The sequence below is a fragment of the Parasteatoda tepidariorum genome, chromosome 1, assembly GCF_043381705.1.
Source record: "Parasteatoda tepidariorum isolate YZ-2023 chromosome 1, CAS_Ptep_4.0, whole genome shotgun sequence".
NCBI lineage: Eukaryota > Metazoa > Arthropoda > Arachnida > Araneae > Theridiidae > Parasteatoda > Parasteatoda tepidariorum.
This window is the reverse complement of record NC_092204.1, coordinates 61,572,767-61,716,945: the sequence shown is the minus strand read 5'-3', so window position 1 is coordinate 61,716,945 and position 144,179 is coordinate 61,572,767. Positions and strand designations below refer to the sequence as shown.

The 144,179-nt window shown below is 28.6% G+C and overlaps 4 protein-coding genes across 5 annotated transcripts in view; 2 read left to right on the top strand and 2 right to left on the bottom strand.

The window, feature by feature from the left end:
* Positions 1-352, bottom strand: part of LOC107452658 (U4/U6.U5 tri-snRNP-associated protein 1) — a 39,547-nt gene extending 39,195 nt beyond the window's left edge. Inside the window, exon 1 of the mRNA XM_016069204.4 lies at positions 1-352. This exon is cut by the window's left edge and continues 485 nt beyond it. Coding sequence (XP_015924690.1) covers positions 1-65 — 65 coding nt within the window. The 5' untranslated portion in view covers positions 66-352.
* Positions 353-8,448: 8,096 nt separating this feature from the next.
* On the bottom strand, positions 8,449-10,409 carry LOC107452648 (protein lin-9 homolog). Its single transcript, XM_016069191.3, has one exon. It carries the CDS (start codon positions 10,361-10,363, stop codon positions 8,801-8,803), a length of 1,563 nt encoding a protein of 520 aa, XP_015924677.2. The 5' UTR covers positions 10,364-10,409; the 3' UTR covers positions 8,449-8,800.
* Positions 10,410-10,643: 234 nt separating this feature from the next.
* On the top strand, positions 10,644-25,985 carry LOC107452649 (RAS oncogene family member Rab4). The gene is made up of 7 exons (XM_016069192.3): positions 10,644-10,816; positions 15,876-15,956; positions 17,359-17,473; positions 18,901-18,963; positions 21,976-22,130; positions 22,261-22,356; positions 25,242-25,985. The coding sequence occupies exons 1-7, from the start codon at positions 10,801-10,803 to the stop codon at positions 25,352-25,354; spliced, it is 639 nt and encodes a 212-aa protein (XP_015924678.1). The 5' UTR covers positions 10,644-10,800; the 3' UTR covers positions 25,355-25,985.
* Positions 25,986-38,851: 12,866 nt separating this feature from the next.
* On the top strand, positions 38,852-110,612 carry LOC107452659 (UTP--glucose-1-phosphate uridylyltransferase). 2 transcript variants are annotated; one of them, XM_016069205.3, is made up of 15 exons: positions 38,852-39,201; positions 57,630-57,761; positions 62,758-62,865; positions 65,832-66,014; positions 72,901-73,034; positions 80,438-80,506; positions 83,454-83,587; positions 83,681-83,772; positions 86,892-86,960; positions 90,137-90,168; positions 94,504-94,600; positions 96,381-96,459; positions 105,020-105,186; positions 107,254-107,358; positions 110,258-110,612. In XM_016069205.3, the coding sequence occupies exons 1-15, from the start codon at positions 39,136-39,138 to the stop codon at positions 110,363-110,365; spliced, it is 1,575 nt and encodes a 524-aa protein (XP_015924691.1). In that variant the 5' UTR covers positions 38,852-39,135; the 3' UTR covers positions 110,366-110,612. The 2 variants fall into 2 exon arrangements, with proteins under 2 accessions (XP_015924691.1, XP_015924692.1); XM_016069206.3 differs by lacking the exon at positions 38,852-39,201 and adding an exon at positions 47,383-47,650.
* The last annotated feature ends 33,567 nt before the right edge of the window (positions 110,613-144,179 follow it).

The window sequence follows — 144,179 nt, the reverse complement described above, 5'->3', positions numbered from 1 at the left end:
GAACAAGACCGTTTCTTATGTTTCTTTTTATCTCGCTTCTCTTTATGTTTTTTGGAAGAACCCATCCTAAAAATGATTTCAGTTACACAATTAAAATTACCAAGTGCTAAAAAAACGCAATTAAAAAAGTTATTAAATTTTACATATACAAAATAAACACAGCAATAAGTTAATCAACGATTGACTATCTCACAAAATATAGCGAAAACACTCTTAATCGAATAATTTCAACCCTCTAAAATTTATCAGTTGTATTCTACATCAAAGCACTGAGTTTTATTAAAATATTATGAACGAGACGCGTTTAAACTCATTGGTGCGTAATTTTTAAAATACTCTAGCTGTTGTTTGTGACAGGGGTTGTTGGCTCCTCTTGTAACCGCTAAGTTCAAATGCTAATTTTGTTGCCATTTAAAGAAAACAAATTGTTTCTTTCAATCTGCCTCTTACGTACTGACGTCAATTTGTCATTTCACCAATCAGGTTGTCATATTTCCCCGACTGCGACCGGAGGAGCGAAACGATCCTCTTTTTATACTTAAAATTCTTTTTAAGCATTATTTGTCCCTCAGTGATCGTAAAGACACGGTTCCCAGTAGAACACTGAAGTCCAAGCCTCACAGGCTGCTGTCAGTAAGCCGCTAGGCGACCTCTTTAATCTGCCTGAGTAAGAACGGAGAGGGTCAAAATTGCAATGGCACATCTTCGGATTAGAGTGCTAGAGACATCTTCGGATTAGTAGTCACTCTACTTCGGATCATCCTCAGGGATGTTTCGCACACCGTCACCAATAGCCCATTCTGCAGCTGTAGTGCGACGTAAATAATGTACCTCTCCCTTTAAACATTATTTTATACATTTATTAAGGACTACACGTCTGCCCGCTACCACTTAATAAACTGGAATTACTAATACTCTAACTAGAATTTACGGTTTATCTAGAACATATTTGCCCAACCTTTTGCTGGCTCATTTCACCCATCAGATTATATAGTGTGACGGATTGGAGAGAAAGCATCAAAATGTCAGGATATTGCAATTGCTTTATGTTTGTTCCTTTCGATTTAATTTAAAATTTAATAGCTGAAAAGTCTCAAAAATTTAGCTACTGATACTTCCTATGTGATTTAAGCTTAATATTTTAAACAGTTGAATTTCGCTCTTTCTATCAAGTAAAGAAATGGCTATTTTGCCAAACACAAAAGATCACTTTAAATACACATCTAAAAAGGAATTCAGAGGAAGAATTTTAATTTTATCTCAATTTATTTATGTAAATAGCATCAAGTGAAAAGAGACTGTTACTAAGTACTGTCATGTTGTATTTAAAAAAGAAAAGAAAAGAAATGGGAATAAAACAAGAATTTCGTTAAATTTTAAAGATTATACAAACAAATTTAATAAAATAATAGAAATTTAATGACTTCAAAAATGATTTGAAATTAAAAAAAAAGAGAATAAGCTAAGGTCTTTTTATGGTCAAATAAAATTCCAACTAATAGTTTTTCTTTCCATGAGAATATTTAATATAAAGAAAACAAAAATAAACAATTTAAACTCTTAAAGAAAATGAAACAGATCTTTAAACATAATACAGTGCAATTGCAAAAAAAAAAGGAAAAAAAAGGCAGTTTGCTGATAATAAATTTCGTTTAACTTTATGGAGAAATGAAAATTTTCTGAAACAATGGTGATAGCTAGTAAAAAAAAAAAAAAAAAAAAAAAAAAAAAAAAAAAAAAAAAAAAAAAAAAAAAAAAAAAAAAAGGAGTAACTTATTTAATGAAAACATGCACTCGATATGATTCTGACTAGTTGCTATTAGATCGAGATAAGAAAAAATATGCTCCAGCTAGAAACTTAGCACTTTCTTATTTTATTTTTTAATAAATAGGGTCTACTTTTAAAGCACAGTATTTTATTCTTCTTACGTTCGTATTTTTTTTATCACTAAAGAACACAATAATTTTCTACCGCATTAGAATGTTTTTTTTCCGCATTTATGAAAATAAATTTATAATTATAAGAAGTAAATAAGATTTTTAATTTAAACCCATAACACATTCCTAAAAAATATTTAGTACACAATTTTTGAGTGGTATCCATTTCTAATCGTTTCCGTTTATATTTGAATATAAATGTTGGTCCTATAATAAAAATATTGCACTTTTAGTCTACTAAAATCACAATTTTAGTCGACAATCGTATTTAGTAGTCTCTTCCGGAAGATGATTTCTCATTCCGTCATTTGCATTATTTGTGGGTGTGCTAGTTCTGATTTCCATCAGCTGCTTATGTTCCTGTTTATGAGTTTAATGGCTTTATTTACCATATCATATTGGCCTGTTGATGTTGCTTTATTTACAGCGTCTGTGTAGATAAGTTTCCTTTACTATGTCAACTCTCTAATGTTCTCTGTTTAAGCTATCCTTATTTATTGGTTTTAGAGTAAAAATTATTCCAAGTTCAGCTTATGTGTTGAAGAAAGATAAACAAACAATAAGGATTTACCCCAATAGGTAGCAATGTTCTGTTTCATTAAGATAACTTTTTCTAGAGAGGTAAAACTGAGTGTTCTGGTGCCCCCCTTTCCTTTTTGATATGTCTATGCTGGGCCCAAAAAGCTGCAGGAGAATACAACTACATCCAAGGCTGAACATAGAACATAGGTTTCACATGAGCAGGACAGAATTTATTGTACGAGTCACCCTCAAAGCATAAAAAGCCTCGTTTTCATATTTTGCAGAATTTAAGACCCTTTATACAAAATTGCAGTTTTTAAATAGATATAAATAAATTATCTACTATTTTTTTTTGTTGAAAAACATTAATGTACAAATTTTTTTCAAAAGAATTTTGGTAGGGCCTTTAGCCATCTCAGGTGCTCGGACAATGGATTCACTTTTCCCCCTGTCCCATTCAATGTAGCCTTGACTACATAATATAAAAATGACAAATATTCTTCTAGAATTTCAGATAAAATAGAATGTCTGCTACTTTTTTACTGAAATTCTGGTATTTCAAAATTTCTCACAGAGTTAACATTAAACCATGACCTTTTCTAGAAAAAATTCGAATGTAAAAAAATAGTACATCTATGACTTTTCGAGAATGATACATTGCATACAATGAATATCTTCATTAAATCAGTTTCTAGGTCAAAAAGTTTAGTTCCAACAGGCTTTCCAATTTTAGTAACTAGGTATTATCCCATTTTCTCCTATATGTATATTTTACTTCTAATGATGAGGCAAATAGCTATTAAAAAAACTAGTAAAAATACAATAAAAAAAGATGACAAAACAAGATTCACCGAAGTCATTGACTTAAAAATCTTCTGGCCTGATAATAAAGTACCGTTTATTTCAGAGTCTCCTTTAAGAACTGCACAGTGGCAGAGGTGGTATCTATTCATAGGGTAATAAATTTGTTATATAAAGGAGCCAGTAATTTTTAAGTATTAGCCTTCACTTTAGATTAAAAATTCAAATCCAAAGAATCTAGAAATAGTTACTTAAAGTTATTAAAATAATTTAAAGGTAGTTACAAACATATAAAAATACCATTTTCAGTCTTTAAATTAGTACCACTTTTTAAATTCTTCCAGATCTTTGTAAACCCTGATATTGGGTAGTCAGGAAAGTCTGTGCAGAATAGAATTTCGATTAGGTTAAAGATAGGCAGTTTAAAGTTCTCCTAATTTTTCAGCCATTTTAATTTTTCAATCGATATTTATGTAGTATGTATCAAACTTCTATACATGCAGTAAGATTCCAAATCTTGGTGGTGATCAATAAGATTTAGCGATATATTTTTAAAAACAAGAAATATACTTCATATCATATATTTGGAAACATCCTGAATATTTTTGACAAAGCATGGCTACCTATCGAAAATCAGCATGAACTTTTCAGATGACCCAATAAAATATTACAGAAGTAAAAAGAAATTGCAACCTGCGAGAAATTTATAATTAAAAAAGATACCAGTAGGGAGAAACACTTTAGCTTGCTCAGACTGCAGTATTTAAGGAAATGAACTAACTCAACTAAAATTGTTACTTATATTAAACAATTACAAACTTGTATCTTAAACAATATCATTAATTTCAAAGATAAAAGTTATTCAAAGGTATCTCCTACTCCCCTACACAGAAATTTTTTTTATTATTTATCTTCATAAAAATTGAAAAATTTGCATAAATTATAAAGAGAAACTGTCCACAAGTTCACTTTTAGTTCCAAAATATTTTACATACATTTTCTATTTTAATTTTAAAAGCAAATTAATATTGTTCTAATTAATCTAACGAGTAATTAAGGTATCATCTATTGATATAAAAGTAAAATTCATTGCAGCTCCAAAAATCTAATTTTTTCTCCTGTGACTATTTAAAAAAAAATAAAAAAATAAGGGTGTGCACCGCTACTAATTTTAATAAAATACCTTCAAAATTAATTGCAATACTCAATGGAAATTGAAAGAAATCAAATGAGACAAGAACCTTTATTTTGTACTTTGCTCTTTATTAGTATTTGTTACTCATACTGTCAAATTCTCTGTCACCAGAAAGCAAAAAAAAAAAAAAAAAACTCTTGGATAATTTATTTAATTATTTATCCAGTGAAAAAGGTTTTTATTTTTGAGTACTTTATAGTTTTCGTTAAAAATGTGTAGATGATAAATAAGTAGTTTTGTCAAATCTACACAGTTATCATACTTTGAAAGAAGTATAAATAGCATTTGAATTTTTCAAGATTTGTAAATGGTCCACGGGGATATAAAGGACAAGCTGATAACTTATTATCTTTCATTTAATATGATGAGCAATTGATTACCTATCGAAGCATATAGAAGAGTGTAAAATATTTTGTTTATTTTAAAAATGAACTCACACTAGTTTCAAAATATTTAAGTCTAAATTTTGCATAAATATTTCTCCCAGCTACAGTATTAACTATTTATACTTTCATAAAAATGTAAATTAATTAATCATGTCAAAAACAGAATTTAAGAGATTTTAATAAGTTTTAAAAAAAAATATAGATATCAATAATTTAAACTGATTTTAAAAAATGTGCAGTTTGAATATTTTTTATATAATAATATTGATTAATATATTTTTTAGGGCACAATTTTTCAAAAGACTTTTTATTAATAATAAAATAAAAAAAAAGCATGGAACTATTAAATTTAAACTAGTTATATGTACAATCATTTGCTGGTAATAAATATATTACAATTATAGACATTTAGTTTCCTGTCATATAATTAAATACAAGTGCTTTAAAATTTATTTAACATGTAATTAGTGTACATCAACCCAGTTACCTAAAATATATCTTTTACAATGTGTTACCCTAAGCATTTTTGGAAGGGCTGCTCACACTGCCTGCTCTTAGATCCCTATAAATGCACCCTCATTGCCTTTTTTGTGAAAATACAGAGCCATCCTTTGGAAAAACTGCCTTTTTATCTTATTTTTTTACAAAAAGGTTATTTTCTTCACCACCTGCTTTAATGAAAAATCCAATTCTGATTTATTTAGTTATTGATATTTACTTAACTTTAATTTCATTTCTTCATTTTAGTAAGATTTTTCTTATGTTTTCTACAAGAGTGAAAGTTTCGAAAATTGTCAAGACTGAAAATTTCGAAATCAGAAGTGGGCGTGTCCCGTCCAATAATTTTAAGTAAACAAAAAATTATATATGAATTCTTTTCATAAAAATTGCGAACAAACTTTCTAATAAAAATTAAAATACACAAAATGCAAATAAGGCTTATAAAAATTCCATATTTATTTTAGCAAACCTACTATTGTTCAGGAGTATAAACAAAAAATGCAAAGTAATTAGTTATTTCAAGCAAAAATTACCTCAGCTTTCAATTTTTTTCTGACATCTAATTTTCTAATAAAATAAAGTGCTGGTATTTTAAGGAAAAGGATATACTTAGCTAAGTTAATACTTTGTTAATAAATAACAAAAACAATTTCTTAGAATTCACTTATAGTAATATTTTGTTTCGCTCCGTCTTGTGGTTTTTTAAAAAATACGGAAACCTTTCACCCCTGGTTGTCTAGTTATTTAGTTAAAATGTGCATGAAATTTATTTTCTTTCTATAATTTGGATTAAATTTTTCAAAGATATTGTACTATTAGAAAAGATTATAAACCAATGTTGGGATTTATGTTGGAAAAAAGTATACTTTATTCAAGACTTTGAAAAGAGTGGAAAGTATTTGAAGTCTAAAAATGACTTGTATGATTGTTTAGTAATAAGTTTTAGCTTAAATTTAAACACATGGAATTTAATACAGTACAAAAAAGTTGAAAGTTTCTTCTCTTTTGTTGTTTTACTTTTATACAAAATGTTTTAGAGATTGGTCGTTCTCTGGTTCAGGTCAAAATTACGATCTGTGGCTGAATGAATAGATGTATGAATGGGTCTGCCCTATAAACAGGCTGTGATGTGTTTGTGGCTGTAGTTGTATTCTTGGCCACAGAAAAACAAGAAACGCTACCTCTAAGCTAAATTCGCTTGGTTTCACTGCTTAGATTAGATAATAGTTGCACACTGAAAAAATTAAACTTATTATTCAGAATAAATAAATAAATAGATTCTGATAATTTTTATAGCAGGCTCAATTTTTATTAGTTTCCTCTTTTGGAAGGTGGTATGTTAATGAATAATTTAGAGATTTTAAATTTTTCGATTAATCAAATCAAAAAAGCTTTCAATCAATTAATCATTTTCAAGCTTACATTCTTTTGAAGAAAATTTAAACACAATTATCTTCTACCCTGCTTTCAATTTTTGTTTCGTTATTTTGATAATGAATGAGAATTACTTAGTGAACTATACAAATAAAATGGGATAATTTAAAAATTGGGTCAAATTCATTTATATAATATTACACATTTTGATAAAATTTAACATTGGTATGTGAGTACCCTTTTCTTTAAGGAAGCATCCTGACATTTTATATTTCTAGATAAAACTCTTATCAGTATGTTTTAAAATCTAATCTAATTTACTTTTTATACAGTGTTTTCACTACAGCGCGAGAATCTCTCATATTTTTTTATTTTCTCGCATTAAAAAATTATTACCGCGAGAAATTCGCGCATTCTATAAATCAATTTCAAAATTCGCGAATTTCTCGCATTTTGAAAAAAAATTCTCATTTGCGCCATTTAGAATAAAATCCGTTTCACTCTTCTTCCTGGATCTTTTATTATTTTTAACATCTGCCCCATTATCTAGCTTCCCTATTTACCAGTATTGTTCAGAGCCTTTAAGAACAACAGAACACCATCCTTCCGAACCACGGAACCTCTTTCAGAACGCATTTCTCTGCAACCACGTGTTTACCGTAGGTAAGGTTTCTTCATGTAAGACGTTCAAATTTTTTGCTCGTTAATGTAAGATGGACAAATACCTTGTAAAGCCAATATCTTCTACTCCGAAACGGACAAATGAAAATGAAACAAATGTGGGTAGAAACGATCAAAACGAAACAAATACGCATTTGAGCAACCTAATGAGAATAGCTGATGAAAAAGTAGATGTAGAACATTTTCCATATGATGATGCAGCAAAAATATTCAATGCATTAAAAATTAGAAGATGTTAAAAATGCATTATAATGAAAGAAATTTTTTTTTCAAGTCTCTTAGTGTTTTTTTTTTTTTTTTTTTTTTTTAATTTTTGAAATCTCACTTAACTTTCTGAAATCTCACCCTGTTTTTGAGAAAGGGTGAGAAATTCTCACCCATTTTTTTTTCTGAAATGAAAACACTGTTATAGGATATCTATTTGACAAATGGTTTTCAATTTTAATCGAAAGTATTCAACTATTTTGGCTACAAAATTGTTTTAAATAATATTAATACACCATATTAGATATTTTGGTTAGCAAATGTAAAGAAATTGATTTACATCAAATAAATCTGACTTTTTGTAAATTCCCCCCCTTCAAACTTACATACAAAATTGTATTGTAATTCGTCGATAATAACAATCTAATAATGATTGTTTCAAAATATATTAAAATCAAAATTTTTAGAACAAAAATTGAAAGAGATTATGATTGTCTGACAGCACTGAGATGTTATTAAGCCTAAGTGCTGACCTTGTTGCTAAGAATTATTCTCAGGACATAGTACAAAAGCATTAAACATTCTATCGCTTATTATTTTGAAACAATTTATACCATAATTTTTTTTTCTTCTATCTCTTAAAAGATTTTACTTCTTAGGATTTCCATGAAAACTACTGCTTTCACAGTTTTCCCTCACTGGTTTCATCATCAGGTTTGCAGGCATCATACCAATACATTTAGGATAGATCAGGCTTTTAAGATGTTTTAAATAATATTCATTTACTTTAATAAAGCAGTAAATATTTTTTTCATTGTAAGAGAAAAAATTAATAATTAGAGATAGTGTTTTCCAAAAAAGATTTTAATCTTAATTTCAAACATATAAAATAAATACATTTTGAACAATGAAAAATATCAGCTAAAAACATTGCAATTGGCTTGACACACCTTAAATACCTAATAAGTTAATGGTAAAACAAGACGTTATAAGGTCAATTACAGAATAAGAACATAATAAATATTTATACATGCTTAAAGCTAAAATACATTCAATCCCATTTGAATGTTATCTATATGCAAACAATAAAAATTCATATATATTAAGTTAAATATATAAAATTTGAAGAGCTCAGTTCAGCCTTTCAAAAGATAAAATATATGTATTTATTTATAACTATTTTATATCATTAATAGATTTACGTATTCTGAGAAGCAAAAGCATGCAAACTGCCCATTTGACTAATACCATCTCGTATATGATTGATATGTATTTCAACCTCATTTTTAAAAACTGGAACATTTTGCTTCTTTAGTCTAGATTGTATTTCAGTTAATGTTTCTGAAAGAGATTTGAACTCAAATGAGTTATATTCACTGGTAGAGAGGTGTTTTAACTGGGACATAAGAGAAGATAGTTGAGCAATAAGCATCAATATATTTTGGTTCTTCACAACAGGAAAGTCTTCTAGAAGGCTCTTTTGCTCAATATAATCCAATGCTTCTTTAAAGCATTGATCTTTAATGGTACTTGGCTGTAATACAGGTTGCAACCCCTGTTCAGGAGCTATCTCTTGACAGAAAGTGTGTACATTATTTAGATACTCACAGAGATCTTTATTTAGACGCTCAAATTCCAAAACAAGAGACGCGTAAGATTTCTGAAAGTCAAAAGTCATGGGTTGACCTCGAGATAGACTTCGTTCAGCTTCAGTATGCATATCCTTCAATAAAGTCAAATTTTTTTTCTTCACAGCCAATATTTTTGTTAGCCGCACCAACAGAGCGAGAAACTTTTTAGGAAAGCCCCCTAATGTTCCATCCTCAACAAAAGAAACATCTTCTTTGTTTGAAGATTCTCCTAAAAGTGGATCTGTATCAGACTGCGACCAAGGAGAAATTGGGACGAAGCGAGGAGATGAATATAACAAGTTTCTTGGACGAGATTTTTGAGCAAATGCTTTGATAGGCATCATATCAGGTGGATCATTACTGAGAACCTCAAAATCTGGGATAGAAAAGGTGCCTAGTCCTGGCCTATCAAATGTTATGCGATAAGTAGAGTTGGAAGTATCTACAGCATCTATGGAACCATAGAAAAGTCCATCTTGTGGACTGCGAACTCTTGCAGTTGCTTTTGTTCCAATCACAAGAGGTAGAGGTATTTCAGATGGAAGATCTTTGAACAGTGCCAAATCAACATTTTTTCGCAGCTGGAGTTGTCGAATTTTACTTCTCTTTAATTCCAATGATTTTCTTTCTTCAGCAAAAAAGCTTGGGGAGCATCTCCGAGGCTTTCCAAGGAATCTTCGTATCTTGCACCACTCAACACGAGTCATGTTGCGAGTTTTTAAGTTGGGAAAATTCTCTTGCAAACAACTGTAATAATCGCTATCTTTAAAGAGAGGTTGATCTATGTTGGAATAAAACCATTCACAACATAAAAATCTATGAGCTTTCGGTAACTTTAAGAGATTTCGAAGTTTTAGACCCACTTTTTGAGCAACACGCTTGTCAGGTAATTGTTGTGGAGGTGTTGAAGGTACTGGAGATGAGACTCGGACTGTTTTCCTAGGCGACGATCTTGAGAGAGTGTAAGACGTATCTTCATGATCGTTATATATCAATCGATTACGTTTTCGGATTCTAGGTGAACAATCTCTTCTTGCAGGAACAGGTGAAGGAGCTGTGGGGATATGCCTAGCTTGGCTTTTCATGCTCAACAGAGCAGCTACGGATTCATTTTCAAGGGAATCCGCCATTTTTTATATGATGCCAAACTTCAAAGTTTTTAACTGTAATGTTATGATGTCAATGGTCTAATTGTAATTCCGTTTCAGAAAAATTTAGTGGTTTGTAGGTTTTTAAATTATAATCAAGCTAATTACATTTTTTAGTTCAAGTTATTTCGTTCAGACGTAAAACAATAATCACGATTCGAAAATTTTTTTGAGAAGGGAGAGTTTTACTGCAGTTTTATCACATAGTTGAAATGTTTTTACCAATCAGATTTCAAATATCAGATGGCAGTTTTACTTCTTCATAGTTTACAGATGGCAACATTTATGCTAAACATTAGAAAAGTGTAGTTTCATTTTTGTTGTTGATGGTCAGTGAATTCTGTTGATGAGTTAAATACTTTGTTATTTCGAGTAATATATTGAATCTATGGTGCTGCTTAATTTCAAGCAATAGAAAAATGTCTGAAAGCTATGGTAATTATTATAGTTTTATTAATTGTTTTAATATTCTCTAAAATTGTATTGCGCATATATTGATTAAAATCTCCTTTGAAATTGTGTTTTATGAAAACAACTACATTAATATCTGTTTTATGTTATTTTTGCGTGGTTACTATTTATACTTTACTTACTTAGTAGTGTTTGATTATTAATTTTATGGTCTGTTGACATCATGAATTTTAAACACAGATTTGATTATGCTTATAAGGTAATCAAGTTTTAGGTCAAACTAAATAATTTGTTTGAAATTGTTTAGTTCTTAGCTTTAAATTATAAGTTGCAACTATGCAATGATATTTGTAGTCAATGCTTATTTTTCTGCTCAGTTTTAGAATTCTGCTTACTGCTAATGATTTATAAAATTTATATATTTAAGTTATACTTGTTTTCATCTTTTTTTCATCATCTCAGTATTTTCACATGATTATGTTGTCTAACAATAACCGATGGATTTATTTTTGTGAGAATTGTAAGCTTTTATGCAGATACAATTAAGCTGTGAAATATATGTTCAGGATGGTTAAAATTTTTATTTGATCATTTATTTAATACTTTTTCCCCTGCTGAATAGTACATTTTATTATAGAAATGTTGACAACAATCTATTATTTTATTCTGATAATATTTTGTGATTGTATTATTTTTTTAAGTATATTTCTATTAGACCTAAATGATTTTTCTTTTTTAAAGCTCATAATTTTATCTCTCTATGCTCACGTTACTTTTTCATCTCTGAAATCCAGTTTAACTCTTATATGTAGGAATGCCAGATTCTGGTTTATATAAGTTGACAGCTATTGATTATACATAGGTGTATCAATTAAATATGACACTATCATAATTAAGAATAATATCAATACACTGTGAATGTCTTGATCATTATTGATAATTATAATTATAGAATATATTATTATAATTATTGATAACATATTAGAAAGATAATATCGGGAAAGGACAATGTCATTGTATTCAATGTTTATTGAATATAATGTTATTGTGAGCATTGATAGATTTTAATATGGCACCGAAAATATTGACTAATATAATGTAAATCACTTAAATTGTTTTAATATTTCAATATATTGTTGAATATGGATATATTTACTTACAATATTTAAATTCATCACTTTTCGTCTATAGAGACTAATGTTCATGTTGGCAGTTTCAACATGTTGTCCATATAATTGATAAGTAGCTAGCCATCAAACATTTTACTTTAAGCATAAATGAAAGTACCGAAATGGACATAACTTGATTTGGTTTTATGAACAGGAACCTTCCTTAGTATCTAAACACCAAGTGATCATGGGGAAGTAATTAGACTAGCGTGTGCAAAGTAGTTAAACCAATAGGGACCGGGAAATAAGATAATTAAAAAAACAAATTAGAAACAAGTGTGAAAGGATTTTGCCAGAATATCAGGTTGTCACAAATTAAATTAGAATAGATTTCCAAATATTGGGAAATGATGAGGTACTATAAGGCATGAAGCTCATTAATTAAATTATTAGAATTTTTCAAAATATAGAAAGGCTCCAAAAATTAAGTTTAGTAGATGAAGAGGTTTGCTGAATGATTTCAGCAGATGACTCTGATCTGTAATTACAATTCCAACTATGTAGAGCGATGGAAGATCAGTTACCGTTGATTGGTTAAATTTACATTTAGTTTGGCACATTGACATTTAATTTGTTATATGCTCTAGCTATTAGTATTAGCTATAAACTACCTAAATGTACCCCTAAACTTCAACTTAAAGAACGTGAAAGATATGTCCAAAATAAGGACATTAACTGATCTACTATCGCTCTAAACCAGGGGTGTCAAACTCAAAAGCTAACTTGGGCCAAATAAACAATGCTGAACTTCAGGTGGGCTGCAAAAAAAAAAAAAAAAAAAAAAAAAAAAAAAAANAAAAAAAATCAATGTTCATAGAAACAAATATTTTTATTTTGAATTGTAATGAACATATATAAAGTTAAATTATTGTTTACGTCCTGATACTAGACATCTCTTCTCTGCTATTATCTTTTCTATTTCGAGAGAAATTTTATTGGCCGAGACTACTTTCAAAATTGACCCAACATCAGCATTATTAATACAGTTTGGGACAGGAGATTTATTTCCATTCATAACAGAAAATAATTGCTCTCACTGATAAGTACCTCCAAACTTGGAAATAATTTCATATGCGAATTTTCGAGTATTTTCAAACCTTGCTGGTAAATATTCGTGAAATTTAGGCACACCCACTTCAGTGAATTTTGCCTCCAAATTTGAGTCACACTGAATCTCAATCACTTCCATTTGCATATAACTGGGTACTGAGTCTATATTTATTGAGAAAATCGAAGGAAACAAACGAAATTTGTCTTCCAAAGAATTAAAATCTTTAAACCTTGTTTCAAATTCTGTTCTGAGATAAGAAATTTTTTTCTGCGTATTTTTGATATGACGCAGTATTTTTGATACGATACAGGTACTGAGTCTATATTTATTGAGAAAATCAAAGAAAACAAACAAAATTTGTCTTCCAAAGAATTAAAAACTTTAAACCTAGTTTCAAATTCTGTTCTAAGATTTGAAATTTTTGATACGATGAAGTATCATCTAAACTAGATTTGTTCTTGTTGCACTTTGGGAAATGCGTTAAATCTTCATTTTTCAGTTGCCTTTCCCAAAGAAATAGTTTACATTTGAATGCTTTTTTAATTATGTCAAACATGTTCCTAATGATCTGATCCTTGCCTTGTAACAATAAATTTAAATCGGATAAGTGTTTGGTTATATCAACCATAAAAGATAAATCTTGCAACCATATTTGATCGGAGTACAAACTTGTATCTTGATTTATAGTTTGTAAAAACTTATATATTTTTTCTTTCAAATCCGAGAATTGATTGAGAACCTTGGAGCAAGATAACCAACTTACCTCGCTATAATAGGATAAACCTGATTATGTACTATCTAATTGATAGCTTAGTGTGAAACGGACCCCATTTCAGCCAATTTGAATTTTACATTTTTGAGTGGACAATTTGAAATGATCTGTATAGTTTATAAATAAAGTACTGTATTATAATTTTATATGCTGGTTTCATTTCTAATTCACATTTCTATTTTATTTTTACTTTGTTCGGATATATTGACTGGGCCACAAAAATGTTCATCTCGGGCCGTGAGTTTGACACCCCTGCTCTACACAATTGGAATTCTAGTCACAGTTTTAAGTGTTCTTCTGCTAAAACCAATCCACACGGCTCTACGTGTACCAAATTTGATTTTTAAGGTCATTCCATATTTTGAAAAATTCTGATTATTAAGAATTTTTCTAGTATCCCATCATTTCCTAATATTTGGAAATCTTTTAATTTAATCTGTTGCACCTTTGAGTTCTGTTGAGTTCTGAGATCTATCTGTTGCACCTGTTCTTATTGGTTGAACCACTTTGCTCACGTTTGACTCTTTATTTCTTTCCGTCATTTGGTGTTGTGTGTCCATTTCTTTATTTTCATTTGTGTTTTATTTCTGTTGATTTTTGCTTTAGTTCACATAACACAAAGTTTACTATATCTTTTTTGGATTTCACTTTGTTTTATATAAACTTAATAAGAAGAAAGTTTGTATATAAAATCTTGCACCTAAGTAGCTACCAAAGCTTGACAAGAACCATAGGAAGGAAAAAAAAAATCACAGTAGAGACAAATTTGAATTGCAATATACATTGCCACCTCCTCGGGTAAACCATTAATATTTTTTTAATCAATTTTAATTGTACATACAGATAGTAGCACTTTGGTAATTGCAGGATCAGGTAATGATGCGTGAATGTCCTCTTTACCCCTTTCATTAAAAATATTTAAACGAATTGTGTCAATGTATTTATATTAAAAATATTTACCTAACTTAGAAATACATCAAAAAATAGTTAGCATAATGACGACTCTCTAACATTTGAGATTTTTGCAAAATATATTTATCAGTGGTAGTGAACAAAAGTCAAAAATTTTGAAACTAATCAGGGCTGATTGTGCTTCGGAAAAAATCCGGATTTCCAGATTTTTCGCTAACAGTAATCCGGAAGATCCGGAGATCGAAGATCCAGGCGTTTCAAAAAATCATTGATCACAGAAGTTTCCGGAAATCAAATTTTCAAAAGTGGAACTTAAACACAGTTAAAAACACAGTTTATTTTGTTTGTAAGGGAGAGCCAGATACATTTTTTATCAGTAAATAGTTATAATCATAAACTCAAGAAAGTAAGACATATTTGTAAATTTTAATTACTTCTCCTAGAAAAACCTAGTTTAAATTTTTTTCTAATTTTTCAATTTCAATTTTTTTTTTTTTAAACTCGGGAAATTTTTCGGAATTTTGACTTGGACTCACAATCACCCCTGAACTAATAGAATTTTTAAATAACATGTATCAAGATTTTAAAGTATGACTACTTCCTAATCTGGTATTTAATATGCCTGTTTAAATTATTTATATGTAGCAGTGAACATAAACTTTTTAATTCTTATTTATTAAAACATTACTGCTTCTTCTTTGTCAAGAATCGAAAAACAATTTTCTGAAACTACCAAAATCAGCAATACGGAACTTACTATACAAAACATAAAATTTTCGGGAAGAACAGATACCGATGAATGTATATAGAAATATCCCCAATGATTTTACAATGAGTTAAGTTAAATGCATAGTTGAAGGCTATATTTATATCTTGCTCATGAGCTATCTAAGGTTAAATAGCTCTATTATAATATATGGTGTATGGAAATTATTTATCAACCATTATAATTACCCTCATAGATCTAATGTATCTAGGAGTGTACCTAAGTTTATTAAAAAAATGTTTTTCTGACAAATTTAATATTGAATTAAATTTAAAAGTTTCTGATTTGTAAAACATTATAACAAAGCAAAATAGCACTATATTAAAAGACTTAGTATAATTTATTATAAATGTATGTATGCTAGTATTGTTAGTTATTATTTTTTAAAATGTAAATTTGTTTAATATTTTCAGATTTCCTGTTTAAGTTTCTTGTTATTGGAAGTGCTGGAACTGGAAAATCTTGTCTTCTGCACCAGTTTATTGAGAGCAAATGTATTTAATAAAGCTTTTTAAATATTATCTTTATAAATGTTATTCTGTGTGTATGATTTTTTAAAAATTATTTTTGCTTGTAAATGTTGTTATTTATTTTGTTATTAGTGTGGTACAAAGCATAATATTTTATCAGTTGGGTCAAGATATCAATCTAGCACTTTTAGGATTCATTGTTATTTTATAGGTTTTTTTAATTATGTATAATTCTTATCTTAATATTTAAATATTGTATTACAATTTAAATTTTATTAAAACTTTGATCATGCAAATTTTAAACACAAAGTAAGTCTTAAAGTAGTAAGCAAAGTAGCTCTTAAAAGATTTATAACTTAGTATTATGAACCTACTTATTTATCCATATACAATCTAAAATTTACAGTAAAATTATGAATTACTCACGTTTTATTTTTTCAAATTTTTTTGTTTAAGTTGAGCACAGTTAAGAAATCTAAAAGTGATAGTTGATGTAGTTTATTTATCCTTGTAACCTATTGTTCTATTTTGAATAGACATAGTCCTAACTTTTTCAGTTGGATCCTAGTTTCTATTCCTACAGTTTTCTTGAGTAAAATCCCCCTTTTTTACATTTTAAAAAGCTGCTGTTATTGTAGACTCAGTCTTTTTTTTTTCCTTCCTTAATTGATAGGTTCAATAAATATAATATGTCTTGGAAATATTTTAATATATTGATTATGTTACGTTTTTATTTTTTTGTTCATTGAACATACTAATAAGTTCTATATTTTTTCTTTTGTCTGATATGAATGATAGAAAGTAAAAAGGGGACATATTTTTGTAATAATGGTATTATGGTTGTTTGTTTCTGCTACCAAGAATAGCAGTTGAAGTTAAAATATTTTATTTATGTTTCCTTTGATGTCATATAATTATTGAACTAATTTTATGTTAATTGATGATTTACATAATGCCAGACCAAATACTAACTGATATTTTGGTTGTTAAAATTCATTCATTTGGTAAAACTCAAAATTTTTATGATGGCAAGACAGGACAAAATACCGCGCAATGAATTTTTGCGATTGAACAATGTATTAGGAAAGGGTTGTACTGCCATCTATTGGGAGAAAATTACACTGAATTGTCAGTGATATCAAGGAATACCAGTGGATCATGCATTCACAATAATACAAAGCATATTTAGCCCATAGGGTTATTTGAAACTGCCTGCGGGACATATATGTCCCAGTGGTAGTGAAAGGGTTAAAAAGAGTTTTTTTTTTTTTTGAATCCTGAAAAATTTTTAGTCAAGATTTTATCTATTTAGTTTTTTAAAGGTTTTATTATTACTTTATATGTTTTTTATGTAAATTTTTGAAATTCGTATTGATACTTGAAATTAATTTTAGTTTTTTTGACTTACTTATTGTAATTTTAATAGTTAAAGCTGATTCAAACCACACTATTGGTGTAGAATTTGGTTCCAAAGTTGTCAATATTGGAGGTAAATCTGTCAAATTGCAGATCTGGGATACTGCTGGTCAAGAAAGATTCAGGTATTTCAATATACTATATGTATTCTATCAGGTATACTATTTGTAACCATCTGTTTTTGTAAAATAGAATTTTAGTAAGAAATTTATTTTCAACTGCCATTGATGCATATTTCACTATCATTAATTTTAGATATTGTGAAAGAATTCAGGTAGATTGTGTTGTGGGGAATTTTTTTTATTTAAAAAAAAGTTTTAACAAAAATTGATAAAATAGTCTTCTTTTTTAAAAAAAAAAAAAAAATTCTAGTTTTATGATGACATATTATTTTTTTTTATTTTTACTGACTGTAGTATAATGTCAGAAAAAGTATTATCACAAAGCAACAATATGGAACATTAAAAATTTGGTGGTTGTTTTTATATGTATTCATAACGATCTATTTTTGTGAAACAAAGGTTTAAGGTTCTTCCGTCACTGTTTTGTATTGTGTTATTTCCCATTCAAACTTCATTTTTGTAGTAGTTATTATAAAGCCTTGGAACTATGCATATAAATTAAGTCAGCAATTGAGATGTGTACACAAAACTAACTATTTCAGAAGATGGTAAAGCATTTTATGTGTTGTAATTTTGTTTATAAGTAATTGAAGTGAGCTTAGGTTTAATATTTTGATTTATTCTTCCTTTTATCTTTTATTTTTAAGGAAGTTATGTATTTAAAATTCAAATTTTCAAGAACTTTATCATCACATTCGATTGATTTTGTTCAACTTTTGTATTTTGCTATAGAAAATTATATTCTTCAAAATGATGTAAAAATATGTATGCTTTACAATTCAAATTTTTTCGGAAATTATTAAATAAAACAATAAAAATAATAAATAATTATTTATATTTCTTTTTTTTGCATGGAATTATCAACAAACAAACAATTTTTCATAATTGTGAGGTAATATTTTTTAAAGCTCTCAAGATATGGTGAAATATGCAGGAAGTAAAATTAACATTAAGCCCCCCCCCCAACCACTCTCCTGACCAAATTATTGAGTCTATATTTCTTAGAGTGCTGATACCCCTAATATTTTGAGGGGCAATAATCCAAAACTGTCAAAAAGAAAAGAAAAAGGTCTGTTTATTCCAAGAAAGTAATGTTTTTGTGTTTGATTTCATAACTTAAAATGTCGTTTGCTCTAATTAATTAAGGTATTTTAGGTCATTCGTTTAAATCATGAGATTGAGTCACGGTACATGAAAATCTTATCACTGTATAAAAAGTTAATCAGAGTGTTCCTTTTTTTGCTCAATTCATATAGTACGTTAAAGAAAAAGTTTTTCCTTTGAAAAAAGAATATTAAATAAACATTTTTCGTTCCATAAATGTTGTTTATATGTTTGTCTTAAAATTATTTTATATCTTTTCTCTTAGATTGCTTTATTTATTTTCTTTAAATTGCAATTCTTAGAAATTTAATTGTATATGTTTTTAGGTCAGTTACAAGAAGCTATTACAGAGGGGCTGCTGGTGCCTTACTTGTTTATGACATAACGAGGTATACTTTGATATTAAATTTATGTTATGTTTTTTTATTATTTTGCTGATAATATTCTATTATTTTATTGCTAGCTCATGGTCATTAACGCTGTTCTGTATAAATTGAACTTCTGACTAATGTGGGCAGTTCTATGATTCTTGCCAAGTTCTAATAATACATAGAATTTATAGGATAAAGCATGTTTTCATAGATTTTCTGAATCATTGCAGCAAAGAAGTTATAATATTTTTTCTGATTGTTTTTTGGAACATAGATATTACTGCTTTCAAAGGTGGCTATAATTATCTTATCAAAATTTCGTCCTCTATTATGGGTCACTTTTGTAGTTGTAAAATCAAAGAAAAAAAATGAGGAAAGTGAAGAAAATCTCTTACCGAAGAATTTACTGGACAACTAATAAGTGAGCATTGGATTGACCTTTTCAAGCCTCTACTCATTCAAAAAAGTTGGCTGGGTGAAAAGCCAATATGTTGGGAGATTCCTTAATGGCCACCTTTGATATGTATTTTTAGAATCTTTGCCAAGGCCGAAATAAAAAAAAAACATACATTTGTGGGGTCGTAAATAAATTTTTAAGCAAGATGATTCACTACAAAATTTACATCTATCTAATTGATCTATTATGTTTTCTTTTTTAAAAAGATCAAAATCTTGAACTAAAAACCTTTTATCTGAAATTTACATTTAACTAATTTAAAATTACTATCGCACAATCAAACTGTAAATTTCAGTGTGTTTAATAAATGTTATACTGGAGCAGGATCTCTTAAACTTCTTGGGGTAAGGATACAATAGTTACGAAGATTTTGTAGACCTCATAAGTATAGTGCAAATCCCATTTGTGTTTGAGTGAAACTGATGGTTTCTGTACTTGTGCTGTAATATACTACTGCAGTCTTAGGTCTTAAAATTTTTTTAAATAAATGGCAAACTTAAATATATAATACAATAATAATAAAAAATTTAATTACTGTATATCAGCTTTTTAAATCCCCAAAATTTTATGAAAATTATATTATATTATTTATACACTGGTAATGAAGTCGGACAGTCATCGATTGTGAAATATCGATGCTTAATAAACAATGAGATAGATATGAATAACTTTGTTTGGATTTACCTTTACTAATTACCCTTTTCAAAAACTATTTTTAATATGTTATATGCAATTAATTTTGTAATTTCTTTCATCATATTTTCTTCATATATTAAGATTTTTTTAGAAACTTTCCTTTCTTTTTTCAAAACATAATTTAAATTAAAGTTAAGATAATTTATTCAAGAGTATTTAAGAAAAATATCAAAATAAAAACTTTTAAAACATATCATAAGACAACAAATTTAAAGATTCCTGAACACCAGTTGTATTGAATATGGATCCCACTGTGAATTCTACTTCATCCTCATCTGCTGAGTCCTACAAAAAATCCTATTCACCCCTTCCCAAGAATTTGAAATTCCACATTTTAAAAATATTTTACAATAACCTTTAAATCCAGATTTTGAAACACATCTAGTACCATTTGACATATTAGGCATTTACTCATAATAATAATTGACTTATTCTCCTGACAAGCCAGAAATTTGCTATCCCGTAAACAGAAATAGAGGATTGACTTATACACCAAGATATACAGTACTTATATCAGTTTAAAGCTTTTCTGTATCTGTTCATTAAGCCATTTGGAAAATCACTACTCAGGAAATGCACTTAATGGAGCCATATATAACTTCTCACAGCTCATATGTGACGATTAAGCTTCAATGGGAAAGGTGTGACTGTTTGTTTTTATTCATATTATTGGATCTTGGCAAAATCGTTGACAGCACAAGAGGAATGTAATGCCATAACAGGCATTACATATCTCCTAGCTTTTAAATTTTTTTTAATTTCATAAATTTAATTTTTTTAATCATTAATTCAATTTTAATTAAATTAAAATAATTATTTAATTTTAATTGCATTTTATAATAAGCAAATATAAAATTTTATTCTATTCTTAGCAATCAATAACGTCTAACTTTTTAATTCAATAGAAATGTATAATTCATTAATTCACTATCGAGATTAAATCGAACATAAAAATGTATTTTTTAACTCTTTATTAAGTTACTTTATTTCTCTTACCACAAAAACGTTTCTGTTACTGGGTTACATTAATTCTCACAGTCTTTTTAGCGATAAGGCTATAGCCAAATTATTTAAATTTAATATTAATTACATGGAGTTGGCTTTGTTTTTAACTGTTTTATCTTTTCGATAAATCACCAACTATAGATCTCTTCCCTTGCTCCTAACTGTCCTTTGGAAACAATTAAATTATTTTTAATTTTGAATTCTTGGTGTTAGGACTAGAGATTACGCCCCTCAACTATTTAAGAATTTACTGAAAATATTTCATCATTTTCGGGGCTGAATATCTTAATCTCCAAACTATTTGCTTTTGTTTAAAGTTATAATGGTCATTGTTGTTTAAATAAAATAATTATTGTTTTGATACATCAGTGGACACAAGTTCTTCTCAAAAGTAGTGTGCAATATGTATGTATTATAATCTTCCATCATAATAATTTCTACACCATAAAAAAAGAAATGGAATGAACTCCATTACAAGGAAATATTTTTTAAATATTCTTTAGATTTTATTGACACTTTTATTTTATGGTATTTAAACACAAAAATTTTGTTTCACTCAAATATGTTATAGAAAAAGGTAAAAGGAAGTTTATGCAAGTTTCAGAAATCTTTGGAAATTCTTTTTTGACTCTTTTATCCAAAAAATCTTATAAGAACATCATATTAAAATCAATTTTCAATGACCTCTGTCTCCATTTCAACAATCTCCATTTTTATTTTTAAAAGTTTTCACCTATGATGAAATGATTGTATAAAATGTTTATATTCCTAATTTTCCTTTAGATCCATTTTTTAAAAATTATTTTTGTGATTCTTATTGTTATAAAATGTTACCTAGTAGTTAATAATTTTTTTCTCCATTTTTGTTGTAGTCGTGAGTCGTATAATTCTCTCTCAAATTGGTTGACTGATGCTCGTACTTTAGCCAGCCCAAATATTGCAGTTCTTTTAGTTGGGAACAAAAAAGACATGGAGGAAGAGCGAGAAGTTACTTTCTTGGAAGCTAGTCGATTTGCCCAAGAAAATGGTTAGTTCAATAAATTTTTGTGTATGTCATAATGCATTTCATTAGACTATTTATCTCTGAAACTTTTTTATTGACTACTATAAACTTACTAAATATTTATTTTAAATTTAATAATTTTTTGTTGTTGCAGAACTTATGTTTTTAGAAACTAGTGCTCTTACCGGTGAAAATGTGGAAGAAGCATTTCTGAAATGTTCAAAAACTATTTTAGCTAAAATTGAAGCTGGTAAGATTATTTTTTTGCAATTCTATTTCTTTTAACTTTATTTTCAATTTTGACAAAAGAGTTCTTATTACTTTGATACTTATAATGTAATTATTTTATTTTAAATTTTTCTTTAATTTTTAATTCATAGTTGTAACAGTTGTAATTGCTTTAATAATAGAAACAATGCTAATTTTGCTACATGTAATTGCAATGCATTATTATATGCTAGTTTTGATTTTTAATTTTTATGTAATTAAATATGTTGGTATATATTTTACTGTTTATCAAATAAATATTTATTTCTGCATATTAAACATTACTATGGGATTGAGTATTAAAAGTAAAAGTTTTGCTTAAAAAAAAGAAAAGAAACAATTCTAATTTTTGGTTTAATAAGATCAAAAGTATTTTGAATCATAAAAGTTTTACATCATCCTAAACTAATAGTTTTATATAATCCTGACTAATATTTCTTGATAAATAACCTATTAAAAAAGCTTATTATTTTTATTAAAAGTTTTTTTTTAAAAAATTATTTTAAGGAATTATTCATATTAAATAATTTTAAATTTAGATTTCATTTAAAACTACAAATTATGAAGTTTATGACTGCAAAGTTGTGCAGAATTAAAATTACTTTTTTTGATGACGTGGTTTGAAGTTGTAACAGAGGGGTATGTTGTCTCTAAATTTAAAACAAAGTAATCTTTTGATTTAATTCACTGCCCAATAATTTTCGTAATTAGAAAAAGTACACATAATTAAATATAAGTTTTTTTTTCTCGTTATTTGTAATCAATATTTTAATTACAGTTTTGTGTTTGCCCGTAAATGTTTAATTTGCACTTTTTAGAATTTTAAATTGATTAAAAAAAAATTTAGGAATTATTCCTTCATATACATACATAATAATTCAGTTTATTTTATTTCTCTCTTAACTGAAAAAAAATTGATACAAGGTTATCAACCAAAAATATTTCAAAATTTTTGGACAGTGCTTTCAATTAAGGTATACAAAAATAAATATTGCTGTACTGATCCTTCATTTTGGAGTTTTTCTTTTTCAGTTATTTGAAATATGCTAAATAATTCATACATCTGAGGTTTAAGCAGGCATGAGATTCTTCCTTGAATCCACTATTTTTGGCTATTTTTTTTGGAAATAATTTTCCCTCATATATTATTTTCCAAATTTTTGTTTTAATTTTTTAGATGTTAAAAAATAATCACACAGGTGAACTTTTTTTTTCTCACTCACTTAATATTTATGAAATTTAATCAAAATCTACTTTAAATTCTACTTTAAAATTAATAAAGATTGAGGTCAGTTGTTGGCAAATTGGATTTTTTACTCTGACTTATTAAGGCACCATTCTCTTCTAATGTTTGTAAAATTTAAAACTGGTTATTTTGTAGTTAGTTTGTTACAAAAATTTTCGTATTTATAATAATAATTTTATTTTTATGCAATAATTTAAATTTATTGAAATTAAACTAACATTCCGTTATTCATAGATCAACATTTTTCAAATGTTTTATTTCCTGACCTGTTTATGTATTCATAATAAATCAATCCTCTTATTAAAGTTTATAAGTTAGTTGTAAATTATTATTATAATAATAAGTGATTATTATTATCCATAATTATAAAAGGAAGAGCTTATTTGTGTTTCACTTAACTCCAGAACCATTTGTGCTAGCATTTTGAATTTTGGACAGTGAATTGATACTGGTTGCCGTCAATCCTTGCGTAGGTTGATTAAAGTGGTCATTCACCAGGGTATACGCGCACCTGGAAAGTATTGAAAAATCATGGTTTTCGGTATTGAACAAAATTTGTCATGAAATGTCATGATTTTAACTGTTTTTTAAAAATAAAATCATGGAAAGTCATGGATTTAGGTCGCTGAAAAATCTAATTTTTAAAATGGAATTTACCTTCCCTCCCAATTTCACAGTGTTCCGATGTTCTGAATATCTGAATTTGTAGCAAAATCCCCACTCATAGTCATATTTTATTAAAATATAAAATGTTTTTACCCTGTTCTTTAAAAATTATGGTGTTCTTTCAAAAAATGAAAGAAAGAACATCATTTCTAGAGCAAATTATCCTTTAAACTTCTGTGATTTCAGAATTTTTTTATTTATTTATTACTTATTTCTTTTATTTTATCAATTTAAAATTCTAGTTTAGGCTTTTTATAATACACTTACTTTAAAGAAGAAATAAAACAGCTTTTTAGTTTAAAATCAATAAATATGAAGATGCAGAATATAACAGTTTTGGTTATACCTATCATTTCAATTAATGTTATTATAATTTTTTTTGTGAAATTTTTTGTTGTGTTTTTGTGCATAAAATAGTATTTTCGGTAAGTCATGAAAAATTCTTGGAATTATTCATGGAAAGTCGTGGATTTGAAAATCTAAAATGTAGCAGATTCCCTGTGACTGCTGCCAGTGATGCTTAACTTAAGTGATCTATTGAGAATTATGTCTTATGATCACTGTGGGGCTTTTTCCGTCTCACACTTTATCAAGGGGCTGAATGAACTTCAAATAGTTATTTTAAATGTGTTCGTAATAGTATCGTTGGTAATAAAATAGTATAATAGTATCTTCGTAAGTCATAAAATTGTATCTTCGGTAAGTGATGAAAAATTCTTGGAATTATTCATGGAAAGTCATGGATTTGAAAATCTAAAATGTAACAGATACCCTGTGACTGCTGCCAGTGATGCTTAACTTAAGTGATCTATTGAGAATTGTGTCTTATGATCACTGTGGGACTTTTTTCCACCTCACACTTGTTCAAGGGGCTGAATGAACTTTAAATAGTTATTTTAAATGTGTTCGTATTAGAAATTCAAATGTTTAATAAGAAAATAATTGTATATTTTTAGGTGAACTGGATCCTGAGAGAATAGGGTCAGGTATTCAGTATGGAGATGCTTCTCTCCGTAAGCTCTCGCGACACCAGCAGCGACAGCAAAAATCTATTGATTGTGCTTGTTAAATATATAAATACCCCAGTAACTTGTGCTTTAATGCATTTGTGTAAGCATTTAAGTCTTTTGATTCCATGTTTATATAATAGCTTTAACTCCTGTTGTGAATAAAATGATGATTCCGATGTGTAAATAGTTGGGGCAAAAAAACTATTCTAGTGCTTTTTATTTTAGATTTGTATCTATAAAATAACTGTTATTTCATGTATATATTGAAATGAGTGCTTTTTTTGTTTTAGTAATTACATTAAAATCCCGATTATCTCAATGGAAAAGCTTGTAACAAAAAATCAATGTTAAACTTTTGAGAAATATTGTAGAAGAAATTCATTAAAATATGCAGAATATAAATGTTACATTCTTATAGTTCTTGTGAATTTGTTTATAGAATATTTATGATGTAAATGCATGGTATCCTTTTTGAGTTTTATTTTTCTAAAGGTGTTTTTTATTTCATTATTTGTCAACATCAGAAATTTGTCAGAAGGCATTTGTTTGTTACATTGTTAAATGCATTTTTTCCTTGTCGGATAGGAAAATAGTTTTAAGGACATTTCCTGAACTTGAGTTAAGAAAAAAAAACCTTAAGTGCTGAAATGTTATCAATGTATTGACACTATTGACCAAAAAAAAATAAAATGTGAGAGTTATGAAAGTTGAGAGAATTGCTCTATAATATTGAGAGTACTAATTTTTTGAAGTGAGTTTTTGGATTTAGACTTATTTAGTAAAAAAGAAATTGGTTTTATTGTTAAAGATCTAAGTCCCTATAATAAGATAGTTTTTAAATTATGTAACTTATGTGTTACATTTTCTTTTCATTTAGAAGGTTATAATTTAATCTAGACAATTTTTTGTTTCAGTCCTTCTTTACACTGAATTTATCACAAATAGTATTAATTCATCAGTTCTTATTGCTAGATTGTATGAAAGTGTTTAGTTAGCTGTAAAATGGGATTTTTAAAATGTATCATAAGGTAAGTTCAAAGAGACAGTAAAATTCAAACAATTACTTAAAAACCAGTACAATAACCTTTCACATAAGCTGCAAGTTTTTAATAAATTAATTTTTTCTTCAATTTGCTGATAGTTATTTGGTTGTTATGCAATAAAAGCAATAGTGTTTAATAACTTATAATTCATTCAAAAAAATATTAAATCTTGCTGTAAACATTACATAGCTGTTAGCTATGTTACATTTATTAAAATGCAAAAATTTTTGCAAAAAAAATGTAGATTTTTTAAAAAATATATACATTCATTCATTTTAAAAGCATGTTTCTTACTACTATCAATAGTTAATATTGTTAATAAAAGGCACTATCTTACTACTACTAATAGCAGCAAGATTCGTGTTGGCTGGAAAATGTTTCTAAAATGCAGTTAAAACATAATTAAATAATCTCAAATTTCTATTATACATGTTTCTGATAGTCGGAGTTTTATTGTATTATATTTTGATCTAACCAAAATACACAAATCAAATCTTATTTGTGTTTACAATATGTTATTTGTACATGTAGCTGTATAAGATTCATTGTTAAGGCATGGACATTCAGTAAAAGTTATTTAAAATGAACGATTTGATATTTAAACCTATGTAAAATTTTGTCTAGGCCAACTGGATAGTCTTTTTCTAATGCTACACATATACCTTATAGCAGGGATCCCCAACCCTATGCCCGCGGGCACCATGGCGCCCGTCGATCGGTCTCGGTGTGCCCGCTGCTTGTGCCCAACGATAAAATANCTGGTGACAAAAAGGTTGGGGACCCCTGCCTTATAGAATTAAATGCTGAATATGTATTATTTTAAAACAATTTTGATTATTGGTTTATTTTGTTTGTTATCTGTAAATGGTATTAAATTTATTTTGTATTATATTAAACTTTATTTCGATTCATCAATTTATGTTGAGGTATTAAAAGATAAAAAAAAATCAGTGCTTATGTCACTCAAAATTTGAGATAAATTTTAGTTAACATTATCTACTTAAAAAAGGAATTAAAGGTGATCTTTTTTAATTTCACATTATCAGAACATTATCATACAGAACATACATTATCTGAAATAATTTTCCAAATGAAAAATTTATGGTTTAGTATACTCTCTATAATATTCATTTCTTGGAGATATTATATATCCTATTAGTTAAGTCAACTAACTTTGAAACTCGTGAAACTTTAATTAGAATTTGTATTTAATGTTCAAAAATTATCTATTTCAATGGTTTTTATTTAAGGAGCAAAAGTTAACTTTTTACTTAATTTGCTTCAAAACTTAAGTGTTTGAAATAATTGGATAATAGTTTCAATCAAATGCATAGGTAGTGTTAAGGAAATGTCGCAAAATAAAAAGAAAATTGCAATATTTTTTTATAGTATTTTTTTGCCTTATTTAAGAAAAATTATTCTAACTTATTATTTGTCTGGGTGTTGCAAGTTTTGAATTGTAAAATTCCATTATTTGCTTCAGCGATTTGTAAATATACACAGTTGTAAATAATAGTGTTCTCAGAAAACTTTTGTTTACAGGAGAAGGTAAAACAATTTTCTACTATAGACACTTTTTTAACTAACATTCCGTAACCCTAGTTTATAGGCTGAATAAACTATTTGCCAATTTTAATCCTTTATTTACAAGCAGTTGATGAGGTACTTCAAAACACCTCTTGGAAATAAAAAGTAGTTACAATATATATTAGAATTTAGGAAAATGCCATAGAAGATTTTGTACAATAAATTGAAGTTCCCTGATTAAGGTACTAAATTTATCACATACACTTAAATTTGGCATTTAAAACCAGCGCAAGATAATGAATTGTTAGTTGAAAAAGTAGCTACGGTATTCAAAATGTTAGCTCTTTTCAGTAATTATAATTTATTTTTTTAACTGTTTAGCTTGTCTTATGTATTTTTTTTTCAACATGGAAATAAATCTGTTTGCAATGTAAGGGACATGCAGGCTCTACTTTGAACTAAGTTATGGGTCGAAAATCGAGTTTATTTTCATTGCAAGCAAAATTATTTAATGTAGTTTTTCGTTTGGAAAAATAGACGTGTAAATGGTTGTGTGAAAAATCTTTGTGTTAAGCCATGTTTATAGTTGGACAGTTAATAACAACTGTTTTCATTACTTTGTAAGATAAATGCAACTAATAAACATTTTTACTGAATTTTGTTTTGGTCATGATTTCAAAATTTTGCTTGTATATTATTTATTAGATATACACTGAAAAATATTATCACAGTCTATTTTTTGGTGTATGAATTTCTATTTTACATTTTATATTGATAATATTTATAGTTACAATTATTATATTATAACTAGTGTGTTCTATGATGGCATTTTATTAAATATTTGTACATTTCAAGCCACTTAAAGTTACAAAAAAGGAAGAGGAAAGAATTTACAGTTAGAAAATAAATTCAGTTTTAATTCTTTACTTATAAATCTTATTTTATGTTCGAAATTATTTTTTAATTAAATAGTATTTTCCCCCCAACATTCACTTTATTTAATTATTGATATAAAACTGAATTATTTTTTATTATGACATTTTGCACAATTTTACAGTATGTGCAACACAGTTTCTGGAATATCTAATTTTGAATTTATAAAGCTTTAAAGATATGTTTTTTAAATTTCTTTTTTCTAATACTAATTTGCATTTCTTCATTTACGGGTATAATTATATTTTATTGTATGCTAATGATTAATTGTAAAGGATGCTTATTAACTTATATGTGTGTATCAAATATTATATTAAGTCTTGAATATTAATTATGTATTTAAAAATCTTAAATTCAAAAAGCTCATATTCAAATTTATTTGTGCATTCAAGGTTCTATATTTGGGAGAAGAATGCACTTAAATACAATTTTTTGGCATGAAAATTAAGTAATGATTTATATGGTTTGTTTAATTAAGTAAACAATGTTTGCAAGCAAGTTTTTAAACTATTATGTATTTAAATTTATCTTAACTATTGTTAAACCCTTTTTTAGAAAGAATTATTTGGGGGCAGGGGAAAGACAGAACCTCCACTTCCGTTTTGGAATGCTATTGCAATATTTTTTAATCTTTTAATATTCTTGGATTACAGAACCTTTGTTTGTAAAAATCAACCATAATTTACATTATCAAATAGGATCTATGAAAAAGAAATTGGTTTATTTTTTAAGAATAGTTCAGTCCTTGTTCTTATAATTTTTCTGCAAATAATAATGTTAGAATGTTGTTACTTTTTTTATTATTTTTTTAAATTTGCTTATAATTAATGAATTATCTTAATGACATCTTTTTCTTTAAAATACAGATTGGTTTATTTTCAAGTAAAAAAAAAGTCAGTTGAGAGCTTTTAAATGTTTAACATTATTCAATATTTAATATTATGCTTAGTCAAAATATTAGGTGTTTACACTAGGAGGTATTCAGTCTTTGTTTTATATGCTAAATTATTCTAGTTATATTTCTGTAATATATAGAGATACATAAGTATTTATATTTATTTATTTGCTTTGTATAGTTTTATTAAATATTTGGTTTCGCTACAACATAATTAATTTATAATTTATTGTTAAATTAAATTTCTTACAAATTTGGAAAAAAATGGTAGATTCTTTTGTAATTTGCCCTCCTTCCTAATACAAAATAAATAAAAAAAAGTTTGCTATTACAAAAATGAAATTTATGTGACAGCAAAAATAAATTTGCTGTGTTAAGTTAGTTGTTTTTTATTAAAACTAAATTTTTATTTGTTTATTAATTTTTTATTAGAATTTAAACTCTTTAACTTAGAACAGTTGTTATTTTGTGAGAAAATATCTATGTAAATATGTGCTTTAATAGTGATCAAGCAATTGAATAGAAATAGTTTCTTTTATCAAAAAGGCAGATTGATATTTAAACTGCTATTTTACAAAAGATATTCTATTATTGATATTGTGTATATTGTATTGAATGTTTGTGTCCATAAAATTTTAGTTTAAATAAAATAGCTGTAATTTCAATTAGTGGAACATTTCATCTTTAATTGATAGTTATATTGTCTGGCAATTGTGTATTTAAAAAACAAAAAATAATTGACATATTTAAATGTTTGTTTATTGAAAAATATATGGTTGTGGTTATGTTTGCATTTCTTAATATACTTTAATGAATGATTATCGCTATTTACTTATATTGAAGATATGTATATATGTATTTTTAAATAAATTATTACATTTCTTAACTATTTTTGAGCAAATATAATTTTTTCACAAGAATAATTATTTTATATTAGGTTATATTTAGTATACATCAATGTTGTAATTTCAAGTCTAGTAAAGTGTTCAGTGGGCTAAATAAAAAAATTTTTCATCTTAGTTAACTTATATTCTAATGAATGGAATTTCATATTCAATCTTAATGGTTCCAGGGGCACACTCTATGCAAACAATAATTTAGGAAAAATGATATAAAAACATACTTTTACTGATCAAAATAAATATTTAAAAAAAAATGAATTTAAGTCTTTTACCCCAAAAAATATTGGAGTAGTTGTATATGTATATAATATGTTGTATACAATATGATGCAATAGTATATCCAGGAAGTATATAGAGCAAGCATATAGAGGTGCAACAGTATATAGCGGTAGAAATGGGGGAACTTGCTAGGGCAAAGATTGCACGCAAAAAAAAAAAAAAAAATTATATTTGAATTTTTTTCCCATTTGATTTAATAACTAAAAAATTTTTTTGGTTTCAAATTTTTTACATTCTTCTAATTGAAAAAACCAGTCAAATGGCGGGCCACAACTTTTTCAAAATTTTATATAGGACTCTTTTATGTTTGAAGGAACATTAAATGTTGCTGTCAGATTTTTATCAAAGTTTTTTTTAATATTAAAAAGCAAAATAACAAGCATTACAAATAATGCTTGTTACGTTTCATTTTGAATCTTCTCTTAATCAGAAACTCAGTGACAGTTTTTTTTCTTTTAAAATTAAATTTAATTCTGTGATATATTAACATTTTTTTAAAACTTATTAGGAATTATCGCAAAAAAAAAACCATTCTTGAGCATCTGAAATTAATTAATTATTTTTCTTTTCCGCTCTTGTGATTTTCAATTCAAGGAATTTAAATAAACATGTTATTCATTCTTTTAGGCGTTTTGAAATTTACAAATGTAAATAATTTCGTCCAAAATGAGTGGTTTCAAAAAGTTAAATGGGAGAATTTGTTCAAGAAAATTTTTGATACGCACATGCCAAATTATGTTCACAAAATACAAAAAATCAATGAAAAAGAGCAACATACACGATTATTTTTGTATTTGAATAAATATTTTCTTGGATGCAAAACCTGAGAAATAAATTTTTTTGCACCGTTGTTATGTTAAATTTCACAGAAACGAAGATATTAGGCTTTTTTCAAACGAAAGAAAAGTATTTTAAACCCATATGGATTTTTTACGAAATTGGTTCTAAAAAAAAAAAAAAAAAAAAAAAAAAAAAAAAAAAAAAAAAAAANGCCACAAAAAAAAGGGCTTTGGGGGCCGGATGCGGCCCGCTTGCCTCCCGTTGGTAACCACTGTTCTAAATGTATAATTTTAAAGGACAAAAATACAACTTTTTTAAGTTTTAATTTCTCAATAGCTTTTCGACCAGTTTTATTCAAAATTTCAATTTTATCATTTAAAGTTATTTATTATTTTAAGAGCATGTATAAAGTTTGTACCACATATTTAAATTGTTGATAATTTTTATTTACTTTTTTTAAAAATAAGATGATTTTGACTATTATTAAAATGAAAAATAAGTAATTATTAGCAATTATTTTTTTGCTTAAAGTTATGTTCATAAGCCAGTTTCATAAGCGAGATAAAATTTTTTTTTGATTCCATAGATAAGGCATACACTTCTTATCAGAGAAAATATGTTATTTGTGAGAATATTTTTAAATTTAAACTGTTTTTTGCATATATTTTGCCGATTGTACGTAACACACCTTCAGGCAACTGTTCAAGGAAAAAAAAAACATGTTTATTGAGTCCATTATATTAAAATCATTTTATTAAAAATACAATAGCTCAGTGTTTTAAAAATTAAACAGTCCTTGTAAAGAACTGGGGTTCAATCACCGGTGACGGCTGTAAATCCACGAACCTTCAAAATGGGCACCTGTCTGTTTTTTTGAAGTATAAGTGGGTGGTGTATAGCAGTGTTCCCCAACCTTTTTATCACCGCGGACCTGTCAACGTTTGATAATTTTACCGTGGCCTCTGGGGGGAGGGACGTTGATTGTTTATATTTTAGATTATTTTGATTTATTAATTTTAATTTAATTGTATTTAAACATGCCTTCAAAATAAAATACAATTACACCAAAAAATAAATATAAAGTGATTTAATATTTTAACTTAATAGAACATAAAATCAATGAGAACCCCGAGCTTGTTTCTTTGCAATGAGACGGTTCTATGTGGGTGTAATCGGAGACAATGATACATTACAAACATTAAAAAATTTATGTCACTACCTTCGGGGGCTCCTTTTTTTTTAAATAAATAAAATTTTAACGGAACGCAGATATTTTTAATTTTCGGGTATAAACCTAGGAACTTAAATTTAGTTTCAATGAAATGGGCGGCCCGATACTGTTTGATCCACGGCCCAGGGGTTGGGGAATATTGAATATATCATCATCATAATATTGTCACTATCGTGCTGTTGGTTAAGAGATGGTGGTGCCTTAATCTCCATGAGACTTGGCTCACTTTAGACTGTTGCATGAGTGCTTTATGTTATCTTATTATTCTAAGAAAGAATAAAATAGAATTATTATACTTGTAGTTGACCTCTCACGTGGTTTATTTTCAGGTTAATACAGGTTCCCAAACCTCAAAAGACTTATGTGATGTTTCCCATCGGAATTGGGCTTCATCGTTCTTTGATTTTGTTACCTTTAGTACATGATGCATAGCGTTTTTAAAAAGTGCTTAATTTAGATTTTCGTTATTTAAAAGACCTTAAAGGTGCTTTTTTTCATTTGGTGTTTTTAAAAAGGGCTTAGTTTTCCCTTTTCAAAAATGAGATTTTTTTTCTTCTCGTTACTATGTCGATTTTCGCTACGTATCATGCAAAAGCGTGCTTTTCACATTGTTCTATTCAACGTTTTCACAATTCATTTCGGCCTACCGTCGGTCCATAGCGTATGAAAGCGCCAATCATTTTACATGTTTGATGAAATACTTGCGAGTCCGTATGTAAGTCTACTGAGCTGGGTTCAATGAGATTATTACCTTCTCATGTGCAACTCGGCTACATTTTGCAAGATATTCTTTATTTTCCACCCTCTGATGTCGTACCGAAAAATCTCTCGATCATTTTATAACGGCTAATATAATCTAGAAAAGAGTTCTTTGTCAGAAACTAGGTATTTTATCAGGATCATCTAAAGTCTTTGAAAATTATTTTGCATTTTGTTAATGTATATAGTCCTTAAAAATATTTTTTGAGTGCTTAAAAAGTACTTAAATGGTGCTTATTTTTTGTTGAAAGATTTGGCTACGACCCTGTTGTACTTAATAAGTTTGGCGCAGTTTAGTTGATTCTGATTTTTGAGACATAAAAAAAAAAAAAAAAAAACTAAAACATTTTGTGCACTCTTATCTACCTCTCAACTGAGTCACATGCCTGATCTTTTTTCCTTTCTTTTTCTACATCGGGCTTAGCACTAATAGTGTTTTATTACTTTACGTTGAGAACACGTAAGTGTTTTTCGCTGCAAAGCTGTTTCTGATTTTTATTCTGTAATATGAATCTACATTTGGAACTGTATTATGATTATTTTTTATATTTTAGTTATTTTTTATTAAATTTTCTCCACTGAAATTATGGTATAGACAAGGCAGTTTTAAAACTACAAATTATGGGAGAAAATTTTCCAAATAATTCAAATTTTTAAAATGACTCAAAATATTTTCTATATTAACACCCATTTCAATAGCTGTAATTTACTACCAGAAAAATGGTAAAATATCGCATTTTCTACGTGCCAAAAGTGCCGGAACTTCTTTGTGATTTGTCTTGGAGTCTAAAGGAAATCAATACACCAATAAAGATTTTTTTTCACCCTTGCCTTTTTGGTTTCATCACACATTCCTTGTACTTTAGTAAATCACTACAAAAGCCGAACTTCTGACTAGTTCTGGATCTTTTAGTTCTTAAAATAGTAGTGATACCCAGATGCTTAAAGATAGGTGAAGTAATGTAGAGTGTAATAAGCTAATATTTATATAAACATAGTTAATGGATATTGTTAGATCAGGAAAAAAATTTTTTTTGCTTTTTTTTAAATTCAATTAAAGTTTTTCAATTGAAATTTTATTTATTTGTCTCAAAGAACATCCAATGTTAAGAATGAATTTGGTTTATTATTTAGCGTGGATATTTGTCTTAAATTGTGAAGCAACGTTAGATATACATAAATGATAGTCTATAGGTAGACAAAATTTAAATTGTAGAGCGTTATCAAATTACATTTTAACAAAAAATTGTTTAACCTCTGTAAGTACAGTCCCTTTCGTTGTATAACCAATTTTGATTTTTTTTCTGAGAAAATTGCTGGCTCAATTTTAAATTTTTTTTTGAATTTATTCTTCTTATTCTAAAATACTTTAAATTTTTTTTTTTAAAATTTAGAAATTTGGAGGAATTTTTCTAAATTTATGCGTAAATTTTTTTTTACGAACGTAAAATTGACTTTTAAATGCAAATAAAAATTAATTTCAAAAAGCTGGAGAGAAGGTAAAAAAATGTGTTAAAATATACATCATAACAAGATAAAACAGAAAAAATTATTAAACTTAAGACAAAATTTGTAAAAATTATTATTAATAATTTTGTATTCTCCAAAGCCTATCGACTTAAGTGAACGGTATTGTTCAATACTATAAGATCAATATATGCAGTGGTGACTTCACTTACGGCCAAGTGGCCTCTCAGTCTCGTGGAACGCTCACGGCTGTTCCACGAGTCAGACTTTGAGCTCACAGCAGTTCTTTACTGACAGCAGACATACGAAAGGAAGCGTAAAAACTTTTGATTGAAATCACCATTCCAGTGCATTTTGGGTCTCCATATTGGTGACAACTTATGCTCGAACACTCTATACAACTATCTCACTCCTCGACAGATGGCAGAACTGAGCTATATCATCTTGTTCCACGGTTCGCCTTGATTCGATAAATAAATCTACAACGTCAAGCCTCGAACTGCACAGGAGTGGTGACTTCACTCACGGCCACGAGGCCTCTCAGTCTCGTGGAACGCTCACGGCTGTCCACGAGTCAGACTTCGAGCTCACAGGAGGGGGAGTGTGCGGCTGCCACTATATACAGTGAATTCGCGATAACTCGAATCTGATAGGACTGACGAAAAACTTCGACATATCGGAAGTTCGACTTACCGTTAGTTTCGGTTTTGGAATTTCAAAATAGTGTTGGATTATTTAATTAATGCTTATTAATTACAAATCTTCTAAATGCTTTCAATATTTAAGATCATTTTTCTGACAAGCCATTTACGATAAGACTGTTTGAAGCACTTTATGATACCCTGGTCCATCGGCTGCAACTTTGCTGTTGTGTTTGGCGGGAGAAACTGCAAGTTTACTGCTTTCAAATCAGGTTGATCACTATGCACTATCCATTAAGAGTATCACTTTTCTTTTTTTGGCGAAGAATTTCCGATCCAATTTTCTTACATAGTCTTCAAATAAAACTGATGTCATCCAAAACTTTTTGTTAGACTTGTAATCCACAAGATACGTTTTTATATTCTTGAAACATCGGGAGATTTCGATATTTTCCGATTTACAAGTAATGGCAATTTCTCTGACCCAGACGCATTTCCTTCAACTAGGACAGTCAAACGTTCCTTGCTCATTTTACCCCCTGAGCAGTTTTCATCCTTAAACATCATAGTCTTATTTGGAAGACATTTAAAAAATAAACCCATTTCATCAATATTGAAAACATCATTTTAACTGTATCCTTGAAGTTAATTTGGTAACGTTTCATTTAACCACTGTTCACATACTTCAAGAGGGACAGCTTTAGCTTCTCCATGAAGAGTGCAAAAGACATTATGTGTGTGTTGCAAAAGAAGGGGCAAGATATCAGCTCCTAGCTTTTTTTTCTTGCTTTAAAAGATTAAAAAAAAATCGAGTTACAGGGAGTAAAATTCGAGTAATCGAGAATAATTAGCATGAAATCGAAGATAAAAGGGCCGGGACCTCATAAAAAATCGAGTTATAGTAATATTCGAGTTATCGTACTTCGAGTTATAGCGAATTGACTGTATAAAGCTTTCTAACTCACCATGGACTGGGGGGGGGGGCGGTACACCCTTTTCTGTCGTGATCCGATTCATGATAGAAAATGGTGTCAACAGCATCCGACTACGACTCCAAAGGGTCTTGGTCCGAATCCTGCCGGCAGCCAACAAACATCTCTCGCGGACACTCTCTTCCTCAAGTAAAATAAAATGATGCCGTCACGAAAACCCTTCATGGTTTCCCCTCCGTAAATGGAATTTTAGCCTTTGACAAGTCTTCCATTGGAGTTCTTTATGTCAGAACTATTGTAGAGTCGGCCATTAACTAACAGTATAATATTTATCTATTATAATGGCTAGTCCTTTGTTTCGGAATTTAGGAGCGTGGTTAAACAGATAAATTGTAGTGGCGTTAGTAATGTAGAAAGTTATGGGTATATAACTAACAGTACATGCCGGTGTTTCTAACTCGTGTGAGTTCATAATTTAACATAAAAATTGTAGTAAGTCTTTACATTTTCATTTGTTTTTTCGTTCATAACCCTTATCTTTACATTCACAATTGTTTTTACCTTTTTAACTATCTGCATGAAACTTTTTCTATTACAAGTTTCTAGAAAAAGACTAAGTTTTCTTTTAATTGAAGTGCTAAGCATTGGGAGAGCATAATCAAACTAGTTCATTCATTTATTTTGTTCATTTTATTGATGAAAATGTTAAATATATATATATATATAACATCTAAAATAATAGCTTAATAAAATTAAAAGGATCTTAAAACTAAACATGAAAAGAATTATATTTTATTTGCAGATAAGCTTTTCTGATTGATGAGAACTTCAAATAATCTCTTTCACATAATTAACTAAACTCTTCGCGTATACATTAACTTTTATTGAATAGCGATGCAATCTTTATTTTTAAAATGAGTCCATACTGAGCAGTAAAATATATTAATGAAGCCAAATTCCCATTAAAATTAATAAATATTTTGAGATATTAATTCCTCCTCATCCGGTCGTATGATCTTACGGCGTCAATACCCAACAAAGAAGTCTGGATATTATAGATCACATGACATGAAAGTAACTATACGATAACATAGGAAAAGCGCGTTAGTTTTTTGGAAATGGTCTAGTAAATTTGTGTCCAGGAGCTCAGCTCCATGTATATAATTTGTAAATAGCTTTTTTAACTATTTTCCTCAATGAAACCCTAGAAAAATTATTATGTTGTCATCCTTATAAAAAGGTATATCAAATTACGACTGCAAATATTATAGACTGCGATATTATGATAAAAGAAATCATTACAGGATCAGGCATTACATATATACAATAACAAAAAATAAAAATAAGTAACAAAAAATCTGGTTGAATCACCTAAATATCATAACCCCTATGGGAAAGCACCATCAAGGGCTTATTTAACGTTAATTAAATTAGAAATTTAACTTAAGAATTAATAAGTTTGAGATTTTTTAACATTTTTATTTCATAATTAATAAACATTAATTATCTTAGCAATTTATTATAATAATTAATAAACTTTGATAATGTTAGAATTTTAATCTAATAATTAACATTAATTACATTGAAATTTTAATCTAGTGATTAACATTAATTATTTTAAAATTTTAATCTAATAATTTAAAAACATTGATTACATTAGAATTTTAATCTAATAATTTAAAAAGCATTAATTATTGGATTGTAATTTTGACATAATTATATAAACATAATTTATAAACCTTAATTATGTAAAAATTTTAACTAATGATTAACATTAATTATTTTAGAATTTTATCTAATGATTAACATTAATAGTTTTAGAATTTTAATCTAATAATTAAAAAAATATTAATTATTTGATTGTAATTCTGACATAATTACATGAACAAAATTTATAAACGTTAATTATGCTAAAATTCAAATTTATTAACTAATGAGCATTGTTTGAATTTAATACTTTGTTTTCGTTATTTTCTTCGAGGGAAAAGCATGCTTTCCGATTGAGAGGGCCACATGCACACTTTACTTTTTGCAGATTTTCTTAAAAAAATTTAGTTTATTTCTATGAGCTTCTTTACTAATTGTTCTTGTTCAAATGAAGAACTTAATAACCCCATGATGTAGTTGCTAAAACGGCCTTGTTATACGACAGCTAAAGGAAGGCAATCACCTTGAAGGCGCCTCGAACATAACTTCCTGAAGAGGAAGGAGTAAAAAAAAGAAGTAAAAGCAATAAAACAAGTAAAAACAATCATCTGTAAAGCATTGGGAAGCGACGTCGAGGACAGTACGTACATCTTATAATTCTAAGATCATTCATTCATTCTGAAATTGCAACGCCTTCAGAGAATTTAGAAAACACGTGGTTCTTGTGGCGTTTATTCTCGATTCTTGCGCAGCTTGCCCAACGGTAAATAAACGCATGTATACTGTTTTGGGTTTGCATCACTCATGTTTTCAGGAAGAAACTGGGACGAGTCTGCTGCTAAGATGTCGACTCATGCCGAAAAGCTAGCGGTAATTATTTTTTTCTCCTTTTTTCAATTGTTTTGAGAACTTTAAATGTGTGTATTTGTTTTAGCTTTAGTGAGTGAATTATATAAAATATTAATAACTTAGAAAAAAATGTTGAGCTCATAAGAAACTACGGATTTTTACTGAATACATTGAGGTTTTCTGGTTGAATGTGAATTATTGAAACTTGTGACTGGATATGAGTTTTTTATTTAATACTTATTAAGTAAGAAAGTATTTTTGTAATGGAGAAAGTGCAAGGGGGTGAAAAATATTTTTACATATGAGCATCGGAAATTTTAGAAACAATTTCAATGATTAAAGTTACTCTACTATCAGTTTTGGACAAATTTTTTTTTCAATGACGTAGAAATTTTAAAGTGTAAAGAAAAATCAGGCTTTATTTAATTTTTAAAAAAAGATTAAAAGAGAACATTCTGTTTTTTAAAATTAAATATCGAATTGGTAATACTAGCAAAACATTAAGCATCATTTAATATAATTATTCTAATAAAATGTTTTTTGCTATATGGACCTTTCTACAAATTTAAGGATAGTTAAAACCTAACATTTTCTAAAAAAATTTAAAGATAAATTTCTAAATTACTTCGGATGTTAGTTAATAATAATATATTATGAGCAGAGCATAAAAATATGTACTGTATTTTATTTTTGTATTTTTTAACACGCATTTGAATGGCATTTGCAAACAAGTGGGTTTATTAGCTCTCTTAATATATCCATCTTCAGATTATGGTATATTTTAGATACCTAATGNAAAAAAAAATAAAAATAAATTTCTAAATTACTTCGGATATTAGTTAATTATAATATATTATGAGCAGAGCATAAAAATATGTATTGTATTTTATTTTTGTATTTTTTAACACGCATTTGAATGGCATTTGCAAACAAGTGAGTTTATTAGCTCTCTTAATATATCCATCTTCAGATTATGGTATATTTTAGATACCTAATGATGAAATTAATCCCATTCTAATCTATGTACAGGGAACGAGAAAAAAAAAGACTACCCTGAATAATTTTTGATCTAATGATGGGATTTTCACGTTCTGGAACAAAATCTTAATGGCTCTAGGGAGTTACTTCAAATATTCTAATTAATAAGTGCTGACGATATTTTAAGTTACGAAATCAGACACAATCTCTGTATAAACATGCCTTTTTTTTGCAACTTATTTGAATTCCTGACCCCCAAAAATATAGGGGGTAGCCGCAATCTGGAAGAGATGATCCTAATAGTTAGGTCAGGAGAGCGGTTAAAAGTTTGAACCCCTTTATGTTAATGCTAATTTATGCGTATGTCTTCCTATTTCAATAACATCTTACAGCGAATCATATGTATTTTTTTAAAAATTCAATTATAAAGTTAATTTATTCAAAGATAATTTCATGCAAAAAATAACTTTTAATAAATATTTATTATTTTTTGTTATTTTATTTAATAATAGTCGAAAAAGTTTTGAATTGCAATGCATTTAATTTTTTACATAATTTTAAAGAAAACAATTTTACATCGCAGAATGCATATGTACCAATAGTTCATCTAAAAATGCAAATATACAAATAGTTCCTCAGATATCGAATTTTAAAAAAGTTGTATTTTTAAAATTCGACTTCTCAGGAACTATTCGTCCAATTTCGCCCAAATTTTGTATTTTGTCATGTGAAATTGCTTTGTTTTTAAAATGATGTAAAAAATTGTATACCTTTCAATTGAAAATTGTTTCAATGATTATTAAATAAAATAATAAAAAATAATAAATATTTATTAAGCATTATTATTTTTTGTGGTAAATTATTTTTGGATAAATGCATTTTATAATTGTGTGCAAAAATGTTGCAATTCGCTAATAAAGTTCTCAAGATATGGATACAGAATTAACATTAAGTGTCCAAAACTTTGGTCCAATCTGTTGATCAAATTATTGGGATTATATTTCCCAGATTGCGTCTGCTCCCTATATTTTCATAATCAAAAATCCAAATCAGTAAAAAAATGTATGATTTTTAGAGGAAGTACGTTTTTGTGTCAGATTTCCTTAACTTAAAATATCGTTTACACTGATTAATTAGCATATTTGAGGTCACCCCTTCGAATCATTAAGAATAAGCCCTAGAACGTGAAAATCCGATCATTAGACCAAAAGTTATTCAGAGTGGTCTGTTCTTTTTTTGACGCACTGTACGTCATTCATTTGTGAATGAGCAATCAGAATTTTTTGTGTTCTCCACTAGAGCAAGATCAGAGTTGAAACAAACACTTCGAAAAAAATTTTCCTGACTGAATATATGGAATTTTTCTGATTTTTGTAAACAGAGCATAAATTTTATAGTCACTTTTTCAGTTACGCCTCATTTTTGTACATAAAATATATCACAAAAGGTTATACTTGCTGTAAAAATAGAATAAGCAATTTAAAAAATATATTATAAAAATATCATAAAAATAGTATTAAGAAGCAAACGTTTATTTGACAAAAGAAATATCCGATTTTTAGGTAACTCAAACCAAATTATTTATCCTAACTTTTTGAGTATTTTATTTTAAAATCCTGATTTTTCCAGATTGATAAAATTTCATGACTTTTTCTTCGTCTCCCTGATTTCCCTGTTCTATGTTTATTTTAAATATATTTTATAGCTATAACTCTTAAAAATATATTCATAAATATGTCTCATAAATATAATTTATAGTTATAACTCTATGTTTACTCTCAAAAACTTGGATTTGTAAGAGTCATATCGATACACTATTAAAATTAAATTTATATTTTACCTTCATTTTTAACTCATGTTAATGACAAGAGTCACCTTGAAAATGTAGCGAATTTCGCTAAGTAATAACGACTTTTTTCAAGAACAGCAAATTGCATCTTGATTCAGAATAATATGTAAATAAGCTTGTGCTCCGACTGTGTTGCCACTATTGAAAATTTTAATTTGTTTAAAAAACAAAACTCTACCTTTTAGTCATGTATACGACAGAAAAGCTATGAAACAGAATATTATTCCACATTTGGGTTAAAGTTATGATTCGATTTTACTCTTTCGTTATTACTGCTTTTTATATGTTCATATTAATTGTCAGAGCATAGTTGGAATTCCAGAAGAAGTAAAGTGATTATGCTTAACCACGTGATTTAATTGGATACCTGTAAGTGACGTGTATGTTGTGTAAGCGTCTGTGTCGAATCTGATTGGCTTCTGAATCGATAAACGCCAGAAATTTCCTACGATGACGTCACTTGCAGGTATCCAATGGGATACCTGCAAGTGACGCAGTGTGGGTATTTCGATTCTAATTGGTTGTTGAAGGGTGGCATTTGTTTACGTCAGCAACTGTTCTTTCAATTCTATTTCGAGTAAGTCTAGCCCGTCAAGTATCAATTATCTTAAGTGATACATTCTATATTCTTTCACAAAGATTTAAATTTTTTCACTATATATTTCTTACTTAACCCAAAGAAAGGCACAAAGCCATGTAGAAAATGAAAAAAAAATAATTACGTATCGAAGTTGCCAGGTACACAGAACAAAAGTATATCACGGTTACAATAAAATACATAAGCAAATAATAAATCTAAGTTTAGTAAAAGACGTAGACGAGAAATAATCATATTTCAGCAAATTTGACGCGCGATACGGTGCTGTATTTATATAATTTCACGTTAATTGACATTCTAACTAATATAGAGAAGCTTAGCTCAACTTCAACATGCCATTTTGCTTATGAGCGATCATCTGGCGCTGACGTCATAGGTCACATGTGTGGGTATTCGTGATCTTCTTATAAATTTTTAGTTTTCCGTATAAATTCTCCAGAACACACAAAAAATATGGCCATTGGATAAAGGCATGTGGATGTGATTTCATGAAATTTTTTTTTTTGGTTAAGAATAAATTTTTTTTTGGTGTAAATTTTAAATTTAGCCTTGAGTTAAAGAAGTGTAAAAATATGGATAAAACAATTTTTTAATTGTTCTAAAAGTAACAAATATAACTTCTCGAAATACAAGTTTTCCCATATTTTTAAAATCACTTTTATCTTTTAATTAACAATAGAAAAAACTGATCGTAGCAATCAGTTAAAAAATACAACTATTGTGTTTAGTTTCTGAATTGGAAAAAATTCTATACGACGGGAATCAAGCATTATTTGTAATATTTTAAAATAATAAAAACCACAAGCATTTAAAAGCAAAATATCAATTTAGATTAATTGGATTTTCAGAGGAGTGCAAAAGCACCCACTTGACTGGCGGCGCTGAGTGGAAACCAATGAAATAATTTGAAGATTTCTTTCAATTCAGTTCAATTTTTGGTTAGAGAATCATTTAAAATTAATTTTTAAATCAGTTTTAAATCATCACTTGTTATTAGTGCACAATTTTCTTTCATTAGTTATATAACACAGAAAAAAAATTCTAATGTTATCTAGTTTTATTAAAGTCTTTAAAATAAATTATATCACTCAGTAGCTATATAAGTTGCAACATTAAGTTAAAAATAAACGAAGTTACATTTACATGATGGAACTTCTTTAATAGAAAAAAATTACAGTAATATAGGGTTTTATACAATGGTTACTTTTAATACATATTTTTAGAAATCTTGTATATAGTGTGTCAGGTTTCCATGTTAACCCCCCTCTGAGCCGAATGAGTTCGCTTAAACGTGTGGTGCTCTCTTTGGGAGTAGAGACGATGTTATATGGTGGAGTAAAGTTATTCTATGGAATGTTTACAATATTTGCTTTAGTTTGTCACCCTATCTAATTGATTAAAACTCATTTTAGTGTGTCTATACGATGATGCCTACGATAATTAAAACTTCTCCACAGAATTATCGTGAAAGAGCCTGATGTAGTGAATTAAAAAACAGAACATTACAGAACGTAACAGTAATATTAATTTGATGCTAAAAGCAGCAAATTAATATTTCTGTTATAAAATAGTTTACAAACTCTAACCAATCATTGTTGAGGTCAATAAAAACAAAAGGATCAAAATTAATTTCCTTTCATTAGGAAATAAAGACGAAAAGAGAAAGCACTATACAAGACAAGTAAACCAGTTTTTAAGGATTTTATTCCATTTTAATTATGATTGGTCAGTGTTTAGAAAGGGTATTCTTTTTTTTTTCTCTCTTAAATATTAATCTGAGAACCTTCATGTACATGGTTTTTATCCCCTTCTTTATAAAGATTTTAGACATGCATAAGGTTTTGCGTATACACCACCTTTAATTATTTATTTTTTAGGGTTCTTGAGAAACAGAAAGTTAAAAAAAAACATACGGTTTGAGGATTACAAAATAATATTCAAGTAAGAAAAAACATAATCAATTTGATTAATGATGACGGAGCAACCTGTATATTAAGGGAAGTTATTATGGAACACTCTGTATTGACCAGTCACTATTTCGTGATCAGAAAAAGAAAACGAGCAACGTTTCACAGCATTAAATTTTACTGGGCAATTAACGGCGTTTGAAGCAAAATAGTTTAGACGCACTCTTTAAAATGAACAATATATAACCCTTACTATTCCGTTTTTATTTCAATTTGAGTTTCATCGATTTTTATTCCATTAATCTGTTTGTAACTGTGATTATGATGAAAATTCGCGTATTGTTGCTTATAATCAAAACAAATTAGCCGCTTTTGGCAACTAACTTAGTCACCTCTCAAAAGTTTCATCTACAACATGTAAACTTTAATGGTAACTAAGCCGAATGGGCAGCACAACTATATTAAAATATTCTAATTCTTCACCCTCTCCTCCAATCCTAGCAACTTAATTAATTTTAAACGACATAATAACCAAGTATTCTCCTCTTCCAACTGTTACCGGGGCTTTACTTGCGCTGCAGTACTTTTATTTCAATCTTAACTATTTTCGAGAATTGTCCGCAATATTGTCATAATTTTTTATGTATTGAATTTTGGTAATAATTTAAAATCTGCCCGTCCATTTCATTATGAATCCTAAAAATTATGAATTCGGGATATTTCAGCATCGTAGACAGCAGAAGTATTAAATTTATTTTCTCCTCGGCCGAGAGATAAGACAGAAAGCGCATCCCAATGCTCCATTACGAGCTGTACTACTTCCTTACGCACCTCTCGATCCATATTTTGAGTATCGTTAGATGTTATTGCTCGAAAAAGGTTAGCTCTTCCACCGGTAATTAGTGTGACAGTATGAGGCACCATAGCATGTTTTTGTTTGTCGTTTATGTTAAAAATTTCCTCGGCCATTTTAGAAAGGATCAAATATATATTGAAATAATTACTTCGTAGCTAAGTTTTCATTTCTATAAAAATACAAAATCATTCTAAATGAATACTTAGCGCATAACAAACTTGTCATCAAAACTTAAATTATTACAAATAACATAACATATTGAAACTAAATAAATACTTAAAGAATGACTAATTTTTTTAACACTTTTTAAATTATTACTTAAGCCAACCTAACAAAAGGAATAACAACTTTAGTGTTGCTAACAAATAAAGTATAACCCGAGGTAACACATTAGCGAAATACATATATAGATTATGAGAAGGTTTTTTTAAGAGACACTTTAAAACTTCACATTTGATGTTTAATTACAAGTTCTGATACAGCAAAAACACAGTTGATGTATCTATTTCTTGTCATTTTAAAAGTAAATGTAAGTTAAGAAAGGAAAATCTTTATTTGTAATAATAAAATATCATTGATAAAGTCTTTATTTTGTTTTTACTGACTTATTTCAAAATTTTCCGAGACATTGTAAAATTTATGAATCATTACGGTTCACGAACTTTTAACCTAAATAAACCACCAATTTTTTCTCTTCTTTTTGGGTGTTGTTCTTCGCAATAAGGGTGTTGTTAGCTTGAAAATTTTTTTCCTCACATTTTTAAATATCTCTGCCTCATTTTATTTTAATTCGGGCTAAGGAAAAAGATTTTATAAGTGCAGTTTTGAAGCATATCATACTTTGAAAAGTAGCGTTGAAATCAACTATTGCAATTAAAATTTATAAACGCTAATGACTTTTTATAATTCAGAATGAATTATGAGAGTTTTATTCTTTTAATTGAAAGAAAATATTGGAACAGATGTTTTATTGCATTTTTACAAATATTTGATCTTTGTTGTCTTTTTGGAAAACTCGAATTAGTTTTAACTACAGTTTTTTTAAAATGATATATTTGTTTATTTATTGTCATAATTTACAAGTCTAAAAACGTTATAAATAACAAGGGGTCGTGTAAACATTGCGACAGACTTCCAGGGAAGTTTGGGCACACCATCAGGATTAAATTTGCATAGAAACCCATACTCAGAAGTATTGTCTAAGCAGCTAGGAGCATTGCTCGATTATGACCTGTTCAGAAGTACTCGAAATAACATTTTTATAATAGGAAAGCGTCCCTAGCGGTGAACGGACGACATTATAGGTTCCTAAGCAATCCTGATGATGTGCCCTAACCCCCCTAGAAGTTTGTCGCAACATTTATGCGACCCCCTGTTATAAAATTTTTTTATAATCGACATTGCACAGCCGACCCGATTCTGAATTTACGACTACTAATAGTTCAATTCCGTAGCCTTGTAATTTTGAACCCAATCCAGAAGACGGGGGAACTCCTGGATCAAGTATTGGGAGACATTTGTATTCAAGTATTGGAGACATTTGTCATCAAGTATTGGATGACTTTTTGATGGAATTAACCCACATTAGCGTTACATGGAACGGAAAACCCCGGAAACCTCCCACGGTTAGCCTGATGGTAAGAGAACTCTAACCCTTGATCCGTCTACCCCTGAGGATAATTTACATCAGCGCTGTGGTCGGGCGAGCCGGCAGCAGAATTCGTATCGACCAGCCATCGCAGGAATTCAAACCCGGGTCACCTCTTTGGAAGGCGAATGCTTATCTGCTGAGCCACCGAGTCTCTATTTATTTTAAAGAAAAATATTTGGAGCAATTTAAAAAAAAAATCACAATTTTTTTTTAACAACACAGCTAGCACATAATTTTAAATAATACTCCACCCCTGTCATAATGCTCCCAAAAAACAATGTTCTAAATTTTTATACCCAATAGTATTTACAAAAATTATCTCTACTTTTATAATATATTTCTATGCTGGCCAATACAACATTTGTATCAGTAGAGCGATGAGATTCAGTAATTGTGTGGTGTCGGTATCTATTTTGAATGATACTGCACAAGGACGCGATATTTCTTGAGTTCAAGAGTGCAAACACTCTAATGCTGTTATCTCATGGTTTTTTATGAGAACACATGTTTCCTATCGGCATTCTCTCTTCTCCACCTCCGTTCTTAAACATCTCTGCTCTGACTTCTTTTCACTGATATTTATTTAAGTCGCTTCAAAATGGATATGAAAACTGGTCAGCATCTGACAGTTGTAAGTACATTTATTTAAGTGATCTGTGCTTTGATGAATCAGTTAGTTATTTTTAATAAGCATGTTGGAGGGATAGGATTTTTTTTTCTTGTTCGTAAAATGATTGTATATAACTCAATTTATAAATTGTTAATATCCGTGATATGTGTGATCGAAATGTTACGGGTCCACGTTTTTATTATTTAGTAATCTTAATTTCGAAATATGCTGTCTGTAAATGCAATTAACTTATTATTGTTTTGAAATTATAGCCTCGGACGAAATTCAGAAGTATATTAAACTATTAAGTGTTACTGTTAAGATATTTGGAAAAGGAAAAATCGTGAATCCCATTATGCTTTTCTTCTTTTTTTAAAAATATTAACGATATATATATGTTACCGCGAATGTTCGAAATTGGTGGATGTTGACTTTCACCGGTGAATGTTGACAGTCACATAGTCGTTTTGGTAAATGTTCGAAATATATACTAGGCCTAGTTAAATGCCACTGCCCGGTATGCATTTGCCGGGTATGTTCTACATCAATGTTTTAAGGTCAAATGCCATTACCCAGCATGCATTTTACCGGTATTCCGAACACTGATGTTTCTCCTAATTTATCCTCAGTACCACCCTCCTTTATATTGACATTAAAATATCGAATAACTATAGTAATATCAACGAATAAATTGATGTCAACAATATTAAAAAAATATTGCGAACATTAAAAGTTGTCATTTTTAGTCTACGTTTAGTTTACATTTTTCAGTCTGCGTTTGACAAGTTAAAATTAACGCTTTGAGTCTTACAATCTTTCTTTCAGTCCAGTTGTAATGAAATTATATTGTAATATTTTCAAGTATAATTCTTATTAAACAACTGTTTCTATACAAGTTACTGACGCCAGATGAAGCACACAATTTACATATGCACATAAACACTTCTACACGATAGTAAATGTTTCAAGGCATTTTAAAATTTTATGCAAACAACATAATATTTCGATATATATGAAAAAAAGAAATTTCAGGGGCTTGCATAAGTATGAGGTCTAAGGCCTTTTGTTTTGTATGAGGCCTCTTTGTTTTATTTACTAACAATGGCCAAACTAAAATTATTATAACATTAAAAAAAATATGTTCAGAGTTTGTAGAAGTTTTTTACGATGTTACGAGACAGTTACAGATTTTTTAAGTCAGGTTATATGTTACTGTTTTATGCTTTCTTCATCATTTCTTTGTATTATTTTTATTAATAAACTTCACGCCGTGATGTATACTACCTTCTTTTAATTTAATAAACATACAAATTTTAATTTTGAAATAAAAAATAAGCGTGTCAATGACTTATTCATGTAGCCGTTTGGAAAATTGTTTCCATATATTTTTGCATCAAAAATTAGTTGTAAAAATGAGTAAAAATATCTTTCTATGGCACGTTTGGCAAATTGAATTGAATTTTTTTTATATTGAATATTTCTTAGAAAACTTGGAAAAGAAAGTATGGGGTGTATCTTACTTTATTTTATAACCGGCTCAGAACAGCTGAACCAATTTTGAGTTTAAGACTGTCAATGTTCAATTCCTTAGCCTTGTAATTTTGAATCGAATCAAGAAGACAAGGGTACTCCTGGATCAAGCATGGGGGCAAACTATCCCTCGTAGATGAATATTTGATGGAATTAACCCATATTTGCTCTACATGGAGAAGAAAGCCACGAAAACCTTTTACGGTTAGCTCGATGAGTAGGGGATTCTAGCCCATGATCGGTCTACTAGTGAGGATATTTTACGTCAGCACTGTGGTAGAGGCCAGCCGCAAGCAGAATTCGTATCAACCAGCCACCACTGGGATTCGAACAAAGGTTAACTCATTGGGAGAAGAGAACGCTCTAACCCCTGAGCCACTGCGACTCAAATTAATGAGGAATAGCATGTAATGAATAACTCTTTCCTTTTAATTTCCCCAGGTTTAAAATATACTGGAAGAATTACTGCATGCCATAACAATAATGATTGATCTCTTTTGACTTAATTAAGAAGGTGTTAAACGATAAATTCAATTATTAGACTAAGGAATCTGGTATTTACGTTTTTCTGTATATAAGTTTAGTTTTCTGCTTTAATTTTATCTATTCATTTAAATTCTCAAATCCATGAATAATTTTTCAAATTCATGAATGATTTTTCAAATTTATTTGTGTCTGTGCAGTAATAATTTTTTTTAAAAAAATCAAAAATTTTTTTTGTTATAGTTTTAAAAAATATCAGTATGATTTGATTAGGGTTAAAATTAGAACTAAAGCTTTAGTTTTTAATCTATCGAATTTGAGAAGTTTTAAAAGATTGATGAAACATAAAATATTATAACAGAGGAAGAACTAAAAAACTAATTTCTTCTTTCTTTTCTTTTTTAAACTATGTTTGTAAAATAATGTTTCAAAGTTCTATCTAGTTAAAACAACGATATTAAAGGTTATTAAATACTTTTTTTGCTCCATTGATCTAGAATTAAAATTTATCTTTCAGTATCATCCATTCGATATTGGTTTTTATTTTTTTATTTTATGTTACCCGACCTTGAAAAATAAACCACTTAGGATGTTATCAAGCGTGTGATGAATGAATGATATTATCTTTGTAGATATTGAATTTGTGTTCTTGATAGGTATCGACTTACATTTTACCATTGGATGACAAACAGTATTTCATTTGTGTTGCTTTTATGAAAATACATTTAGACTGTTGGAAATTATTTTTCTGGACTACGTAATTTTGATTACAATGGAATTGTGATAAATTAGATCTTTGATATTTTTTAAAACAAACTCTAATAATTTTATGTATATATTATATTATATTATATTATATTAAAAAAATTGTACTGTTAAAATTTTCATTCTAAAATTACGGTAAAATAACCGTCTATCTAATGAATCATAAAGTTTATCGCTAGGATTATTTATTTGAAATCGTTTACAACTGGTATGATTAAGAAACCGTGAGTACAAAACTATAAAGTTTTGAAACCATTTACATTTAGCATAGTTTGACACTTAAATGAACATTTAAGTTACATTTAAGTTAGGTTATGGAAGGCTTTTCATTAGATTATGGACATAGAAATTAGGTTGGGGTTGAATTGTTTTTTATCAAGTGAACCGTATAACGTGACTATATTAAAAATATTATACTGTTAAAATTTTCTTTCTAAAATTACGGTAAAATAACCGTCAGCAGTCTATTCATCCAATTAATCATAAAGTTTATCGTTAGGATTATTTCTTTGAAATCGTTTACAACTGGTATGATTAGGAAACCGTGAGTACAAAGCTATAAAGTTTTGAAACCATTTATATTTAGCATAGTTTGAAACTTAAATGAACATTTAAGTTAGGTTATGTTCGGCTTTTCATTAGATTATGGACAAAGAAATTAGGTTGGGGTTGAATTGTTCTTTATCAAGCGAACCGTATAACGTGGCTTAATTAGCTGGTTTAGTAGTGCCATCTATCGTGAGAGATAGGAAATACTAGACTTTTGTGTGTTAAGCGGATATGAGGAACCTCCATCTATGTGTGAATGAGAGTTTCCTATTGAAATAGTCCAGGTTTACCAATTGAACTTGAGGAGTGTAGGGCACTGGATATTCTTCATGTGCTAAGTAATGGAGGGAATAGTGGGAAATGGAGGAAGTTGTGTTGTCAACGCTGGGATTCGAACCCCCCGATCAGCCGGTCATGAGATAGACAGATAATCTTTAGAATTAATTGGCTTCTTAAGGTGTTTACTGCTAATATAAATATAGTAGACATCCAATGATGAAAAATATAAATATGAATTCGTAATGCTCCTCACATGGCTTAGCTTCCGGCTTTCGAAGAACGTGCTCTCGATTCTCAGTTGCTGTGGGCCTAGTTGGCGCAGATAAAATTTTGATTGTTTAAACGTATTAGGTAAAAACTGTCAATAAATGATTTTTCTCTCATTTAATAGTCTGAATACCATCTTTTTTATGGATATTTGACTGTTTTGGTTGAGTACGGTAATATAATAATTAAATAAATCATTATTTAACCATTTATTTTCTGAAACATTTCTAGTAGTGTATGTTATATTTAAATTACTCGCTTATTTTAGAGTAGAAATAATTTGGATATCATTAGCAACAATGTAAAATATGGTCATTTTGAAAATTTAGATTTGCTTAAAAAGCTCACCGTATATGGTAAAATAGAGAAGGGAAATTAACTTCGTAGGTGAGGGCGCTGAGAACTTATATTTTTTGGGAGGGGGGGGGAATTACAATTTGTCTGAATCATAAATGAGCGCCTGTATCTATTCTAACATAAGAAGTACATGTTATGAATTACATAGCTGCAAAACTTTTGCTGTTTCTTCTCTCCGGGAGATTTTAATTTTATATTGAAAGTGGTAGCAAGATTTATACTTTTGTTATTTTATTTAATAAATCTGATTTGAAATGTTCTAGCTCATCATCATACTAAATTTATTTAAACGTATCTAAACTATCTAATAATCATTGATGTGGTTTTAGGTGCTGATTAAAATTTAAGAAATTTCTGCTTACTGTTGTTGTTGCAATTTTTATTTCACTACCACTAGTGAAACACTTCTTAAAAAAGTGAAAGTGTCGAACAGCTAAAAAATAAGTATGATTTGTCTAACATAATGTCAACAAACAATCATATTTCTAAAGGTCTAATTTAGAATAAAATCAAGTTTACTAACTGCTAGGGAAATAGATTTGCTATAACCATAATGAAAAAAGGANGGGGATGAATTGTTTTTTATTAAGTGAACCGTATAACGTGACTTAATTAGCTTGTCTAATAGTGCCATCTATCGTGAGAGATGGGAAATACTAGACTTTTGGGTGTTAAGTGGATATGAGGTACTACCATCTATGAGTAAATGAGAGTTTCCTATTGAAACAGTCCAGGTTTACAAATTGAACTTAAGGAGTGTAGGGCACTGGATATTCTTCATGTGCTAAATAATGGAGGGGATAGTGGGAAAAGGAGGAAGTTGTGTTGTCAACACTGGGATTCGAACCCCCGGTCATGAGATAGGCAGATAATCTCTCTCGGCTATAGTATGTACCCAGCTACAAGGAATTAATTGACTTCTTAAGGTGTTCACCGCTAATATAAGTATAGTAGACATCCAATGATGAAAAATATAAATATGAATTCGTAATGCTCCTCACATGGCGTAGCTTCCGGCTTTCGAAGAACGTGCTCTCGATTCTCTGCTGCTGTGGGCCCAGTTGGCGCGCATAAAATTTTGATTGTTTAAACGTATTAGGTAAAAACTGTCAATAAAGGATTTTTCTCTCATTTAATAGTCTGAATACCATCTTTTTATGGATACTTGACTGTTTTGGTGGAATACGGTAAAATAACAATTAAATAAATCGCTATTTAACCATTTATTTTCCGAAACATTTCTAGTAGTGTATCTTATTTGCAAATTACTCGCTTATTTTAGAGTGGAAATAATTTGGACATCATTAGCAACAATGAAAATATGCGTCATTTTGAAGATTTAGATTTGCTGAAAAAGCTCACCATGTATGGTAAAATAGAAAAGGGAAATAAACTTCGTAGGCGAGGGCTTTGCGAACTTATATTTTTGGGAGGGGGGAAATTACAATTTGTCTGAATCATGAATGAGCGCCTGTATATATTCTAACATACAATAAAAATGCATCAAGAGCAGCTCTAAAGAAGTACATGTCATAAATTACATAGCTGCAAACTTTTGCGATTTCCTCTACACGGGAGATTTTAATTTTATATTGAAAGTGGTAGCAAGATTTATACTTTTGTTATTTTATTTAATAAATCTGAATGAAATGTTCTAGCTCATCATCATATTAAATTAATATAAACGTGTCTAAACTATCTAATAATCATTGATGTGGTTTTAGGTGCTGATTAAAATTTAAGAAATTTCTGCTTACTGTTGTTGCAATTTTTATTTCACTACCACTAGTGAAACACTTCTTAAGAAAGTGAAAGTGTCGAACAGCTAAAAAATAAGTATGATTTGTCTAACATAATGTAAACAAACAATCATATTTCTAAAGGTCTAATTTAGAATAAAATCAAGTTTACTAACTGCTAGGGAAATAGATTTGCTATAACCATAATGAAAAAAGGAGTACTTTTTTCTAGAATAAAGTAAATATGACGATATAATTCATTTGATTAATAAAAAATTATACTATTTAGTTGCTTATGTTTTCAAAACACATTATTTCCCCCCCACCATTATATTGCTGATTTAACGATTATATACTTAATTATTCTAGTCAATAAATAAAATAATTAATGTACCGATTGAGAAATAAATATAAAAATATCAACTGATTCGCAGCTAAGATGAAGACATAATTTTTCATTATTTCATCATGAACCGAATAATAAATAATTTGATGATCGGCAAATCTCGTTGAATGCTCCTCTAAAATAGAATATTGTTGGAATCGAGCTTCTTAACTAAAATATACCCTTTTTTTAACATTGAAAGGAGAACATTTGACATTCGATGTGTCCAAACGATGTCATAAAATAATACTCATATTTTTCGTTAACTTTTCAAGATTCCATAAAAATAAACACCAAAATTTTTAAGATTTAATTGCTTCGTAACTGATTCGAAATTCTAAAACAGAGACAACTGTTTTTTTCTTATCTTTGTATGAATAAAAAACTAAAAAATATAATTTTACTGCGATTAAGTTTTGTAAAAATTCGAAAAACTATCAATATAAACTTAATTATTCTGGTCAATATAGTTACTTCAGTTATATAGTTACTTCAAAACTAATTCGTAATTGAAGAGTTATCCATTTAAAGACATAAAGAAATACATTTCTGCAAAAAATAAATAACTGTGGCGTAAATAGCCACATCAATAATATTTTGGAATCAGATTTATTTCCTTTGAGTTATGACAGTGGGAGGAATGTTTGGTGGAATATTTTCTGAAATAGTAGTGAAGGGGATAGTAATTTTCTTTTTAATATGAGAGATTATCAAAAAATACTTTTACAAGCTTAACATTCAACTTTGAGTCCTTTACGCTGTCTTTTAATTATAGAAATTTTTATGTATTTAAATAATTAAAATAAGTTTCCGCTGTGCGTAATTAAATTGATATATTTTTGTTTTAAACTTAATACATCATTCGAGTACATTACTAACAAAACTATATTAATGTATTCCCTGTTTCGAATTTTTCTTTTTCGTAAAAGAAGAACGGAGGAGCTTTTAAAAATGAACTACTTGACATCTTCAATTTCTAATGAAATTGGCTCTTTCGTATTCGAAATAGGAACTCCATGACGATTTTTATTTTATTTTATAACCACAGTTAAACAACCGACCCAATTTTGGGTTTTTTCACTACTAATGTTCAACTCCATAGCCTTGTAATTTTGAACCCAATCCAGAAGACAAGGCAACCCCTGGATCGAGTATTGGGAGAAATTTTCCTTCTTGGAGGACTTTTGCATGGTACTAACCCGCATTTGCGTTACATGGGGAGGAAAAGCACGAAAATCTTCCACGGTTAACCTGATAACAAGGTGACCCCAACCCATGATCCGTCTACAACTGAGGATATATTGACGTCAGCACTGTAGTCGGTGCGAGCCGGGAGTGGAATTCGTATCAACCAGCCATCGCTAGGATTCGAACCCGGTTCGCCTCATTGGATGGCAAACGCTCTATCCCTTGAACCACCACGGCTTCCCATGATGATTGCTTGAAATAGGGGCTTTCCAATGTCAAGAAGGGGATTAGATTTGTTAAGGATTTGTGAAATGGATGCCTAATATTATACTTGCGCATTATTGTTTTCATCGCTATTTAAAAAGTTTAAATGGCTATAGGTAAAGTAGTGATGAATTTTATATGCGCTTTTCTAAAAAAAAAGAGAGAGAGAAAATGAAATTTTGAAGTTATGCCGAATGATCAAATATAATTTGTCAAATAGATAAAATTTTTGGGAGGTCAAAGTGACCTGCCATCCCGGTAGGGTTCAAACTTTCTCCGCCGCTTATGGTTAAACTATTGGGACCACATTTCTCATTTTGCAGTTACCGGTACCACATTTGTTCAAATAAGGGAAAGAAATGTATGTACATTTAGATAAAATGCGTCTTTGTGTCTAATTTCAAAATTTCATCTTCACTAATTAAGTAATTAGCATATTTTTGGTCAATCCTTCGAACTATTACGATAGTATGAGGAAATAGAATATAATTTAATCCGGGTGATACCTTTTTTTTGACCCTAAGTTTATATTTATTAAAAAAAACCTTATTTTTTTGGCTCAGACGTTAATGTAAATCAAAGATTAACTATTTTTTCGGCCAAAAATATGTGTAAAATCGTTTCTTAATTTGAATCAATTCGTTCTTAAAAATCAAACAATTCTTGATAAACAACTAAAAAATACTTCCTCTTCTCCATAGTAAAAAATCCGACACACTTTTTTCAGTTAATACGTTTATACCGATGTATTCCTGATAGTTGTCCTATAATAATCGAGTGAGATATGCCTTATCATTTATTAACCGATGCACTTTTCCTTATTCCCCATAATAAATGAATAACATGAATGCGTAACTTTCCCTTTCTCATTATAATTTTCTGATATGTTTTGCTCTGTAAGTCTATAATAATTGTACAAAACTGCTTTCTTGCTGTGCTATAATAATTGTCCGATAAGCATTAAATCTAAATAAGTTTCAAACACTATTTGGTTAAAGGTTTATTTTTTTTAAATTTTATAATTTAATAATTTTATAACCGGCATTGAACAGCTGTTCCAATTCTGAGTTTACGACTATCAATGTTAAGCTCCATAGCCTTGTAATTTTGAACCCAACCCAGAAGACAAGGAAAGTCTTGGATCAAGCATTTTGACAAAATAGCTTGGTAAAGGAGTTTTTGATGGAACTAACCCGCATTTATGTTAGATAGAGATGAAAACCTCTCACGGTTAGCCCGATGGCAAGGGTATTCTAACCCATGATCCGCTGAGGATATTTCAAGTCAGCACTGTGGTCTGTGCGAGTCAGAAGCAGAATTCGTACCAACCAGCCAGGGCTGGGATTCAACCATGGGTCACTTTATTTTGTTCAAACGAACGCTCGATCACCTGAGCTACCATGGCTCAGTTGATGAGGTTTATGCTTAATTATTTTTTAAAGATTTTTTTTAAATCAAAATTGTGTAAATATTAGTTCATTATTTGACAAAATAGTATAAATATATTGATTTCTTACCTGCTTAAATTTTAATTTTGCTTGCTCGAAATAAAGCTCCCACGCTTAATTTTAATCTTACAAGCTCGAACTATTTATAATCAAGTTACAGAGTAAATGTTATTATTTAACTTTGCTGTTAAATTTTTAAATTCATTTACATTTAAAAATAAATGCTTAGCTTTCTGTAATAAGATTTATGCTTTGCTTTTATTGAATTATATTTGACTAAAAAAGGGTAAATATATTAATACTTTAATTTTATTTAATTTTAAATCATTAAGAGTTTATTAAGAAGTTTCGAAAATAATTGCGTAGTTCAGATTTTACTTTTTTTTATTTTAAAATTAAGATAAATATTTATATTTCCTTAGTTGACTTTCTTAGTTGGTTAATATTACTTCACCGCCATCTTTAAAAATTGAAATTTTCCTCCGTTGCCATTTGTATTACCAATTAATTCGAAAATCCCGGTCTCCACGACAATCTGAAAAGACAATCCGCTAGTTAAATAAAAAGTCGACGAAAATAATTGCCGGACCCAAAAGAATTTTCCATTTCCCCCTTTAAGATATTCAAATTTATTCATGATAAAATTCTCTGACTTATAATGGAACAGAATTTTAGTTGTTTTTTCATAATTATTTTGAAAAGGAAATATTAATTATTCATGCACTAATGGTCTTCAATCTTTCTAGGCTTTTGGAAAGCAGAGAAAAATAAGTGGTACTACTGAATTCAAGCAATTAACAAAGCAAGATGCTAAAAATGAGTTGGCAAAAGAATTGGAGAAGATTCTTAACACAGCGCCCTCTACAGTGGAGAAACAGGTATTAGCATGCAAAAGTTGAAGAGGTCTTTTTATAGTTAAAAATAAAATGAATTTTCAAACCATAAAGTGGAAAATGATAAACACATTAGAGGGAAATTTCTTTTCCTTATTTGTGATCAAACTGATTTAAATATCGTATTATTATTCAATAATTAAGTATCAGGTCTACTTTTTAATAACGGGAAAAAAAAAGATTTCCTACCCTCATACATACCATTTACATCAATTTTAGTTTATTTAGGGGATTCAACTTTAAGTAGATTAAATGCATGAACTGATTTTTAATAACGAAAAAAATAGTTTTTTTTTATTTACCACTCACGCACGGTAATGGTACGATACTGTATGGTTAAAAAAAAAGACCATAATTTTGGTTAATAAAAAAGACCATAATTTTGGTTAATAGAACCAAAATATACAGTTTTTAAAACATTCATTTGACAATTTCTGTTTTGATATTTTAACGGTTTACCTGAAATCCTGCTTTTCTAAATTATAGTTCTCATTTCTACATATCTACTAAAAGACACAAAACTGAAAAGTAAATTTAACTGAATAAATGTTGTTCATGCAATTCTCTAACATATTATGATATAATTACCAAATTTTCCACATTTACCAAATTTTGTCAAGTAGTTTAATACTTCTTTTTTGTTAACTTTAAGGTAAGGAGTAGGTAAGGAGTAAGGTAAGGTAAGGGTAAGGAGATAGACTTAAGTCCATTCTCTAAACAAAATCAAAGTACGTTTTTCTTAAAAAATGATAAAATAAATTAATTATAATTTTAGAAAAATGTGAACATTTATTTTGAAACTAAGTTTGTTTAGCTCACCCTAAATAGTTTTCGAAAACTCGATGTAGGTAAAAATCTGACTATTATGCCAAAAGTTATTTAAAGTATGATGTTTTTTATTTTGAACACTGAGCACTGTGCTAAAACTACACAGTATACATTATATTATTAGGTCAGAAAAATATAAAGCAGTATTTTATCTTTAGAGATTAAGTTTTTTTTGTGTTCTTTTATCTGCATAAAATTTAATTTTGCATAAAACAGTATTTTGATTTTAATATGGAGAAATATAAAAATTTATTATGGATTAAAAGTGATTAATTCATTGTATTATTTTATGTAATGATTAGTTACTGCTTCATAGTTTAATGTTTTTTTTTCTTAATCCAATTCCTAAACAAGATTCGATGCCGTTTGTTTCATTTGCAGATAATTTAAAATAGGGAAAAAGGAAATAATATGGAAAGATGTGCGTTGTGAAAGTGAATGTTTTTAAATTTTTTTAAAATTTAAAGAAAAAACAAACAAAACACTGGGTAAAATTTTTTTTGTTGTATTTATACAAATACTTGACCATGTCTTATTCAGTTGTGGGGATTTCAAATGCGAAATTAGTTTGATTATAAAGCTAAAAATTTTTTTAAATGACGTTTTAATTAAAAAACTTTTTTTTTGGAAATGTACAAGTTTAGAAATTTTATAAATAACAAGTGTCACGAAAAAGTCCTAGGGGAGTTATGGCAAGATTAAAATTTTACAGAAATTCATACCCGGAAAAGTATTTATACGAGGTTAGATACGCTTCTCCGTTATGATCTTTCCAGAAGCGCATGAAAAAATAGTTCATGATGGGGAACACCCCTAGCGGCGTATGATGACTATTCGAGACATGGTTTTCTATGCTATTTTAATCTTAATGATGTGCACTAACACTTCTAGTTCCTGCGCGATCCATAGTTTACGAGAAAAATACGAAAAACAAAGTATGACGTCACTGCCGGTGTAAGAAAAGAACACTTTATTGGACATATCAACAACAGTATTTGCATATCTTTCAAGACGATTATGTTTAAAATGTTCGCCGCGCATATTCTGCTTTAAATTGTGCATAGTATACTGCTGTTGATATGTTTAATAAAGTGTTTTCTCTTGCCCCGGCAGTTACGCCATACTTTGTTTTTCGTATTTTTCTCGTAAACTATGGATCGTACAGGAAAGCTTCTTTGGGCAGTTTTTATGTACTCCCAACGAGGAATCTAGCTGTGCAGAGTTTATGCGGTCGTTTCGGGACACCCTGTATATATATTCAATCCAGGGTAATTTTTTCCTGATATGAATTTCAAATATAATACTTCGTTAAAATAAAATATATTTAGCAAATTTCGTATAAAATTGCAAATTCACCTACAATTTAGAGTTAATTTCTAACGTGATTAGAATTTACAGAAATAAGAATCGGCTAAGGAAATAAATCCATTTTGTATGATTTATTACAGTCTACGGTCATTGACCTATCTAGATTAAAAAAAGAACTTCATTAAAAGAGTGTAACTGCAACGATTATGACGTATATTTTTAATGAAATTTTCACGGAAAATGATAAGGACGAATAAATATCTTTAATGCAGTTCTTTATTTTGTTGTTTTAAATTTAATCTTTTTTACCCCAAGCTTGATAACATTTCCGGTGTAGATAAATCCAGGAAGTATCATTACCTAATAAAATGTGTTCCTTGTTTCCTGATAAAATAAATCCCTTAAACCTGCATGTTTGTGGAGATTTATGTACAATTTCATTAAAAATCGGTTTAGCATCAAACCGTAATATTAATATGCAACCATAATATTATGCACAGTTGCTGTAATAAGTTATTAAACTGAGCCATGCTTTCGTCTAAGTTGAATCATAGTACCAGGCAAGATTGTTTAATTTGCATGATAATATGGTGCAACTTCGAACTTTATTAAGCTTGTTGTAATTCAGCACGATAATATAGTTAAAATAGAGCCGTATTATATAAACTGTAGAGAAAACTGGAACGATATTGTACATGATGTTCGAATAAGTTTCAAAATGTTGGAAACCGTGTAAGAAATTCCGGATCAAATTCCGGTAAACATTCCGGAACTCAGAATGTAGGTACTTTTTACCATAAAATCGATTTTTACTTTGCCATGTTATAGAACAAAAAATCTGATGTATCGTCATTTTTACTGCAATAATTACCTCAAAATCTCTAAATCACTCTAATTAAATAAATATTTTACTGTAAAAATCACGGTAAAATATTTTACGGTAAAAATGGATTTTACCTGAAAAAATGGATTTTACGGATGATGCATCCAAGTGCAGTATACCTTATTTTGATCCGGATTATTAATGTTATTTGATTTCCTTATACCGTAATTTGATCAGGAATTTTCACAGTGTAGGTTGATTTGTTATGCATTTGCAGATCGACAGCAAAGTGAAATCAGTCTACTTTATTAATAAAAGAAATCGATACTTATTTTAATAAAATGAGATTTTTTATGTAAGAGGTTTAACCTTATTAGTACGCACTCATAAAGTAGACAAAAAAGTAAAATATTACGGAAAATCGTATGCGACCGCTTATTTAGGGAAAAAAGAAGTATTAAATAGAATTTTTGAATAGTTGTTGTCCGGTGATATTATTCGTTAATCAATGTTTTAGATGATATGATTTTATTAGATTTGAAGTTTATTCGATTAGAAAGATTTATTTGATTAGAAAGTTTTAATTGATATGTGATTAAATAAAATATTTGGATAAAAGGTTTTTCTAAAGAAAAAATTATATATTCATCTTTTAGATTACAAGTTTATTTAAATTAGTTAAATTTTTTTTCTTCTTTAATCTAACTATCTGTATCACAATTTTAAAGGTCTAATTTTTGATTAATAACTTATAATTATAATACCAATAATTTGAAGAATAATTTGATTAATAGCCTATAATTAATAGTTTATAATTCATTTTCGTGATTCGGCCTCATTTGAAAATAAAAAATTTAAAAATTTTGGATGAAAAAATGCTAAGCTTAAGAAAAATTGAATTATAATTAATTTAAATGTTTATTATGCAATTATTATTTCAATTATTTTTTGTTGACACTTTTTTGACCAGGTATGATGAAAATTATCAGGTCTGTTATATGTAAACAAATTATTCGTACACATTATAGACAACGATACTTCTCATGTAACTTTGATACTATTAATAGTATGCAACTTTAAATCTTTAACAGGAAGTGTTAGTGTCGTGATTGTTTATCATATCTGTTATCAGACAAGGTGAATAGCATAAGGAAATAAAAATGCAGCAAGCAAAATAGTTCTACAGAAATATAAAAATTCAATATTTAAAAACTGCATAAGCTAAATTATTTAGTTATGCAAAAATTTAAGTTTTTATTTATTATTTTTATAACTTTTTTAGAATGTGATTTTGAGTATTCAGCACAATTATAAACGAAGAAGTAGATTTTATTTTGGCTGTGCAAATTAATTCGGATTAATATCTTTTAGGCTTAAGTTTCAGACAGCTATATTTTCAGTTTTTTCAACTAATTCCAAATACTACTTAAATCTTTATCTTAGATTAAATCTTTTAATTGTAATTTAATATATTTTATGCGTGAAGGAGTCTAGCAGTGCCTCTGATTAAAGGTACAATAATAAAAACCTTCTGACATCTTCAAATAAGAAAGATTTTTCATGTGGGCAATAAATGGTTTCGAATAATGAAAACCACCCTCATATAACTATAAAGTGTACAGTTATTTAAAAACATATTCATATATATGTTGTGGTTAAAGTAATAAATCCGGTTGTTATTAATACTAACCGGTCAAAATTAACAATAACTGCTTTTTTAGGTTAAAGTGAGAAATAAAAATGGGGGAGGGGGGAGATTTCCGTATCGTGATCTGTGGATATAATGATAAAAAGTATAATCATTTAAGAGCACATTTGTATATATATGATAAAAATAATATTTGTATAGATAATGATGAAAATCCTATTTGTATTATAATTTAAAAAACGTATAATTATTTAAATGCATATTTGTAAGCATGATTATAAAGATGAATGTTTAAGAATTTATATGCATATCTGGTCATGAAATTTGTAAGCTTAGGCTTTTGATTTAAATAAATTTCTTTGAATGTATTACAGAAAACAACCGAAGAGTTCAAAGCCTTTCAAAGGTTATTCTCTCAGTTTCTTCAAGGTACCAGTAGCACAGTGCAATGGGACAAGGTTGAGCCATTGCCACAAGGGGCTGTAAGTGGATTTTTATCTCTTTTTCCCAATGCCTTTGCTTTCAATTGAATATGTAAAAGATGATTTGTTTTAAATGAAAATTTCTTCGATACTCGATAGTTTTTAATTTTAATGTCACTGCTGTTTTTATTAGTTTTTAATTTTCTGCACTAAGTATGTAAAACTCACAATTTTTGAACTAATAAATTCCGATTATGAAAGTTGTTTTTCTTCATATAAGATATCAGCATTGTTATAAGTAGTTATTGTATTTTTTCGGCAAAAATTCAATAAAAAATTTCAAAGTATTATCAATATTTTTTGTTATTAGTCTATAAATTATTTAGTATTAATCAATTAGGTGTTGAAAACAAGGTGAATTATTTAAAGAAACAATTAAAGAAATGAGATAGATGTGCCCGCTTAGGTAACCAACCATATATTCGCATCTGGTTCCAAAATTAGTGATGATGTTCACCACACTAACTGGAAAAAAATTGTTTTTGAAATAATTATCATTTGCAGCAATAATGTAACTAAGGATAAAATATTGAACATCCGTGTAAATATTATACTTAAAATGGTTGGACATGCAGCAGTGAATATTATTTTTTTAGATTTCCTAGTCAGAGCCTCCATCTGTTGTTCGAGTTTTGTAACTAGTTTTGAAATTTGTAGGGAATAAAAAACTGATTTTCTAAGTTGAACAAAGCAAAGTAAATTTTTATCCTTCACCGTTGTTCAATTGATTTTAAATCGTCGGTACCTCGGTATAAACTATTTAGTATTAATTTCTAATTTCAAAGAAACTGCAGAAAATAAATCTTGCTTTAAAATTTAAATTTTACGAAATTCTATGACATGTTCATTTTACTTCCCCAAACCTAATACTAACCATGACTTGATCATTATTAGTAGTTAAGGGAAGTAATTTTGAACTTGATAATTGAAAAGATTTGAGGAAGTATATGTTAGGTGTTCATTGTTTTTGGAAGTAAACATGAAACATTTAATAAAGCGAGTTTCAATCTAAAGTGATGTTTTGCAAATAGCTTCTTGGCGTTTCTACGTTTCTATACGTTACAAGTCCGATTATCATTAATTATTATAATGTTATGAAATTAATTTGTTTTAAAATAATTTAAATCAAACGTCAAAATTTATATTAAAAATTTATCTAAAAGTAATTATTTAAACAGTTGAGGTACCAAATGCCTTCAAAGATAAAGTTTCAAAATTTTTAATTTAGAAATTTTTTTATATTGATTTATGTATATTAGGCATCAAAACATGTTATTAAAAAAAGTTTTTTTTAAAAAAATAGTGTGTAAACTGGTCAAAAATTTATGAAATAGACTAATAATTAGATATAATATTATTTAGATATTTTAGTGCAAATAAAGATACTTATTTGTCAAAATAGGTCAAAAATTGCAATTAATTATTTTTAATTTAGCTGTAAAATATAAATAATTTTTTAATCCACTAGTCCGCAGTCTTTTCTCTAAACACATGTATAGATAACATTCATGCAAAATTTCAAGTTGTTCCAACTAAAATATCTTCAGTTATTGCATCTAGAATGAAGGAAAATAGCCAAAAAATATTAGTTTTGAAGAAAAGGACGAAAAAGACATATTATCAATTCAATAACTAATATAGATGTTTTTATTAAAATCATTATAACTTCTTTTCTTTAAAACTCAAATGATGGTTTTTGGAACAAAAAAGTATATTGTTATATTTTATATAAAAAACAGGAAAATGATAATTTCGTCAAAATTGACTTAAAAAAGGTAGTCTTACGAACTCATTATAAGTTTAAAAAATATTTCATTGCATTTCACCAAGATTTATTTAAATCTATTCTGTGTTTCTTGTTAGATATATTCACGCATTGATTAAATTTGTTACATGGAAAATAGAAAAAAATTTAGTGCTAACGTTGCAATTCAGGCAGAAGGAAAAGTATTGAAATGTTTTTTATTATTCCTTTTATTTTTACCAGACAGATTTGGTTGTAAAAAATATCTAAGTAATGCATTAATTTAATATTATTATTTAATATTAAGAGACAAATTTCATTTCATAATACATTTTATACATACAATACCAATTACTAGTTTCAATCATAAATATTTTAAAAATATACTTTAAAAGGTAAAATACGTTATCTCAATAAATTATTAACGTAGCTGTTGCTTGCTAAAGTTTTTTTCCTTAATTTCTATATCATTCTGTTCGCAAAAAAGTAAGAGAAAAAATTTGCTTATCACTTTCGAATCTCAATACAAATCACAATCTTCTACCTCATCACAATACAAAAAATTCATGCAAAGATAAAGACTTTCCTTAATTTTAAAAGACAAAATGATGCAAAAGTTTTCCTAAAATAGAGTTATTTCAAACTGAAATCATCTGTAGGAAGTGACTGCAGTTGTAATTACATTAGATCTTAAATTTTGGACAAAATAACCAATTTGCAGGGTGATAATCACTTCTAAAGAGAGCTACATTGAATAAAAGAGAATATAAGATGAAATTCTGCTGAAATTCACTGTAAAGAATTCCGGATCAAATTACGGTAAAAAGTATTGACACTCAGGGTGCCGGAACTTTTTTGTACGTGAAATCCATTTTTAACTTAAATTTTACAGAACAAAAAATCTGTTACACCGTAATTTTTACGGGTAAAAATGGATTCGACGGTAAAAATGCATTTTACGGAAAAGTGAATTTTATGGATGATGCATCCTAGTTGCCACTACTTTTTACCGTTATTTAATCCGAAATTGTATTACAGTGCATGATAAATTATGTAACGAAATACGTTTTTCGTTTTAAAAAAATTATGCATAAGCGAAAATTCATTACGTTATGTATTTCTTGGAGGAACTAATGAAAAATGGGTGCATTGAAATTAATGAGTGGTTATGCATTTGATAATTTCATTTGCGTGACATCATCTAAGCATTGCTTTGTTATAGGTTATCAAATACCAAAGTTTACCCGCAGCAGAGCCTAACAAAATCAGAGAAATGTTGAGCAAACTTGTTGTGGTCAAGTTGAACGGAGGTTTAGGCACAACAATGGGATGTGTTGGACCAAAATCTGTCATTCCAGTCCGAAATGAACTTACATTCCTTGATCTCACAGTGCAGCAAATTGAAGTAAGTTTTTGAATTAATTAATCAAATAATGAACAAGAACATGCACTATAAATTTTGAAGAGAATGTACGGCAAAAAGTTTTTTATGGCAAAGATACTAAGTTTTTTTTTATTGAAATAGTTGTTTATCATCTTCTCGCTCAGCTCATCAACCTTCGTGACTGATTCGCATTTATCATTTTTTTCTTCTTAAATTCAATATTTTCCCCAAAAATGAAGAACACTCTGTTAACTATGTGATAAGTATAATTTTATGCAAGAACATTTTGTTAATATGTTTATCGTAATGAAATAAATAATTATCTGAATTTAAAAAATAATCCACTCAACTTAAAATAAAAAAGAATTAAACTTAAGAATACAAAATTTGTGACATAATAAGAACTAATAACCGAGAAGCAATTTTATTGGTCAACAAGATAGCACTTAGGAAACAGCTTTTACATTTCTTGAATAAAGTTTTTTATATTTTAAAAACTTCAATATAAATGTTAAGATTTAAAATTTTCAGAATCTAATTTTCTATTCTTCTTTTTTTCATTTTTGACATCAACTTTAATAAAATAAATATCTCATGACAGATGAACAAAATTTCCTTCAACAATGGATAAATGTTCTTCTTTTGAAACTATTAAAAAAAGGGAGAAAAAGCTCTTAAAGTTGCTATAACATAATAAGCAAATTAAAATTTCATCGTTAATTTCGCAAATGAAAATGGCACGTCTAATTTCAACTCTTTAGTTGCATTTCTGTGTTCTGCAGAGCGATCCGCTGAGTATTTTTTACTTCAAGTTTAATAGTTGCTAATTTTCGAACTAATGATCAGATGTTACTTTTTTTTTATTCCATTGTATTTCCTGCATATTTTTTTTTCACCCCTTACTAACTTCTAAATTCTAAGTCTTAAAGCTTTTACTAAATTCGAAGTCTTGAATTATTTTTAATAATGTTACTTATCCCTTAATCACTTTTTTTAATTTGTTAATTTGCCAAGTAGCGTTTTGGGCATAGAGTTTCTGATTTGATTGTGGGTATTTTCTTATATTAAAAAAATTGGTTTCTTCGCCAAGCTGTTTTCTTTGGGAAATATTTGATATTGAGTCTTATAATACGTTATCTTTATTACAGTAAATGACATCATTTATATACGCTGAAATAAATAATGAAATATATTAAAGTAATATAACTTATTATAATATAAATTATAATATAAATTATAATAATGTAATATACAAATTTTTTAATTTAATGTATGTTATATTAACATCATGTAAGCAGTTTTTAATGTAAAATGTGTTTCAGAACGAATACAGTTTAAATTGCGATGCTTATGAAATGATGAAAAATGTTAATTTAAACTGCAATTGAAATGTGGCAATGATTATAACTAATATAATTATAATTTACAATGCAATACAATTGAGTAAAAATTCAATAAATTTATGAAACGAATACCGAAAATTTAGAAATAATTTTGTTGCTCAAAAATATTACGGTTTTCTTCTTTGATTTCTAAAATTGAAGGCTACCTTATTTTTGTCGCATAAATGAACTGCTTACGTCTTAACCTTGACCATGTTTTCGTTAAGCGATCCTTCAAAGACTAGTTTGACCAAGGAAAAAAAATTGTTGGGACTTGGAAATGAAGCTTTCATTTTTATTGCAAACAAGCTATTCTTCTATGAAGTCGTGAAGCTATTTTGAAATTAGAAAACTCATATTTAAATTAGTGGAAATTACTTATACGCAGTTCAAAATATCGTTTTTTCCATTACGCAATTGATAAAAAATTACTAATAATTCTTTTTTTAATAACAATTACAATGAAATGTTTGGTTTTGATTCATTAAAAATTTAATATTTAAAATTAAAGTTTAAAATATCGTAACTCCACACAAATAGCTAAATTTTTCTTACTATTAAAATATATATATATATATATATATACAGAGCTTATCCACAGTTCCNTTTTTTAAATCAAAGTGATTTATTTTAAATTTAGCAATAATCAATTTCCTATTTATAGAGAAATATATATATATATATATATATATATATATATTGGACTTGGAATTGCATGATAAAACATTTCTGGTTATATAAAACGATAATTCTGGTAATTATACGAATATTTACGGTATTTAAACTAGTCATTTGATAATTTTTCCCTTCGTTAAAACAACGGTTTACCGGAAATTACGGTTTTCTAAACCAAAGTTCTTACTATCGTGCATTTAGTAAAAATATGAAATTAGAAAGTAGACTTAACTGAATAAATTCCCTTCATACTTTAACTATCATGATAAAATTACCAAATTTTCCTTCAAAATGATCATTCATCTTACCATTTTGTTTGGTAATTTTAACCATTTAATGTCTGAGTCTTTCTTGAATAGAATACTTATAGACCATATAATTTGTTTACTCTTTTTGATTTATTTAAAACGGTGATTTATTTAAATGACTGATAAGAGCAAGGTGACAGTTAATTATTTATTTTCCTAACATATTTATAAATTATAACAGATAAAAAATAGGCTTAAAGTAGGCTTTCAAGTGTTTTAAAGATACTAAATTAGATTAGAGAAAGCATGGTGAGCAAGCACAAGTTGGATAAAGGAAGACATAACTATACATACAGTGTTATAGTAAGATATGATCCAACTACAGTCATGCTTCAGAGCTGTTAGTGGAACAGCGATACTGCACGATGAGGAAGACCTTTAAGATTTATTGCAAGTAAGATTACCATGCATTAATGGGGTCTCTGTTTTGTGCTATCTGTTCCTCAGTTTGACGAGAGACAAACCAATTTTTGAATTAAGTACAAGTGTCTGCAATTATATCTGATTCAAATTTATTTACTTATTTATTGTTACACATCAAGTTTTACGGTTGGATTCGAATCCGCTAACTACATTTTGCATAGAATTTGACGGTAAGGCAAAACTGCTTGACCAGGGAGGCTCCTGTTTAACTAATGATTTAAAAATAAACTTTACTATTCTAAGTATTTATTTATTGCTACCCTTGCATATGAAAGCTTGTGTGCTCATTACAAATCACTGTTTATAATCTCTAGTCAAATTGTAAAAGCAGATAGATATTCAAGTTGAGGAACAGAAGGAAATTACAAAGATACAACTATTGTAGTGGGGAGCTGGTTCGAATTCTATCGTATTCTTCGATATAACTTTGTGCTCTCTGTATCTTGTGCTGTCAATATTTTGACTTGTGTACACAAGCCGAGAGCCGTGTAGATCAGTGGTTTGAGAATTGGACTTCAGACAGGAGCGGCCGGGGTTCGATCCTCCACTCCGCTAAAACCCATCGATTACAGGCGATATACGTGCTCGAAAAATTTGTGGATTTGAAAGTCCTGTGGTTGGTCGTTGAACAGTACCATAGGTACAGGGATCTGGAAAAAACTTTCTTCCTATTCAGGTCTATGTCTAAATTGAGGAAGTGACCTCACGAATGAGATTCCTTTTGCGGAAAATCAAAATTGCGATGGCATGTCTTCGGATCATCCTCAAGGATATTTCCCAGACCATTGCCAATAGTCTTTTGTGGAGCTCTAGTGCGAAGTACCTACCTGTCTATATAAGCCGAACTTTGTAATGAGTACTCAGGTCTGCATGTGTATAGATAAATATAAATAAATAAATATAAATAAATAAATATCAGTAAATAAATATAAATAAATAAGTAAATAAAAATAAATAAATGTAAATAAATAAATATAAATAAATAAATAAAAATAAATAAATATAAATAAATAAATATAAATAAATAAATATAAATAAATATAAATAAATAAATATAAATAAATAAATATAAATAAATATAAATAAACAGCGGGTTGTGGTGGGATTCAAACCCACTATCTCAACACTTCCATTTTGGGAAGTTGAGACAGCCTTAATGCGTAACAGGGAAGTTTCTGACATAGCTTACCATTCGTTATAGTTTCAATGGTTGGCTATTAGCCTATATAAAAATGTTAAAAAACAAAGCTAACAAGCGTTTACTAAATAAAAAGCAGGTTATGAAACTAAACATTTTTGCGAAATTTTATATTATACTGGTACTGTCAAAATTATCTACTTTTCTGGTCAATTTACCAAATTTTACTAAATTTACTACTAAAAAGCATGATGATAAAATCATATTTTTACTGCAAATTTTTCTAAGTATCATTATCAAAGCGCTATGATAAAAATTACCATATTTTTTGGTGTTTCTATAGAGCCAGAAAATATCGTAGTTTTTACCATATTCTGGTAGTTTTGACCATCCCTTTTTTTCTCAGTGTAATATCAGGATTATTAGGTTTAGTATATATTAAATATATGCAATACATATGTATTTAATTCTTAGTTAGATTTAATTTTTGAAGAATTAAATGCTGAGAAAAATATTTTTAAACTTTTTTTTCAATTACACACAGTCAAGGATGCTTGAAATCGAGCACAAATATGACGATTACTGTTGAACAACGTATTTATTTATTCATTTTAATATATTTATCTCTAAAACAAGATGTAATTATTACATATTGAAAATAAAGTAATTTCCATAATTTTCGAGGACACAGATTTAGAGCAGAAAATTCAAAATGGCGGAATATAAAAGGAAAATTAAAGAAAAAGAAAATCAAAATTCAAAAAAAATTCTTCATTTACCAATCACCCTGATTGTTTCTCATTCAATACTGTTTTCTTTAAAATCGACGTTCTTTCAAAAACAAAAAACATGTAATCAATATATGTAATTATTATAATTTCATGCTAGCAAATTTTGTCCGTATGTTAATTGTAACAAAATGAATGATAACCTGGATTTAAAGAAATAACACTGGATAACCTTTCTTTTGTCACATTTATACGAATACTTAATGCTAATTCAGATGAGGGGATTTAAAATTTAAAATTAGTTTTGCTTCCAAAGCTACAGACTTTTTTTTAAAACGATAAATTTAGTCTATATTTTTGTAGAAATGTTCAAATTTACAGGTTTACCTATAACAGGGAGTTGCGTAAATGTTGCGACAAACTTCTAATGGATTTAGCACTAAAATTGCATAGGAACCCATTCCCAGAAAGGTCGTCGTACGCGACTAGGATAACTTCCCTATTATGACCTGCTCCGAAGCACGCGAAGAAACAGTTTATAACAGGGAAGAGACCGGAGCGGCGTATGACTACAGTCCCGGTAATGACTTCCTATGTAATTTTAATCCTGATGATGTGCCCTAAGTTTGTCGCTACATTATGCAAATCCCTGTTATATATAATGTTTTTAAACTTCACTCATCGACTTCACTCACGAACTTATGTCAACGTTTTGACATAAAACAGACTGAAAATGTTACTAAAATAACTGTAGCTTGGTGGAAGAAACTGATCACAGATTTGAAATCAGTGATATGAAAGTATATAAGGTCTGTTAAAAAGTCTCATACAACAGGAAAAGAAATCAACTGTATTTAAAAAAAATATTAATCTTAAGTAAAATAGAAGGAGTGACAGAATAAGAAAAAAATAAAAGAAAAAGTTTTTTTGCTAACTAACGAAATATAAGTAGCGTCATTTTATCATATCAAATAGGAAACGGTTTTTTATCTCTTTTGAATACTTGAATTGAGTTTTCTTATATTTTAAAAAATTGCATGACAAATGCTAAGATTTTATAACTTGCGACTTTTAATCTTCCTCTTATTTTTTTTAAAAATAAAAATCTCAAGAGGGATATAAAGTTTTCTACAACAATGGATAAATAGTCATTATTTAAAGCAAAGGGAGCGAGAAAATTTGCGAAAACAGCACTCTTAAGTGTATAAAAGATTTTGTAGCAAATATTTTGAAAGTTTTAAATGCTTAATGGAGTTTCTATACATATTTTGCAATAGTGGAGGAAACTATTACTTTGAAATGTGTATTTATTTTGTTATTGATATTTTACAATCATTTAACTGCAATTTTTTGATTGAACAAAGAAAGTTTTTATTATGATATAAAAATAACTCAAAAACATTTAAGACGATTTTAATTACCTACATTATATAGAAGAAATTACTGTAAAATATTTTTATAGAAGTACATTATGAAATACTTATTTAGAGAAATATAAAAGATAAATGCTTGATAGAGAATAATATTCATTTGTACTTTGTAACATAAAAACATATATTTATTTAAATGACGTTTTCAAGTAAATTGTTAAAATCTTGATCGCTAAAATTTTAAAAAGTTTCAAGTCTCTTATGTTCACTAAAATATAATGCTTTTTTAAAATTTCCAAAGAGCATAATTTTTGCAAACTTTTTTTAATGTTAAATCTGATTTATATTTGTTTCTTTTTCTTTTAAGTTAGTTTTCAAACCGACTGCTTAATAGAATTAGGAAGTGGTTACGTTTTAAACACTTTAAAGCTCAAGTAATATTTTAAATTGGAATACCTTAATCACTCTCAGTTATAGCGAAGAGTTTAAATTTATCCAAAATGTTGCATTCAAAGCAGAGAAGATAATTTGATATACGCACATTTGAGCCGGGATATGTAATATGCTAGTAGTTTACAGCACATATATTGTCGTAATGCAAATTTAATTTTAAGGATGCGTTGTAAATTTAATTCCGACGATGCGACCATAAAATATGGTTTTATATATTTATAGTAAAGTCCTAAGCGGAAGTTATTCGACCAAAAGTTCTTTCCAAAATGGTTTAATTCAGTTTTGATGGAATTTTAGAGAATTTTATAAGGCCTTGTATATAGCTCTCTTTATAAATTTTCTTTTGTTTCGCATATGTACGTATATGAAGCACAAGAAAATTATACCAAGTAGTTTTGAAATGATTTGTTAATAAATTGTATAATTTCAGCATTTGAATAAAACGTATGACGCTGATGTTCCATTGGTGCTAATGAATTCTTTTAACACTGATGATGATACTCATAAAGTTCTTCCCAAATATCGGGGTCTTCGAATTAAAATTTATACTTTTAATCAAAGCAGGTAAGAAATTCTTTAGGATTAATATTATAAGATTTTATTACTGTAGTAAAGAAATTATAGTGGGATTAATAAATTTTTTCTTCAATTGTGTTAGAGTATGTATGTTTTTTATTTTATGTTACATTTACAAATATAAATTGAAAAGTGCTACACTTATATTACTCGAAGCCTCCTTATTTTTTTAATATAAGCAGTGATCATTAATTACTAAGATCATAAAGAGGAACAGTAATTTAAGGGGCGGGCCATTTATTTCTTAAACGATTGACGCAAGTTCGAATCCCGCCTTGTTCATGTCTTGATTCTAGTATGTGCTGGTCATTTCACTGAAATAAAACACAATTTTTGATGACTTCGAAATGGATATATTTGTTGATTTTTAGTTGACTATGGAATTTTTATTGAACGGAATGTTTACACGAGGCTTCTTCTTCATAAAACGCAAATTCATATTGCGTCAATTGATTATTAAAAACATTATTTTATCATGAATTTTACAGTTAAAACACTGCAAAGAATTCAGGAAATATTTAAGGTTAATATAACTACAAAAAGTAGTCATTACAATACTATTTTTTTACAGAAAATTGTATGTAGAAGGTATTCTAGATAAAAGTTTATAGGGGGCCCTGTAAGTTTCTTTCTCATCTTAATATTACATATTCGTATATGACGTCATAATAATTTCTCTAATATTCGTATAATAATTTCTTATATAACGTCACTGCTGGCTCTTCTAATTATTTTATCCGAACTATTCACACGATGTGATGGGATGGTACAGGGTTCAGAGCTGTAGTTATTTAAATAGGTTCTGGGTTTAAATCCACATGATAGCTACGTTGTTTAACAATAATATTTTCCTATTGTTTGCTATTGTGAAAATTTACGGTAAATATTTAATTTCCAGCAAAAAATATTGGTATCTTAAAAGCCGAATCTTTTTATCGGAAATTATTTGAAGTTTAAGTCAAAACTATAAAGGTCCTGAAATTACATGGGTCGTAGGTCTAAAAGTGATAAAAGGAAATATAAAAGTACCGGTAAATATTGCTTCACGTTATGTTATTAGTACCCAGTATTACTATCATTAAATATGTTTTTTTTACTAAAGACGCCATGTATTTAAAGCCATATTACTTAATATTTTTATAGCTATTATGTTATTCGTTGTTAATATCATTATTTCATACTATGATAAGTATTTATATTGTGTAATTGTAAAGCTGTTAGAAAAACAATTATAGGGTGCATATTTTCTATATAAATTTTCACTTTACTCAAAAAACAAGCAAACATATTATTACACATTAGAAATGCACTTTTAATAAACTGACACATTTGACTAGTTGAAATAACATTTACTTGTTACATTTACTTGAACATTTTATTGTTATGTAGCATTAAATATTAAAAAAAAATGCTTTCATATCTAGCGCAACATTTCCTGTAATTATAAAATATACAATTATTAAAATATTATTGACATTTCCTGAACATACTTTTCAGCTACAACGAAATATCCTTATTGTACAAATGACAGAAAATACTTGCCAAATGTCCTAATTTCTCAATGAAACCAACAAATGTCGACATTTAATATTCACTGGATGTTAATGTTTAATATATGCTTGCTTAATATCGTTATTTCTCACTAGCAAATGTCGATATTTAGAAGTGTGACGGTAAATGTTGGATAAAATATTTTTGTTACTTATCAAAGTTCCTTATTATCTAACCTTTATTAAACCTTTATTATTTTTATTAAATTTCTAATTATTTTATTTGTTATATCATACTCCTGAAACCTTGTATCTAATATATTGGATAACATTTGGTTAAATTTTTCTCTGAAAAAAAATAATGTATATTTTTCCATTCAGATAATATTTGGCTTTTCAGGCGGGTAACATTTGATTCTGATAACATTCAGTTCATATGGTAAACCATTTTCATATGCACGGGATAATTACCAATTAAATGGTCTAAATACTTTATATTTTGGTTTTATTAACAAGAATTTTTCCTCTTCTATATTAATGTATGGTAATTTTACCAAAATGTTTTTCCGCTTCCATTATATTATTTAATAGTAGTATTTTGCTAATTATTAATTATTTTTTTTATTTAATTGAATAAATTATTTCTTACCTACATTAGTAAAGTGATACTTAATATACCCTTAAGGGCAGATTTATAAGTGAAAAAAAATAATTACAATATTTTTTTTAAATCCCAGATTCGTCATCAACGCATACTTAATGTTGATATCTGCTAGGTAAACACGAAATAACGATAGTTCACAGACATTTGGGAACTAAGGCAACTACGTGAGCATAAATATTCAATAGATTTAAAATTTTTATGGCAACCTATAAATTTTTCTGTTTTCATGAAGTATAATACAATTGAAATAAAAGTGCTTGTGCGTTCTATATGCACTTTATGTTACTACTAAGTTATCAATAATTTTAAATAAAAATAATTACGTATTATGTACACAACGCGCAAAATAAGAAACTGAACCTCTTCATAACTTTTGATTATTACGCGCTAAGATGCAATCGTAATCGTTCGAAGAACTTAATATTAAATATAATAATTAATTTGTGCAGACGATCTTTCTTTCTCTTCGAAATCAGACACAAAAGCGTACTTTCTCTGAATAAATAACCTTCTTCTGTTGAATTTAGGTCCATGTCCCTCAAAATATAAAGCGTAGAGAGATTTGGAAAATATGGTTCCTATATGGTTCCTTAGAGAGTAGTCGAAAGTTTGGACTCATGGAATGTTAATTTCCCTTTTTGAGCATTCCACCATCTCAAAGACGTCGAATTTTTAAATTCTTATTTCTCAAGAATTTGAAGACAGATTCAATTCGAATTTTGAATTTTATCATTTAAAACTATACAGATTAAAATGGAGCTAAAACGCCTTACTGTACCAAAATTGTTCGACTTTAGTAACTCAACATTATGGGTACTTTAAATTGCTATTGAAGGTAGTTTAAGGGGTACTTTAAGGATGTATTTAGGGTACTTTAGGATTAAGGATACTTTAAGGGGTACTGGTTGTATTTGAGGGTAATTTAGATTGCTCTCTACCAAACTGTTGGGACTGTATCTTTCAGATTGCGGGTATTCTACCCTCTTTTCAGGATCCGTCGAAATAAAGAATAAAAAAAATTATGTTTATTCTGACGAAATACGTTTTTTTGTCTGATTTCTTAATTAAAATTATCATCAACACTAATTAATTAGCATATTTAAGGTTACGTTTTCAAACCCTTAAGATAACATCTTTTTACGTGCTAATTTGATATAAAGTTATCAAGACATTTTTCTTCTTAATTTTGCACACTAATACCCATTTTAGTTACTATGAACTATCACAGCTTTAAAATAATCTTTTACATTCTGTACACACTTATATAATGCAGTTTACATATCCAACAACTAATTATTTTATTTTTAACTCAAGAAGCACTTCAATGAACTGGTGAGCTGTTTTGAAATTTTCTGTTAACTATTGGATCACTAATTTGAGAATAGTTTCCTCGGTCAACGGGGGTGGAATAGCTAACTCGCATCTTACTTGCTAATGCCGATTTAATTTACAGCGAGGTTTGTGATAACATGTCATTCAAAAACTTTCTTGTTAATTAGCATGAAATATTCAAATTATAGTTCTTTCATATCTCGTACAATCTTTTCGGTGACTATCAAATATTAAATTATTAAAATGGCATTGTCACATTTATTTGAAAGTTACAGTTTACACTTCATTTGAGTTCACATCCGAAACAAAAAAAAAAAAAAAACGCACAACCCTGAATAACTTTTGATCTAATGATCGGATCTTTGCGTTCTAGGACTATCTTAAAGGTTTGAGGGGATGACATCAAATATGCTAATTAATTAATGCAGACGATTTTTTAAGTTACAAAAACGTACTTTCTCTGAATAAACATACCTTTTTTTCGACTGATTTGGATTTCTTACTCCTAAAGGATTGGGGGTAGCCACGATCTGGGAAGTATAGTCCCAATAGTTTGGTCACGAGATCGATCCAAAGTTTGAACCCACTAATGTTAATGTTATTTTTTGGGTATTTCGCGATATCTTGAAAATTTTTTGAGCGAATTGAAAGATTTTGGCACACATCTATAAAATTCGTTTATCCAAAAATAATTCGTTTATTCAGGCAAAAAATAAATTTTAGTAAATGTTTACTATTTTTTATTACTTTTTCTTAATAACAGTAGCAAATATTTTGAACAGTAAGGTATATAAAGTTTTACATAATTTTGAAGTATTTAATTTTATATGACAAGAAACAAAATTTGAGCGAAATCGGTTGAATAGTTACTGAGAAATCGAATTTTAAGCATACCACTTTTTTAAAATTTGATTTTTCAGGAACTTTTCAGCCGATTTCGCTCAATTTGTATTCTGCGATGTAAAATTATATACTTTAAAATGATGTAAAAAACTTATACCTAAAAATTCAAAATTTTTTCGACTATTAATAACCAATCTGAATAGCTTTTGGCCTAATGATCGATCCTCACGTTCGAGGTCTCAATCTCATTGCTTCAAGGGGGGTGACCTCAAGTATGCTAATTAATTAATGCATATGATATTTTAAGTTACGAAATCAGACACAGAAACGTACTTTCTTTGAATAAACATATTTTTTTTTGACAAATTCGGATTAGTCGTATTTTTAAAACTCGATTTCTCAGGAACCTTTTGACCGATTTCGCTCAAATTTTGTATTTTGCAATCTAAAATTACATTCTTTAAAATGATATCAAAACTGTGTACCATACAATTAAAATTTTTCTTACTATTATAAAATAAAATAATATAGATAATAAATATTTACTTAAAAGTTATTTTTTGCACGGAAATATCTTTAGATTAATAAATTTTATAATTATTCGCAAAAATGTTTCAATTCGCTTAAAAAGTTCTCGAGATATGGCGAAATGCGCAAAAAGTAAAATTAACTTTAAGGGGTCCAAATTTTGGATCATTTTTTAACTAAACTATGGGGACTAAATTTCCCAGATTTTGGCTTCCCCCTATATTTTAGTGGTCAGAAATCCGAATCCTTCGGAAAAATAGTTTGTTCAGAAAAAGTACATTGTTAGGTCTGATTTCGTCATAAATTCAAATATTGTCTGCATTATTGTCTGCATATTTTAGGTTATTCCTTCGAACCATTAAGTGTCTTAGAACTTATATGATAAGATCATTAGATCTGATCATTATGATTATTAGATCAAACTAAGATATGATCATTAGATCAAACGTTATCGAGAACGTTTTTTTGCTCACTGTTCATTCTTTGGTAAATTTTTCAGTTGCTATTAAATAACAAAATATTAAAATAACAATACATGAAGTTCTCGTATACAACCTGTACACAATTTTCTAATACAGTTCACATACATTTAACAACTTGTTATTGTATTTTGAATTCCAACAATGCTCCATTGAAATGACGAGTTGTTTTGAAAATTTTCTGCCTACTATCGGATGCCTAATTTGTGAATAGTATCCACGGACAACGGTTCAGGAATCACTAACTCGATATATTTCGTGCTAATGACGATTTAATTTCGATCGAGGTTTACATATCCTTCTGGGAAAATGAGATTTGCACGCCCATCGTCTTTTATTCAAGAGCATATCAGTGGGTGAATACTATAGATAAGTCAGAAAGTATCTGTCAATTATTCGAATAAACAATCTCGATGATTGTTGAATGTTGTTCAACACATTTGTTTCGCTCTTCTCTTCAAAATATATAGAATTGGCTAGTAATTAGTTCACGTAATATGACATAGAGGTTGATATTAATTATTAGAATTTGGTTTAAAGTTAGATTTAGTTGAGTTAAATTTATTTATAAATTGTATTAATTTAAATATGATGCCTAAATTATCATATTTATCATATTATTATATTATATAATTTATCATAACCTACATTAAGTAGGTATTGTTGCAACTATTCATGTTTCGTTTCATTTGTGTGGAATCAGCTAATTTCTGAGTAGATATAGGTTGTTTGTTATAGGATAAAATTTTTGTTGTTTTTTGAATTGGATTAAGTATTATCAATATAAAGGGCCTTTTAGAATATAGTGATAAGCCACACTTTCCCACTTAGTATTGCTACCAGTGTTCACAATTTCCGGAAACTTGTGAACACTGGAACTTTCGGAACTTCCTGCACAAGTTTTTGGATTTGGCACAAGGTAAGAGATAGCAGATAGAATAATAATAAAAAGAATTATTGACTGCATGAGTAGTATGGTATTTGTCGGAAAAAAAACTTACCTAAAAGAGTTGTTATTTTTTGTTATGACGCTTGGACAAGCCAAGCACGTCAGCTATTGGTCTTTGCGTATCAAGTCAAAAAGGCGCGCCTTCCGTTTGACAAGAGAGCACCGCAGGGGTGAAAGTATGTCATAGCTCAAATTCTTTTGGATAGATGTCAGAGCCACTCTTTCGGGAGACCATTTCCACAATTTTGACATAGATCTGAAGAAGAAGGAAATTTTCTATTGATTCCTGTACTCCTGGTATTGATCAGCGACCGACAGCGGATTTTACAAGCATGTATATCGCATGTACATGGTTCCTGAAAAAGAATGCAGCTTATCATAATATTTCCCACCTTAATGCCTTCATATAATGAATATAAAATATTCCATGAAGTCTTTTTTGTTATAACTATGAAATTCGTCAGTAATTTGTTTTGTTATAACTGTTATTTCGTTTGACTCGAATTTATTTATTTAAAACGAATTTATTCTTCTAAATGACCACAAAATTAAAAAAAAAAATGTACAGTTACCTTAGGAATAAGAGGTTAAAGAGGTGGTGTGTTCGTTTTTGAGTTCACTTTAACGGAGTACTGAATTCAGATTCTACTTACCCCGGTAGAATGATCTGACTCCTTGTCACATGAATCGTTGTCAAATATGGTGAAAAAAAGGTTACACATGAAGGGATTGCAAACGAATGTTTAAGGGAGGATAAAGTAAACATAACCTGTCAAATCACTAGTGACGAAAACGACATGAAAACTTTCACAAAGCGTTTGATCCCCTGGTGAAACTTAGAGGTATTTCAAATAGCATTACTCCTCTCCTCCTCTTCTTGCAATAAAACAGGATCGGTGAATTTCGTTTTACAGTTCCACTTTCTTAATAGTGATTGGTTAGGTTTCGAAACTGTTTTTTTTCCCGATTAAATATAAATTTCCCATTCCTAATTTTACGATTTCATTTTTGACAAGGACTCTAAAAATATATATATTAAGAACGGTTGTTACAGAACATCTTGCATCATTTCACTCAACATTAATTATATATAATTTTATTTCCAGGTATCCTCGATTAAACAAAGAAAGTTTGCTTCCCATCGGTCACACTTTGCGAGATCCAGATCCTGAATCGTAAATATTTGTTTTAAACACTTTTGTTAAGAGTAATTTTAATGTCTGTGTCACTGTAAAAATGTTGGTGCATTTTAAACCACGATATTATTGCTATCCTAACCTTGAAACAGGCACACCCTTCACAACAACGTGCAAGATCACGTGCATTTTCTATATTCATTATTGCAAAATGTAGTTTTTAAAATGTAGTAAGTAAGTAATGTCTAAGTATGAATATAATATTTAAAATTTTTAATGCTTCTTTCAAGGTGATTAGCTTAAATGCAGCCTATAAGGAAAATTTAAGCTCCATGAAGTTAGCGCTTGAGTTTATATGTTTTTAATTAAAAAAAAAAAATCTTAGGTTTATTGCATCCGTTCATGATGCAAATAGATGTTAAAAATTATCCAATCTTATATTATTTGATTTTGTTGTGGTAGTACATGATAAAGAAGAATGATATTATTTTCATTAAAAATAGATATAAATACACAGGGTTTGTCTTTATGATTTATCCGGTTTTAAAGGATTGTTTATTTACAATTATATAACGTACAAAAATGGGATGGAAAGATACATACACTTCTCCAAATTTTTAATGTGTTCATTCGTTTGCATCTTTGGGTACTCCTGCTGTTATTGTTGTTGTTCATTTACGTTGCACTAGAGCTGCACAATGGGCTATTGGCGACGGTCTGGGAATGTATATTTTTTGTTCTCCGAAGACATGCCATCACAATTTTGATCCTCTGCAGAGGGGATGGCACCCCTGCTTTTGTAGCCTGACGACCTGCACTCGAAGTCGAGCACTTTACGGTAGAACAGTTTAACGAGGACCAATACCGCACACCCTCGGTCCCCACGCAGGCTGATCCAAGTGGTCACCCACCCGCACACTGACCGTAGCCAGCGATGCTTGACTTCGGTGATCTGCTGGGAACCGTGTCTTAATGATCAGTCCACTGCGGGACTGGGCACTCCTGCAGAAATCCAATTCCGAATACAATGTTTCTAGCTACGTCCTTTAAAGAAGCAATAATGCTTTCCTGCATTGTTGAACATTGGAGGTACATAAACTTAGTCATTCAAATGATCCCTAAGGGGGGCATTAAATGGTATGGCCATAGTATTAGAGAAGCATTATCCAGATCAGCTTATCTTATTTAGCAATGTGTCATTTGCGTATTGAGAAAGGCGAGTCCATTTGTTCTTTAATGAGGTGAAGTGTAGTGCACCCTTTACTTCGTTGCAAGTAAAGAAAAGACCATCGCTGTATAGGATTTAAGTTATTATCTGCGACTGTATATCATTTAGTTATTATCTGTTAGTTATTAAGTTATTATCTGTTTAGTTATTAAGTTATTATCTGCGACTGTATATCTGTTTCATTTAGATATCAAATTATATAAATAGGCTTTCGAAACAATATAAAAACTTTTAAAAGTTAAATTTGTCGGATGGAAAGGAAATTTGTGCTATCTTTTAGTATATTATAGAATTATTAAAAAATGGTAATGGTTTCGTAGTCTTACAGAAATCTTAGACTTGGCGATATATTTTGACGGAGAAAATTTGCTCTTGAAATGAAAAAAAAAACAGCTATATGGCGTTGCAAGAGCATTGGATTTGATTGGTCTGCTAAAATTGGCGCATCTTATGCTAACAAGATCTTAACAAATCAAATGCGAGATAAGGATTTTTTTACTTTTACTTTGCTATCGAAGAAAATCGTCACCGAAATGCGAACAGCATTTTTTTAGATTCTTAAGGTTTTGTTGGAGGTTTTACCGAGCTACAAGCCCTTTGTTACTTGTTGAATGTTGTTTTCTGCTTAAGCTTACTTTCAAAATAGCAACATGCAGAAAAACGCCAACACAAAATGTAGCTGGAGGATTCGTTATTACAAAATGTTAAAATGAATCTTTTGATTTTACTAAGGGGTACCTGTAAGTGACGTAGTGTGGGTATTTCAATCCTGATTGGTTGTTGAAGCGAGGTTTTTGTTAACGTTAGCAAATGCTCTTTCTATTCTATTTTGAGTAAGCCAAGACCGTCAAGTATCAATTTTCTTAAGTGACACATTCTATATTCTTTCACAAAGATTTCAATTCTTTCACTATATATTTCTTATTAAACACAAAGACATACACGAAGCCATTTAGAACATAAACAAAATAATTAATCGAGGTTGCCAGGTACACTAGATAAAAATACATCACGATTGCAGTAAAATACATAAAAAATAAATAAATAAATCTCAGTTAAGTAAAAGATGTAGACGAGAAAAAATTATATTTCAATAAATTTTATATTCGATGCTGTGCTGTATTTAAGTAACTTCACTTTAGTTAACATTCTGACTTATGTGACGAAACTTAGCTCAATTTTAACACGCCATTTTGCTTGTAAGTGATCAGCCAGTGCTGACGTCATAGGTCACATATGTGGGTATCTGTGATCTTTTTCTTCTTAAAATGCAAGAACCCAATTGCTTGATTTGATAAAAAAATAAATTTTATTGATTTTAGTTTAAAAAAAAGTCTGGTTGCCTAATTCACTAGGTTCACTAAGAAAGTAGAAATTTTTTCATTAATTTAAAATTTTACTTATTTTTTTTTTCAACTATACAATTTATGTTGGGAGAAATTTCTTTCACTACATCCACTGAATGTTTGTTTTGATTTTGTGGCCGAAGACGATATTCCACAACGTTAGGCGTTTTTAAATTATGGGATTTTGCAAAAATTTTTATTCACATAAATTCAATTTTTTAATAAATTCAAATCTTATGCACGAGAGCCTACGGATCGCAACGTTAGAGTGCGAATTCTCCCTATTATATGATATATCTCCCTATTGTATCATACACTATGGTATCAATAATTCTATCAAAATATAAAATTCTATTTCATAACTATGGGCTTTGAATGAAAATTAATACAATGATTTTAAAATGTTTTACAGATGGTATCCTCCTGGTCATGGGGACTTTTATGAATCATTTTTTAATTCTGGTCTTTTGGAAATGTTCATCAACCACGGGAGAGAATTCTGCTTTGTTTCTAACATTGACAACTTGGGTGCCACAGTTGATCTTAGTATCCTTCCACAGTTCTTTTGTAAAATGACTCTAATTATTAGAATTATAAAGACATGTAAATTATTTTAGTTGTTTCCTTTACTTGCATTAGATATTCTAAATATGCTATTAAATCCTGGTAAATCACATTCTCAAAATGAATTTGTTATGGAAGTTACAGACAAAACAAAAGGAGACGTTAAGGTAAGTTATGGTTCAAGTCTTTAATTTTATGGTTTATTTGTGATCTAAAATTTTAAGATACTTCATTGAAGAGCTTAGTTGTAAAAATATGTTAACTGACATTTTAAAAAAACAAACAAACTCAAATATTTGCGTTTAAAAATGTTTATGTTTGATTCTAAGTATGTATCATTAATTTATCAAGAATCGTATTTGAACTGGGTTATTTTTAGAAGTAAAATATTTTTTTGTAAACATTTTCCCGTTGTTTCTGTGCGAAGAGCTGAGCTAGTTCATGTTCACAAATGTCAGTTAATATTTTGTAAATATTATGCTCTTTTGGTAAGTTATGTTCTTTGTTCTTTTGTAAATATTATGTTCTTTTGTTACGAGTCCTAATGTTAGGAAATGTTTCAAATGTTTTTAACAGCTACTTTCTCCTACATTCAAAAGATGCTTTTTTAAATCCATTAAAGTTCAAATAATATTTCGAAATTTTATGTCACGGATTCTACTGCATGAAACTCTATCTATTGTCAGGTAATATTTTCTGTAGTAAAAGAGTTTTGAAAGCATCTTTTCTTTGTTTATATACATTCAAATATTTCAAAACATATTCAAATTATATACATTCAAAGATTTCTTAAATCGAGAAATTATTTTTTTAGTAATTATGTTAGTTGGTTAACAATTTTTATGCAACCATTTTATTTTATTATAACGATATAAATTCTCAATATCGTATAAAATGTGTAAGTTTATAACGTTAAAAAATTATTTTGAATTTAATTAAATGTAAAACATTTCAACAAAATACAAATATTTAAAAAAAATTTGATATAAATAAAATAAAAAACTACTTGGGAATCACTAAGCATATATCGGTATTATTGCAATAAATGACTATTTAATTGCAGAAGTAAATGAGAAAAATATGTGTAAACCACGAAATGGAGGCAATATTTAATTAAATACGTGTAATTGATTTGCATTTTTTAAGGTTGAACATAATATTTTTGAATGTGAATATTTTATTTAGAGTTAGAAAGCGTGTAAAGAACTATGTAAGAATATCTTTATCAGATATAGACGAAGATAATTTGAGCTTTTTTTTTAAGAAAAGTTTAGACTACCTCCGTTTTGAATTTTAAAATAGAAAAGCATAAAACATGTTGGTGGTAAATGAAGAAAATATTTTCAATTTCTATATCATGAAACATCTCAAAATAAATTTGAAAAAACATACTAATATTATATTTTATATTTATATTATATTTTATTTTTTACCAATCAGTTACAATATTCACTGCTTTTAAAAGCTTAAAATATTTATTTTAATTCAACTGTACGGAAAGAGAGGAATGTATTTGAAAAATACCTAACACAATAGGGTTTTCAAATATTAATAATTTTTTTATGTTTTAATATGTTTTACTTTAAAAAACATTCTTCATGCATGTAAAATAAATAAACAGAGTAATTTTTTCGTTATAGTAAACTAATACATTATCTTTAGTTTCTTCAGATACCAATCCTAATGATCTTAGTCATTTCTAGCAATACAATGACTTAAAATAAAAACAAAAAAAGTTTTCGATATGTTTGAAAACCCGTTACTTTTTATAGTATCCTTTTATATATAATTGAAGCACTAATAACACTGTACCCCATTTAGAATGATTTATGACTATTATTTTTGTAACATTTAACTTAAATTACAGATTAAATGGAACTTTTAAGACTAATTTCTTTTTGTTGTTGTTAATATATCAAGTTTTTATTGCTTTCTTTCCAAATCTACTAACTGATCATAGTTTCAGTAAAAGCCATTGTAATAATCGCTGAAGAATGGTTACCAGACAATTTGCTGTATAAGAGTTTTTTCGAGAATGTTATCGCATTGGAAATTTTTTTCTTAAAATCTTAAATTTTGGCTGTAATTCGCAACAATGCTGATATTGTTTTTGACAAAAAACAATTTCAATATTTGTAAATTAAAGCAGTTTTGTAAAAAAAATTTATGTGTGAAATTTCTTTGAGAAATGTTTACAGGGAAAACGTTTTTTAAAATCTTTATTTTTTTGCAAGTATTTCAAACATTGTTCATGTCTTGGAATTGCTTTTATCAAAGCCATCTACAATATTTGTAAATTGAAGCAGTTTTGCCAATAGAGCATACGTATTAAAATTTTTCCAAGAATGTTATTGCATAAATTTTTTTTAAATTTTAAGTTTTTGCATTTTTTTGTAACTGTGTTCGTGTTTTAATACTGTTCTTCTCACTGAACTACTAATACCATATTTGTGAATTAAAGCAGTTTTGTAAGAAAAAAAGTTATGTATAATTTCTTTTAGAAATATTATTTTATATGGATAACGTTTTCAAAATTTTATTTTTCTACAAAAATTTCCAACAATATTCATGTTTTGGAATTGTTTTTCTTTAAAATGAACTACAATATTTGTAAATTATATTAGTTTTTTTTAATAAAACATGTGAGTGAAATTTTTTTCAGAAATGTTATTACACTGAAAAAATTTAAATTGTTTGCAGTATTTTTGTAGCAACGTTCGTGTTTTAGTATTATTTTTGTTTACTAAACTATTTTAATATTTGAAACAGCATGATTTTACAACGAGGCAGTTGGCTGCCAAAACATGTTATTTTTTTACCAGTCACTGTGTTGTCTTTACTTACCAGATAATATGAGATTAAGTACTAATGAGTTAATTATAAATATGTGGAAAATCTAGTCTTATTGCTTAATAAAATTTTGAGACTCTTCACCCCTTAGTTTCACACGGCAATCTAACCGGTTTTAATATTTTCTGTCTTTTCTTTCAGTAGTGATTCGCAAGATTTTGATAGTGCTTTTGTTTTTTCTTGACTTAAATATCAATTAATGATCCCTAATATATATGCTTTCTTAACCTCATTTTTGACAAAGATTCTAAAACTACGTACCAAAGGCGGCCTTTACAAAACATGCTATGTACTCTCTGTGGCGTGTAACAAAGGAATGAGTTTTGTTATTATAAAAATAGAAAGCCAATTTAAAATTTTTGTTATAAACTATGCTATTTAATTATCAAATTAATTGACTTAATGTCTAACAATATTTTTTACATATATATGAAAGGGTGGAACACTTATTCATTATGAGAACAAGCTTAGACTCCTCGAAATACCTCAAGTGCCAAAAGATAAAGTAAGTAACCGATTATCTTCCTATTTTAATATTTTTAAGTAGCTATTTCTAAAAGTTATTTTTCTCATCTTTGCTACCGTAACAAATATTCCAAAATGAAATAATTGTTAATTATTTATTTAGATCTAAATGCATTTCAGTTGACTACTTTTAGCCAACATATCATATTTCTAAAATTAAATGCCAGTTTTACTGTGATACTGTTATCTCACTTTCGTGTGTTGGAAAGTGAAATCACGCTGTTTCGACAGCTTTCCGACTAGCTATAGCAATCAAATTTTTCTGGAGGTGTTTGATAAAAGTACAAACTTTAATAATTTTCTTCCGTTACTATCAAAATTATTAGTCATTTTATCAACAAATCGAATTTGTCTCTGTTCTAATTTCTAACTAACTAGAGAGCTCTGATCAGATTTGCATCTCTTTGACTGATTAAAATGAGCGCCACTTGATGCATGAAACTAATCAAAAAACCTTTTAAAAAGGCATTTTGTAAATATGAAACTATTCTTGAAACATTTTTTCATTAAATATCTATAGAATAAAACAATTTTTATTATAAACTTAAAATATTTTGATTATTGACGTAGCTATTTTGCTCATACGAGGTAAAAAAAAAGAACTATTATCGTTTCTTTTACCATTATTAAATTTAATTCACCAAAAGAAAAAAAAATATTGCATAAATATTAAATGAAGATTATTATTAGTAAATTGTGAGTAATAAAATTTGTTATAATGATAAGAACAAATTCTTTACTGTGCAAATTCTGTAACATCGTATTATTGTCTAAAAAATATTTAATAAGTAAGATTATTGTGATTATTCTATGAATTAAAAATGGAACTAGTTTTAGAAAATGCTAAAGACAAATTAAAAAACAGAAGTTACGTTTGCCGTCAAAATGTGTTACAAGATAAGATTGTCATGAATGATAAAAAGGCTTACAAACAAACAAGTTTAATCTTTTGATAAAAATAAGCTGGAATATTAAATTCGTTTGATAAATGAGAATTTAAAGTTAAGATTACGAAACAACAAAATTTTCCAAAAAGCATTAAAGAACTAACATAACATTTATTTCTTAATCTTTCTCTGTTTTAATAAACAGTTTCTAGAATTCGTGAGTCGAGATTACGGAAGTTAAATCCTCAAAGATTTATGCTAGCAGCTAGAACTAACTCATTCATTAATTATTCGTTTGTGGAGCTCAACTTTACAGATTATGTCTTATATATCACTAATTTCTCTAATTCTTTTCGCAATTTTGTTTAAAGTTTTAATTTTAGCTTACTTTCAAATATAGATTATTCATTCTATTTGTCCGCATACTTATTAAATTCCAATTTGTGTTTGGTTTTCATATTTTGAAATTTTATATATCGGAATTTGAAATTAACGGTTAAGCCTGGGGTTGTTAGTCTAAAATATTAACTCCAAAACCTTTTATTATTAATAAAATACACAAAGATCTGAGATGGGTTATAGAGTTAAGTTAAAATAAACAGGTTAAAGTGCTTAGTTTCTATCTCTGAATTTTATTGACTCTTCTGTTGGAATAAAAATTTTAATGCGATATTTTAAGTATTTAGAATTTCATAATTTCAAAAATGAAACGTTTGCAATCTTAATATTTACTGGTAGATTTATTAATGTTTTTTTTTCTCTTTATTATTAAGAAAAAAATATAAAAAAATAAAAATGGAACATCTTTATAACTTTTGATTTATGAGTGAATTATTTGGAGCTAAGATGTGATCTGGATGGTTAGAGGGGCTAATATTAATTATGCTAATTATTTAGAGCAGATGAATCTTAAACTATGAAATAATAATAGAATAAAAATTTGAATACAACATTAAAGTATTTAGGAACTTGTTACAAATTTCCTAATATCAAAAATTAAACGTTTGCAAATTCAACATTTAATTTTAGATTAATTTTTGTTTTAAGTTTGATGAAAAAGTAAGGAGAAAAACGGAAAATATTTATAACTTTTTGATTTAATTAGCGGGTTATTTGGAGCTAAGATGTAATCTGGATTGCTAGAGGGAATAACCTTAATTATTCTAATTAGTTAGGGCATATGATATTTTTATCTATGAAATAATAATAGAATAAAAATTTGAATAAAACCTTAAAGTATTTAGAAACTTGTAACGAATTTTCTAAATTCAAGAATGAAACGTTTGCAAATTCAATGTTTAATTTTTGTTTCAAATTATTATTGATGAAAAAGTATGGTAAGAAAACGGAAAATATTCAAAACTTTTTATTCAACAAGTGTATTATTTGAAGCTAAGATGTAATTGGGGCTAATCTTAATTATGCTAAATTAATTAGTGCAGGTCATATTTTAAGTTACGGAATCACATACAGAAACCTTATTTCTCAGATTAATCAAACTTTCCTGACCTTTGAAATATCAAGAAAAAAAAGCCATACTCTTGAAAATGCTGTTGAAAGGCATAGTCATTTAATGTTAATAACAGTGTTTGGCGCATTTCGTCGTATTTCTGAAACTTTTATACATAAAGTGAATCAAAAAATGTTTGCAGACAGTTATAAAATTTGTTTATTCACTGATAATTCTAACTTAGAAATAATTTACATCATTTAGTATTAATCACTTTTAATAATTTAATTTAATAATGATCGAAAAAGTTTTGAAACAGAAATACGAATTTTAACCTTACTTTAATCTATGTCAAAATTCAAAATTTTAACGGTCAAAATTTTTTTACAAATGAAATAGTAAAAGCACGTCACTTTTTGTATGTTTTGACGTAAGAAGTACGAATAAGAAGTCGGAGAAAGTATGTTTTTGTTTCTCATTTCGTAACTTACAATAACATAACATCTACGCAAGTTAATTATCACATTTAAAGTTAAATTAAGGTTGCATCTCAATACTTGAAAGTCTGATAATCGGATTAAAACTTATTTAAAGTGGCTTTCTTTTTTTAATTTTCACTCTGTATACTCTAGTTTTTTCAATTAAGCTAATTAGTAATTTATTAATGTAAGATCAGCTAGCATGTTTTGCTTTAAAATAATCTTCCTTGGTCATATTAAGTTTCTTGCTTATAATAATAGAGCATAAGCATCTATTTTAATCGATTTCCTATTAACATGTTTATTAGTCATTTACATTAAATCTTGCTATTTTTTTTAGGTTGATGAATTTAAAAGTGTAAATAAATTCAAGTAAGTAAAAAATACATATTTTTCTTGACCATTTCATAAATATATATAATTTGAAATGATCAAGTTAAAAAGTAATCCGTAGTAGTTAAGAGTAATTAATTTCATTATTAATTTCATTATAAATTTCTTTTGTGTTTCGATGCATGGAAGCATGGATCTTGGAAAACTGTCGAAGAATTACTCTATGAATTAACTATTTTAAATATCGCTGTTTTAAAAGTATTATTGAAATTTTCTGCTAGTATGATGAAAGAGTAAATGAAATTGTAGGGTGTTCCGTAATCAACGTCCTTAACATATATTGTTGAACTCCCTGTCATAAAGGAAGTTAAAAATGCACACAAATTGGGGGTCACAAGTTAGCAGCAACAGGTATAAATAATAGGTTTAAGTAAATAGCAATAGGTTTAAGTAAATAGCAACAACAACAACAAAAACTTGATTGAAATTTTCCGAATTACTATTGAGGAAGGTGGGTGAAAATACTTCATTAGAATGTTATTATCTTCGTTTGAAACTTGAAGCCGTTTTCTAAGAATCGATCGTCGATCCCTCCCTGTTTCCTTCGGCAAACAAGCAGACTTTTAAATTTTCGAACTAGCTTTCTTCAGAAGTTTATTTGTTAGATTGTGGAAACATTTTTATATTTTCCTCATTTAAATACTAATTTGCGAACATGGATACATTTCTGATTTCATTTTTCTTGGCATGGATTAAAAATATGCATTTGGGGTGGTCATTACATGACACCCTGTTTATCATGAACAGTTTTCTACTATTTGTATCTTAAACGATAATCTAGTTTATAACTTGAATGGAAATTGTGCATGATGCATGATACTATATTTGCATGATGCTATATTAGCGGCATACACTGCAAGAAATTTAAATTACAGTAAAAAGTATGGGCACCCTGAGTGCTGCATCTTTTTAATCCATTTTATCGTAAAATCAATTTCTAACGTAAACTTTTATGCCGTAATCTTTACGGTATTTTAAAATTACAGTGATTCAGTGATTTTATACAAAATATTACTGTATAAAAATTAAAGTTAATCAGATATTTTGTTCCGTAACATTTTGCAATAAAAATGGATTTTTACGGTGAAGAGTATTAGCAGCGTTCTTACAGTAATTTGATTCGGAATTTTTTTACAGTTTATTTAATTCATATTATGATATGACACCTAGCAATATTTTCAATAACGTTGCATTATAATTCTTTTCCAATTATTTTGTGACTTTGAAGACATATATTCTCCTTCTTTCATCTTTCGAACATTCAAGTTAAAAAAAAGTCTGCGCTGAAATATCTGATGAAAATTTTAATTTAAAAACCGTTCTATTTTTAACTTGCAGTTTTTCCTTTGTTATTAATTACTTTAGTTTGGGTTCATTTAACATAACCATTAATGTATTTTTTAATTTGCATTGAAAAAAAAACTGGACAAAAAAATTGAATTAATACATTAATGTAATGTAAATAAATGTAAATTAACATATGAACTATTTTAAGTTTAGATCCCCAGCTTCCATTTACTTATTCTCAATGCATAATTCTCAATACATTTCGTTGCATAAATTTTTAATTACTTAAGTTTAATATTTTTACTGTTCTGAAATGTGAAATAATCCAGCCAGGAAATCTCTGAGGGAATCTTTAAAATATTATTTTTTCTTATGAATGCACTGCTAAATGTTATTAGATATAATTGATTGTTTCAACAGGCTGTCTTAGTTTTTAATTTCCCAGAAGAGTTTTTTCATTTGAAAAAAAAAATTGAACTGGTAAGCTATTTTTTAAACGTACCAAATTAGATTAGGAAATCTTCTAATTTTGTAACTTTTTTTTATGTAAGCGTATAGTAATTTTCTTTTTTCAACATTTTCCCGTTAATTAATTTATCAATACTATTTGTTAGTGCTGACTTACTTCTTGGTATGTTTTTTTTCTCCAATTTTAATGATTTAACAAGAGTGTTTTTACGTGCATTTTCTTTCTTGTTTTTATCGATTTTGATTTCGGCAAAGGAAAAAAAAATCAAAAATGATACTTTTCGGCCTTCTAATTTTTTTAAGGTTCATTACTTTTACGACCTTATTTCCAAAAGGGAATGTAAAAAATAGTTCTCTCCATTAAGTAGTTGATTATATTAGTAAAAGAAAAACGCAACTTTAATAACAACACTAGTATTGGAATGGTATTCTTGTTAAATATTTTTTAATCCCAAGGAAATGTTAAATTGGATGTACAAAAACAATGGAGTTAATTAAGTGTGGAGTTTGTAGAATTTTTATTTTGTTAAAGAAAGTATCACACTTACCTAGAAAATAAATTGTGTAAAATTGAGTTTTTTCCAAAAGTAAATTTGAAGAAGAAGCTGTACTGTAATAAATAGTTTTATCATATTATGCATGTACGTTTATTGAGATATTATATTAGTTCTGACCATACCCGAAATATGTACTGTAAAATATTCTTGTAAAAAGTACCGATATCCTGAGTACCGGTACTTTTTACTTTAAAATCCATTTTTTCTGCAAAATTTTACGAAACAAAAACAAAAAAAAAAAACATATATACCGTGACTTTTTACTGAATCAGATCACTGAATCGCTGTAATTAAATAAATATTACTAAATATTATCGGTAATTTTACGGTTAAAATTGATTTTACGGATGTTGAATCAGGGTGCCAGTATTTTTTACAGTTATAATTTTTCATAGTGTGGTTTCTACTTCAGTTCTTCCGATAATTAAATATTTGAATTATTGCTCATGCAAACCATAATAAACTGAATCTAATTTTTTTAAGGATAGATGTTTAATGTTTAGTACTTTATTTTAATGATTAACTTTTCCGCCTGCAGCTATTTATGTAATTACCGGTAATCTTCATATTTGCTTGGAGGCTGTTCTAAGTGAAACACTAGACACATAATCTTTTTTCCCCTACCAATAAATTAAAATATTTTGAACATATGACTTTAATATATTTGATTGTTGTTGTTGTAGTTCATTTACGTCGCACTAGAGCTGCACAATGGGCTATTGGCGAATGTCTGGGAAGCATCCCTGAGGATGATTCGAAGACATGTCATCACAATTTTGATCCTCTGCAGAGGGGATGGCTTCAGTAGCCCGACGACGGGCTCGCGAAGTCGAGCACTTTACGGTAGAACAGATTAACGAGGACCAATACCGCACACCCTCGGTCCTACGCAGACTGATCCAAGTGGTCACCCACCTGCAAACTGACAGCAGACTGCTTGACTTCGGTGATCTGCTGGAAACCGTGTCTTAACGATCAGCCCAATGCGGGACTAATATATTTGAATTAGGGGGGATAGACCCCTGTTCCCTGCCGCTCACCAATTCAATGGCAATAACTGTTTCTTGGAGTAAAACAGTATTTTTCTAAGAAAGTTAAATAAATTACTTGAAATATATTCATTAAAAAGAATTTGTTAGATCAAGCGTATGCGTCTAAACATTCCCCTTATGATTAATGAACATAAATTTCCTTAGTAATCATTTTTTAAAATAACATTTAAAATTAAAGGTATCCACATTTAAACATTAAAATTAAAAATTAACTAACATTTAAAATTAAAGATATGTTGTTATTAAAAGAAATTGGTGATTTCTCAACCGAATCGAATTTTTTGAGACGCGTTATTCTTGTATTTTGAACCGAAATTAGGTTTTTATTTTTATCGTATTTTGCAAGATTTGCTGCAGTTCTTTAGCACATTTTTAAATGGGAAGTAACTTTTTCACCAACCTTAAAATAAAAGGTGCTTTGAATTTATGTCGTAGAAAGGTTTGTAGATGCTTCATTGTATTAAGTATTTGTTTTTAAATTAAAACGTATTATTAAGAATAAGTTAATTATGGCTTGAAAGAATTTGAATTATTAAATTTTTATACCAACGGAGAGTCATGATGACGCTGGGTTTTAAGCACTGTGATGGTTAACTTGAAGACCACCTTGATGCAGATTTATTGTTACCTAGCTTGTTTAAAAAGTAAAGACGGCAGTCACACAACGATGACCGCAATGACATCATGCTATTGGTCTATAAATTGTAAATATCATTGTAACAAATTGTAAATAAATCTTTGTTCCCCCTTGACTAAGAACTGGTTGTTGTGAGATTGCTTTATCTTTTTTTAAAAAAGCTTTTTTATCTGTAGAAAATTAATAAATTAGTAGTAATAGTTCAATCTGAGTTTTGCTTATTTTTTTTTTAAACAAAAATATTAATTAAGTATTTCTCTAACGCAGTTTAGCTATTGGTTGTTCAAAAATAAAGATAAACTTTTGATTTTAGGATTTTTAACACCAACAACTTGTGGATGAAGTTGAAAACTATCGCTACATTAGTTGAAGATCATGCATTGAATATGGAAATCATAATGAACCCTAAGGTAATAAGTTGTTTTGAATGTGGATAGATAATAATTTAAATAATTATTCCTGTGAATATTTTTCAAGATTTTTCAAGATCAAGATTCAATGACTATACATTGAAAATGATATAAAAAAGCCAAGAAATTTTTCAGACATAAATTAGTAAGATTATTTTCTGAAATATTTTATTCCCAAGAAAGTGTAAAAAACACTAACACTCAGTCAGAAGATTTATTTTTAGATTATGTATTTCAAGAATACTCGTATAAGATGAAATAAAGTAAATTATTTCCTCATAAGAATTATTTTTCAAAATTTATTATCGATCTATTTATCTATCAATCTATCTATCTATCTCATTAAATGTTTCCATTTTCAATATTGCTCTTTTAAGTAATAGGCTATTCACGAGATCTTCAATGATACCTAAAGTTATCTATAATTTTAAGTGAAGATGAATTCGCTTTAAATATATCCTTATTATCATTGTTTTTTTTCGGATCAAAATAAAATAATAGAATATTTTTCGAAAAAATAAAATTCGTTATACATTTTGTCAATAGATGGCATTGCAGCTTTGCATAAGATTTAAGATAAAATGAAGAACTGATTTTGAATCATGGTATTTATGATAAAAAACGGTTATGTGTTATGTTTCTGTAATGGAAAATTTCGTCGCTTATTTTTAATTTAAGTATCGGCATTTTCATTCTTATAAAATGATGTTACGCTTTGAAAAAAAAAAAAAGAAAAAGGAAATAATCTGTCTTAGGTAAAAAGTATATATTTTTAATTTCTTAAGGAAAATTATTTTTTTGTTTTTGTATAAAGTTCAAACACAAAATTGCATTATATTTGTTGGGAATATGTATTAATTCTGTTTTCATTTCAATAATTTATTTTTAAACTACGTCAATTCAAGGTATTTATGATGTTAAAAAACGGTTATGTGTTATGTTTTCGTAATGGAAAATTTCGTCGCTTATTTTTAATTTAAGTATCGGCATTTCGGCATTTTCATTTTTATATTTGATGTATAAAGTTAGTTTTTTCATATAATTTGTATACATTTCTCGTTGGTTAATGCTCAGTTAATCGAACGTGCGCTTTCCTGTCCTGAGGCATAAAAATTTCATACTTGCCATTTTTTTTCCTCCCAAAACTACCTTTGATTTGAGATTTTCGCGGATTTTCTGAGAATTTTCGATGATTTGGCGATTAAAGATTCAACGGAGAAAGAAATTTGCTGTGTTCTGCTGTGGAAACTGGAATATTTTAAAGTAATTTTCAAATTAGCAACAAAATTTGAAAAAAAAAAAAAAAATAAGGTGCGTAAATAAAACGCATATAATAACTGTTAAATAGTGTTTTATACTGAATATTAGATTATTTCATCTGAAATATTTACACACTTGTATGCTAATTTAGACTGCATCATGTTGTTTGTGCAACTGGTGGTTATTTTGCACAAATTTTTTTATATGTTTTCTCAGTTATCAACACCATCTGCTTACAAACTTGTAACTAATTTTTAAACTTGATTAGAGTAAATGATAATGGCTTCTTTAGTAGAATGTGGCATACCTTAAATCTAACTATTTTCGTATATCTTTAATTAATTTTTAAACACTCGGTCTTTCTTATAGCATCTATTATCAATATTACGTAAAGGTGAAAACTTATGGTATCATTTTTCTCCCATTCATTTATTCTTTCAGTGTTTTTTTAGGTTAGAGAAATTTATTGTGGATTATTTTTGTTAATTTATTTATTTATTATCTTAACCTTAATTTTCAGCATCTTGATAATGGAATGAATATCATTCAATTAGAAACAGCTGCAGGAGCAGCAATGAAAGATTTTGAAGGAGCAATAGGTTAGTTGCTCACTATAATATTTTACATTTTCTCTTGTTTAACATTTTCCATACATTTTCATCTCTTCAGCTTATTAATTACAATACACATTGAAACAGTGCTCTCCAACCTTTTTATCACCACGGACAAACCTTTTTATCGCCAACGTTTGATAATTTTATGGCAGACCTTTGAAGGGTGGTGGTGGACGTTGATTGTTTATATTTTTGATGGTTTAAAGTAAAGGATTTTAATTTAATAATTTTAATTTAAAAATTTTAATTTAATAATTTTATTTAATGATTTTTATTTAAATGTGTTTAAACATGCTTTCAAAACGAAATACAGTTACATTGTGACTTTAGGCGACAGTTCTTAGTTTTACGTTTATCTCAGATTGAGTTTTAATTTAGGTTCAGTTAACCTCTGGTTTATAGAAAGTCGCACGGACAAAGAACACCATAGAGAGAAATACACCTCAGTAAATAAAATGGAAATAATTAAATGATCCTTGGGCGGCACAGTACCATTTGATCAACGGACGTGTACCGGTCCCGGAACTGGGGGTTGGGAGCCACTGCATTAAAGGACAATAATTATTCAGTTTAGCTTTATTATTCAAACGTTAAAGATGAGCAGCGATTGTATTTTTTCTTTTCTATATAACTTGAAAGGTTTTTGCTTATGAACATTGTTTGCGTCAAACGGTAAGGCAAATAGTGTCCTGTCACAAGCAATGAACAACTAATTCATATAATGGATTGTGTCTAAGATAGTAACTTTTAAATTTTGCATTCGAATCGGAGGAGAAGGGAACTTCTGAATCAAACATAATTTGAATTCGTTTTCTGTCAGGAGTTTTGAATTGATAGTTACTCGCATTTGCATTACCACTGGGAGGAAAACCACAAAACCCTCGAGGGTTAGATTGAGAATTCATGATTGTTTGCCTATCTCGAGGTAAATCTGACGATAGTGCTATGGGCAGTGCAGGCATGCAAATTTGAAGCACTCAGCTATAGTACAGAATTTGAAATCGGCGTACCTTTGCCAAAAGCAACTACTCTATCCGTTGAGCCACTATGGCTAATTTTTTACAAATGACTTTTTATTAAGTGAACTCATATTTGTGTCATATGAATAGGAGACCTAGAAAAACTTCCATGAAAATCGGATTTCTGAGAGCGTCTGGCAAATATTACACTCTCAGAAAATTAGTTCAATGTTGAACAATAATATTGGTATCCAGAATTTTCATGTTGCTGTAACCTTACTAAGATTTCCTTTTAAATGGGGAGATACTTTCGTTCAAATTGAATAGTGTTTGAACAAATATAAAAACTGTGATGAGGCGATTGAACTTGAGATTCTGTGTCTAACGTAGTGAAATTTTTTTGATTGATTTGGTCAAAATAAAATTTTTTTCGTAGACCTAATATTAGATCATTAACCCTATGTTAGTTTTCTTATTTTTCAAATTAGTTTTAACGATTGAGAGATGCCCGGTGGCTGAGTGGTAGTGCGTCGTGCTCCCGTGTCACAGATTCTGGGTTTGATCCTCTGGCTGGGCAAGGTTGACTCAGCTTTTCATCCCTTCAGTGGGTCGACAAATGAGCATGCTTGGGAACTAAACACTGGGGTTCGCGTTCGGCTGACCACCTAACCGGAACATCTGCTTCCTCACAGCAGAGCCTAAGGTCAAGAAAACTGACATGGGCACAATAGGCCCTGTATGGGCTGTCGCGCCACTGAGCTTGTTTTTTATTTTTTATTAACAATTCAAAAAGTATATTAAGCTCAAAAATAAGTTAAATAACAATATATTTTGCGAAATTGTTGAAATTAAAAATTAGGATTATTCTACCTGGCATTTTTATTTAGTTATTTATGATATTTCACGTAAAAGAAACAGTAAACTGAGAAGTTATTTATAGTATAAATGCAATTTTTGCAAACATATTTGTTCAAGAGCAAACAGTGCGCACGCGTCGTCATTGCATGCGTTACTATAGCAACCGCTGCTATGTAAGTATTTTTTAGAATTCTTTTTTATTTATTTAGTTCATTATGCACTGATTGATAATTTGGTGAGTTTACTCATGAAAGGTGAAACCTTATAAATCCTATAAAATACTACAAGTAATACTTGAACTAATGATTAATATTACTAGTATGAGAATTTCAATCTTTGCCTTGTTAATGTAAGAATAAAAAAATCTAGTCTACAGTTTAATACGAAAAAAAAATTTACATTTTTATATTTAAAAAAAAAAGAGAAAAATCGAGCAAATTTATACGGAAAAATTTCACTTCACTTTAAGAAACAAAGTTGTATGGAGTTTCGGGCAGTGGCATTTATCCTTTAAAAACATCTGTTATAGAATTTGCTGATGTTATACGGTGCACATTTGTCCTGTATTGATAACACTGATTTTTTTCCCTATCTAAATCAGATTTTAAAATATCGAAGAAATATTAAGATGTCAATAAATAAACTAATATCAAATCGGATCCTACAGACATTTCGGACATTTTCTAAAGCCACCTGATAGATTTTCGACATTCACTGATGGATGTCATCAGTCACCGTTTTCAGTCTTAACAGTGGCATATACATTTCTTTCAACAACTGCTGCAGATTTTAAACAAACTGTACCTAAAAATTTATTTAGTGCACAGTTTCTTTATAGATTAAATTTTTAATTTATCGAAAATACTTTACGCCACTAATAGTATAGAGAAGTGTTTGAAATAATAGTAAACGTAGTCGATTTTTTTAAAGAACCTTAGATGTTAATTAATGCTAAAGTTTTTAATTAAAGAGCCTCTCGACATTGCTCAGTATTTTCATTGATTTATTTTCATAAAAACATAAAGCGTTTTATGCTTGTTCTTTAGGGAAGCAATTTTGTTTTATAGTTTTTCTTTTTCATTATTAGATTTACTTATGAGAAGTTTAGTAAGGCCAAATGTTACGCCTAAAGCCAATGGGGAAATTAAGTGAACGCTAGAACATTGATTTTGGGAGAGGGTTTGACGATTCATTCTAGTTGGAGAACAAATTTATTTAGTTTTTTTTAAATCACGCTATATGTTATCCTTAGTTAATCGCATTCAAAATAGTATGAAATTAATGTTTAAGTACATTTAAATTTAAATTTTAATTTGAAACAAAGAGTAAGGGGATTAATCTAAGGGGAAAGTAATTAATTATTTCGTTCTTTTTGTTTTCAAAAGTATTATTAATTATTTTATGAATAAATTTTATTGTGAACTAAAATAATATTTTAAATATTTATGTTATATTTGAACAAAAAATACGAGTTAAATTTACATTCGCTTAATAATGCAATAATTATAGTAAAAGGATGGTTCTTCGGAAAAATTAAAGCCCAAGATATTTTTGGCGAAAAGCTTTGTCATGTTATTACAAATCATACCTGAAAAGTTCTCTACTCTTCTCTGTACACTTTCCCCCTTTTTATTATCCATTGGCTAAATGGGTGTTGTTTTGGGTTTGATGACGTGTGCACCTTATTTGGACGACATAGCACATTTCAATTGTGTTCAAGAGTAACAGTAAACAGTGCGCATGCGTCGTCGTTGCATGTGTTGCTATGGCGACAGCTGCTGTTTGATAATTTTTTCAGAATTCTTTTTTTCACTTTTAATTTAGTTGGTGAGATTATCTTTCAGATATGAGACCAGAGATATCCCATATATACTTCTTGAGTTATGAATAAAAGAGAATTTCATAATTTGAACGATATTTTTGTTTTTATTATTTTAATTAAGAATCAGAAATTCTAACCTATAGTTCAAACTGGATCGTTTTCAATACTAATTCAGGCGAATATCACAAATAAAGAGGGTCCCAAACTGATTGACACGGTCCCAAAGGTTATAGTTGAATCAAGAAAAAGAAAACGATGCCAGGGTCTAAACTTACCGAGGCTGAAAAAGTTCAAGTCAAAGAACGTAGACGGAAATACCTTAAGCGTTACGCACAAGTGGAAAAAAGAAAGAATTTTGCTCATGAACGAAAAAAAAAAAATTGACAGCAATTACTTTGCCAATTAGTAACCTGTGATGGATTTTCATCGATCACAATTTTTCTTTTTTGCCTCTGGGATGAATGCTTGAGCTTCTATAATTATTTTCTGTATCGATTTTTCATTTTATTTTATGATCCGCAATGAACTTCCGGCCCAATTCTGAGTATACGACTATCAAAGTTTAACTCCGTAGCTTTGTAATTTTGATCCCAACCCAGAAGACAAAGGAACTGCTAGAGGTTAAGCTATGGGGGGCAAACTTGCCTTTGTGGAGGACTTTTTGATAGAATTAACCCGCATTTGCGTTGCATGGAGAGGAAAGTCCACGAAACACGAAAATCTCCCATAGTTAGCCTGACTCCAAGGGCACTCTAACCCATGATTCGTCTACCACTGAAGATATTTTACGTCAGCACTGTGGTTGGTGTGACCCGGGTGCAGAATTCAAATCTACCATGGCTGGGATTTGGACCTGGGTCACCTTATTGGGAGGCAAGCGTTCTATACCTTGAGCCACCGCTACTCTCCCCTTATTTAATGTGAAAAGAATTGAATTTTACATAGGAGGGCAAGTGAGACACTATTCCCGATGCATTGTGTCAAGCCCTCTCCCAAAAAAAGTTTACGCATTAATAACTTTTGATCTAATTATATTTTATAACTGTATTTTCTCGTAGTGGTTCGATGGCTTAACCTGAAATATGCGAATCATTAGGAAGAAGATATTTTCCCAATTATATATAATCGATGTTGCAGAAGATATTTTAAGTTATTTAATCAGACATAAACACGTACTTTTCGATGATTTTGGTATTTTGACTATCAAAACATGAGGGATAGTCGCTAGCTGAAAATATTGTTCCAGCAGCTTAGGCAGGAAAACAGTAAAAAGTTTGGACCTCTCAATGTTAATTTCACTTTTTGAGTACTTCGGTGTCTCAAAGAAATTATAATATATTAAAAATTTTTTCTCCGAAAATTTTTCGTTCTGCTTTTTTTGCTAAATATTAATTGAAATGCCCTGAGAAAAAAATTCGTCAAAGTGATGAAATTACTGTCTTAACTTGCTTGAGGATACGAATTTCGTCAAAAATAATACTGCACATCGAGCAATACATTTTGAAACATAGCATAAATTAGGAGGAATATGAATAAACAGGCATAGCAAGGAATTTAGCAATAGAAATCTGTTCTCGAAGCTAGGATACTAACCCCTGTACTATCCTGCTATTCGACACTAGCGTTTTTAAAAATTGGATGATAAATGCATGCTTCAAAATGGCCTGAGTGCATTGAGATGACGTACGAGTTTGAGAGTTCGTGTTATTAAAAAATGAAGTGGTTTCCTGATGGATTAATTGTCAAAAATAACGATACTATTGAAAAATTGATGAGTCGTAAAAAATGTAAAGTTTTATTCCTGAGAGCGTTACTTTATATTAAGACTAAAATGAACACAATATTGGATGTGACAGCAATGATGGGGCCATATATTTTGATTGTCTTTTTTTTCTTCTTATCTTATAGTGCCAAGTCTTCCATTTTTGTTGGTAATAAAGTCATGCTTTATCGAATCGATCTATGTCTGTCTGCTTTCGATTTCCCCAATGGTTTCTCAAAAAATATATACTTTATTTTCTTTCTTTCTGATTAAGTGAAATGTTTACTTCATTCGATTGATTTTACCGAAAGAAAGAATTGCTATAAATGTCGATATTGTTCAATCATCACTTTTCATAACATATTAAAAACAAAATAAGACGGAAATATTTTATTAGTTATCCAGCTCCATTTTAAGCATTAAGGCCTTAACCATGCTAAATTATTTTTCATTAACGATGAATAGCTCAACTGTTACAAATTGATCCACAATGTTAGCGTTTTATTTGTGTATATTTATTCTTTTTTTGATAAAAAAATAATAGCTTAATATTATTTTAAATAGAAAAAAATATATTGTAAAATGTGTACAGAAAGGTTCAAATAAAAATTTGTTTTCTATTTCGAATGTCTTAACAAAAAGACAAACTTTGATGCAGTTTTTCTCAAGAACTAATGAATTGATTTCTAATTTTGTTTTTGCTTTAATTTTTCTTATTCAATTCAAATTTTGACGCGTTTTCTTTTTAATTTTCAATAGCTAAATTCGTTTTCCTTTAAATGCCGTTTGACGTTTTAGTTTCACGTGACATTTCTTTCAGGAATTTTAAGTTCAAAAGCGAAAATTTTCAAATTTATCATCATTTTAATATAGACTGGGTAAGAATATGAAATGCAGAACTCAGTTTATCGGCACCTTGTAACAAAAAGTAACATTATAACTAACTTATTTATTTTATCCCTTTTCTTTTGAGTAGGAACGCATTTTCAAGCATTTTATTTTTGCTCTAATTTTACTTTGTATGATTACTTTTATTGCTTTTTTTGACTCTAAGTACTCTTTATTTCAATTTAGTCAAGTAATCTTTAAAAATCGCTATTCGTGTGCATCTTAAACCACTTCTCAATAAGGAAGTCGGTATAATGGTTATTGTCCATGTACCTTCCTAAAAAAGCATTCGTAGCTTCTTTATATTGAGGCATCCATTAAAATATTAAATTTTTTTATTACATACTAGAGAGCTAAGCCCCCTGCTTGCTACCACTCTCCTCGATTATCGCTTTGCAGTAATTGTTGTTTCTTAGTATACAGTTACAGTTTTTTCTACGATTGTAGAAATAACTTGAAATGCATGTACTTTAAAAGAATATTCTGTTTTGCGTATGCTTATGTCCTCACTTCCCACTTCCAGCATTAATTTCTTTAAATAAATGTTAATTTTGAGTAACATTTGATTGGTAAAAAATATGAAAGATCTCATATTTCTCTTGCGATTCTATTAAGATCATATCTTTAATTCTACTTAGTAATAATTTTTTATAAAAATAAAATTTAAAATTAGAAGTTTCTTGTTATAACAAATCAGGTGAGTTCATTGCGCTATAATAATAAAACAACTCTTTTAGTTTTAAACTTTTAGTTTCAATCAAAATAATCCTCCCAATAAAACAATCAAAAACGTTGAAATAGCAATGTTTCTTTTTATTTTATTAATTTTGTGTTGATGACATTACCCACACATTTTCCCATAGCATAATGTGTTGTGGGAAAACTGGATCCTACCATGTAATTTTCCAACCTGTAAAAATATTCCGACAACAATGGCAAACTTCGTCACCATCATAAGATTTTTAAAAATAGTTAAAAACAAGATTAAGCTCTCAGACAAAATTAATTATAGTTATTCAAAATTAGTATATATTTCTCTTCTTATGAATGGTATTAATTAAATCATTCGGAAACAAATTCCAAACTTCAGGTCTTTGAACAATTTCAAAACTATTTTTGTAACTCTCAGTTAAAGCATTTCCATTGCAGAATTTAATTTTCTTCAAAAAATTTAGCAAAAAAAGTATCAGTAAAGATTAAAAAAGGGCACCAATGGCATGCAGAGAAGAGGCAACGGCCCCAAACACACAGTCAAACATGGCACCCAATTGACGACTAACTATATTGAATATTCAAATATTTTACTAAATTAGGAGTATAACCTTTTTTAGAAACTAAATGTTTTATTTTTCAAGTATTCGGTTTGATATATCTTATGAAGAATAAGTTATGATTTTTAAACAAATTTAATAATTATGTTTAAGTTAATATAACTTCAATTTTGTTTTACAATTACTAAAATTTAAGAATATTTTATTAGAAATAATAAGTTTTTGCAAAAGTATAAACTTTTATGGCATTCATGACTGCTAATAATGCAATCAATTTGTTTCTGAATTCCTAAATTGTATTTGCTTTACGACAAACTGAGTAATAAGTGGTAAAATATTTCGTTTGTCGATTGTCGATTTTAACTAGTTTCGTTTGTCGAAAAATTGTCGATTTTAACTTCATTAAATAAGGAAAAAAAAACATAAAGCAGTGTATTTTATTTAGAAAACAAAATCTTATGTTTTAAAAATTAATAAACGAATTTGGTTTGAATTAGTTTTTTATTCATATTAAATTTGTAAGTTATAGATATACGCCTCAATAAAATCAATAGAATGAGTTGTTTTACAAAATGACTATCGAACAATTAAACTCAAACAAAAAAACATTCTAACTGCCGCATTATGGGTGCGATTTCTACTATTGCATGATTTTAAAGCTACAACCGAAAGAGACATTATAAAGGACATAAAAACATTAAAAGGAAAATACATTGTCAAACATTGTCAAGAGTATTTCCATTTTCAATGAAAATAATAAATAAATACTCAAGGATCCGCAAACGAAAAAAATAGGTTTCAAATATTTCTAAATTTTCTTCATCTGATAATACATTTCCTCGTTTTATTATACCCTTCCAGCGATGTTTTAGTATCGATTCCCTGTGTGGGTGGGGTTTCTAAAATGATGGTTTTTCTTTTTATGTTTCAAATGAGATTGCATAGCTCCCTTGTTTAATGAAGATGTTTCTTTTGATGTTGACAGGCATAAATGTTCCAAGAAGCCGTTTTCTACCAGTGAAGAAGACATCGGATTTGTTGTTGGTAATGAGCAACTTGTATGACATGAAGAATGGAAATTTAACTATGAGCCACGAGAGGGCGTTTCCTACAACACCTTTGGTCAAATTAGGTGATCTTCATTTTATGAAGGTAAATAAATAAAAAAAAAACTGTATTTTAAATTGTGTTTATTGTTTAAATTATAACCATATTAATAAAGTTGTATTAAACGCAAGGCATGTAATATTTCTCCCAGTTTATTTCAAAAAGTATGTTTTAAATATACCTTAATACTGAAGATTGTGATAGGGTTAACGGCCCAAAAAATGACTAAACGAATTAAAAAAAAAATTAAAAGGTTCAAGAAGATAAAAATGTACAGTGCGAAACAAAGAAAAAAAAACACGGATTCTACCCTGAACAACTTTTTATTTCATGATTCGAACTTCATGTTCTAGGACTCAATTTCAATGGTTGGAAGGGGTGACATGAAATATGGTAATTAATTAGAGCAGTATTTTTAGAGCGGTATTTTAAGTTATAAAATCAGACCCCAAAATGTACTTTCTCTGAATAAACACACCTTTTTTTCAACAGATTCGGATTTCAGAACCCCAAAATAAATATAAGGAACAGCAGCAATCTGGGGAATATCGTCCAAATAATTTGATCCAAATGGTGCAGTGTTTCAAACAATTTGGTCAGAAGAGAGATCCAAAGTTTGGATCTCTTATTACTAATGTATTTTTTGCGTATTAGGAGAATTTTGCGTATTTCACCATATTAGGAGAATTTTTTATGTGAACTGAAAAATGTTTGCACAAAGTTATAAAATTCGTTTATCGAAAGATAATTCTATGCAAAAAAAAATTTAGTAAGTATTTATTATTTAAAAATAATCATTTACATCATTTTAAATTATGTAATTTTACCGGGAAAAAATGCAAATTTAAGTGAAATTTGTTGACTATTACCTGTGAAATCAAATTCTAAATTTACTTCTTTTTTAAAATTCGATTTCTTCAGAAACTATTCAAACTGTTTTTGTGTTTGATTTCGTAACTTAAAATATTGTATACACTAATTAATTAGCATATGAAAGGTCATCCCCTTGAACCTTTAAGATTGAGTCTTAGAGCGTGAAGATCCGATCATTAGATCAAAAGTTATTCAGGTAATTATTTTTTTTGGGCTCACTGTACAGTTTAATGTGTCTTGATTAGGATACCAAGTTTATTCTAAAAATTATGTATTCCAGATTTTATGCAGTTGGCTTTAGATTATTGTTAATAGTTGTTTTGTGTATGTTATTGTTTATAGTTGTTTTTAGTATCTTATGGTGAATATTTGTCTTTAGCTGGTTATTTTTAATATTTGAATTTTGTTGATATATGTTACGAATATTTGTCTTAAGAAGGTCATTGTGAATAATTGTCTTCAATTGGTTATAATTTTAATTCAGAAGAAATTTAAAAAAAATGATCATGGGGAAAAAATTAGGTAAACAAAATTTTATCCTCATCAAAGTTAAGCATTTCGCTCAGCTTTTGTTAAAACTGGAAAAAAAAACGCAGTTTTTCCCCAAATGGAGAAAAATTAATTGAACTATTTTTTAATTAATAAAAAACCTAACTAATAAGAATTTTGTGAATAACACCCCTTAAGTAAAAAAAAAATATTTTAACCATGCGTATGGGGGTTGAAAATGTAGGAGATTTTGCAACATTTTATCATTTGGTCATTAAATTGTTGTTCAAAACATCAAATATGTCTTACTCTTTGCATTAAATTACAAAGATTTATTATATACAATAAAATTATATATGCTCAAAAAATATTTCAAAAAATCATAACTTTACGAGTTTTTAAAACATTCTTAATTTTATATATGTGCTTAAAATTATTTTTTTTTACATATTTTTATATTGTCCCTGATTTTGTTTTAACGGCAAGGCGTACAGCAGTGTTTATTCATGAAACAATGTAATCCTTTTATGTCAAGAAAGGCTCTAAATTTTCATTCTTGAGTTATTAAGTTTTTCTTCGTAATTGTTTGCTTTTTATGTTGAAAAAAATACAATGAAGAAATATGAAGCAAAAATGTTAATATATTTTGTTGCATTTCTTCATGCTTTATAAGCAAAGAAAGTAAGTAGTAAGTTTTTTTGTTATAGTAATAATTCATAACCTAATGTGGTGTTTTTTTACTCCTATTAGGTGAGAGATTTCCTTTCGAGGTTTGCTACTATTCCTGACATGTTAGAATTAGATCACTTAACTGTATCGGGAGATGTTACTTTTGGCAGAGGAGTTTCAGTAAAAGTAAGTATTTTTAAAGAAACTGCGGAATTTTCAATCAATTTGAAATATTTTTTTTATATGAATTAAAACTGTTGCGCTAATACAGATTCATTTGATCATATATATCTTTTTTACCAATTGAAATTTTGAACATTTTACGACTAGCTAGAGTACTTAAATCTCTGTTGAAACTATGTGCTTGATGTGAATAAAAATTTCAATTTTTTCGTTACTTTAAAATGCAAAATAACACAGTCAAAAGAAATTTATCCCCAATCAAAATTTTGACTCTTTTTTCGATTTGTTAGGATGAACAGAAACCTAGTGCTGAAGGGCAATGCAAGCTTCAGACGCTTCTGACCACTGCAATAAGAATTTAAATAACGTATAGAATTCATTATCAAGGGAAACTTTAACCACTTTCCGACTAGCTAGAGCTTCCGAATCTGCATTGAAATTGTGTTTCGTCTATCAATGTAAATTATAATTGTTTTATTAATGGTCCAGCAGTGAACTGATCGTAAAGACACGGTGTCCAGTAGAGCACCGAAGTCGAGCATCTTTGGTTCCGGTCAGTGAGTGGGTGGGTGACCACTTTTATTAGCCTGTCTTAGGACCAAGGGTGTACGGTATCGGTCCTCATTGAACTGTTTTACTGTAGAGTGCTTGACTTTACATGCGGGTCGTCAGTCTACCGAAGCGGGGGAGTCATCCCCTCTGCATGTCTTCGGATTATCAGGGATGTTTCCCAGACAGTCGCCACTAGCTCATTGTGTTGTTCTAGTGTGGCGTAAATGAATTATTATTATTACTACTGTTACTAAATGGTACAAGTAATCACTAATCGGAATTTTGGCTAATTTCTGACTAGTTAGAGCCCACAAATCTCAACTGGAGCTGTGTGCTGGATTTTAATACAAGCTTGTAATTAATTATTAGTTGTGAAAAATTTATTGTTCATCAAGATTTCGATAACTTTTCGATTATCTCAAATCTCTACAGGAGATGTGTGTTTGATATCAAGACAAGTTATAATTGTTTTCTAAATGCCACAAGCATAATTTATTGTCAATCACAATTTCAAGAACTTTACGACATAAGTTAACACACACAAAAAAGGTGAAAATAGGACAAAAATATTAATCAAATATATTAAATATAAATAGAATAAGAGTTAGGAAATAATTGTGTTTTTGACAGTCCCAGAAATCAAAATAAGTTCATCCTGCAATAATACACTTCAATCACTACGGGAATTACTCCCACTTTTGAAATTAATGCACCGTACATTTGTCGTTTTAGGTATGGAAGAAATAAAATTTTTTTTTTCATCTTGAAAGCCGTAGTTTTCAGACTTCTTATTCTATTTATTGTTTTACTTCATTATTAAAATTAAATTCTTGAATATTAGAAGGAGCTTGAATAATTTATGATTTACATAAAACACCGTTTATCAGATTATAAAATGAATTAGAATTTCAGATGATACATATTAATTTTACATTGCATTGCAAGCACTATAAAAAATATCAAAGAATTTCGATTAAAAAATTATTTTTATCTCCTTCAATAAGGTATTTTAGTAAAATTGTCAGATGACTTGCAATAAGAAAATAAAGTTTTGACTGTCTTATGAATATTTGAATTTATAACGGCGTTTAAATTGAAAAAAGAAAAATATTTCATCGTGTTTGGTACTTTATCTTTGTACCTTCAGTAAAAAAAAAGTTTTTATTAGTTTGGTTACAGAAAAGTTAATTAAGCTGGGAGAAAAAGTATAGTTGGAGACGTTCTTCAGATTTACGATTCACTAAATTTTGATGTCAAATAAAGTGTTATTAAAGCAGATATAGTACAGACTGTTTGTAATGAAACTGACTCTACTCAGAGACATATGTAGTGCATTTTAATCAAGGGAATGGCTCAAAATTTGGCAAAGAGTCTAAGAACGATACGGGAGGGACCATAAATTTTTTTTAGGTTTTAGTGGTGAGAAATCTGGGACGACAGAGCCTCATTATGTCCTAGGCTTAATAAATCAAGGTTAAGAACTTATGATTTAAGTAAGAAGTTATCAAAATTGTTACCATTTCTCATTTTCTAATTTTTTCTCGGATTTATAAGAATCTTCTTTCCAATTTTTTTTATATTACATGCTTTTAAAGTTTTAAAGACATTTTCTCCATAATAAATAAATAAACAAATAAAAATTGCTAAGTAATTGATAGAAAAATGTCTGAGAAAAGCATGCAAGTCAATAGGCTTTTTTTCATATAAGACTACTTATAAGTAGGTTAATTTCAAAATATTTAGTAAGGGGTCCAAAACATTTGATGAGCCTAGAACCTATATTTTTTTGTCGATTCCCGGGTACTAGTGACTGAATTTACTCCGAAAAATATTGAAACGGTAAGCATGGTACGGAAACGGTAAATGGAACGGTAAAGGTAACGGTGAAACAGTAAACGGAAAGCATGGGAACTTACACTAGTTTGTCTGTTACAATGTTAAAAATTTCACTATATCATAACCCTTAAAACGGTGGCAACTTCTTTACACTAAAAGTGGCGTCACGAAACACTAAGCACTACTTTTGGTGTATAGTAGTTGACAGTTTTTTGTGTGGGTTTAGTAACACTAAAGTTTACGATTACAATAAGATATGATACACGCAATAGTCATACTCTGTTTCAAGTTAAGAAAAATACATTGTCCATATGGAGACAGCCTGCTTGCATTTAAGTGAACGCCAAATTTACAGAATACAGAAAGTAATACTGTAATTTTTAGTTTCTGTCTGAAAGCCTTAATCCCTTTTCTCCAGACACTGTATTATTAGCTTCTGTCTAAAACCCTTCATGTTTTTTTTCAGGGTACTGTTTTAGTTTCTGTCTAAAATCCTTAATGCTTTTTATTTCAGGGAACTGTAATTATTATTGCGAATCATGGTGACAGGATCGATATTCCAAACGGAGCTGTCTTAGAAAACAAAATTGTGTCTGGAAATCTGCGGATATTGGATCACTGATGTGATTTACCTTATTCGAAGTCCTTTTTGAAATATCATCCCGAAAGAATTATAATAATTGTGATCACTACCTCCACAAGATTTGTTATGTTCATACCGATTGATGGAACTTAAATTGTTACATTCTTGTTTCATAATCATTGCCATATTGTTCTAAGATTGTAACAAACTGAAAAAATGATTGAATTCTTCGTATGAATATATTTTTTTCTTTTAGAATTTGAAATAAAAATTAAATTGATTCTAATTGTTGTGTTTAAAATGGTTGATTTTAAAAATAATGTGAAAAGCCTTAGGATGCAGAAAGAAAATTGCATTAAGAATTTTATATAAAATTCTTATCCTTTTACAGTCCAAAATGAGAATTTTACTTTTTATCTTTGAAATGGTGGTATCCAGGTTGTCCAGCGTTTGACAATTGTTTTTAATTTTTTTTGAAAAAACTGATAAATAAAATTTGTTAAAATTTATTAAATCATTTTTAATCTAGGAGGATGGCATTAACCTCAACAGAGATCGTTTTTCCTGTAGGAAATTAAAATAGGTAGAGGTAATTAGAGAGTATAAAACACTTCGTCAAGAGTTCGTAAAGAATCCACATGATTTGGACAGATAGCTATTAATTATTACAAAAATGATAAATTCTTATCTGTAAGCTTTGGAAATTTTAAATAAGTTGGCGATGGGGAATTAGTAACGGGCATTTTTTGAAGCCAAAACACTATAGCAAATTTTTCAGTTATGTAGTTGTCTTGAATATTTATGTAATTATATTAGCAGTTTAAGAAAAACTATGCAATAGAAATTTAGAATTGTTCTGACGTAAGAAAAATAGATTAATTTTTTACCTATTGAGAACAGTATCGAGTAAAATATAAATTTAATTATTAACTGATTGGACGCATGTTAAGCTTATTTTGGCATGCTGGTATTTCTAAATGAGGAAAACATTAAAAATCTATAATTTTCCAAATACTACATATTTAAAATAATATGTTTACAATTGTAAATAGCAAAAGTACTTGAATAACAAGCTTCTAAATCCAGTCATGCAGAGGTTGATATTTGAATGCGACCTACTTTAATCTGTGAGATAAAAAGTACTCGAATTACTTTCTCTAGTAAGCGAGTGACAAATGAAAAATGGGGACTTCTTTTTGTGTTTTTGAATCTCTAGACTTAAGTAGTTTTTGCCTTAAAAACCTGCGCTTTCCTTCTTTTCTAGTTTTCTCATTAACTTGCCATTTTCTTTTTGCATCAGAAAGATGCGCTCTCTTTAATTCTTGAGGTAGGTATGCAGAGGAGGTAGGTACAGTTGAAATTTTGAAATATTTTTGATTGCATGCATGCTTTTGAACTAGGATTTCTATTCTAATGTATGTTTGAAATTGATATTTTTTTTGTATAGATTCATGAAAAATAAGAAAATAAATTCCTGCATCGTCATAATATTAAATGAATTTGTTTTTATAAATGTAGTCAAAATAAGATCTTTCGACAAATAAAATTAAACCTAAAGTTTGCTGCCATGTTTTAAGAATACTTTTATTGCACTTGCTAAATTATTTTGATTGTACTTCGAATCCAAAATATAGTATTGTCACAATAAACAATTTAATTTAGAGCAGAATTGCTAATAACTTGTCCCGTTTTAGTATTAAAGACCTTTTCAGCACTGTAAACGAAATCAGATTTAAGTCCTTTAAAGATTCTATTATTGATAACACTTGAAAACAAATATTTTGTTGCCTTTATACAAATACTTGATTTTGCTTAATTCGGGTGTGGGGGTTACAAATCTGAAATTATCTAGGATCCTAAAGCTACTCGGGTTCTTAAAAATAATATTTTTAGTATATTTTTGTCGAAATGTGCGAGTTTAAAAACGTTATCAGGAAGACACCTAAATGTTGCGATAAACTTTTAGAGCAGTTAGGACACATCATCAGAATAAAAATTGCATGGGGACCTATGCTCGGTAATACGTGGCTAAAGGCGTTTCCCGATTATGACTGTTCAGAAGTGCACAAAGAAACAGTTCATGATAATGAAGAACCCCTAACTGCCTATGACGGCATTTACGTGCATGAATTCCTATGCAATTTTATACCTGATGATGTACTCTTAACTCCCTTAGAAGTTTCTCGTAACATTTAAGTGACCCTCCTTTATATATATAGCACTTTTAAGCTTGCACATTTTGACAAAATATAGACTAAAAAAGTCATTGAAAAACAGTAACTTGGATAGAGAAATCTATTGCAGATTTGAAACCAGTCATACGAAAATATCTAAAATCTGTTAAAAAAATCTCATTCAACATAAAAAATATTTCCCTTGTGTAATCGTTGAGCCATTTACAGCATATCTTGCCAATGCAATCTCAGATACACTGAGTAAAGCAGACACGCTATAAAACTAAGCTTAAGGATATATCCCTTATTAAGAGTTAGACAATTCATCGATTGCTGCATATAAAATTTTTCAAGGATTCAATGATTGCTGCATATAACATTTAACTTCGATACCGCTAAAATTCTTTCCACCCTTGTGAAATTAGCTCATCTCAATTCTTTTGGAATCTTGTTAACACCGATTCCCTTGTTAGTGACATAAGTTCCTCGACACCCCTCCATTCCGTCTGGAAAATATCATGCATCTATTTGCTACCCTCATATACCGAGATTTTTACTCGATTTGTGCATTATTATAATTTTTAATTTTTTGTTCGCAAAGTTGCATTTCTGTTCTCAAATCTGTTTCGATTCTATCATCCTAAAGCCTTGGATACGTGAATAAAGTAGTGACACGCCGCCATCTTGGTGATTGCAACTCTCTTTTGAGCTCAACTCTCAATGTAGATATGCGGAGTTTCTATTCTTAAGCGCCACATTTAATAGATTATTATTTTCATATTCTTAAAGATAACTTAAATCTTTACTATTTATTCTTTTTATTCTATTTTTCTCTCTGAAATTATATGTTTTATTTTTATTCTATTCTGTGAAAATAATACTTTATCAATAAGTAAAATCTTTCTCATTTGGTCTTTCATAATCTATTCCGATAATACCGATATTTAATTTATATTCATTCACTATGATTGAGATAAATTATATTTGAGTATTTTTAATATTGTATGGTAAATATTTTATTTCAATAAATATTTTATACTTAAAGAAAAAACATTTTAATTTTATCAATTGGATGAAGTAAAACGATTTAACTGCGAGTTATATAAAATGAAAAAATAAATACATATTTTACTGAATTAGTACAAAGGTATTTAAATTGCATTTAATGTGATTCTTTAACAATTTTACATTTTATTACTGAGTAATAATGTTAATAATATCTTTAAGGAGGAAAATATTTGCCATGATTGTTAGTTTATTGAAATGGGCACATTATTCTTTCATTAAATAAAACAAAACAATTCAAATTTTCAATGTAATTTTTTTTCTGAAACTAGGAAGGTTCCCTTATTTCCTCCCTTAACATACATTTTTAGAATCATAGTTTAAAAGAAGTAAAAAGTTATGCATACATGAGCTAACGTATAAATATTTAATGTAAACAAAACGCTGTTAAAATTTGCCGAATCATTATTGAGAAAGGAGGAAGGAAATTCATCAACACCTGTCTGATTTTTTTTTGAAATTCGAAAGTGTTTCTAATTATTATTTTTAAACTACTTTCCTCCGGCTATCAGAAAGGTTTTGAAGTTTACTGTCTCCCCTGCCTCAGTAGTGATTAATCTCGATATGATAGTGCTTTTTTTTCTAGCTTAATTATTAATTTGCGTATGGAGAATGTAACGCAAATAAATTGCGTTTATACTACACATATGCAATAGATATTCCTTTCTTTGACTGTGATTTTAAAAATACACATCAAGGAAAGTACGGAACATTCTATACAATTTAATCTAATCCTTTTTGAAATAACGTTAATAGTTCGAATGTAGACAACAGAATTATTAGAACACTATTTTTCAAACACAATATTTGTTTCCAACGAAATTAAAATAGCAATTTTAACAATTTCGTTATAAAACACACCATAAGCTGACTATAAAAATGTTTACTATCTTAATGTTGCTCACATTTTCAGAGAGAGGAAATTGCTTAAATAAAATTTTACATCGAAGTAAGTGCCACTGAAAACCTTTGTAAATTGTTTCGTTTTACGAGGGCTTATAAAGTAATTGCCGTAGCCGTTTAAATTTAATCTTTGTCAGGAAATTCTAACATCGAAATAAATTTTCATCATTAAAATTACCTATTGCAAGAATTTTAGTTATTTTTTCTACTCATTGAATATATTGAATTCTATTTAGTATTTATTTTTATGCAGACGATCGAGAATCCGTTAGATACAAAAATAACGTACTGTCTCAAAACTACTTTTTTGCTCCAGCTGTTTCAGACGACTATATTTAAATTACGAAATATGGTATCGAGTCAAATATTTAGTTTACCAAATATCGGTTTTCAATTACGAGCATTCAAATAATTTTTATTTTTAGCAGCAGAAATTGAAAATGCTATTTAAAAATTGGAGAAGCAGAAATTGAAAAAAAATGACTTCAGTCATTTTTTTTTCTCCTTAAAATACATTTTTAGTTTGATCTCTTTATTATTATATTTTATTCTAAATGAATATTGAAATAATAAAGTACAATAACAGTTACTTTGTTGCGAAATGTTGTGTTTTTGAAGCGTTGATCCTTTGTTATTGAAAAGTTTGGTTTCTTTTTTAATGTTAGTTTTTTTAAAATTTCGATTGTTAAATTTTGTAATTCACATATAATTGTCAATTTTAATGTGTGAAATGGTTATTATTTTTAATTGCAGAACATTCAATTTAGTCGAATTGAAATAATTTTGCTAATATAGAAATCATTGAGAGGCATATCGTATTTTATGTTCATTTCTTTTCATATTAATTATTTTTATTTTAATATCTAGTCACGTGTTTAGAACTCATAGCTACAACATCATAATCTAAAGACATAGTTAAGCAAGAAATACATTTTTGATTAATGTTAACGCATATTTTACTATATATTTAGCAACGGCCATTCATATAATGTATTTTAAAAATCTTTGTCGAAAAAAAAAAAAAAGGTTGACATCAGGGGTCTCATATTACTAAAATTTAATATCGAAGCAAGGGGAAAAAAGGGGAGGACCTTTGCAAAATTTCGAATCATGAAACCTATCGAAGAGAGCAGGATCCTTGATATCAAAACCAGTTTGATTATCAGAAAAAGTTTAAAAGATTTCTTGATAAATAACTTTTAACCTCCTTTCAGTTTTTTAGACAATCAATCAAGTTTTAACATTTTCAGTCCCGCTTTCCTCAAGTGGGATTCGTTATTGAATCGAGATTTGAACTATGTATTTTACACATATTTGCTTCTCGCATCAAAACCGATTTTACTAGATTTTTTTTTTCTCCATCTTTACTTATTTTTCTGATTCACTATCGGATAGTTTTGCTTTTCACATTTATTTTTCACTTTTCGTAGGCAAATTTACGGTTTGTGTTTTAAATAACTTCTGTTTTCCTCATTTATGTCTGGCAAGTCTTAAGAATAGGCGCCTATTTTTGAGCTCTTGAAACACGTAATTTTCAGTACCAGTTTCATATTTTTTAAGACTAATAAAGTTTCTTATCAAGTATATATTTCTGCTTCAGTCTCTCGTGATTATTTATTTAATATCTTATTTAGAGTTTGCTACTCAAACATATTTTTTTTTTGTTGTATGCCTGTTTAGGCAGTGGGGGTGCGGTTGTTCCTGTTTTTCAGTGGCGCAATCTATGGCCAGCAATTCAACTTCTGCCACTCCATTCACACAACCACAACCCGTTTATAGGGCGGGTCACATTCACACACGAAGGAGAAAGGACATAGAGCACACAGGGAGAGAAAGAAACATCCATGCCTTGCCCGGGATTCGAACCCAGGACCTTTCTCATGCAAGGACAGTTCCCTGCCCCCTACACAGGCCGATCGGCACTTAAAACATATAGTAATAACATTTGAGCCCGTGAAAATGTGATAGTTAGATCAGAGGTTATTTAACGTAATTCGTTCTTTTGCATTGCACAATATCGATAGTTTAGCTTGTGTGACAAAATCAAAAATCCAATTAATAAAATTGCAGTTGTAGCGTGGAATTTGCGGCTCAAAATTTTGATTCCGTCTTCAAAAATGTATGTTCGTTTATTAATGTAACATTTCTACCATTATGATCTACCCGAGTGGTCATAATGGACACAAATGGTAGTGGACACAATTGACCTAACATAATGATTTTATTTAGGGTTTACCACCCGAACAATTAGGATTATATTTTAGCGCGTGAAAATGCGATTGTTAAATCAAAAGTTATTCAGTATAATTTGATCTTTTTTTTTGTTACTTGCGCACCGTCTGTGTTTGTAGATAATTGTAAACTTGATGAATTAGAAAAATCAAAGTGAATAAGTAAACAGAGAAAGAAAGAAAAGTACACATTTCATGGTTAAAAATGATCTTTTAAATCATAATACTTTTTTTTATCGTTAGTTGCTACGAGTATTACATTTTGTATCATTAAATGTATTCAAATATCTGAATACAGTTGATAATAAAAATGTAAGAATATTTGCAGTTGTTGATTCTTTATTTTATATTCTGCTGACAATCTAGACATTTTCAAAAACACCTACTAGGAAATTTTGCTATAGAATTGCTAATACGAGAAAAATAAACAAAATGGAACTAACTTTTGTAATTAGTGAGAAATTCCGTAATTAGTTTCAAAAAGGATTTAATTGGAGCGTAAATTAAGTGCTTGAATAACTTCCAGACATGACATGGGTTATAAATACTCCGGACCAGATGGTATCAAAATATTTGAACGATCAGCATAAACAAATATTTATTATTCAGAAATATATTCACATTATTTGTATTTGCTAATACTTATTGAAGCGCAAATAAATCTTTCTTCTGAAAAATATTGACAGAAATCATTGAGAATGCATTCAGATATAAAACTTTCTTTGATGTCTGGAGCTAATGTAATATTGTTGCCTTTGTAAAAGGAAACAAACCATTTTCCTTAAAGTGATTGATTAACTTATATTTGCTTTTTTCATATTTTACTTACGTTTATAAATATCGTTTTATTAAAAGAATTTTGCTGTTTTGTAAAATTTGGAAATTATGTATTTTTCGATAACATTTGAATTAAAAATTTATTGTATAGTTTCTTTGAGTAAAATAATTCCAGCATTAAATTTTTTTCAGATTCTCCTTTTATTGCTTTATTGAATGATGTTCTTTATGCAAGGAAATTATTTTATGTTTTGTTTGCAAGTAGACGAGATGTATCTTACATTCATGATAAAGAATACACACATTAAAATTATAGATTCTTTTAAACTTTAAAATGATTTACTACAATGATAAATAATTAAAAAAAGGAGCTTTATCAGAAACCTGATTTTAACGAAAATATTATTTGGTAATGACACGAAAAAGAATCAGTGTTGTTTTGAAACGTATTAGCCAGATGTCTGATGTAAGTGCAGCTGAGCCGTCTGATTTTGTGTCGTAACTGGAAACTTAGGAAAATCAATGAGAACGAAAAATATAAGTTCAGAAAGTCTATACCGGACAAATTTTCGATGAGCAGCTCACTTCCTGCCCTCTCCGACAACACAAAAAAATAATGTTAAAAAGACATGTCTCACTAAAATAAATAAATGTATCCACCATATTTATCTCAACAGCCGACCGACCTGCGTAGGGGTTAGAGAACTGCCCTTCCATCAGAAAGGTTCTGGGTTCGAATCCCGGGCAAGGCATGAATGTTCTTTCCCTCTCTGTTCTATCTGTCCTTACTGTGGGAGCAACGTTGACCCATCTAATATGGTGCCCCTGAAAGAGTGGCCAAAAAATTTGCTCTTCAGGTGCCTGTATGACCTAGGTCATTATCCAGGTGGTCATTGGAAAAATAATATTTATCTCAACATCAAAATTGATTGCCAACTACTTTACGCCCAAATGTTTTACTATAGCTTGTAGTTTGTTTTATAGAAGCAGTGCATGATTAAAGACGTGCTTCTCTAAGTAGCTTAGGATCTCCGCTTTCTAGATATCACAATAAATTCATTTTGAACTGACCGTGAAGAGATGAAAAGAAAACGGTTTTATATACCTCTTAAAAGTTTGCAGATTAGATAAAAAAGACATTAACAATACAAACACCCAATAATTGACGTAACACCACTTGAAAGAATAGTTCTGACCGCTCTCTGCTATTTTATAGCCAGAAGTAACGCCGTTCAGCTGGTCATTAGTCCTATGGGAAGAAGTGCCTATATTTACTCCGGTATCAGACTTTACAAAGAGAAGGCTTCAGGGGAAATACTGCTTTCCAGTTGGTGCCACATTTTATGACTACTTGTTGAGTCATCTGTTTAGAATGGGACTGGTAGAAACAGATTCCAGTCATCTTTGCAATTATTAGCGTGCCCATGACTGGTCCACCCTTGAATATGTTCAACCGTTCTTAACCGTTTTTTATTGTATGTTACTGAAAATATCTTTGGAGATTGTTTTTTTTTAATGCAAATACTGAAAATTTGCTTAACATTGCCATCATTAACACCAAATCAAGCGCTCGTATACTATTGAAATCCATGTCATTTAAATTGCATAACTTCACACCAAAATCTCACGCTTTCACACCATACGAGAATTATTTTGTCTTCTGAAAACACAAATGACGAAGCTCTTTGGACAAAATTCAAGAAGCCCCAAGTAGAATATCGTGAATAGTTAGTTTACGATCTGGAATGAGCTGGCAAGATTCATTGCTGTTATTTTTAATATTGATATTCATCAATAGAATAAAAAAGTCACTGTTGAATATGTATGCATGTTTTTATCTGTGTACTAAGGATGATAATATTTTAATATTTAAAATCTTTGAGACCTCTATTAACTGATTCTATAATTTCTATTCACTTCCGTTAAGCCTGGTTCGAATTTGTCTTAAGATTATCATTGTGCTACACTGATGTTTGATTTGCACGCTAATTTTGTTTAAAGAATTAATTGGTGTACATACGCATTCTAAATTAATGATTCTCACTTAATATTGTTTTGTAAAATTAACTTTACTGACTCTTACGTAATTTTAAAGTATTAATGACTTATGTAATCTTACGTAATGTCTTACTGTAATTTTAAAGTTTAGTGTTATTAAATAACAAAAATGGTGGACTATTTAACATCAAGTAGTGTAAAAGAGCATTGTTACAGTGAAGCACTAGACCCAAGAGAAATGCATGGCATTTTCTTTGAATCTAAATTTTTAAATACCATCTGCATTTCATTTTTAGAGTTATCCTTCTTAATAAAGCATTACTTTTCTACACAAGTTTTAATAAATGAAAATTAATGTAATCCAACCACATAATATCAAAGCTTTAAGCAAATTCTTTCCGACTAAATGGATAAAATTTTTCTTCTCTTTACTAATCCTTTTACAAATTGCATCGAGATCACTTTGAAGTAAAATTTCCTACTCTGCCTTTTCGAGATTATTCTTAAATGTTCGAACAAACAAATGTTGTTAAATGTTTTCCCTAATGGAATTCCAAATAAAAGTATTTTAAAAGTAATTTGTACCATTAAGATGCAAGTCGCATTTACTAATTACTTTTCCCCAATAATCATCATTGGAAACAAAACTACTTGGAATTGAAATATTTGCATCTATTCGCTCGAAAAAAGTTCGCATTTACTTAATTTGAAACTCATATAGCCTAGAGTGTAAAGGTAGTTCTTACAAAACTGATAATTTTTAATGCTCTCACTTTTTCGATTTCCGGATACAGAAAGAGGACTTTAATTCAATAAAATAACAGGCCGTACGACTGTAGATAATAGTGTTATGGAATTAAAATAAGTTTAAAAAGTTATTACCCTAATTAGGCATCTGTAAAAAATGGATATGTGGTAAAATATACAGCTCATTAGTTTTAACACTGATTGAAAGAATTTTAATTGCGAATTAATGCTCACTTCATTTAAAAAAATTTCGAGGATTTTAAGTGGTCCCTTAATGATATCAAATAGAATTGGTTTCCGACTAATTAAACGAAATAGTCAATTAGTCGAAATTTTTATAATATTTTATAAATGAAACTTTTTAATTGAATGCGAAATCTGAAATCATAATAGAGCTCATATCTAAAATAAATAAAAAGACAGAGTTCGTGCCTGTCTTTCTTATGATTCCATAATCGTTTGTACTTGAATCTTGGAATTTTAATAGAAGGTGCAAAGGACATTTTTTAGTCCCAGATCCTAAAGACTCCCAAAAATATCACTTACTCCGTGCAAGTGAAACGTTTGAAAAATAAATTTTTCTCACAGGTTTAACATTAGGCATTGTTATAAATTTAATTTTCATCTTTTTAAAAATATTTAAAAGATAACATCGGCATTGTCTTTTAGCTTACAGCTCTGTTTTATCAAAGCCGATTATATCTGAGAGTTTATTGCCTGTTCATAAATAATTATTTGTCTTTGTTCGACTATGTCAGGTCAAGTAGAAGTAAAATGTACTTGGGGTGACGTCATTGAGTAAATAATTTGAAATTTATCTGAAAATGCGTGTTTACTTTGTTATATTTACTATTTTGAAACGCGCTCCTACTAACAAAAATAATGGGAAATTAATGATAATTATAACAAATTAAGTTATATACTAAATAAGCTGTTTATGTGGGAGTTTATTTTTACGTAGATTATATGGGTTAATTTATGAAACTTCCTAAAAATAGAATTATTTGAAAATAAATATTTGACATATTTTGGCCTTAAACAATTACTAAAATAATTATCAAAACTTTTATTACAGATAATTCAGCGAGAAAAATAGTTACCACATGATTTCAAGTTAAAAACTTACAAACTACTTTAAGTTCAGTTAAGGGACGACTGTACCTAAAAATTATTTTTCTTATTTTTGATACTAGATTCTTAATTTGTTTTGTGTCAGTTAAGCATATACAGCATACCTAATTTATACTAAGCTTACCTAATGTACTAATAATAAAGATATTAAAATAAATATATTTTTAACTGATCCGAATTGAAAAAGACTATTGCACTACGAATTTTTAAAAATAGTTTTAATGTTTTAAACATTTGACCGCTACTAAAGATTAGAGCTAATGTTATTCTAACTGATTTAAAAATAAATATGTGTTGACAAAAATAACCTGGACCTTATTTGTAGCTTAAGCATTTAAGAATTTAAACAATTTAAAAGAATGGGACATTTTTAATTTCATTTTTAATTGCAATAAAGTAGTTGCATTGATTAAAATATTTATATATATTCAATATTTTTTTAATAAAACTTTTGCAGATAAAATGCATTGAAAGTGTATAACTAACACAAAAAATGGGTTTCTATCATCAATACATGCAATAAAATATTCAAAATAAAATAGTAGTATATGTTTTTGATTTAAAAATTGAGTGCTTTGTAGAATAAATATTGTTCTAGTGTGAAATATCTAATTAAATATTTTTACTACATTTTTAAAGCAATTGTTTTCTGGTTATGTCACTGATTAATTTCGACTTTAATTTTTCAGAGAATGGGAATGTGAGCCGTAATGGCTTAGCAGTTAAGGCATTGAGCTGCCGTTGAGAAGGAATGGGTCTCGATCCACGGTGACTGATAGAAGACGACTCAGTTTTAGATTTTGGGGTACCAACTTGTGTGGGACGCAAAACGATGTACGGTACTGAACACATTCAAGCCATTATGTCGTTGGTTGCGCAATTGTGAAACCTTAATCTTCATGAACCCCCTAGCCTACAACGAGCTGTAGGAAGAATGCTTTAAAAATATGTGAGTCCTTAGAAGTACAACACCACACAACCAGATAATTAAGCATTTAAAATATATATAAAGCGTATCTCAAAGGGACAAAAGCTTACATAAAAAAGGCCATACTGGAATATGTGAGTAAGACATTTAAATAACTAAGTATAAAAAACAATGAACACTTATTTATGTGGAATTTTGAAATTTTAAAAATTTTGTGTTTCCCATATGCTGGATCGTTTAAATAATAGTATACAGAAAAAGTATACAGAAAAAGCTCAGTTATTTTTTAAAGCGAAAAAAAACTACCACTTTGCATATCTGAGTGCACAATGTATAAGTTTGTTGTCTATGCAATAATAAACACAAAACCATCAAAAAATTTGAAAACTGAACTATAAAAAAATTGAACTGTAAAAACTTAGACTGAAACTTCAAATTGCGATAATGAACTGAACAATTATCCCATATCGAACAATTATCCTTACTATCGAAATGACAGTTTGTCCCAAAGTAACAAAGCTACATGTGAGAAATCAGCATGTCGTTCAACGATAAAACTAGTAGACATATGGTCAATTTTTTCTTTTACTAAGACAAGCACCCATGCAGCTGTGCAGAACAGTTTTCAATGATATGAAATTAGAGGACATCAGAGAAATTCAAACTTAGCACTGAAGGGTTAAAACATTGAACATTAAAAACTGAAAGAAAAGATTTTTAAAATCTGAAACTTCACAAAAGTTAAATCAAAAATTAGACTTTGATAATTTCGTAGTAACTTAGATTTAACCCAAACTACAAACAAGGCACTTATATTTTATATTTTCTTATGTCAAGCGAACTAACGTAACTTTGGAGGAATACTTTCAATTTTAATTGAAATTTAGATGTAAGATAACACCTGTAGCCTTTGGGTTATATTAAAATTTTATAGTAACATCCGGACAACAAAATTGATAAGTCTTTACTTAAACAAATGTTTAAATAGTTAAAGCTAAAAAGGTGTAGAAAAATTTTGATTTACTACACAAGCAATTACTTTTCAAATATTTGCTAAAAAGATTAATTTATAACATCGCAAGAAATATATGAATATTTTTTTATTAGTTTAAGCACTGACGAAAAGAAAGTTTCAGAAAAATTTTACGCTAAAAGTAGTCTTAAAAATTATAATTTTACTAAAATTACAAATAAAGTTTTATTTAAAAATTTAAACATTTTGAAGTTTATGAAGGTGGCTGTTTAGAAACTATGTTCTGGAAAAAATTCGCATAAGTAATTTAGCTAAAAACAGAGGTTCCAATTAGGTGCCTAAACTGTAGGCTTAACTTTCCATTTTACAAACTAAATAAAACTTAGGATTTTAAAAATCTAAAGGCCTCTACGAATCGAAAGTGTTAATTTTTAAGGAAACTTTTATGGGACACTTTGGAACTAGACTAAAATTTGATCTGGCAACCGAAAGTTTGCTTTAAATAATTTAAACTAAAGTCTAAAATTCCTTTCATGCGGCTATATTCATTATAGAAAGCATTATTTAAGATGCCTTCATAAACTTTTCACCATAAACATCCAGTGCCATCCAGCAATAGCCCAATTCTGCTTTTATTTCAAATGTGCCTAAACTATTTATTTCAAAGATTTCTAGCGGAACCGCAAAAACTCCACTTCGTGCGAGAGTAGAACAAGTACAGGAACTTTATTTTAAAATTAAAACTTGGGATAGAGATCAAATTAAAAAGATCAAAAAATCAAAACCAAAACGGTTTTATTTATACTCAATATAAATTACATAATACAGACAAGAATTTTGCAATTTGTCTTTTAATATATCCCAAAAAAGTATTGTTCTAGCATAAGACGAAAAATCGATAAAACACGTTTATTGTACACAGTAAACTTTCTTTAAATTACCACAAAAAGTTTCAAACACACAATTACTATCATTATCAACATTTACTACTAATTTGTCAATTAAAAAATTAAGTTATCAAAATTATGACAACGTCTACATTTTCTTCATTACAACAACATTTCCACATTAATTGCAAGTGGTTAATTTAGTACGAATACCAAACCTATCCGATAGTTAAACTAAAAAACATATTTATCTTGTTGAACAGTGTCATTTAATGTAGAATTCTACTGCAGTTAATAAAAACTCGAAGATTTTCCTAGCATGTTATTTCTAAATACTGTAGTAGGTAATGAAATTTCAATTCTAAGTTTTTTACTAAATTATAAGTTTAAAAACAATTAAAATCTAAAATGTTTTATTTAATTTAAAAAGTTAAAATTTTGAAATAATTTTTGCATGAAGTTAAAACTGAACTTACCTATTTTAAAAAGGAGATTTCTGCAATGGGTCCAAAGTGAAGATCACCCGCTTTCCAAAATGATTGATTCAGTTTCAGGTTTAAGACCTAAAGAATTTTATTTTAAATCCAAATAAAATGTAGCCTATCTATATTCGTTAATTTAACTAAAAGTGTTTACAGTGAATTTTAATGTAATTAGTAACAAAACAAATTCGCCTAAGAAACAAACATTGGCAACTTAAGCTTGTATTAGAGATCAGATCTCGCCTGATTTTCGCCAAAGTAGGGATTTAAATGCTAAAACTAAAATTTAATAAATTTAGAAAATTGTTTTATTTTTGACAATTTAAACTCTGGCATTTTTATCAAACGAATCTCCTTTAATAACATATGCTCTTAACTGATTTGGATTAATTTTAAAATTTACTGAAGAAATAGAACTCTACATTAATATTTTCTAAAACATCCTTAGTGAAAAGATAAGAATTTTCACTCTAATAATTTTTGTTGTACATGTATTAAAATATCAGAAGAAAATTTATACTTCAAATAAAAATACAACATTTCCTTACTAATACATCAGTATAGTAAGGATACATCATTAATATAAATCAATAGCATTCAAACTATGAAAAAATTTAAATTAATGAAACTTGTCCCACACAATAGACAAATATAATTTCTTTTTACACTATATGTAGAGATTACACATTTGATATTAAATTAATCTTATAAGCTGCAGAAAATATCACTAATATACAATTTAATTTGATGATAATTTAGCTGATACACGATATTTCGGAATATGTATACTATTGGATTAAAAATTTCGTTAGTTTTATTCAACTAAAATACTAAAAGACAATTTATTGATTATTACACAATACAAGTTAATGCACGATACAGCATTTTCCTTTAATAAAATTCAGGTTTTCCCAGCATAATCTAATGCTAAAAATATGCTGATCCAAATATTAGAATTAATTCAAAAAGAAAGGTCTTAAGAGCTTATAATTTTTAACAAAACTTTAAAATTGCATTAATATAACTCGCTTAGGTCAGTAACTAATTTTTGCTTCCATTAGATTTTAATAAAAGTATGAGTTAATTTTTAAAGTTTATTATTATTTGCACTTTACTAAAAACTTCAAAATTTATTAAAATTTTATTATAATTTTTATTCAGGTTATAAACTATAGAGTAAGTAATATAACTTTACTATTTACACGCTTTTGGTATAAAATTTACTCTACTTCCTTAGCGGTACCTCGAATCTTTAAACTAATTATCGTAAAACTTGAAAATAGCTTATTTGGAATACTAAATGTGTTTTTTCAAAAAGAGAGTATCTGGATAACAATATCTACAAAATTCTGTTATATTTCATTAATTGAAAAATTATTAGGAGTAAATTCAAAGATTTCTTAGCACAATGAACGTAATAGTTTAAAGTTTAAGGGTTTTTTAACGGTTGGTCGTTTCAGAGCACGAATTTACGATGCTAAGACACAGTCTAGGAACTTATTTTTAACCATCCCAGCTATTTAATGGTTAATTAATACATATATTTTATTGCGAGAATTGAGTGCCTAAGTTAAGAGCTTTCGTGTTAACGGTAAGCTATTGGACTTCAGGTCAAAGACCAGGATCATCCAGTCTAAGCAAACTCAGTTTTCACTGCTGGCATAATGTTACGGGTGCAACAACGTACAAGAGGGAATCTAAAATATTTGAAACTGCTGAACGAGTGTAGAGCTCAAAGAGGGAGCAGAACGGCCGTCTACCGCTACCAATTCAAGTTCCACACTTGCTCAGAAATTTCAAAATTTTCAGTCTTACACAAGTTTACTCATGTTAAGCGCTATATCGCATATGTTAGCGCTATATGGCGTAAAATTGTCCAAATTGAACAGGAAGTTTTCGAAAGCTGTTTTGATGTCTAAATCTCAATGTCTCAAAACTCGTAGTCTTATAGTGCACAGAATCTTCGGTTACTCTTTTTGAAAATGTCAAATTTAGAATATAGTTAAATGTACCGATAAATACGTTTATAGTGTTCACAATTTGCCCAGTCTCCTTGAACTAAATTTGCAGTGATATTTGCTAGTGCTTTGTGGATATTTGCTTTACACTTTGTTCTTAATATTTCTTCAAAAAAATTTTAAGCTTTTATATTTGCTAGAATAAAAAATTAACCATTAGATTTAAAATATAAAACTTAATTTTTAGCTTAAAACTAGCTTAAGAAGCAGAGAAGTCTATCATTTTAAATACTAAAAATATTACAACAGGCGAAGTATTACAAAGGTGAAATTTGAAAAATCACTAAGAGCGGTACGATACTACATCTTCACAGTAGTAAATTATTTCATAAGACATTATCAATTTTATCTTCTTTGCAGAAACCTTCTTAGTTTAATAAAATTAAATGGCATCTGAAAAATTTTCAAACTGGAAACTTTAAACTGCTGTTTAGTATTTGATGAAAAGATTCGTAATCATACAGCCGTTTAAATAAACATATTGTTCTGCATACTAGTTCTTACTTGCAATAAGCAGCTGGAAGTACTGTAATTGTTAAAATATATATTATGCTATTATTTAATTATTGTCTAATTTTAACTTATTTCTTCATAATGTACCCTGTTCTATAAGAGTCTAAAGAATCTTATTCCACTACTGAAGTAACAGGTTAGTGTTAGGGTAATGTTATGGTAAGTTTAGAGATTAGTGAATTAGAATTATTTGCTACTTCAGCAGCAAAATAAAATCTTACAAGAATATTTATGAAAATTTTTCCAACACGAGTATAAATGCCATTAACCTTTAAAAATTTTAAATTATATCATTTAAGTACTTTAAGACAAAACTGCACAATATAAAAATCTAAGAAATTTGTGGAAGTTTTCTGCCTTCTAACGCACAATTTCCAGAATAGTTTCAAATTACATATCTATTCTTAAAGAATTACTGCAAAAATAAATTGTTCAACTTGGATGAAAATTTTTACTTTAATTTTATGTTCGAAATCAACTTTACCAAGCTTATATAAATCTTACTTGCGAGTTTATATTACTTATTTAAACTGCAAGTTAATGTATGTAGAACAGTAAACATGTTTAATTATATAACTAATAAACTTAGAAAATCAAAAATTGAAGTTTTGTTTTCCCCGGCAATAAGTACCTTTACAATACCTCCCTCCTGTTTCTCGAGTATATTTAAAAAATTTAACTAGCTTTAAATCTAGATCTGCGCACAAATTATTTTAAATCGTATATTGAACGTCAAAGTGTAATTGTATAATTCTTCAATGTATTGAAAACTTATTTAAAATTCATTCAAATACTAAGAATTTTGATTCAAGAATATTTTACATTATGATGTGAGTGTTCCCTGTTCTTGGTCTAAGTTTTTAATTTCAGTTTGGATGATTCTAAGTTATGGATCAGTGTAAAATTAGAACAGTTTGGAATGATTTTATTTCGCACTATTTTAGTGTAAGATTTTTTTTGGAACTCTTCTAGTCGACATTAGGGGGAGGGGATTAACGTAATAAAACTCAGAAATACGTTGATGAAGGCGGAACCAGATAAATTTGTGGAAACTTTTACAGGAATTTCATATTTGTGTGTTCTAGCTTGAGGGGCGAAAGTTAAAATCTTTCGAACCAATGCTGAAAAGATTCATAAATTACATAGAGTTATCGCAATAACGATCTTTCTTACTTTGAGAAACTTTTATTTTAGTCATTTTTTTTAACTTACAGGCGAAAGCTTCTTTTAAATATAATTGAATCGTGTCAATTTAAGCACGCTATAAATTTAGTGACTTCGGAAAAGTTCTGAGATAATTCGTAAATCTAAGTTACTGTACTAAATGATCACTGTTAGACTATTTTAACGGTTTCTGTTTTAAAAATAATACACACAATATGCTACTGAGCTCGCCACTTTTCGAAACTGTTTGAGTCTCTTTTGTTCATTTCGGTTTAGTTTGTTCATTTTGTTCTTTTTTCTTTTAAAATATACATTGCTATAACAGACACTACTTAAACAATATAATGAAAAACTAATTAGAAATGTAGACATATTTTGTTAACTTTTAGACATACCAGTACACGACTTAAAAAATTGACTCTCCTTTTTAGAGTTTTTGTTAATAAAGACTAAATTACTCGTCTTAAAAGAAAATAAAGCTCGGATCCAAACATTTTCACATCGGAAAGCACCTTAAACATTCTAAAACTAGCGGTTACGTAAGTTTCTCGAATTTTTTCGGGGCGAAAATAAGAAGCGGATGAGTATTTTATAACAGCTGTAGCACAACAGTGGCATTTTAGTTTAATATAGAGTGATACAATTAAGTCAACACCGTGAATAGTTCAGTTTTGAGGAAATCTGGGACTGAAGATTAAATAATGACAGAATTTCTTCAGTTTTGCATTTAACAAAGACATCCATAAATTTTTTTTAATTCTCTATGAAGTTTTGATAAGTGAAAAGTTTCCTTGAAGAAATATCAGAAAAAAATTAACTTTTAAAAACTTTTTGAATAAGTTAAATTAATGCTAAAAGCTATTAAAACATTAAAGCCAAAATTTAAATATTTTAAGTGAATATTACTATTTAGCTTAAGTTTTTAAAAGATTTTTTTTGAAAGAAGTACCTAAAATACCTGTATCAGAAATTAACATCTTACAGGTAACAATCATATTTGTTACATAAAAAAAAAATCACGGAAGATGCAAGAAAGCCAGTCAATTGAAAATAAATATGTAAGACCTGAATGGAATAATTCCTTTTGTTACATAAGTAACAGATAGACGCCAATTTCCATTAAGTTGTCGAAGATCAATCAATCAGTGGTGGGGGCAATTTCAAGCCACAATTCTCAAAATAAAAATATTGTTACTCCCTAATTTATGTAGGGGAAAAGGCTAAATCTAAGGGAACAACACACGGAAATTTTGGTGCATCTGAACATCAATAATGGTGGCAACTATTGATGGTGGCAACTATAATGGTTACACTTATGTAGCGTAATGAAATGCCATACATAACTTTCAGGTAAGTGTCTCACTGCACCGAAAATGTTCTTTCTATACTACTTAGTGCAAAAGTAGCCTTTACAGCTTGTTATCCAATAACACTAAAATTTAAAATAGGGTAAATTATGATACGTATAGGAGCAGTAAAGTTATTTTGTGATACAATATAAAATAATAATCATTAGGTTAATGATTAGCTTACGAACAATACTTCTTAAAATTAGCTTTAAGCATACACAGCCCAGAAACAATTCGAACAAGGATTAGCAAAATCGAAGCTAACACCCAAAAAAATTTTGAAAGTTATACAATATAGATTTACCCTCACCTTATGAGATCACAACTCGTTATTATACAATTAATAGATACTTTTTACAACTAATTCTGTTTCTGTGTAATGCTCAAAATCGTACCAAGCGAAATGAAACTTTCACCATGTAAACAAAAAATATAGATCCTGTAGCAATTTAAATTTTACGCAGAGTATTGCGAAAACAATTTATGAAGAGAGTGGTGTAAGATTTATCATTTGTTAGAATTAAGATTTATCTTTCCTCATTAAAGTGTTTATAAACACTCGATTCGTTATCAACTAGAAGCACAATTCTTAGGGGTTTTTTATCACCAAAATTGCGATAAGTACCTGAGAGTTTACAATACGAAGCCTCATTTAGACATAAAGTCCCACTGATACTACCAGAATTATTGCCAAAAACCTGAACTTCAAATTGTTTCTTCTGGATAATTTGAACAATATGTTTTGTACATTCATGTGAAATGTTACAACGGTATTCATTTTTCAGAACTTTTAGAATTAAATAAACAATCTCAGTTTGAAATAATGGTAGAAATTAGATTTTATTCAGAAATATATGGAAGTAGATAAACCTATAAGTGCAATAAAATCTTTTTTAAGAAATTGAATAAAAAATAATTGACTAATTAAAATTATTAATTTCAATTACAAAATAACTATTAGCATATTTTAGATACTGTAGGATATTTTTATATTTTATTTATTCACATTCTGGTCATTAAGCGAAATCCACTATACTCTTGGCATAAAATTGTGAAAAGGTAATTCGAAATTTTACTCTTAATTTTTCATTGTAATAAAATTTTTTCTACCAACCAGTGTAAAATCAATTTTTTACATACACAATAACTTTGTCAAAGCATATAAAGATATAATCCTGAAATATTTTTGGTAACAAAAATTATACTAGAAGTTCAATATATTGGCTGGGCTTAACGAGGTTATTAAAGCTTACTAATTCCTAAATTTTTATAAAGACTAACATGGTTTCTATTGTGTGTTAATGACCAATATTAAATTGCAAAACTGTTAATATTTATGATAAATAATTTGAAGTTAAGCACTTATAAGAATTCTGGAAAATATTAAAATCTACCTTATGATTGAGATTTGTATACTGCACGCTCATTCTAAAATCCCAAAATACCTGGAGCATGGAGCTTTGTGATTTAACTTAATTACTGTACGTAAACTGACAGTTTAAAATAAACTTAAGTAACTTGATGCTAAAAATTTATTCGTGAACACTTAATAGAAAAAAAAAGCCAAATCCTACACTAAATGAGACAAAGCTGACTAGTAAGCAACGAGATTACCTATATTCTTACGAACAAAATGAAATAAGCAATTTTAAAACTTATGGGTTCCTGAAGAAAATAACTTCAATTTTAAAATTCCGCTTACGGAAATTTAAAATTGAACTAATGGTTGCTAGTCACTTATAAGCTAAGAAATTCAATCTAGAAATCCCCCCCCACTACATTGTTATCAAAGCATACAAGAAAAAGAGAAGATTTTTTAAAATCAATTAATTTTCCTCCCTTTAAGCAAAAATCAATGAAAAAGTAAACAAAAATAAGACTAAAAATACTAAATAATTTTAAATATTGATAAGGAACAAATTATTTAATTCAAAAATTAGGTTTTAAACAGTTTTTCGAAAAACTTTTGTTGTTTCAAATAAATAGTTTAACCACACGATAAAAAAAAGAAGTTTAAAAGCAAAGAAATCAGTTGAATTTTCCCTTTTGAAAACTTGCTAAAATTTAGAATAAATTGCAAAACGTTATTAATATTTGAATAATTTATAAACTTGCAACACAAATTTCTATATATCGCTAGCCTATCTTATAATATTATTTAATTTTGAAATCAAATATTATAATTACTTTTAATAATTAAATTGTGAATAAGATGCACATATTAGGATTATGATGATAATATAAGGATCAAACATTTAGCATGCAGCAAACGAATGAGAAGAGTTTACTTTGTGAAATTTAATTGAAAATAGTTTAAATAAAATAAGTGGCAAATTCAACTTCTTCTTGAGAATTCAATTACTTATTTCATGCTCGTTGAACTGCTAAAAAAGGAAACTAAAATAAATTTAATCTAAAAATCATTTTATAGTCATAATCCAGTAAAATTGTATTTAATCCAGTAAAAACTTATTTTGACCTAATTTAAAAAATACTGGGTGCAATTATTAAAGATGCCTTTCTACAGCGAAAGTAAACTTACCTGATACGATCAAACTTCGTTATTAGAGGGTCCACAAACTTCAACTTGAATACACTTTAACATTTGCAACATCAAATAGAAAGCAACTCGTGGGAGGAGAAAAAAGGATTCCAAGCGCTTTTATATAAATAAAGAAGAGTGAGCGAGATTGCTCACAGTGGGACAAAATCAGAAAAATGCGGCCAAAATTAGAAAATTAACTTCAATGTTCTAAAAATTGATCACCTATAGTGTTTTGGGTCGCTGATTTCAAATATGAAGTCAAAATTAAAAAAAAAACAAAAAACAAAATGGCGGATGATTATTGAAAAAATTGTAAATAAATAAACAAAAATTATTTACTAGTAGTTTTTGAGATCTTTGATTACAAATTTGTGGTTAATAACTTTAAATAAAGTAATGGATGTAAAATCGCAAATATTTATCAAAACAATTTTAAACTAAATAAATTGAATCAAAATATTTAAGATTGTTAATTACAAATTCGATTATCGAATTTAAAAAAAATAATGAATCTATTTTGCTAGATATAAAAAATTTTGAAAATGTTATAACAAAAATAATAATCTCAAGTTTATTTTTATAATTTTTTCATTAATTTTATCATTATTATAAAAATGACACGAACTATAAAAATCGATATATCAGCCAAATTCGCAAATATTCGCAGCTAATTTTTTTTTAGTTCTTGAGTATATATACCAAACAAATGTACACATTTTTTTTTACCTCGGCAACGTAAGGCTTTTTTTATAGAGCACCCTAAAGTTACAATTTCATTGTACAGGGCAGAAATAGGGAAATGGCTCTGGTTTTAATAGTATTTATATAAAATAATGAATTCATATATATCTTAGAAATACATTTATGTATAAATCATGCATAGTTTTAATATTTTTATTTACTATAAGGATTTATTATATTGATAAAAATTTAACTGAAAAATAATTTTTTTTTTATTTTGACTTTGTTTCCATTTAATTGCTATTTTCATTAATAAACCAAAAAAAAAACAAGATACACCGTCATATTCCTTGGACATTTTACTAAAAAAACACCATATTGAGATTTTTCTTCTTCTTATAACTTCATTTTTTTTAATTTTTGACCACGAAAAATGATTTTTGTTCCACAGTGCGACTGCTTCTTTTTGCTTAATTAGTAAGATTTTATATGGTTAGATCTTCCTTGTCCTAGTTGCAGTGTTCTCCCGCCAAACGCTGCGAAGGATAAAAGTAATGGGTTCGAATCCCACCGTAAGATGGATGTATCATATAGCTGTAGTTCTTATTTTGTTTAATCTAATCTTAGACTTCACAAGAATTATCGCTTTATATTGCTCTCACAATCCTGCATAGGTTTGTACCAATGAGTAAATGGTTGTGAATTTCATGGCTACAATGTATTATCAATCTCTAAAGCATTTTGAAGTAGGAAGTGGAATGGCTTCGATTCGTACTGTATCTCTGGATGTATATTTCATTCTTTAAATAAGATGTCCATCTGTAGTGCCTTGTCTTATAATGGCCAATGAGCATTCCTTTGAATTGAGTACATAGGCCTATAATTATTTATTGCCTGCACGCGTGGACTACACATACAAGTGCAGGTTTTAATGTTCTTCAGGAAGAGCAGCTTATAAACTCTCATTAATTTGAAGAGCAAATAGTAATAATAAGAGAAAAGCATTACAAAGATACTTCTTGGTTTATGACGGAATTTGAAACCCACGAGGTCCACAATACTGAACGCTTTCAGGAATGGGAAGACCACTCAGCCCTCACAAGTCTGTAAATTTAATGAATAATGTATCGAAACGATCTCTGCTCAATTCTCAGGGTGGCTTATAATTAAAGAACATGTCCTTGAATAGAAAATTCAGAGTATCTTTACGCGAGAGTCACTGAGAAACGCCAAAATTTTGAAAGCAATGAAACTTTAAATCGAAATCAGATCTACAATGGTGGAGTGATGATAACTAACGAAGTTGCTAGTCGAGAATTTCATCATTTCGAAATCTCATCATTTTGAGATATCATCATTTTCAATTCTATAATAACGAAAGTGAAATTTCAAAATAATAATAACCACTAAACAGAATGAGAATGAGACATGGATGATAAAATTTTCAATATTTCCAGAACAGGACAATGCGAATTAGAACGATTTTAATTGGCAAAATTAAGTGGCACTATTCCAAGAATCAAAGAGAGTTCCTGGTGTAGTGAAAAATTTAAATGTTCTTTAGTATACAGTTGCTGTTACCATTTTTGTCATTTAGTAACTCTAAAATTTATTGTAAATCTTACAGTAAGATAAAATATGCAGACGTGTCAGTAAAATTATCTTTATGATACAATATAAAATAAGAATCCTTAATTTAGGATGGATGTATACAATATTTCTTACAATATTTTCGAAAGCGAGAACAACTTATATATTGAGAGAATGCGCGTGAGCTTGGCGAAATCTTTTTCCAATCTAGGTGTTTATATTTAACTACACCCTTTAACTCAGATGGGACAATGGTGTCTCTTATATTTAGTAGTTAAAATGGACTTGAGCTTACAAAATAATTCTTATTTAACTTTTTTAAGTCTAAATGAAAGATTTATGCTCTTAAAAACTTTTTTTTTATTTTTAAAACTGAGATCCAGGAGTTGTGACTTAACTAATTTAATGTCTCAAATGTCTGTACTTAAATATATAAGAAATTACAATATAAAAATTTGCTGTAAAATAGACTTTACGGTAAAATTGATTTTTAGAATACCACGCCCACGGTTGCAGTGCTTATTACCGTAATTTGATCTGAAATTTGTAACAGTGTAAGTAATGTGCATATTAACCACTTCGAGCAGTAAGGTATACCCCAAATATATTTTTATATCCATAATAAAGTGTAAATTTTCAGTGCTATTTACTACCAAATGCTAGTTGCAAAAAATGAACAAAAATATTTCAAAATACATATTTCAGAAACGTTTTATATACTCATAAATGCCACAACCCTGAATAAACAATTATCAACTAGAAATTATGTTCTTTTTTAAAAAGAAAAATAATTTATAAATCACAAATCAGATTATTTATACAAAATATAAAATAATTATACCAAAAGGAATTTATTATTATCGATATAATTTATCAGTAAGTAATTGTATTAAAATAATCGTTTGATTTTAGTAATTTCTAAAATCCATCGTGAATGGTTGCTCATAAATGCCATAACCCTAAATATCCCCGTAAATAAACAATTATCAACTAGAAATTATGTTCTTTTTTGAAGAGAAAAATAATTTATCAATCACAAATCAGATTGTTTATACAAAAATAAAAAATAAATTAGACCAAAAAGAATTTATTATTATCGATATAATTTATCAGTAAGTAATTGTATTAAAATAATTCGTTTGATTTTACTAATTTCTAAAATCCATCGTGATTGAAATTCTTTTTATATAGTAAGAATCGTAGTATGCCATAATTACTTTTTTTTTACCTCCCGATCCTCAGTAGTAATTTTTTCTGTCATAGGTACAACTTTTTATGATATTATTTAGGACATTATATCTCTCACAAGATCCATAAAAAGCAAGGTGAGAAATAAAGGTCAAGAGTAAGAACTTTATGATATTAGATGTTGGGCAAGAAAAGTACTTTATCCTTCATGTCAGGGAGATGCTCAAAAGGAAATATATTTTTCTCTTCGGAAATCAATTTGTGCACCTACTTTCACTAATATAAAACATGATATAATATATTATGTAATAAAACTAAATAAATACCTGCTTTTTTCTTATTTTCTTTTGTTAATTATAAATAATATATCACTCTGTTGTTAGTTGAAATACGCATAGTTTATGCTACAATTTAATTTATTTTCAAATTATTTTTAATCTTTTTATCACACTACTATTACAGCTTCTTGGGGTAGAAAATTGTATAGAAATCGTAAAGAGATGTATAGGTGTAGTATTCAGTACAAAAAAAAAAATTCGGGTTAAACTATGGTAAAAAGTATCTTTTTACCACAAGTTCCATTTTTACCGAAACATGTTACAGAGCATGTAAAAATCTGATATACCGTAATTTTTACAGCAATAATCACTGAATTACTCTAAATAAATATTACTGTAAAAATTTCGGTGAAATATTCTACGGTAGAAATAGATTTTGCAGTAATAAAGATTTTACGGAAGATGCACCTAAAGTACCGGTACTTTATATCATAATTTGATCCAAAATTTTTTAGAATGTATGTAGTATGTTGGTACTAACATTTTATGCAGATTACTTATGGATTTTCTCATGGTATAAAACTGTAATTTAATTTAGGAAACATATGAAGAATTAATGACAAAAATACAGATAATAATTAATATCGATCTGAAAAAATGAAAAAAAAAGAAAAATAAATAGTTAAGTATTGGAATAAATTATATATGAAACTTAAAGATATAGGGCAAAAAAGTGAAATAACTGTAAATTATGATATTATCCAATCCAATAAGAAAATCGAAATTTCATTAATTCATTTTTAGAACATTGAAGCTGTAAAAACTGTGATTAGCTATTAATTTAATTATTCTGATTGATTGATTCAGTTGAAATATCGATTGAATTTATTATTCTGAAATTTTAGTGATTTTTTTTTGTTCGTATGGTAACGATTTACCGGAAATTCTAGCCTTCAAAATTATTGTTCTTATTAACACACATTTAAAAAAAAAATACAAAATTGGAAAGTAAATTTAACCGAATAAATGACTTTGAGGCTGTGTTCTAAGGTATCATGATGAAATTATTAAATGTTAACACAATTACCATACTTTATTACTTATTATTTTGCAGTTAATTTGACCAAAATCATTGATGAAACTGTTCGGTGAAAATTACTAAGCTTTTCAGTGTTGCCCTAGAGTCAGAGAAGAACAGAATAAATTTTACAAAATTCTGGTAGTTTCAACCATACTTTTTTTTATCATTGAAGGATACACTATTTTCGTTTTTTTAACGTATGCAATAAATGAAAATTTTAATTTACTATAATACAATGACCTATAATTCAGTGACCCATTTGCGCCTGGAAAATATAAAACTTTTTTGTGGTACTATATTTTAATACATTAATCTATAATGACAGCACTTACAACATCTTATAACTGTTTAAGAAGGCAATATTGGACCCCATTGTTCCTGCATTGTGGATTTAATTATCAGAAATTTAATTAACAACTCATAGCATAATATAAAGATATTCCTTTTCAGAAATATTTCTTATGAAAATCTGCAGAACTTCGTGGTAAGTTGCATTATATTTTCCTTCAGAATCTATCCTTTGTTTTGTATCGTTCCCACTTCTCTTTGTTGGTTGCGTTTGACTATCTTAGCATAAAAAAAATATTTTGTGTTAAGAAATTGCAAAGACATTTTTTTTTTTGTTCTTAACAAATTTTTTATCTTACCATTTTACAAATAATACTTACCTTGTATTCCAGTTTTTCCAAATTTTTATATTTTATTTTTTATTTTTACATTAACTTTTAACATTGCTTGATAGAATTTACTTTAACAATAAAATTAGCTTTATACTTTTATGCTGCAAAAAACTTTATACTATGCCAATTTTGTTTCCACTTTTTCCTTACATGATTTTGGAAAGACTTTGCATGTTTATATTATTTTTAAATGTATACCAACGTTTGTCGCCGGGATTCAGTCCAAAATAAATACGTCAATGACAATTTTATCCGTTTTAATACAAGAATTTTTTTAAATATTTAAAACATTAATAAAATTGATGCTTTACCATTTTCTTTTTGATTTAATTAAGTTGATTTACTATTATTTTCACCACCGCAGCATGTAAAGAATTTTAATCGTTAGTTGAAGATTTTTTCATGCTGGTATAAAACTAAATAAATTCAGCTTATTCATAATTCTTTTTCTTTAGCACTAATATACTGTTAGAAATTTCTCGGAAAAACTGGTTAAAGAAGAATTTATTTGTTATTTTTTCATATTCAATCAAAATGGTCAAATAAACATAAAAAAGATGCTACGATGCTACTCAAACCATTAACTGTAAAAAAAAAATCGTTTATTGCCGGTTTTCATCTTCAAAAAAAATCGGTCAAACAACCAGATTTTTATCAGTGCCAACTAGGTCCATCTTATAAGGCTATTTAGTTTCTTGAAGCTGGGTACATACGGTAGCCAAGAGGACTAATCTCTCAATCTCATGACAGTCTGATAGAGTTCGAATCTCAACATTACCACACTATTTCTTAAATCACTTCAACACATGAAGAGTTTTCAGTGCCTTGCATTCCTCAATTGATGACCCTGGTCCATCAGAATACTGTCATTAAAGTACAGATGGCAGACGCACAGAGATACTTAATACAAAAGAGTTTAGTATTTCCCCTCTGACAGGACAGATAAACTAATTTAGCTTCATTCCCCGGTTCATTTGATAAAACACAACTCAACCACAACCTAACTCCAATGTTCATTACCAATAATATAACGTAAATTTCATTTTTACGATTCTAAAACCATGCTAGTTGCAAATGGTTAAACCATGTAGTTTGAATATATATTTTTTTTAACCTTAACAGTTTTAAAAGGTTTCAAAACCATAAAGGTAAAGAAGTATTTCTATCAGTTGACTTTATAGTTAATTGGATGGACAGACTGTTTCTGGTAATTTTACAATAATTATAGAATGAAAATTCTAACAATGTATTATTGTGGGTAGCTAAGACTTTCGGTTCGGTTACTAAATAAATGCATTTTTTGCTCCATTCTATCTCTTTCATATATCTACATTAGTATCTAATATTCATATTTAAAAAAATATGTAAATACTTTTTGATTTTAGTTATATTGCCCCGACTTGAATAACTATAATGATCAATATTTTTTTCCTGCAAAAGATTTAAAAATTCCTTAAAATTTTATAATAATCCTAAAATCCTTTATGGAACATATGCTAGCAATGTTTTTCTATTGTGTTGAATATATTTTGAATGAAATAAAGTTGCAAGGTGCTTATGACTAGGCTTTGAATTCTTGAACATTTTATAGAAAAAAATTTATGTTTCTTACATTTTGCAACGCAATAAGAAATGTAAACTATGTTCCAAAACATCCAGCAAACAAAACAAACATAAAAATATGATGAGCTAGCATTTAAGATAATAACTGCCAAACAAATCCTTCATTGTCAGACGGTAGCACTCGAGTAACTACTTTTTTGTCTCAGATTTTATAGCAGAATAATACATTAAATCAGTTCGAATTTTAAAATCGTGATATAATTTATTTTCTTACTTTGTAAAATATTTTAGAATGTCTGACAAAAATGGCAGCAGTTACTTTCACCAGAGTGGTGCAGTAAAAAGTCATACATAAATCTTGGTTCTAAATGTTTTTCTACACCAAGAATGTTCTTTCACATTACTATCATTTTTTTTCTTCAAGTAGCAATAAAATTTAAAATTATAGTAAGAGTCATGAGATTACCCCGGCCTGTGTAGGTGTCAGGGAACTGGCTTTGTATCAGGAAGGTTCTTGGTTCGAATCCGGGGCAAAGTAGGAATGTTCTTTCCCTTTCTGTGCTATCTTTCCTTAGAGTGGGAGCAACGTTGGCCCACCTAATATAGGCCCCTGAAAGAGTGGCCAACAAATCTGCCCTTCAGATGCCTGTATTGACGAAAGGTTATTCTCCAGGTGGGCATCGAAAAAAAAAGATAATCATAAGAATCAGTAATGTTATTTTTAGGCAAAGTTATTTTACTTTCCATTCGCTTAAAAGTTTTTAATGTTGCGTCTCAAGCAAAAAAAGAAATTTAAATTACCTATCTCCTGACTGGAATCATATTTTCCAAAATGCAACCTTTTGTACCATTGAAATTTTTAATTAATACACCATGAAGTGTCTTTGCGGTGGTCACTATAAAGCTTCCTAACTCTCCTTGGTATTGGATGTTCATATATGGTGGTTAAAGCATAAAACTACGAAACGGAGGTCATTGGTTCGAATATTGCAGACAGTCAACGAACATTTCTCTCAAGCATTTTTTACTTCTCATGCATTTTGCTTAAAAATGAGTATTTGCTGTTTTAATTTTGAATTAATGGGGTTTTCAAATTTGACGTTGTTGTTGTAGTTCATTTACGTCGCACTAGAGCTGCACAACGAGCTATTGGCGACGGTCTGGGAAACATCCCTAAGGATGATCCGAAGACATGCCATCACAATTTTAATCCTCTGCAGAGGGTATGGCATCCCTGCTTCGATAGCCAGACGACTTGCACGCGAAGTCGAGCACTTCACGGTTGAACAGTTTAACAAGGACCAATACCGCACACGCTCATTCCCTAAGCAGACTGATCCAAGTGGTTACCCATCCGCACACTGACCGCAGCGAGTGATGCTTGACTTCGGTGATCTGCTGGGAAACGTGTCTTAACGATCAGTCCAATGCGGGGCATTTCAAATTCGACTATATTTGCTTCGGAGCTATTTGGATACAGTTTTGCTCAATCGTAAGAAACCCCTTTTTTTCATCGTAGTTATAAAAATCAAACATTGAATTGCTTATGAAGTGATGTTATTGTTTTTAATGTTTAAGTTGAGTTGTTTACAAGAGCAAATTTATTTATTTCCCGCGATTTTGTTAGTTTATAGAGCAAAGATCCATGTTCATGGATACATGAGTTGGGTTATGATTAAAGAATGGATTGACATCTTAATTCCTATGCATTACATCTTGTTTGTTGTCGCTCGATTTATAAAGATTACATTTCTATTTTCCAAATAACAAAAATCGGCATAATCAGGAGAAGTATGGGTGAAATACCTAAAGAATTAAATGATTTTAATTATCTAATGAGAAGAAGCAAACAAAATTCCTGTCGAACTAAAAAAACTTAGTAATTTATTTTATCCTGGAAGTCATTGAACTCATGGCGTAAATGGAAATTCTATAATGATTTATTCTGAATATGTAGCAAAAAAGTGAATTCTTAGTTTATCAGTTATATGTTGTTGTTTTATTATATTAAATGAAAAAATATTTAATAACATTGGGTTTTCTATTTTTTAAAATTTACTTATTTATTTTGTTAAAAACCTCTAAGCACATTTGGTTCATCCAAAAAAATAAATAAATTCATATTTGAAAATCGATTTTTATATTTCTGAAAATATGCTTTTTGAAATTAGTTACATTTATGATCAATCAAATTTAATTCCTAAGCGCTATTTTATTAAATTTTCGTAGCCGCAATTTTATCCATGTTTTAGGCTTTTATTAGCGTTATCTTTGGGGTTAATATTTCAATTTTTTTTAAAGTATACGCTTAATATTTTACCCACATGCGTATAGTTTGCTAAAAACAATAAATATTTTATCCATTTACGCATTTCTTTATTTATACAAATACAACTTACAAATACATTTTTTAATGTCTTTATAGCAGTAATTGAATTATAATACAGTCAAATATCGCAGAAATCAAAGTTTTGGATTTCTAATATTAACGAAATAAATTCGACGTAAAATAATAAAAAGCCATATTTGTATAATTAATTTTCAAAGTGAAGCTTAAAAAATAAGCGTTTTTATTTTTATTTTGATACTTGAAACCTAATCTTAGTATGACAGATATTTATTTTCCAAGTAAGTAAATAACAACAGAAAAATTGCGCATATGAAAATTATTTTTACATTTATATGTAATTTAGTTCAGCTTTAAACAAATAAATACTATATTATTGAGTTGCTTGTGAATTATCTGTTTTATATATTTGGTAAAAAAAATTGATGCACCGCCGAGATGAATCTTTAATAATGCATTTTACTTAATATCATATAGGATTATATGACAATACAATCCTATTATATGATTATATGATAAGCTTCATATGGGATTTATTGATTAAGAAAACAATGAGCTTTTGCATATTAAAGTATTACTAAGACGCTTAAAAAAGGTTTCATTTCTGAAATCCACTACATTATTCCACTTTTCGTCAAAGAATTTCAAAAAGATAGAAATGGCTAGACAATTTTATGATAGCCAAATCTATCTTTATAAAACACTGAGCATAAAAAGCTTTATATAAGAAAAACGTACTTCAATACAAAATAAAAAGTACTTAAATTATAGAGGTATGGAAAAGTTCAAGAAACTTTAAATTATTTGATCAATAATACAACGCGACAACTACAAACCCTATCGTATTTTTTTCAAATCTTGGCAAACATCCCAAAACCCTTTTAAACTTGAATTCCAACATTTAGTAGTTTCATGAAATTCAGGAATAAAAATATTAGTTTAGGGTTTATATTAAGCTAACAATATATATATAAGTGAAATGTTAAAATAAGTTATTTACTATATTAAGTTTTAATAATCTTCTTTTTTCATTTTTAATAATCTTTCTTTTTTCATTTTTAAAATGTTGTTGATCTTATTTCGATTTAAAGTTTCCTTGTTTTCAAAATTCTGACATCACTCAGTGACTCTGGAGTAAAGATCCCATGAATTTTCTATTCAAGGACATGTTCTTCTATCATAAAGTCACCCTGGGATTTGAGCAGAGGTCATTTCGATACATTATTCATAAATTTACAGACTTGTGAGGGCTGAGTGATCTTGCCATTCCGGCAAGCGTTCAGCAGTGTCGACGGGTTCGAATTCCGTCATAAACCTAGAAGTATCTTTGTAATGCCTTTCTGTTATTATTGCTATTTGCTCTTCAAATTAACGAGAGTTCACTCGAGTAAGGATATTGATTAATTATTTTATTTCGCCCCACATACTGTCGTACCACATACTTGGGTGACGGATGCATAGTTGATCGCCAGATGAAAAATAGCATGCTAGGTGTAGGGCTACATAATACTTACAATAAATCCAATCTGTTCCATTTCATCAAGCACATGTTCTAAACGCGTAAGAGCATATTCACCCATAGCACAATCAATTTCTCGCTCTATTGCAGCAGCAGTAGAGAAATTTTGAAATCTGTTACGGTTTCTCTTTACCTAATCGTTAATGCTATTTGAGCCACACAGCACATGCGCGAAACTTTTAATTCTAGTTAGAGTAGTTAAAGGGGTAAAAAAAAGTTTAGCGTAACGGTAAACATTAGGAAAAGTCCATACAAAATCTATCTGTTAGGTGTGTTATTGGCTTACAATTACTACAAAATCCATGTACTTCCTCCATATACACCAATTTTCACAACTAAAAATCTCAGGGATTCACATATGGAGAATGAGAGATAATAAAAACTTTTCTAATTTAGCCGATTACCTCCAAAGTGAGCTAGAAGTGTAGATGGTCAAGAAATGAGGCAATGCACCCTCTTGCATGCAGACTGTAGTTTCTAAGCTTTCTTGTCTTTGTAAGGCAAAAACTACTTTCTGCTTTAAGTCTCAGTTGCAGGTCTCAGCAATAGATTTGTTTTGGGAGGCACTAAGACTGTTCTCTTTAAAGAAAGAGAACAGTCTTTAAAGAAAGAGAACTCTTTAAAGAAAGAGAACCATAAAAGAAATCAGTAGTAAAAACTTGTCCTATAGTAACGTAATCAGAATGCAGCAGCTGTTCATTCATGGCACTGGGGATTTCAATTCCCCATGATAGTAGTGTATTGAGTATTCACTGCTTTCATTTAGAGTTAAATGCGCTTCACCAGATTGCAAAATATTTGAAGTGCATGTATTTTCAAATGCTATTCTTTTCCAAAAATACTCTCCTTTCGTGCTGTAGGCCATGGGAAATAAGAATCACGTGACACAGCTCGAGAGCTTTTCAAATAACAATTGGAACTGGATGCTCTTTTGACTACCTCAAAATCAAATCAGTATCTACCTTCCTCCTGCTTGCATCACGCATAATTTATAAATCTCTTTCCATTTAGTTGCAGGGCGAGTGTTATCGACGATGTTAA

What these genes read in the sequence shown, in the direction of transcription:
- LOC107452659 (XM_016069205.3), top strand. Translation starts at nt 39,136, where the DNA reads ATGTTTTCAGGAAGAAACTGGGACGAGTCTGCTGCTAAGATGTCGACT. An exon ending in TATACTTTTAATCAAAGCAG is followed by an intron (nt 73,035 to 80,437) that starts GTAAGAAATTCT and finishes TTTTATTTCCAG; the next exon opens with GTATCCTCGATTAAACAAAG. An exon ending in GCAGAGGAGTTTCAGTAAAA is followed by an intron (nt 107,359 to 110,257) that starts GTAAGTATTTTT and finishes TTTTTATTTCAG; the next exon opens with GGAACTGTAATTATTATTGC.
- LOC107452648 (XM_016069191.3), bottom strand. Translation starts at nt 10,363, where the DNA reads ATGGCGGATTCCCTTGAAAATGAATCCGTAGCTGCTCTGTTGAGCATG.
- LOC107452649 (XM_016069192.3), top strand. An exon ending in GCTGGTCAAGAAAGATTCAG is followed by an intron (nt 17,474 to 18,900) that starts GTATTTCAATAT and finishes ATATGTTTTTAG; the next exon opens with GTCAGTTACAAGAAGCTATT. An exon ending in TTTAGCTAAAATTGAAGCTG is followed by an intron (nt 22,357 to 25,241) that starts GTAAGATTATTT and finishes GTATATTTTTAG; the next exon opens with GTGAACTGGATCCTGAGAGA.